Source organism: Amblyomma americanum, chromosome 4, assembly GCF_052857255.1.
Source record: "Amblyomma americanum isolate KBUSLIRL-KWMA chromosome 4, ASM5285725v1, whole genome shotgun sequence".
NCBI classification, from domain to species: Eukaryota; Metazoa; Arthropoda; class Arachnida; order Ixodida; family Ixodidae; genus Amblyomma; species Amblyomma americanum.
Window position 1 is genome coordinate 113464284 of NC_135500.1, and position 144179 is coordinate 113608462.

The 144179-nt window shown below is 48.9% G+C and overlaps 4 protein-coding genes and 1 non-coding gene across 8 annotated transcripts; all 5 read right to left on the minus strand.

Annotated features, from left to right (window-relative positions):
- Positions 1–20338: 20338 nt before the first annotated feature.
- LOC144128225 (uncharacterized) lies at positions 20339–66705 on the minus strand. 4 transcript variants are annotated; one of them, XM_077661452.1, is made up of 8 exons: positions 66419–66705; positions 60247–60410; positions 53785–54360; positions 50224–50651; positions 46490–46898; positions 35425–35628; positions 29426–29512; positions 20339–25718 (listed from the first exon to the last, which is right to left on the minus strand). In XM_077661452.1, exons 1-8 carry the CDS (start codon positions 66444–66446, stop codon positions 25665–25667), a joined length of 1950 nt encoding a protein of 649 aa, XP_077517578.1. In that variant the 5' UTR covers positions 66447–66705; the 3' UTR covers positions 20339–25664. The 4 variants fall into 4 exon arrangements, with proteins under 4 accessions (XP_077517578.1, XP_077517579.1, XP_077517581.1 ...); XM_077661453.1 differs by having other exon boundaries at positions 46490–46886; positions 66419–66698; XM_077661455.1 differs by having other exon boundaries at positions 46490–46886; positions 50224–50627; positions 66419–66692.
- Positions 66706–73426: 6721 nt separating this feature from the next.
- On the minus strand, positions 73427–73499 carry TRNAF-GAA (transfer RNA phenylalanine (anticodon GAA)). Its single transcript has one exon. It is a non-coding gene; the product is annotated as a tRNA-Phe (tRNA).
- A 4721-nt stretch (positions 73500–78220) lies between these two features.
- On the minus strand, positions 78221–88555 carry LOC144129766 (uncharacterized). The gene is made up of 4 exons (XM_077663842.1): positions 88511–88555; positions 84760–84957; positions 81315–81785; positions 78221–78452 (listed from the first exon to the last, which is right to left on the minus strand). The coding sequence occupies exons 1-3, from the start codon at positions 88553–88555 to the stop codon at positions 81315–81317; spliced, it is 714 nt and encodes a 237-aa protein (XP_077519968.1). The 3' UTR covers positions 78221–78452.
- Positions 88556–89192: 637 nt separating this feature from the next.
- LOC144129767 (uncharacterized) lies at positions 89193–96739 on the minus strand. Its single transcript, XM_077663843.1, has 7 exons — positions 96608–96739; positions 96408–96534; positions 93436–93491; positions 92983–93348; positions 90788–92151; positions 90427–90595; positions 89193–89304 (listed from the first exon to the last, which is right to left on the minus strand). The coding sequence occupies exons 1-7, from the start codon at positions 96737–96739 to the stop codon at positions 89230–89232; spliced, it is 2289 nt and encodes a 762-aa protein (XP_077519969.1). The 3' UTR covers positions 89193–89229.
- Positions 96740–140758: 44019 nt separating this feature from the next.
- On the minus strand, positions 140759–142705 carry LOC144129768 (neprilysin-1-like). The gene has a single exon (XM_077663844.1). It carries the CDS (start codon positions 142703–142705, stop codon positions 140759–140761), a length of 1947 nt encoding a protein of 648 aa, XP_077519970.1.
- Between the last annotated feature and the right edge of the window lie 1474 nt (positions 142706–144179).

Consider the following 144179-nt stretch of genomic DNA (forward strand, 5'->3'; position numbering starts at 1 on the left):
GAAAGTGGTGCAGGCCTACGCGCCCACATCCAGCCATGATGACCAGACCGTTGAAAGCTTCTATGAGGACGTAGAATCAGCAATGAATAGAGTAAAATCGCAGTACACTGTACTGATGGGCGACTTCAATGCGAAGGTGGGCAAGAAGCAGGCTGACGACCACGCGGTAGGTGACTATGGGATAGGCTCTAGAAATAGCAGGGGAGAGTTATTAGTCGAATTCGCGGATAGAAATAATTTACGGATCATGAATACCTTCTTCCGCAAACGAGAAAACAGGAAGTGGACCTGGAAGAGCCTTAATGGTGAGATTAAAAATGAAATCGACCTCATACTATGCGCTAAACCTGGCATCATTCAGGATGTGGCCGTCCTCGGAAGGGTGCGTTGCAGCGACCATAGAATGGTAAGGTCTAGAATTAGCTTAGACTTGAAGAGGGAACGGAAGAAGCTAGCGAAGAAGAAAACCATTAACGAGTTAGCCGTAAGAGGGAAATCACAGGAGTTTAGGATAGCGCTGCAAAACAGATACTCGGCTTTAACTGAGGAAGATGATCTTGATGTTCATTCAATGCACGATAACCTGACATCAATAATTACGGAGTGCGCAGTAGAAGTAGGCGGTAGGACAGTTCGAAAAGATACCGGGAAGCTATCTCAGGTGACGAAAGATCTGATTAAGAAGCGCCAAAACATGAAGGCATCTAACACTACCGATAGAATAGAACTAACGGAGCTATCAAAGTTAATAAATAAGCGCAAGGTAGCCGACATAAGGAAGTTTAATATGGAGAGAATCGAGCATGCTATAAAGAACGGAGGTAGCCTAAAAACAGTGAAGAGGGAACTAGGCATAGGTAAAAACCAGATGTATGCATTAAGAGACAAGCAGGGCAATGTCATTAGCAATATGGATAAGATAGTTAACGTAGCCGAAGAGTTCTACACTGAGCTGTACAGTAGCCAATGTAATCAGAGCGCCAATGAGAAAGACAGCAGTGCACAGCAATGCGTCATCCCGCCAGTAACGAAAGATGAAGTAAAGAAAGCCTTAGAAGCAATGAAAAGGAGAAAAGCAGCTGAGGAGGATCAGGTAACAGCAGATCTGTTGAAGGATGGAGGGGACATCGTGCTAGAAAAACTAGCCACCCTGTATACGCAATGCCTTATGACCTCGACTGTACCAGAAGCTTGGAAGAATGCAAACATTATCTTAATTCATAAGAAGGGAGACGCCAAGGACTTGAAAAATTACAGGCCGATCAGCTTACTATCCGTTGCCTACAAAGTATTTACTAAGGTAATCGCTAATAGAGTCAGGGCAACGTTAGACTTTAATCAACCAAATGATCAGGCAGGCTTTCGTAAAGGATATTCCACAATAGATCATATTCACACTATCAATCAGGTGATAGAGAAATGCGCAGAATATAACCAACCTCTATATATAGCTTTCATTGATTACGAGAAAGCATTCGACTCAGTGGAAACCTCAGCAGTCATACAGGCATTGCGTAATCAGGGGGTAGAAGAGCCTTATGTCAAAATACTGGAAGATATATATAGCAACTGCACAGCTACTATAGTCCTCCATAAAGTCAGCAATAAAATTCCAATAAGGAAGGGCGTCAGGCAAGGAGACACGATATCGCCAATGCTGTTCACCGCATGTTTGCAGGAGGTATTTCGAGGCCTGAATTGGGAACAGTTGGGAATAAGAATAAATGGAGAATACCTAAATAATCTGAGATTTGCTGATGACATTGCCTTGCTGAGTCACTCAGGAGGTGAACTGCAAATCATGATCAACGAGTTAGACAGGCAGAGCAGATCGATGGGTCTAAAAATTAACATGCAGAAAACCAAGGTAATGTTCAACAGTCTAGCAAGGGAACAACAGTTCACAATTGGCAGCGAGAGCCTAGAAATTGTGCCGGAATACGTCTACTTAGGGCAGGTAGTGACAGCTGATCCGGATCATGAGAGGGAGATAACTAGAAGGATAAGAATGGGGTGGAGCGCATATGGCAAATTCTCGCAGATCATGAGTGGCAGTTTACCAATTTCCCTCAAGAGGAAAGTGTACAACAGCATAATCTTACCGGTACTCACCTACGGGGCAGAAACGTGGAGGCTAACGAAAAGAGTTCAGCTTAAGTTAAGGACAACGCAGCGAGCCATGGAAAGAAAAATGATAGGTGTAACGTTAAGAGATCGGAAGCGGGCAGAGTGGGTGAGGGAACAAACACGGGTTAATGACATCCTAGTCGAAATCAAGAGAAAGAAATGGGCTTGGGCAGGGCATGTGATCCGAAGGCAAGATAACCGCTGGTCTTTAAGGGTAACGGAGTGGGTTCCAAGAGAAAGTAAGCGTAGCAGGGGGCGGCAGAAGGTTAGATGGGCGGATGAGATTAAGAAGTTTGCAGGCAAAGGGTGGATGCAGCTGGCAAAGGATAGGGTTAATTGGAGAGACATGGGAGAGGCCTTTGCCCTGCAGTGGGTGTAGTAAGGCTGATGATGATGATGATGATGATGATGATGATGATGATGATGATGATGATGACAAGTGAGCCTACGGCGTTCATAGAGTTATTGGCGTTGACAACTTTGCAAAGCCGTTCATTTTCACGAAAGGAAAGGCGCACAACCGGCTCCGTGGGTCAGAGGAGTAATAATAATAATAATTGGTTTTCGGGGAAGGAAATGGCGCAGTATCTGTCTCATATGTCGTTGGACACCGGAAGCGCGCCGTAACAGAATGGATAAAGGAGGGAGTGAAAGAAGAGAGGTGCCGTAGTGGAGGGCTCCGGAATAATTTCGACCGCCTGGGGATCTTTAACGTGCACTGACATCGCACAGCACACGGGCGCCTTAGCGAGACCTCAATCTCGCTTTCATATTGGTGGCGTTGGTGTCCAACTGCAAAACCCTGCTTTGATTGCGTTCCGTAGACCGGATAGGCAGCACGCCCTCCCTGCCACCCTGGGAGGTGGCATGCAGTTAATGGTTGATCGCGAGAGATTGATCACCAAATGAACGCTGCGGCCTAGCTATTGCTACAGTGCCGCGTGTCAGCCACAACGATGTCAGCGCTAATGAATTCAGGCCTCATCTTTATCTCACCAACGCCACATGAATCAAAGCACGAATGAGGCGACGGCATATCCAGGTAGCCACTTATGCGCTCTTCATTTCCTCAAAGCCATCGCCGTCTAGAACATTGTCAATATCAACGCCAATGAACACAGTGAAGGCCGACGTTTTTCGCTTTGTATATCCTGGACTAGCTGAGCAAATCCACATTAATTTTTTAATCAAAGGTCGGTTGCCCTGAGTCCGGGGCTCCGCTGACCACTGCTGGCCGTTGAGCTCGCTGTACCAGACCTTGTTGGTCTTCACAGCGTTCACTGGAGTGCAGTCTCTCCGATAGCTCAGCTATCGAGTTTTGTATTTTGGGGACCACGTCTATGTACTGACAGGCCGATATGATGCGATATAGTGTGGGTTTTTTGTTGCACCAGGCGTTTATAGTAGGGTGTATTTTGTTTAGTATGTGTAGTATGCAGATGTTTATGTGTAGTATGCTATAGTACGCTTAGTATGTGTAGTATATGTACGTGTAAAAGCCACACAATATTATGACGGTACCCGTGCACACGGGAGTGGCAGGGAACCAAGAGGCCGACAGGATAGCTCGAGGATACACTACTTTCCGAGCATCCGACGACAGCGCGGTACTCGTGCCAGCGCCCAAGGAATACTCGGCTATACTACAAAACTATAGAGGCAGAAGGATTCGATATCCCCCGCCGCAAAAGTCTCTCAGCGTAGAGGAAGCTGTCACTTGGAGGCAATTAGACACAGGTTCTTACCCAAACCTTCACTATGCAGAGCGAAATGCGAACCTGAAAGGTGGCTGCAGCTCTAAGGGAATAAAAACTGAAATTTGGTTTTTGGGAAAAGGAGATGGCGCATTATCTCTCTATATATCGGCAGGCACGCGCCGTAAGGGAAGGGATAAAGGAGGGAGTGAAAGAAGAAATGAAGAAACAGGTGCCGCTGTGGAGTGCTCCGGAATAATCTGGGGATCTTTAACATGCACTGACATCTGACAGCACTCGGGCGCCTTTGCGTTTCAGCTCCATCGAAATACAGCTTCCACTGTCGGGTTCGAACCCGGGTACTCCGGTTCAGTAGCCGAGCGCCTTAACCACTGCGCCACCGCGGGGGCTCCACACCAGGTGAAAGATATGAAAATTAGGTTTTGAGAAAGTTATCTCAGATCACGTCAATATCTCCCGCCTTCCTCCCTTCCATTTCAGCGCTGTTGGGGCGTTCACAGAATAGTGAGACAGCTAGTGTGCGATTTCCTTTCCTCAAAAACAAAACTGAAGAGAAATTAGAGAGTTTTAGTTTCACGTACGTAGAAGCTTCACGTACGTAGAGCTCTTACGGGTGACCAGTGCGCATGCGCAGAACGCAAAGGTCTGCGCGAGTCTCACGTACGTACGTGAGATTCAGATTTTTACGTTGCGGTCTTTGCGTTGCTTGCGTACGTAGCGTTCACAAACATGGCGGCGCCCTGCCCGCCGCTTCACAATGATAACAGCTTCGTCGCTAATCCCTCGACGCGATATCGTGCTCTAAACTGTTGTATTCGCCTTCGATTTGCCCATTCTTACCCTCGCATAAGGTTTCAAGCGACAAATAGCTTTTGTTTTTCAGACAGAAGGGCGATTTTTCAGCTGTTAAACCTGACGAAGTAGCGTTGGTCGTCGTCATAGCAACGGTCTCGCTATGAATGGCTCGGCTTAAAGACTTGTCTTGGATGATTTAGGCTACAACCAGTGTCTGTGTTTCGTAGCATATGGCGCTAGGCGTAACGCGCGGCTTGTTTCTCGTACGTGTAACTATAAGGGTTTCAAACCACCTGCGTGCAGGCTACGTAGACTTCGTTTGCGTACGTGAACCCTCTACGTACGTGAAACTAAAACTCTCTATTATACACCTTAACTGTGTACGGGTGTGTTGCCCAGCGTCAGTAGGTTCTTAATAGCAGTATGATGTCCTTACACGCTTCTGAGGAACTTAGTTTGGAAACGAAATTATAAACTCCTGAAAGATGTGAAAACTAATATATTGTGTGCGTAACAATGCCGATATTTATAAAATTAATGACATGTTAAGTTAAGGGTTTTTCTTTAAACAAGGCCACCTTTGCGACCTCTATGGAAAGTCGTGACGGCAGGAATATGAAAGCAGCGATTCTGTAGCGTTACACCCACGTGACGATGGCACTTTATTTAAATGTGCCGAAGTAAGTGCATGAATGAGGTGAGCCGTTAAACATGTTTAGTGCACTCTGAATGGAACTTGAATGGAGCTTGATCACACTTTAAAACAAGCTTCGACCATATATACCTCGAATTCCCACAGTCACGCTGAACCAATCCTGCCCTTGTCCTGGAAAAAAATGATTTTTGAAGCGAAAAGCTGCACTACGCTAGTCAACACCGCGCTTCGCGCGAGCCGGCGTATGTCGAAGCAAGAGTGATGGCACGCGCAGCGCAGGTGGCCGCCGCGGACTCCGTCTCCTTTTCTCACTCTCTCTCTCGCTCCCCAGTCACACCGAGCCACAGGTGTACCGCCACTGCGCAGCGCCGCGCCTTTCCTCAAAATGCCACTTTCAGTTTTCAGTTTTCTCTTTCTTCTTTCCCTCCCTCCTTTATCCCTTCCTTTACGGCACGGTTAGGGTGTCCAGTGATATATGTGAGACGGTTACTGCGCCATTTCCTTTCCTCAAAAACCAAAGAAAACAAGTGAGCCGACAACGTACATAGAATTCATTTGCGTTGGCAACTTCGCAAATGCTGTTCATTTTCACGAAAGGAAAGGCGGACAACCGGCTCCGTGGGTGAGTGGAGACCTCAATCTCGCTTTCATGTACATGGCGTTGGTGTCAAAAGCCTGCTTTGATTGCGTTCCGCACACTGGATAGGCAGTGCGCCCTCCTTGCCACCCTGGGAGGTGGCATGCAGTTAATTGATCGCGAGAGATTGATCACCAAATTAACGCTGCGGTTTAGGTATTGCTGCAGTGCCGCATGTCAGCCACAACGCTGTCAGCGCTAATTCATTCATTCCACATCTCTCTCTCACCACGAATCAAAGCACGAATGAGGTGGCCACATATTAAGGGGGCCAGTTATGCGCCCTTCCTTTGCTCAAAGCCATTGCCGTCTAGAACATTGTCAACGCCAACGCCAATGAACGCTGTGAACGCCGATATCTTTCGCTATGTATATACGGATTAGCTCAGCCTAATCAGCATTATTTTTTTTGGGGGGGGGGGGGGGGGGGGGTAAGGAAATGGCGCAGTATCCGTCTCATCTCGGCGGACACCTGAACCGCGCCGTAAGAAGAGATAAAGGAGAGACCAAAGAATGAAGGAAGAAGTGCCGACCACCTGGGGATCTTTAACGTGCACTGATATCGCACCGCACATGGACGCCTTTGCGTTTCGCCTTCATCGAGACGCTGCCGCCGCAGTCGGATTAGAACCCTGGTACTCTGGATCAGCAGCCGAGCGCCCTATCCACTGGTGTGGTTACTTTGTATGCCTGTACTCGTAGATTCCGTTACAGCTTTCTACAGACCAAGACTGAGAGCAGCAGGAAGTGTGTAAGGTTGTCTCTGAGCACACTTGTTTGTATCGCTGCCGAGTCAATCAGTTTCAAATCGAAAACTTTACTACTCATGTTCCGTGGGTTTCCCCTTGCCAATATGACCTGTGAAGCTGCGCCGAAAGCGATGATAGGATAGGATAGGGAAACTTTTATTGTTCCACAGAAAGAGGGTAGCCAGGGCGCCACCAGTCTAGACAATGGCCAAAAGTTTTTGACTATCGGTGACGGCTTCGGCCAGTCGGACGAGTTGTAGTTGAGTCGCCGGGTCAGAGCTCAGTAGTAAGGGCTCCCATCGTCCTTTCGTCTTTATTCCTCGTCCCTCCCGGAAGGCATGAGGACATTCCAATTGTATGTGCTCCAAGGTGGCTCTAAGTTCGCAGTTTGCGCATTTTTCTGAAAATCGCCCTTAATATATATTAGAGTCCAGAAGGCCTGGTATGGAAAGGTCTGTTTGTAACCGGCGCCAGTTGATGGCTTGGTACCTCTTCAAGGATCTGTCCGCTGGAGGAAGCCTAGCTCGTTGCAAATGATAGTGCTGTCTCATTTCTCAGTATCCCATCACGCGACCCCTTTTTCTGAAGACCACCTCGCTCGGGTCCGCCCGAAAAAAGAAAGCCTCGGGCGAACTTTTCTTCTTCTATGGATGTAGGAAGAATGGAAAGTGGGAAGACACGAGCTTGTCTACTGGAGGGCTAGCCTCCACGCCCACTGACTGCGTCTCATAGGAGGAGGGGGAGGGGAAGAAAACTGAAAGGAGAGGGTAGGCGCGCAGTCGCAATGATCATGCCAGTTGACATGTGCTGCCCCCTCAGGCCTAGAGGCGCCCAGAGAGGCGGGTGGCCTCCAGGAAGGAGAGGAGGTGCCGGAAGGCCTTGGCAGGATTGTGGCCGCCGGGGAAGAGAAGGTGATCCACTGAACAGCATGGGAGGCCCAAGGAGCGATAACCCAGCTCCATGATAGTCCTTGCGGGCACAAAGGCCGGGCACTCACATAGGAGATGCTGGGCTGACTCCGCTGTGTGATTGCAGAGTGTGCACCCAGGGGAGGCGGAGAGGCCAAGGCGAAAGAGGCGGGAGCCGGTGTTGGCGCAGCCTACCCTGAGTCCCAGGAGGAGGCGGCGCTCTTTGCAATCCAGGCCAACAGATGGAAGTGGGTGTGGTGGATGGCCATTAGCCACCCTGGGATCTGGCTGGTCAAGAAGGAGGTGGCGATCCACTATGCTCCTTGCCAAGTCCAAGGGGCAGAAGTTCCTGGAGAGAGGAGTTCCAGGGGAGTGTGCCGCTTTGGCCAGGGAGTCGGCATCCTCGTTGCCCTGAACTCCGGCGAACTCGTGGGCCGTCTCATTACCAGGCAGGAATGTGTGTGCTGGCGTCCAGACTAGTGCAATTTTCCTGTCTATTATATGACGGATAAGAATTGTATTTTTCAAGGCGAAGACCCGGTTCCTACTGAAATTTAGTGCGGCAACTTTGGAGTCACTGATAATATACCTCGCTCTCGTGCATACACAAGCCAGTGAAGAGCAGAAGCTTCGAAAGCAAAGGCGCCTAACTGGGCCCGTGGGAGAGTGGACACCTCAGTCGCGCGTTAAGCTACGTCGCGCGTTGGTAGTGACAGATGTGCGCTGCATGTCATCGCGTTGACAATGCTGTGGCAGAAATAGGCCACTGACGTTATCGGCGTTCATTGTGTTCATTGGTAGTGGCATTGTCGACGTTCTAGAATGATTTTGAGCAAAGGAAGAGCGCATAGCTGCCTATCCTGGGTGCGTGGACGCCTCAATCGCGATTTGAGGTGCGTGGCGGTGGTGAGAGAGAGATGTGGGCTGCATGCAGTAGTGCTGATAACGTTGTGGCGGACAGGCGGAACTGCAGTAATAGGACATAGCGTTCAGTTGGTGACCAACCTCTCGCGATCAACCAATAATTTACCTGTCACCTGTCAGTATGGCAGGGAGGACGCGCGACGTATCCAGCATGCGGAGCCCAGTCAACTTTATAGAGGACAAGCTGCGTCTACTTGCTCGATACACTACAGCTCTCGCTCTGTAACGAAGTTCAGCAGTAGTTAAAGCGCAGCTAATTTTTTCCAAGAACCCTCTAGCTGTACTGTGAACTGTCCTGTTCCCACTGTTGCCAGAGTGAGCCGGTGCCTATGTCAGTTCCGCGTCCCCTTTTCTTTAGAATAGTTTTGGACGATTTTGAAAGAGGTTCCTGGGGTTCTTTCTCTCGACTACTAATTGATGGCAGTTTAGGGGTCACTATAAACGGTTTCAGTTTTGAGGTTTCTTAAAGCTAGTGCTATGGCCGTTTCCTCTGCAGTGTCGGAGAGTTAGACTTACAACAGCGAGCGATATTTGTTCTCTCTTTACTGTGGAGAGCCTTGTCGCGAAGGCATTGGCATAGCCGGGGTATGCCGCTGAATCATCACACGCCACATCCTGTCTTCCCTCGTATTTCTTGGCTCGCGCCTTGGCCCCGGCCATTCTCTTACCTTCGTGGCTGAACGGATGCATGTGTGCAGCGACTAGGGCCCAGAACCCACAGAGGAAGGTCTCACTCAACAGCTACCAGGATATCACCCAACGCATTAAATTACTTAGAAGGACGCCCCCGCCACCTCACAAACGTCTAAAAAAGCTCGAGAGGTTAGATGGTCCAGTCGAAAGGTTAGATGGGAGAGTGGACACCTCAGTCGCGCGTTAAGCTACGTCGCGTGCTGGTAGTGACAGATGTGCGCTGCATGTCATCGCATTGACATATACCGTGTGGGGACCTGCCCTGCAGCCCCCTGTGATTGCTTTCCCGCGAGGCACCGTGCAGCAGCAGTCTCACCCCGAGTATGAACGCATTCCCTTGTCGGTTACATTAACTGGCAAGAGAGGGCGCCAGAATCGCTGCGCACGAGACTGCCAAAGACCGCGCGCGAGAGAGGGGGCATGGGGGCTTCGGCTGGGATCGTCGGCGCGGGCGGACGTGTCGCTCGCGGCTCCGCTCTTCGCAGGCGGGGCGAGGAAGCGACGGGGAGACAGGCTCCCGTACTCGTCCCGTCCGGCCTTCGGAGTATATATCCCTTGCCCTAGTGCGGGCGAACATTCGCTCGGAACCTTGCTGGTGAGTCGGACGACCTCGATTCATTAGCGTACCTTGTTGCTAGCTGGCGTTATTGTTTCTGTAGCAATAAATGCCTGTTTGTGTCAGCCAATGTGTCATTCCTTTGTTCCCTCAGAACAAGGCCCGCCGTGGTCGGCGAGCGCTCGGTAGCGTACGCGATCACGGGGTAAGGTCCGGGCGGCTTTGAACCGTGTCAGCCGCGATTGAGTGGGGAGAACGTACTTATCTCCCCATTCAACCCCATATCTGGCAGCAAAACGTGGGGCCTGCTCTTGGAACATTGGACGACTGTCGGTTCGGTTCGAGGAACGCTCTTTGTCCGGACTTGACAAGTGCTAGGCCTAGAGTGAATTTTGATCGATAAGACCTGCGGCATGCTTTCTTGAGTGCGAGGTGTATTGCGCTGCAGCATGTTTGAACTTTTCGACATGCTCAGCACATTTTTTCCTTGGAGATTCTTCGCGAGAATCACTTGGTCCGCATCGAGGGAGCCCGAGGCCTAGCACCCGCGAAGTCGCCGAGCCCGAAGCGAGTGAGTACGGAAGCCGCGTGGGTGGTCCGAGTTTGTGTATATATTTTATCTACTGTCTCTTTTTCGACTCTGGGAGTCGCGGCTCCGGGAGCCGGGTGGCCTGGGGCCACGGGTGCCGCTACGAGCTCACTGGTATTGCAGCTCGGCACCGGGCGCTCCGACACCGTCCGATACGGTGGGCGCCGACCGCTCAGAAGCTGCTTTGTGCAGTGAGCGGGGTAGGACCACCCCACAAAGCTGACGTCTCCTCGCGGCTGCGCGCACATAACCAGTTTTGGGTCTTTGTGGCGGTCACGGTCGTCGTCAGTGGTAGTCAAGCCTGAGGCTTTTCGGAGCTGCCTGCACCACGCCAGAAGAGACAGGACCACCGGACCGTGTTGTTAAGAGGGGGCGCACTTTGCTGCCCGCCCGTTTTTTTGTAATCTCGCACGAACTGAGCAGTCTCGTTCAACTCAAGAAAGGGCTTTGTTCACTCGAACTTTGCGTTTGCACAGCCGCCGACACGTTTTGCTAGCGAGTTAGGCATTGTGCCACGAGGCCCTTGCGGATGCCGTTTCCCCTCCCGTGACCTACGTTAAAGGCACGCCGAGAGCGTTTCGGCAATTTTGCAGATCCGCTGGAGCCACCCAGGCTTGCTGTCCGGTGCACATCGTCTCGCTGCCATCTGCTGCGACGGAGCGGCCTGTATCCTGTTCGCCACATCCATACGGGGCAGCTGTGGCGAGACCAGTCAGCAGTCACCGCCGGCTGCTGCTGCCCTGGCGACTAGTGCAGAATCCTGGCCTGCAATTTTCCCACCGGCCTTCGATTCGCGGGCCTGCGGACACGGTAGTCCGCGGGCCATGCGAGTCGTCCCAGCGGAGATCTTCACGCCGCCTTCGGAATACCGCTGAAGTCTGCGTGGACGCTGTCGGCGTGACCTCCGCTGCAAGACGTGCCTCAACGACATGAAGACCAGGAGACTCCTCCATAGCATGTACTTTCAGGCGCGTGGGTCTATTTAAGGTTGGGGGGATGTGGGGACCTGCCCTGCAGCCCCCTGAGTTTGCTTTCCCGCGAGGCACCGTGCAGCGGCAGTCTCACCTCGAGGCTGAGCGCATTCTCTTGTCAGTTACATTAACTGGCAAGAGAGGGCGCCAGCATCGCTGCGCGCGAGACTGCCAAAGCCCGCGCGCGAGAGAGGGGTCATGAGGGGCATCGGCTGGGATCGTCGGCGCGGGCGGACGTGTCGCTCGCGGTTTCGCTCTTCGCAGGCGGGGCGAGGAAGCGACGGGGAGACAGGCTCCCGTACTCATCCCGTCCGGCCTTCGGAGTATATATCCCTAGCGCGGGCGAACATTCGGTCGGAACCTCGCTGGGGAGTCGGACGACCTTGATTCATTAGCGTACCTTGTTGCTAGCTGGCGTTATTGTTTCTGTAGCAATAAATGCCTGTTTGTGTCAGCCAATGTGTCGTTCCTTTGTTCCCTCAGAGCAAGGCCCGCCGTGGTCGGCGAGCGCTCGGTAGCGTACGCGATCACGGGGTGGAGTCCGGGCGGCTTTGAACCGTGTCAGCCGCGATTGAGTGGGGAGAACGTACTTATCTCCCCAAGTCAAACCCCACAACCGTAATACCTTCAAAGTTATTACGGTATATGATCATGATAGTCACCTTTACCCCCGCTCATGTAAAGGCGTAAAGAAGGCGGATTAGCGGCTCCTTCTACGCCTTATCACCAACGCATTGCTGTGCCCGGCAGCCCTAACACATTTGGCCCCTCCATAAGTGGCAGCTGCCCACACTGTAGAGTGGTGTCTTCGGAGACCAATCACATGGTGTGGGCCTGCCCCTCCAACTCGGCTTTTCTTCCCATCCCCAACCCAGCCCAACGCGGGAGGACTGTGAGGCGACCCTGCTCGGCTGCCACGAATTGCAGGCCCAACAAGCCTTATTCAGGCACACCCGGGTGGTGGCCACCGCCACTGGGCTCCCAAACTCGGGACCTCCACCTAGTGCTAGTAACGACCGGTCCATTACGGGCAGATCCAAACGTACCTCATGTGCCTTTTATACCCAATTGGGGTTTTCACCACCACCGACGCTCTTTCCTTCTTTGTCTTGCACACGACACATTCTCAGGTCCGCTGCGGTGGCTCAGAGGTTATGGCGATCGGCTGGTGACCTGAAAGACGGCGATTCAATCTCAGCTGAGGCGGTCGAATTTCGATGAAGGCGAACTTGTAGAGGCCCGTGTGTTGTGCGACGTCAGTGCAAGATCAAGAACCTCACGTGGTTGAAATATCTCGAGCCCGTCAGTACGGTATCCCCCATAGCCCGAGTCGCTTTGGGGCGTTAAACCCTTGAAAGCAAAGAAAACCAAACGATTCTCGACTAGACTTCCAGGGAAAAGTTTTCCTGGAAACCATTCTTTCTCTCTTTCGTACCTTTCGAGATAGCATGCGATTACACTTCGCGCCCTTATCGGGCAGCTAACTTCGACTCGTGCTGGCCACGCGTCAAAAATTTCTAGCGAGCCGATTCATTGTTTTCGTTCTTCTAAATAAAGCGTGCAGTGCGTGCGTGCGTGCCAGATACGATTTTAACTAAAAGGTTGAGTATTGCGACGAGCACTCAACAGGTCTGTGATGCTGGTTAGCGTGTTTCTAAACCGGAGCTGTAAGGTTCATTTTCTTCTTCTTCTCCTCAAGTAATATGGAAAAAAAAAAGAAAGTCCTGGCATTCGCGTCGTAGTCGTCAACGTCCGCATGCAAGTAGCAGAGCGAGGAGGAGAAAACTTTATTCTACACTGCGGTTTTCGGGCACCTTCAGAGATGCTTTCTCCTTGCTTGTATCCCCAGGAGTCTTCTCGGTCGAGCTGGTTCAATTTTTAATCAAAGGTAGGTTGCCCTCAGTACGGGGCTCCGCTGGCCACTGCCACCCGTTGAGCTCGCTGTACCAGACCTTGTTGGCCTTGACAGCGGTCGCTGGACAGCAGTCTCTCCCACTACTCAGCACTCGGCTTTTGTATTTTGGGGACCACATCTCTGTATTGACAGGCTGATATGATGTGATATAGTGTGGTTTTTTGGTTGCACCAGGGACATTTGTCCGCGTATATAGTAGGGTATATTTTCTTTAGTATGTGTAGTATCCTCTAGTTAGCTTAGTATGTGTAGTATATGTACGTGTAAAAGCCACACAAAATTGTGATGGTACCCGTGCAAACGGGAGTGGCAGGGAACCAAGAGGCCGACAGGATAGCTCGACGATAAACTACTTTCCGAGCATCCGACGATAGCGCGGAACACGTGCCAGCGCCCAAGGAATACTCGGCTATACTACAAAACTATAGAGGCAGAAGGATCCGATATCCCCCGCCGCAGAAGTCTCTCAGCGTAGAGGAAGCTGTCACTTGGAGGCAATTAGAGACAGGTTCTTACCCAAACCTTCACTTACTATGCAGAGCGAAATGCGAACCTGAAAGGTGGCTGCCACAGGAAGAACCCAGCGTGTAAATAGCAGCGTAACATGCCACCTGCCAGCTCTAAAGGAATAAAAACTATATAATTATAATTGGTTTTGGGGGAAATGAAATGGAGCAGTATCTGTCTCATATATCTTTGGACACCTGTACGCACCATAAGGGAAGGGATAGAGGGAGTGAAAGAAGAGGTGCCGTAGTGGAGGGCTCCGGAATAATTTCGACCACCTGGGGATCTTTAACGTGCACTGACATCGCACAGCACACCGGCGCCTTAGCGTTTTGCCTCCATAAAAACGCATCCGCCGCGGTCGGGTCCGAACCCGGGGAATAAAGACTGAAATTTGGTTTTGGGGAAAGGAAATCGCGCATTATCTCTCTCTATATCGCGAACACCTGAACCGCGCTGTAAGGGAAGGGATAAAGGACTGAGCGAAAAAAGAAAGGAAGAAATAGGTGCTGCAGTGGAGTTCTCCGGAATAATTTCAACCACCTGTGGATCTTTATATGCACTGATATCGAACAGCACATGGGCGCCTTAGCGTTTAATGTTCAAAATGAGTTTGTAGGAGTCAGAAAACACTGCGACATGGTCGGTACCTTTAGACCGGGACACCGCGGTTGGGTTCGAACCCTGGTACTCGGGATCAGCAGCCAAGCGCGCTAGCCACTGGTGTGGTTACTTCGTATGCCTGAACTCGAAGATTCTGTTGCAGCTTTATACAGACCAAATCGAATTTCTTTGTTGTGCTGTTTCAGTTTCCGTTTCAACAGCCGAATGACGACTGTGACATTAAAGGTCACGTGAGGCATGAAAAAACTGCAATATAATCGCTGATTCTTCATTCATTGTTATTCTGGCTCTTGCGGAAAGCTAGCTTCAGCACTGTATTGAATTAAACATTGAAGCAGAAATTATATCTGTTTCCATGCCTCACGTGGCCTATAACCACTTTTTGACGTCGCAGCCATCGTTCGCCTGTTGAAAGCGAAACAGCGTCACAGAAAAATTCATTATAAATTATTTAGCGGTCGTAAGCCTGGTGATTCATGCATAATCATGTCTTCCGCATCGTTGTAAAGAAAACATGCCACGAAAATTAGGTGCCTATACTCTTTTAAGAAAGACTGGTAATAGGTTTCAAACACCCGTTCAAATGATTCACTTTGAAAGCCTGACAAACACATGTGCACAGAAAGCAAAACCACTAGGAGCTCCAAGAATGGCATGGACATACGAATACAGATATGGCACAGCTCTCCTTTTGTCGGTTAGTAACATTCTCCATAAAACGGAGCTCATAACTTTTTTTTCATTAATTTTTCATAAAGCATTGCCTACATTATCGATATTGATCGAAGATGTTCGTCGAAGGAAATTTTCGTGTCAGAAGGACACCTCTCAGTTTAGAAACTTGTTGGCATGTCTAATTCTAACAAGCGAACAAACCTTGCAGTAATGAATGATCTAACTCGAACACAGCATAATACAGAGCCTTTGTCGCAAAGCGCGTCATTCCAAGTGAAAGTAAATCTTTTTTTGGTGGAGTACCGCAACTCCGCTTAACGCTCATCTACAGATAAGGACAAAAACACCCTCCCTTTTTTCCATAGAGCCCCTTATCCACAGACCCCCTATCCCACAAAACGTAACACAATACGCTCCTGTATTTGATCGAAGGCTTGGAATACATATCCCCTGGTGGTCAGGGGAGTAGCCAGGGGGGTGGCTTAATTATGGGGCTTCAGCTCCCCCCCCCCCAGAAAAAAAAATTTTTGTACTGTCATATGCACTGCCGATGAGAAAAACCGCGGGCACTGGAAATCATGCTGGATTTTCTATTTTGACCGACCGTGTTGTCCTTTTCTTTCCTTTTTAGCTTCCTGCTTTTACTCTTTTCTGAACCAAAGAAATACCCTTCTTTAATTTTGGGCGCAGAATAAGTGTTATCGCTGTGCAGGCAGCTAAAATGCACATCTTCGTATTGATTTCTGCATTCTTCCTCTATTATTCTGCCCATATGGTGCCGTCGCAACTGCAGCATGGCCAAAGTACGTATCAATTCTGCGACCAGTGACAGCTGCACCTGTGCGATACATTGGAACGAAGAACAGCGTCGTTGAGATTTTTCCCTGGTCGTTGCTTATGTACAAAATTGTAAACAAGGTTGTTCAATGACAAAGATTGGTTAAAATATGTCCTCAACTTGTTCATTTTATGACCTTTACATTTTTCATGTGAGGTGGTCTTTATTTATTAAATAGACAAAAAGCATGCAAGCATTGATATCGTTATTTCTGCTGCAATTTTGGGGACATATGAATACATTATTTTATGAAAAAATATATATTTTACTTTTCTTCACAGTGCGTAATGTTCAAGAATTCATTTGCAGCATCCAATACACCGTAGCATTGGCAATTGTGCAGTCCTGGTCAAAAAACGCAATTGGAACCAATTGGGTTCCCAACCTGTTTCAGTTGGTTCCAACTGGACTGAATGGGTTTCCAACTGGCTCCTTTTGCAATGGTGTTCCTACTGGATAGTCGAAATGGACTCCCAACTGGACGGATTGAGTTTCCAACTAGTTCCAATTGGAATTGTTGCTCCAATTAGACAGTCTAAATAGAGTGCCAGTTGGACACAGAAGTGGTTCGATTGGTAATTCATGTTCCCATTGGATGCTAAGTTGAATCAGACTTTGCCAACTGGTGAGCACAATTGGTCTTACCAACTGCATCCAATTGGTCTACGACTAACTGCACCCAATATATTCATATGAGCACTTGCATATTTGAAACACGGCAATACCAATTATTGTGGGTGGTACAGCGCAAACTAGACGGACAAAAGCAAAAAGACAAAACAGATGGGCGCTGACTCACAGCAAAATTTTTTATTTTAATTTGCTGGACTTGCTTTTGTCTGTCTCTAGTTCGCGCTGTACCAACCACGATGAATTATTACAAACTCGCCAGCTGTCCATTTTTCTTCAATACTAAATAGGTTATAAGAACTATCTGCAGCTTAATCTCCTAAATTGTATAAATCATTTATGATATCTCTGCAGTAGAAAATGAATTAAATAACTATGCTTAACTGGTAAGCACCAGTAGCCCCATTATGGGATCCCACATATGGGATATATAAGCAAAAGCAAGATTGCACTGTACACATGGATATGTGTTGTGTTTATGTTAGGTGTGTGACTGTACTAGCCGTTTCTTGAGTGTAATGTATGATTCGTTTAATTTCTGAAAAAGATTAAACTCCTTTAAGAACTTTGTATGAGGTAGAACATCTCAACATGCAGTCCTCATAGATCAGTTTTTCTTCTGCACGTTATCTCTCACATTATGTACTTTACTTTGCGCAGCTTAAGTAATTGGGTGGTAGATTTTCTGAAAGTTTCCTGGATGCAATAATTGCCTGCATAGGGCCTAACGGGGGCTATTATTCGAGTTGGCCCAATTGGTCCAACTGGTCCAAGGACGTAGACGGAGTGACGACAACACAAGTGCTCACCAACTGGTCCAATTGTGTACTAATTTATGATTAGAATTAGAAATTTCCCAATTGGAGTCAATTTTTTTTTTGACTGGGGTTATTATTAATGTATTTGATCCCTCAACAATTCTACGAGGAGGAGGACGCGCTGCAACTTGAGCACCCCCCCCCCCCCCCCCCCCCAAGTAAAATTTCTGACTACGCCACTGCTGATGGTCGACAGAGTAGGAAATACTATGCAAACTACATGTACGCACAATATATTGGCGTCACTTGGCGCCGCCAATGCACTCGTTATAACCCAGCACACATTTTGCTCACTTCGGCACAGAGAATAGGCCTCATGCCACCATTGAATTCCGCTGGTACTTTCTTATAGAAGCAAAAAGAGGGAGAAAAGAAGTGAAAAGAAGGAAGGAAGGGTGGACTGCAGGTCCCATAGAACGTAAAAAAAGGAGCATAGAGTAAATAAAGGAAAATGGAAGGCGGAAGTGATGCTTGCTGCACATCCAAAGGAACAGAATCGTCGAGGCGACGAGCAGGGGCAACCCGCCCGGCAGGCTGCGCAGAGCAGCGAAGGCGAACGGCCAGGTCCGTTCACAGCCGCAGGTTACAACCAATATTTCTGCTTCCGAGGTTCTTCAATCCTCTGAGGCAGGGGAACAAGCTGCAGCCACTCCAGGAACCACGACCCAAAGGCGGAGATGCCGCCACCACCATCACCCAGGAAGGCCGCCAGGAACTAGCAGACACCGCGGCAACCTCGGCGAGGGGAAGTGCCCGCCTAGGCACGCGAACAGGAGTGCGAGCTTGAGGAAGTAGAGGGCACACCTAAGGGGGGAGTCTCGGGTGACCACCGCAGGAGTGGCGGTGCGAAGAGGAACCACAAGATGGCTGCCGGTCAGCAGCGAAGCCATGATGGAAGTCGCTATGGAATCGAGGCTTGCGGGCGACGGCGCGGGCATATGTATCCGCAGAACAGCGATGAACAGCAAGTTGAAGGCAGTCTGGTTGATGATATAGGAGTCACATAACTTGAGAACTTCAGAGAATCCAAGTGCAAAGAAACGTAGAACGACGGCAGGGCTCCCATTGGCTCTCATATGTCACACACCCACTTGTCAGGTGCCCAACGACACAAGAAAAAAGTAGTTTCCCATCGCAGCGCTCGCCGACTTTTTATCTCGTGAGCAGTGATCTAGTTCTATCTGAAACACGTAATGAAGTAGCTGGAACCTGTGTTCCACTTGACTGTTTCGGGGAAAAACAATGAGCTGGCTGTTCCAATGTAATCAATGTATTCCACAGAAGTTACTTATAACGGAAAGGGGCTGCAAAAGTGTGTGTTCCACTTAAACAAAGCTGAAATGAGCCTCGTTCTAGATAATATATGTGGAATAGAGGCTTTAACCAAAACTTATGTGGAACCGCAAACATTTATGTGGAACCTAAATTAAGAGTGTACGATCTACAAATTCGTATTATGGAATCGTGCAATTTGTTTCGTAGACGACTCTTTTCCCTCGTTTTAGATATTTCGTAGATTGAGTGCTATTTTTAGACCCCTATCACAGCTGTCAATGGCTAAACTTGTGCAGTAAAACCTCTTTTGTCTGACAAAAAAATTGCATAGTGCCAGAACTTGAGCTAGACCACCTCCTGAACCGGTTCGGAACAGTTCCTTTGAGTCATTCTGGTTTGGTATGGTGGCTGTAGATTCAGGTTCGGTTCTGGGCAAAAATACTGGTTCAGTTCCAATTTCGACTTGAGGTTCAATTCCGATTAAACACCTTGGTAGAAAGTCCATGGAATTGAACTATGCAAAACCTTTCGCGCTGTCATTTATGCGACAGTACTGTGCAGAAGCCTGATAAATCTAGCAGGACTGAAATTTATCACTACTAGAGCCTCTTAAAAGCAATTTTCCGCCATGTTCGTATGGGACAGTGTTGGCACCGCTGCCAAAGCAAGTGTGCAAAACACTCGCACCGTGTGCGAACTGTAGGTGGGAAAGGGCTAGAAAGCTAAATGAAACTTTGGTTGGATACCGCGTAGATCATTTTTCTCGTCACATATCGGGAAAAGGAACCAGTCATGCCTGTGAACATTAGGTCGTATGCTTCAAGCCGCTGCACTTGCTGCAGCTCTTGCTAGCTAAGATAGTAATTTGGCGAAATCTCATCAAAAACCACAAACCTTCAGCAGCATGTATGTTTAATGCAATGGAGCAGGTTGGCACATTCCCACAACTGAGGGCTTACCTTCCTCTCTCTCATTCAGTGTTATCTGTTCTGTTTCACCGTTTCTTTGATGCGTTTGTATGCACTAACATAGTTCTTTACAAAGTGATTTTTTTCCTTTCCGATACTGATATATACAAGCGCAGGACTCTTCACAAGAGGTGGGCCTCAGTTCATGGGAGCACCTAGCCGTTTACATCTTCTGGGTAACAGCTAGGGAATAACATGGAACAAAATCATTGCTCCCCACCCCCGTGTGCACACCTGTGTGCTTCCAGTGCTCTTTGCTTTGTTCACCTGTTTTGCATTTCACTCCGAGTTTCCACCTGCTGTATCCTGGCCTTTACCTTCCATTCCTGTGGTTCTGTACCCCTTCCCACGTCATTTTCCTTGTTTCGTTAAACTGCGACTTCGCGCTTTTGTTCCGGGGCAAGACTTTCCAGATAAGCCAAATTCTCTATGAATTACCGATCTATCCCATTTGTGGTAAATCCCCAGGAACGCTGCATTAGGTGTGTCGTAAATGAAGCTGTTACGTTCAGTGCACAGTGGAATTAGGCGATACTTAACAATTTATCTTTGAAGCAGAAAAACCATTTTTAGGTACACATTCTAAGCTGGCCAAGTGCTTGCGAGCATGCTCCACAAAAAAAAGAAGTCTGCGATCCCCGATGATACCGAATGATTTCAATCAGTTTAGTACATGGCAGTGCCCCGCTAGCACTGCAGTACAGGAAGTGCAGGCTGTACTCCCTCACATCTCAAAGAAAGTTACTGTGAACAGCCATGACAGCACAGATGGGACTACATGAAATGCTTTATTTCCCCTGACCTCTACTGGCTAGAAAAAAAAATACACCATGGTTAGAAATGAATCAGGAGAATCACTTGTACAAATACACATTTGACCGTGGTGTGACACAGATGCCTCTCTCAGGCTAAAATGCAGAACAGAGTCAGGGAAGGATGAAGAGCAAACAAAGCTGCTTGGCAGCTCTGATAACGCTGCCAAATATTTATGAAGAAGCTGAGGCAGGCCATTCTCGACTGTCGCTCATCAAAAACAAAAGCACTGTTCGGCAACCAAAGAAATCGACAGGCAACACAACCATCGCAGACTTCGGCACACTCAAAAAACTCTACTCCACAGATTATCAGCAGCGATCATTGCATAAAAGGCTTGGCAAAACTAACACAAAACAGGCCAACAGAACATGCACACAAAGCAGCTCCCAGTTTGAAAGCCTGCTTGCCCGCATAACGCAGGGCATAAACTAAACTTTTATATGACAATTATAAGCGTACAGAGTGCATGCCTGCCTGTCCCTTGGCACCATCTAGTGCCAATCCTTTGGGAAGGCAGCAGGTATCACAAATTTAGCACAGCAGAAAGAGCCAATTAGTATTACAAGGTTACTCATTTTGCAGTTTGCATCAAAGAAATGTTGCTGCTCATTCCAAGACACACACTGCTTCTGCACAGGCACTCAGAGCATACAAACTATACGAAAGTTAGTCACGCCACGTTGCCCAGCACGAGCACAGTACTGTGCAGAGGTCTGGCCAGTGTTAACGACAGTCAGAGATGAGGCCAGCTAAAACTATGCACTAAATTTTACGCCCACAGCACTCCTACAACCCTTATGTACATGAAACTGTTTGCAGAGTTCCCCCTACACTCGGCACTCTTGTAAAAAAAAAAAAAAAATGAAAGATGCGCACCAGCACTCTTGCAGAGTCGTGCATCCAGCACAAGCTCACGTGCTCAAAGGCACGGAAGAGTTAACAATACCAGCAGCTGCAGCCCAGGCCCTGCTGCCAAAGCATGGGTGTGCAAGGAATGCAAAGCAGACTGCAAAGAGACCTAGAAACGCGCCAAGCTGTGGGGTATGTGTGCAAAGTGGTAGGCCACAGCAACTGCACCAAGAACCCTCCTTTGGGCAACGGTTTCCACATGGCAGTGAACGTAACCAAGCCATAATCAAGAGCAGACAGGCAAGGCTTCATTACCCAAGCTGGCTGTGGCCACTTTTCTACAGTTCCAAAGTTTTCCAGAGGGAGCCGAACAGTACATGTGTGTGTGGAGCATGGCCAGCCTATATTGTGAATCATACTACATAAAGAACACCGCTATAAACCAAATAGCTCTCTGAAATGTAGTGAGCAATGCACAGGCGCAAAAAAGAAAAAACAATTTGTGTGTGTCAGGACTCCCTCACACTAGTGCTGCAAGGGTAGGCGATCGGGACCGAACATTACAGGAATAGTGCATGGCTGCAGTATGTGCACAAACTGCACTCTACAATTTAGAATCCGTTAGATTTGGCCCACTTTTCAATGTTCACACAACCCGGAACCCCTACGTGAACACACACACCCCACAGCGAGACGAGAGACGACTGCCAAGTGTTGCAAGCAAACTTCCCTACAACAGCAAAATCTTCCCTGCATCGCGGCAGCCGCCTTGCCCTGTACACCCTTCCCACTCAGCAACACTAAGCACCCAGTGAAATCGCGCCACGATGTATTCACTCAGAAAAATGCACATTCCAAAAACAGCAGTGTTATTGTAAACAATACTGTCACTAGAAAAGACAGCAGACAAGAAAAGCAGCTGCATTACAAGGTATTCCCTGCACTCCTTGTGGTGCAAGCAAAATCAAAACACGACAAAACAAAGTTCGAAATAGAGGAATGACCTTTCCTCCAAAAAAGCCTTGCACACAGGTGTGCACAGAGAAGAACTGGAACAAGATGAAAAAACAAAGAGTAAATTGAACTACAAAAAGAAACTACAAAAATGCAGCAGCCAGTAAAACCTCAAAGTCAATAACAAGGCACAAAAGCTCAATAAAATACAGATTCCAACAATAGCTACGCGAAATCACTGCTGGTCTGAATACACATTTAGGTGCAGCTGTTTATGTGCATGACGTGAATGATGCACCACACTTTCCGTCTGGTTGACGCTTGAAAAACGAGACCATGTCAAAAAGCAATCGTGAACGCTGCAGAGACAGTGAACCATGATGCAAGTCAAAGGCATCTCAGAAAAGTGCAAAACTGTTTTGAAACGTCACCGGTGTTAAAGATGCTCAGCTTGATAGCCAATATAGAGGAATGCAATGCCGATCAACTCAAAGATTGCAAAATCACAAAAAACTCTCGTCTTCTTGCTTAAGGATGGCACTTTAGGCAAAAAAAAAAAAATGGTGGGAATGAGAACAGCAGTTTCCTCCATTGTAGCTATGCACATTAGTGGAACTTGCTTGATTAAAGGAAGCACATACCCGAACAATGTTAAACAGTGCACGGTTTAATACTGCTAATTGCAAAAACTCTGCAAGAAAAATCAGCTTGTATTGAAATGACGAAAAACATCTATTTACAGCACAGGTACATATCCAGGACTGAAGTTTTGCTTGTAAACAACGCGAGGACCTCGTCTGACATGGCTCATCGTTTACCACCTTGCACTGAGCAGATTTTAAAAGGCATTGCCTGTTTTAAAACTGAACAATCAGATGAGAAAAAGTGCACTTACATAAGAAAATTCTTTAAGGACAGCTCAGATGGCACGTCAATCATTCCAGGTCATGCACTAAAACAAAACTGGAGCAAACAATCTTCACTGTTATGGAGCAATAATCTCTTAGCAAGCTATATTAATGTCATATGAACTCCTTTCATTGTTCACAACATTACACATGCTAGTCAAAGGCCACTGGCTTAGCAAAAGTCTATCCTGGCAGCAAAGCCTCAAGAAACTAGAACTGAAAAAGTCTACAAAATAACGCAGTAAAGAAACTCAAAAGGAATCAAGGCAGCCCAAGAAACTGCAGTTACTATTAGTTACAACTCCTGAACCCAGTCAAATTACAGCACGTCAGAGCCCACGACGATGATGCCATCTAGTGAGCTTTTGCACCCAAACTGGAAAAGGCCGATAAAAAAGACTACTGTGAAGCAGCCTTTAGTCACTGTGACACTGCTTTGTGACAACCGGAGGATTACCCATGAAACGGCTGCGTTATTGTAACCATGTGCCAATGAGGGCTAGCCTTGTCTATCAAGAACATTAGACCAGGTAATAATCATTCAACTCAGTCAGCTGATGAAGTTATTTGGGGCGTACCCCAGAACTTGCACTGGCAGTTCTGACTGCCTGACCAGAAGGGAGGGGGGGGGGGGGGGGGGGGGGGGGGTTACAATGTTACATGGCAGTGGGGGAACAGGAGACACACCTTGCTAGTGAAAAGTCATCCCACCACAAGCAACATAGAAAGCGCACCGGTTTCGTTCTCCAGCTGATGTGGCCACCACAAATGCCCTTTGTTCTGCACAGTAATTCAGCATACATTCACACACCGTGCCAACACTCCCCAAAATTTGTTTTGTTTGTTCTTACGCTTTTCAAGCTGAATGGTACCACCACACATCTCCTGCCAAACATTGCTCCGAAATGTAAAGGAGGACAACAGTCGAGAATGACCGCCTTCTAAAATGGGGGGGGGGGGGGGAGCAGTGGAACACAGGAAAGACTGGTAAAAAGTGGACAGAGCACGGCCACCTGGCCCCCAGCTCTGTCGGCAGTTCTTGCAGCGACAAGTGAATAGCTTCGAAGGGAGAGGAAGCAAGAGGCAAGTGACAGAAGGTACGAGTGGCCAGGATTCATTTGATTTATTTCTGCCCTACCTCTTTGACGATCACACTGGCCACTTCAGGTTGACTACCGATTGACTGAACACATGCATGCCCAATTCTAGCAGCAGTCGACACATTACCGTATTTACTAGCATAATTCGTACACTTTTTATTTAAATTAAAGCTTCAAAATGGAGTGTGCAAATTATGTGAAAATTTTCTGAACACGTCATAAACAACTCTACAAATAAGGTCATAACACACAATATGTACTGTATATTGCCCCCTATACGTTCACGTCCCAACTCGCACAACTCGCTGGCTAAAAAAAAGTTGACTCCAAATACAAGATGCATGCCCCTCCCGCCCCACCCCATGTTATGTAGTTCCCCACGGGATGTTATGAAGGTGCGCGCAGAGCCCAAAGCAATAAGCACGCAGCAATACAGTCAGAGGCAAATCAGGCGATGAAATGGCGCCCTCACATTCGGCCCGGCTGTCTAGTGGGGCAAACCAAGCAGCAAACGGCTCGGTAGTTTCGGTGCACACACAAATGTTTTTCTGGGAAAGTAACTGTCAGCGCGAGCGAGCCAGACAAACAGCACACAATTCGTCCACTTGCCACTCGCACCTTTCACAGCTGCACACAGTGATGCAGCCGCACCAATCTTCCCAAGCCTGCCTTGCGCACACCCACGTAAATGCTGGCGGTCTGGCAAAGCAGGGAGCACAAAATATGAAAGTTCTTTTTTTTTTTTTGGAAACCTGGGTAATAATATATTAAGCGTGCGCAAATTACACGAGTAAATACGGTACCTCCCAAGTGAAGAGTGTTGGCAGTTGAGGGAAAAATAAATGTATTAAGAACAAGTCACTGGGGTGGAACAGAAAATGAGAGCAGAGCCTGCTGTGGTCTTGCGAACTCAAGTCACAGGTAAGACTGCCAGAATGCCCAAGTGAACATGATGCAGTGCAAACCACCTGCCTTTCCTTTCCTCTTGCCAATGCCAATTTATAACTTGGAAGCCACCTTTTACTGGTGCCAACTTGCCAGACATAAAACAATAAAAAAAAAACAGTAAGCCTTTGATGCCGTGTAGATAATCGGCCGTTAATTGAAGCTATGAAGGGGACGTGTCATCGAAAGGGAACCTGCTGCAATAGTGGAGCGAAATCAACAAAATTCGCTGCAGGTCAAGCCAAGCACACAGACGATAACTAAGGTGACATTGATGGGCAAGAACAGCAAAAACTGGGGGCCGTTTGGATCAAGTGGAGAGGGGACTTCCTGCTTTCGCAGGGGAAGGGGGGGCGGGGGGGGGGCATGGTACAGTGGGGAGAAGTGAAGATACAAAAACAAACAAACAAAATGACTGTACACAAAAAGCAGCACGTGCTGCGGTTGTGAAGGAAGGGGGCAACGACAGAGAATGCAGGGAAGAATCCAGGGTGGCTGTGTGAGGCGGGTGCGTTCGAGCCGGTCAACTGGACTCGGGCACGCATGTCCGCCACAGCTTCTGCAGGTCTGCAAACATCTGTGCCAAAGAAATGAAGCACACAATGCTCGCACCACAATCACAATCGCACTAGTCAAGGCACACTGTGCTCATCACATGGGAAACACCCGACATCACAGGAACAATCAGAACAGGAAGGACCAGCAGTTCATGATGATGATGATTATTATAGCATTAATAGAACACAGGGGCTTTTCAGGAGAATCAATGCGCTTCTGCAGCAATAGCATCCAGTGCTTTTGCAGATGTAGTACCTCGAAATTTTTGTTCGACTTTCCATACCTGAACATGCATGCATGCAGCAAACAAGCACTGCATGTTATGTCTTCAGTAGGGTGTCTCCATTGAGGATATTACTTCCCATACTGATAATTTGCTTTCAGGGCCTTCTGTATTATTCGAGGGTAGCAGGGCATGCAAGATGTAAAAAAAAAAAGGCACATATGAATATGTGGTTTCTTGTGACCTATATCATGGCACCCGTGCTTGGCACATTCTAAAGGCTTTACATCACATAACAGAAATGAAATCTTTAAAACAATTCTATTGCTACACATAAACATTGTGCTGTAGAGGAAACAAAAAACAAAGCAAAGGCCCAATGCACCACCTGTCCTTAATTTTTGCAACGAACTGTCAACACCTCTCATTTGCAAGGATGCTGCCCCATAAAGAGAATCTGGGGGCAGTTAGGGACAAACCTGGTGATATTCTGTCCCTACTTTGTCCCGAAACGAAATTATTCCCGCAAATGGGCCCAAAAGCTGTTCAAGCTCTCCAGAGGCGAAATTCTAGAGGCCCGTGTACTGTGCGATGTCAGTGCACGTTAAAGAACACCAGGTGGTCAAAATTTCCGGAGACCTTCACTACGGCGTCCCTCATAGCCTGAGTCGCTTTGGGACGTTAAACCCCCATAAACCATAAACTAACCAAGTTCACTGAATTTCTTACTCGTTTAGACCGTTGTTTCTTAAAGGGACACTGAGGAGAACTCTATCATTTTTTTTTGTTAGCAAAATTTGATAGTTCGGCATTTCATGGCTTTGTTGCCGCTTGTCCGGGTGCGAAAGATGCATTTATTTCAAAGAAATTTGGATTCGAAGATGAAAAAGTTTTACCCGCCGCTCTGATTCAAACTCAGGGAACTCTTATGACGCCACGGCAACTCTTATGACGTCTCGGAACGGAGTGACGTGATACGTGACGTAAACGCAGACTCCGTGATTTCTGACGGCTAGTGGTGCGGTGCGCAACCTTCCTTTGCCAGGCTCAGAGATTCGTGGCTTCCATGAAGTAAGGAAAATTCCTCCAAGTTGGCGCATCTTGTCCTAGGAAGTCATCACGCTTGTACTTGCGAGATTGGCCTGTGGCGGCGACACCTGTATTTTGGTTCTTGCTATTTTCTACATTACAAGAGCTTTGTTTTCAGTAAGAGTGGCGTTTTTGTGATCAGGAGCTGCTATTCTATCGATACAAGCCAACTTCAATTTCTACTCAGTGTCCCTTTAAAAAAGATTAAATAAATGAGGCATGTTCAATAAGACTGGTAGTATTCTGCATATTCTCGAGTGACATAAGTGACCTTGGGCTCTACTGCAATACAGTAAAACCTCGTTAATTCGAAATCGCTTAATTCGAACTGCCGGTTAATTCGAACTGACGGCCGGGTCCCGGCAAAGCCCTGTGTATTTCAATGGGTCAAAACTCCCGATAATTCGAATATGCCGGTATCCACGTCGGTTAATTCGAACTAGGCGCCGATGGGTGGCATTGCTCCTCGCATATAGAAGTCACCTCGTAGCAAATACAATGCGCTGAAAATTTAAAAAAAATGCAGAATGATGAGAAAAAAAATAAGCCAGCACGCATGTCAGCACGCACGAGGTGAGACATGAATTTCGTTGCCCGAACCAACCTTCCGGTGCATGCCGTAGCAGGTTTTCGCTGCCGGAGCGTCGAAGCATTGGCTTGTCTATTTTTGGCTGACGCGCGGTCACGCGGGTAGCCACCCTACCGCGGGCGCCGCCTATGCTCCGGCCACGGTGGCTCCGGCGCAAGCCGTTGCAGCAGGTCAACTAAAGGACTACCTTGCCGATTACTCGCTCAGCGATGTGCTCAATGCAGATGAAACCGCGCTTTATTTTAAGTTGCTGCCGAACAAGGCTGTCAGTTACAAAGGCGACACGTGTTCAGGCGGGAAGAGAAGCAAGGGAAGAGTGACGGTGTTGGTGTGCGCAAACGCGACTGGCACGGAACAGTGCCGCTTGCTAGTTATAGGCAAAGCAGCGAAGTTAAGCGATGCCGAGATTATTGAAGCGGCCTGCGGTGACCAGATGCCGCACAACTCGGGCGCGGCGAGCACAGCTGACAGCGACGACGAGTCCGACGGAGGCGACGATCCATTGCCACCCCCGAGTGCATGTGAAACAGCGTCAGCACTCGATCTGGCTGCGCGCTACTTCTCCGCCGATGATAATTCGGACGCTGCGTTGGAGCTGTTGGGCAAGTTGCAGACGATGCTTGTCGAGTCACGGCAAAGGAAACGAAAACAAATGCGCATCACCGATTATTTTTCTCTTTGATATGCTTTGCCAATCTGCTGTTAATAAACATGTTTTTGAAGCATAGTGTCATATTTAATCATTAAGCTTGCTGCTTACGCGAATGCATTTTGATGTTAGCTCCAACCGCATGAACAAATTAACTTTATTTCCTTCGACATTCGGGCTCTATGATTTTAATTCGCGCAATCGCCCGCCGCAAATGTGTAGTAGCGCGTAGTAAGAGATAACGATCTCAGATATGCCTGTTTTAGCTTCGGCCCGTGCTGCCGGGCGTGATGGCCGCTTTTTTTAGCGCCCCGCTCGTTAATTCAAACTCCGCTTAATTCGAACAATTTTCCGGTCCCCCTCGAGTTCGAATTAACGAGGTTTTACTGTACACCTAAAGCTAAGGGCCCTCGCTTGCATGGTCCCTGGCCATTTATCGCAATGTTCGCATGATTGCTGTGGCCCTGCAGCTTATGACAGAAAAGTTTTAGCCAATTAGAAAGAGTATTTACTTTTCAACAGTATGTGTTGTGAGCAACAAATGAAGTGCATAAAACAATATACTTTTGTTCAACATAGCCTGCTTGCATGCAGTTTTCTGGAAAAACTACAGCACCAAAAAGAGAGCTGCTTCTGTGCCGCTTAAATAAAATGTTTTTCTCAGTAAATATGGAGTGGTTTTTGGCTCCAATGAATAGTTATTTAGAACTGGCGTTCACCAAAAGAGCAAAAATGACACATATTAGAGGCTCAATAGCTTCCTGTCTAATTGATGAAACGCAAGTTACCCGTCATCGCAAAAGAACAACCCACGAAGGCCTGGGCACACACTACCCGCTACCCAGACCTCCGTAGGTTGTGTTTTCAGGCAATGGTGCAGTTTTTAATTTTACTCTTAATTTACTGCATGGGTCTGCGATTTGCTTGCCATCTTATCATCCTTGGGCATTATTCAAAAATCACCAAAATTAGCTAGATTTAATTATTTTCACGTAATCATTTCTTTCATATAAAAATCTCAGTTTTTCCACACGTCCGCAGTGAAGAGATAATCAATCATACAACCCTGGAAGCTCGCAACTTCTATCTGACGTTTTTCAACTCCTGGGCATTACAGCATAAAAGGTTAGTCTGCGTGAAGGGAGGGTAAGGATGTAGGGAGAAAAAAAGCCCCACCTGGTTGACCCAGGCATCGTCCTGCAGGCATCGCTCGAGGATGATATGCGACTCGGTCACCTTCTGCTCCTCCCGCAGGCGTTCGATCTGCGCACACACACACACACACGAGGGTTGCACATTTGGGGTTGACACTGCCTGTGCCCCCCCTCCCCACTGGTGCCTCCGAGTGTCCACCACACGGCAGTGACGGGATATGCGGTTAAGAAAGGGGCCAGCCCCAACTAATCTTTGTTCCTAATAAAAATAAACTGTTTGGCTATGTACAGCTATGTTGTAGCGGGTCTTCCAGCAAAAGACACGTTTACTTATGAACAAAACTGCACTAAAAAATTTGGCATTTTCATTCCCGCCGCCCGATTCCCATTTGTGATGTCAAGGCCTAAGGGGACTCAGTGACCGTTGTTTTTAAGCAAATGGCACCGCAGCCTAGCCACAGAGTAAGCGTACAAAGATCAGTCTCAACGTCATCATATTTTGTCGTGAAAACAATGGGTAGTGGCGATACTTGCAGAGCAGGATTTTGACAACACGAATATCTCACAGGGCTGCAAAAAATATCGTACCAACTAAAATCTGCATAACCCATGAACGAACAAAATCCATAAGCAGAAGCGCAGGAAGTGCACTTATGTAGGTCTGTTAACCGCTGGTGGGATTTACAGTGCAGTCCACTTATAACGATACCACATATAACGATATATCGGTTATAACGATGGGTCGACATGAGAGTGTCATTTTATGCATTAGGTCTATGGGGAAAAAAACCATTTATAACGATAGGTTATTCACCGCATATCGGATATAACGATCAAAATATTGCCATCCAGATGGCTTTTTCCGTGCAAAATAATCGTAACATTTGCGTTGCTTAGTTCCCTGAAACGAACGATGTCGAGACGAGGCGATGTTTACCTCCGTAAGTTCGTATCTGCCGCCATTACCACGCTACGCGTCCCGCGCCGCCCGCGCACCAGAGAGTACTTGAGCAGGCGCAGCGCGCCACAAGATGGCGCTAGCTGCTTCACACGCGTCAGTCACAGTCGCTCCGAAAAAGATAGAAAGAAAAAAAAAAGCGACAAGCAAAGCGGCGCGGTGGCGCCCGTGCCGCACCCAGTCTCTCTCTCTCGCAATAGCAGGCTGACGCCACCGAAGCAGCGTGCAACCAACGGTACAACCCAGTTCAAAGATGGCGCCGACAAAGCGTAAAGCTGTGTCGCTTGACACGAAGATGGATATTTTGCAGGACTTCTTGACGCGGCTTCAAGGTGAGCGCCCTCGTGAAGAAGTATGAGCTCGACCAGTCGACGATATCAACCATCTTGAAAACCGGGAGCACCACGATTGTGAAGGCAGGAGCTATCAGCGGCCATGCCGATCAGCGGAAAAGGGTTAGAGACCCTTTGTACGCCGATGTTGAAGAGGCGCTTTACCAGTGGTTCATCACAACCCGTGCGCATAATGTGCCTATTAGTGGGCCAATACTTGCCACCAAAGCAAAAAACTTCGCTTTTCTTCTGGGACGGCCAAATTTTGAGCCTGAGGGAGGCTGGATTCAGCGCTTTAAAAAGAGCGGCACGGAATCGTTTACAAAAACGTGGTAGGGGAAGCGGCGTCTTTGGACACAGAGGCAAAGCAGCAGTGGCTGCAGACAAAGCTGCCCGGCGTGCTGGAGCGCTACGCGGAGAAGGACATATATAATTGCGACGAAACTGCTCTGTTTTTTCAAATGTTGCCGTCGAAGACTCGCGCTCTTAAAGGAGATCGATGCCCCGCGGGAAGCACTCGAAACTTAGGGTGACCGTGTTGCTGTGCGTTAGCATGGACGGGAGCCATCGTCTCAAGCCTTTCATAATCGGGCGATCAAAGAAGCCAACGTGCTTTAAGAATCAGCACATCCCGGTCCGCTATCGCAGCAACAAGAAGGCGTGGATGACCCGCGACCTGTTCGAAGAATGGCTGCTCGAGTTCGACAGTTTAATTGAAGGCCAAGGAAGAAAAGTAGTGTTGCTACTTGACAACTGTAGCGCACACAGCGTTAACCCAAAGATAACATCTGTCAAATTGATGTTTCTGCCTTCGAATACTACGGCAGGCCTTCAGCCGTTGGACACCGGCGTGATCGCCAACTTTAAAGTCCTGTATCGGCGGCGCATGCTGGAGTGGCTAATTTTAGCCATTGACCGCGCAGCTCCTGGCACGTTGGGTCATGCAGACGGGCCCCCTGACCCGAAGATCAGCCTTTTGAAAGCCGTGCGCTTCGTTTACGGTGCACGGTATGAAGTAAAGCAGTCAACCATATACAACTGCTTTAAAAAGGCGGGCTTTGTGCGTCAGGACGAACTTCCCCAACCCACTGAGACCAACACGGTTTAAGCCCCTGACATAACTGAGCTCTGGGAGCTCATTCCTACTGGTGACACAGGTGGTGCGTCGATGGAGGAGTTTTTGACTGCAGACAGTGCTGCCTCGTTCTGTGATGAGGTCACCGACGAGGCGATCGCCGAAGATGTGCTGTCTCGACAGGCGGCAAAGTTGTGCGACGGTGGCGACGGCAGCAGCGACAGTGACAACGAGATTGACAGTGGCACCTTGACCCCGACCACGATGTCCACGCAAAGTGCACTGCCGTCGATCGACTCCTTAATTGATTTTATGCATGTGAAAAGATTGCCGCCAGTGTTCGCGCAGCAGCTGGAATCCATGCACACCGCGGTTGTGAAGCTGAAGCTGCCGCAAAAGGAAGTGCAGATTTCGGACCATTTCGGCGCGCCTAACCCTTGACACGGTTACTGGCGCTAGAAATAGAGTTTGTTTTTCACAGCCTACTTTCTACATCATCTATTCTTTAGAGCAAGTAGCGAATTCAAGTTCGGAGCTGCAAAGGTATGTTCCGCGTTTTTTATTTTTTTTATTTTTTATAACCAGTCCAGATATAGCGATCATTGGTTATAACGATCATATTTTTCGTCTTTCTCGATATCGTTATAAGTGGACTGCACTGTATTTACGGCCACACACGACCGCTCCAGTAATGTGGTGCACATCATATGACTGAAGATGGCAATGTATGTGACGTGCAGGCAGTGCTTAGTGCTTGAGAGCGCAGTCATGGCTCACGTGTTCGTATCACCTGCAGTGGCACGGGAGAGTGCTCGGACGCCTAAGCACATTGTGCTTCGGCCAGGAAATTTTACGAATTTGTATCATCCCAAAACTCGTATCAGCCATGATTGTGTCACTGAGATGTTACAGTGTTTAATTTTTGGTCTTTCCTAGCTCCATGTTCAGGGAAAGCAGCTCCATTAGGACACTGCAATTCATCCATAATGAACCAACATGAAATTGTTCCCAGAGTGCCTTTAAAGAAACGGCCTGAGTGCACTGCTGCACACTGGCATTAGAGAGAGCTGCACAACTTATTAAGCCAAAAATTTGACTGAACAAGCCATGCAAATTGAGCTCGAGTAAATATGAAAATTCAGATCGTTCAAACTGCTAGCACTGCCCTAAGCAACAGCCACATAATTCTGCAGTGTTCATTCAAACCAAGGCTGAGCTCACACTGATTAACCCAACGCATCGCACCGTGAAGGATGAGGGAGACTAACGATTTTGGAAAAATTCTGATTCGATGCTTTCAACAGTACGCAGACAATAAAGCATTGATGGAAACGTGAAAAACAGTCACTAATGCACTGTTCTCATTTCAAAATCAGGCAAGCGAGCATTGCCCAGTCTTTCCCCAAATAAATTTACTGCGATGCAAGCAGTTCGTGAGTTTTTTCGTTGTCACTCGATGGTTCTAAAAATTTTTCTGGCCCCATGTAGTTCAATTAAAGAGCCTTTTTTTTTTTTTCAATATATCACACGATTCTGGGCGGTCCTTTGAAGTTCGCCACACAATGAAAGCTTGTTAATTCAAACCTAATTAATTCTGCACAATTCTAACTGTACGACTTGGTTCAACCACGCTCCATTGTAAAATATAGCCCGTTAATTAGAATGTGAATGGATGGCGCCACCAATCATTCGAGATATGTGCTGCCATGCCTGGGCGACCTGTGCATGTGGCAAATTAAGAAACACTCCCACGATGCTGCGTCGCCTCTTTGGACAAGAGGGCAAAATTTGTGTGCGAGATGGGAGGCCAAATAAAACGGGAAGGGGGGGGGCTCTCTCTGTGTTAGCGGCAGCATCCACGGTGAAGGCAAGTATGCATGACCTCTGAGATTTGTACCTGGCTGTTGCTTGTAAATGGTGATCTCGAAGACTTCAGTAGCTTGCTGCGTTCGCTTCTGAACAGCGATGAATGACGCAACTGGCGGCGAGATACAGAAAATCAGCCCTGTCACAGTGCCTCCAGCACTCCAAAAAACCCCATGGTCATGCACGAAACGAACGAATTGGAGATTTTTCTGATGTTTGCTGTGCGTCGTTTTTTTCTGGTGCCATTGACATCACGTTCCGTGCGGCTGGTTGCAGCCATAGAGGAGTGCATGTTGGCGGGAGAGGGGGGCGGTGGTCGACATACAGGCAGCAATATATGATATGCAGTTCATGTTACGACTGTTGTACCGTATTTAAGGATGTGTTTGCGAAATCCCTGCTTAGTTTGCGCACCCCCTTTTTTTTGAAGCCTTACTTTAAGGGAAAAAAGTGTGCAAATTACGAGAGTAAACACGCTGGTAGTAAGGCTGACAACACAGCAACGGCTGCCGTATAAATGTGCGTAAGGGCCGCACCCGTGCATGGGCGCACCCTGTTTTAACTAAGGAAATATTACCAAAAAATAATATGCCTGTAAGGGCCGCACTCAAACTTTCCACGACCCACGCGGGAATAGCCTTCGAAATGTAAGCACCGTGGCCTCCGCGATCAGCTCCGCCTGCGAGCAAAGGTGCGCTTGATCGCGGAGGCAATGCATGTGCACAGCAGCTTCCAGGTGGCGCCCACGGATGGTGCCCGAGGCCGCGGCTAATCATCATCACCAACTTTTCTCTCCGCTGCAAGCTCCCGCTATCCATATCGGCATCAGTATCACCAGCACCACCCGTTTGTGGCTGTCAAAGCGGTCAAGCGCACAGGAGTTGTGGTAGCATGTTCTCCGCAGTTGTGGCCTTCATGTGCTGCCGCTGAGCGTTGCAGCTTTAGCACGATAAGGCAAGCACCTTAATAGCTACATGGCTGGGAGTTTGCTGTCAAACACGGCAAGCGTGCGGCGGGCAGGAAATTTGACGTGTCCGAGAAATGCATCCGACGATGGTGCAACCAAAAGAATCCATTGAGGAACACAGCCTCCAAAAAGCGCGATTTTCGAGGCAAGCCGTGCGAGTTTCCCCGAACTGGAAGAAGAGCTGCTCTGCTGCGTGATGGAAGTGCGGAACAACGGCTAAGTGCCAACAACGGACATGCTGCGTGACTTCTTCTGGGAACAGCATACACCAGAGCACAGCACCAGCTTGGAGTCTGAAGACTCCGCGAGTGACAACTGAACATAGAATAAATGCCGCTCACTGCCTGACCTGGTTGCGTTTTTACTTTAAAAAAAAAATTTTTTTCGCACATCGGGTGTATGGGCCCCGAAAATTGGCCCTCAAATCTGGAAAAAAAAGGGCGGCCATTACACGCCTTTATACGGTATTTTTTTACACACATGAACAAAATTTCCCACAGTGCCGCAATGCCTGTAAACTGTGACGCTGAAACACCAGGATTTGTTAAACAAGTGTTTTACTGATCAGGAAACCGCATTATTTTTTTATTTTTTTCGCGCTTTCAAATGCACGTGACACTAGTACTAGGAAAAAACACATTATTATGGGTCATAAAATCTGTCTACACAAGTGTGTCAAAGGACGTGGTAACAAGCGCTCACTGTTTTGAAAAAAATGGTGAAGTAGAACCCTGAGTGAGAGCAAGACCCAAGGCCCCATTCCCCATGTGGACAGGATCCCAACCCCCCCTTCTCTCTCTCCCTCTGCCACATAGCAGCGCACCTTTTCCTTGCATCGGTGGAAGGTGTGGTACTTGTAGTGGTGCAGCTGACTGACTGTGGGGATGTGCTTGGCACAGGTGACACACAGCTGGAAGCTGCACTTCTCGGCAGCCCCTCCTTCAACAGGCCTGGAGGAGAGGTCCAGCTCGTCATACGGCTCGCCAGAGAATTCGACCAGCCGCATGGCCACACCCTCACCACAACCCTGCACAAGAACCAGAAGCGCACACGCATACGAGGTCAATCACAAACTCATACAATGTTGCACATGAGGTCACAACAGGTTGTTACGGGGTGGTGGGCAAGTGATTGGACGGGAACTACTCCACCCTCTGGCATGATTGCAACAAAGGTTGATATCTGCAGTGCATTTCTTTGCGAACCTTCTCTGTCAATGTGGTTTTCCAATCCAGAATTTCTCAACCTCCTACCCCCTTTCAGATCCGCATACCTGCCAACCTGCCAATGTCAAAATTTGGCAGACCTGGGGGCATGTTTCCAGGTGTTGAACATGCCAATTTGAAGTGTGACTTTGCCATACAAGCCACCACTCACGTAAGAAATTTCTTGCAGTAACTTTATGAAAAATTCTTAAAAGTGATGGCTCTTTATCACCACAAGTTCTGCAGTGTCAAGTTATGCCCTAGTGGACTCCGATGCCCGTTTTTTCCCCTCCGAACCTCGTGTCGTGCAAGGTAGAAATGGCAGAGAGCACCTAGAGGCAATTTAGTCACAATGTGCATAGGTCACTGCAACAACTCGCAGCAAACCACTCTTGTAGAATGGACCCTTTCCGAGGAAGGTATGTTGCTGGGTGAGTTGGCTGGTAATCATTCTGAGAAAAACAGCGCTGGCAGACAATGCGCAACGGCAGGAGTTGTGACCACTTCTTGTCCGTCATCCACCAGCGCTGCTTTCCTCAGAATCTTGCCGAGGGTTCATCCATGCCGCCACGGATGGTGCACGCTACAATACAGACCGCCCTCCTTCCACTTAACTTGCACCAAAGAACCAAATTAACGGGGTTCGAAAGTGGGTGGCAGACTTGCACAGTGCATGTGTGTAACCTGACCAGTTTCAACAATGCTTATCAGCTTATCTTAACCCTTTCAGAATCACAATCATGTTTAATTATATAAGAAGGAAATACAGCCTGGATAAATGTATACAGAAGGAGGTTCCGTAGTCAGCGACTGTACTGGGACCTAATATAAATGCAAACATAGCAGTAGTAATAACAAGTTGATGAAACAATCGTGCCATTGCATATTTCCGCGGCGACACACATATTATACACAGGGGTGAGTAAGCATATACAACAACCAAGCAGAATAATGAAAATAAAAGTTATACAATGTTTATAGTTATACAGTTATTCAGTACTACTCATACATTACAAAATAACTAAAAAAGAGAAAAACTGAACAGTAAATTGGCAATGGGGAAGATAGTGCACATATTAAAAGCATGCAGTGTACATCTGATATAATACCTTATAATTCTAAAATGTGGTAGCTTGCAAGACAATAGGACACATATGTCCCACTTTGCTGCCCATACTAAAGGCACAAGAGGAAATGGGATGCAGAAGTCCCACTTATTCTGTGCTGCCATCTATATTAAGGTTTCAATGCTTTGTTTAGAAATGATTTCAGCCGTGTCCACTCTATGAGGTAGCGAGTCGAGACCTTAAAACTTTTTTTTTTCTTTCAGGTGAACGGCAAGTTTATGGCTATATTCAATCTGGCAAAGAACAAAATCCAAGTGCCTGGCAAGTTATCCCTTTTTTCTGCATTGAGAAAACAAATCTAGATCACAACGGGCACTTGTTTTGAAGATTTGAGATGACAAGCAATAAGAGGACAGCACTTTTTTCACCATGTTGAAAATAGTTGGACATTTAGCTAACAAAGCCTGGTGACTGAATTTTGGGCGGTAATTTTCAAATACCGTACGCAGAGTTAGTTCTTGGGCAGTAAATCATCAGTGGCCAAAGATTCAGAACCACCAGCACCAAAGAAGCCCTTCCCAATGAACAACGAGGATAAAAAAAATAGCCAAAAATTAGCTGTGTACGGATATTCGAAATTTTGAATACGAATCGAATATGTTCGATATCTGATTCATAATCGCAATCGAGAAATTGATATTCACGATTTTCCGAATATATGAAAATTCCCGAATACTCGCCAGCGATCGTATACTGCGCGCAGACTTTCATAAATTCGACCATGGCAAAACCGCAATATCTGGGCAAATTAGCCGATGATTGAGTAAAAAATTCCAGGAAAACAATACAGAGGTCCTATTCCCTTCCTTCTTTGTCGTTTATCACGCGGACCGATCGCATTCCAACGCCGCTAGACTTGACCTTGTGCGAAATTCTGCAAGTGGGCTTTCCCACACATCACATGTGCTGCGAACAAGATAGCCAACGGCCCGCTTCGAACAATTGCAATGCAAAATTGCACTTTTTTTTAATCCTTCCTTAATACATAGCATAGCTAATGCCTACGTCCGAATAATGAGTCCTGTGGCCTTCATAACTCTCCGAGCATGACCTCCGCCATCCCATTCTGTAAACTACGCTATGCGGGAAAGCCTACTTGCGGAATCTCACGGGAGCCTCCCGAAGGGGCGCGTCGAGTTGTCACAATAGGGCAAGCGATCCTGTAAAAATCTCGCCTATTGTATGGTGCATTGTAACCCGCGCACCTCTTTAGTGGGCGTAACGGCAAGTGTGACAACAATCGGAAGGCCCCTGTCGCTAGGTCAAAAAATAGCCTGGCCGCGTAGTTTCGGTTTCTGAGCTTCGACGCTGACCCGCGGCAACTGCAACTGTCGGCCCGCACATTCGCCGGTAGTCCAATCCCACCTCCGCGCGGCTTTTTCACTGCTTATCATCAGCCGCCATCGGCCGCCACGCACGGAGAGGGGGTGCCGGCTTTGTGCGTTGCCATAGCAGCTGCTCAAGGCCAGCACCAAGAGCGATTCAATGGAGCCCCGCAGCAAAAATGCAACCACACTGTAGCATCCCCGATATCTCGTTTGTCTTGCCTTTATTTAATGTGCCATGCTTTGCTTTCGATTGTAAGTGGACCCTCCCAATTCGGATTTTCGAATTAAAAAAAAAAAAATAGGTCGACTTACGATCGTGTAAATACCTAAACACACTAAACCCAGAGAAAATTTAACGCAGCGCCTCCCGCACCCTAGGGTCAGCACCAGAAACAAGTTTTGCTTAAAAAAAACAAACTTTTGGACATGGCTCCCTTAAAAAAATTGGTCACAAACAAGCATTAGCCCCTCAGAAAACCTGACAGCACACAATAAAAGCGCAAAGCAGTCACGCTGGCTTTGGCCAGATAACAAGCACATGCTAGCAGCGATTTTTTATTTTTTTTCCTGAAAAAATGATTCTGAACAATGCTTGAAAATAATTTTTGGGAGAAATCAGGAGGGTCGGTCGAAATTCGGGGATCTACCAGGCAATTCGGGAAAGTTGGCAGGTACAGTGCAATCCCATCATCATAACCGATTATCGTTTCATCTGGACAGGCAAAAAAAAAAAAGCAAGAAGAGCACATCCACGCAATCCCCCATGCATGTAGCCACCACCACGTGTGCTCCTGTCAAGGGCGCACAGCGTCTTGGAGCCGCCAAGAAATGCCCTGGGGACAGCACGAAATGGGGAAATGTGCAATAAAAGCGAAGGCTTAAAAAAAATTTCTTAACATATCGGGCGGAAACTACGCTTGTGTCAGATGGCATAGCGGGGAAGTGGCCAAGCAAGCTCCTCTCTCCAGCGATTGTGACGACGATAGCGCTTGGTTCCCAAGGCCGCGGGCAACGCTCCCTCACGGAGTTCGTCACCACGCCGGTCCATTCGGGAAGTTTTTACCTCATTCGCCTCAAAGTATTTTATTTTTTATCAAACTTCAGAGCGGCCAGAAGCCTACCGTTGTATCCATTATTTCGCCAATAATTGTATCGTTATATACGGTTTATTTTTACAAAGGGGCAATGGGAGAATTAAATCTAAAGAGTTTGATCGTTATAAGCAATATATTGTTATATCTGGTATCGTTATAAGTGCATTGCACTATATATGGATCTGCCCATGCAGTGCGACAACCTGACTAGATATAGTATCACCTTGCAGTGACCCGCATCACACACACACTACACATAATGCCATGTACAGTCGCTGACCAACTTTTAGGACCCTACGGGACCTGAAAAATGGTCTGAATAATCGTACAGCTCGAAAAGTAAGTGAGCTTCAAAAAAAATCACTTTGCTGTGAAAAAACAACTTGAAAAATCACGAATTAACGATTCCCCACGTCCTGCTTGCCAGCGATAATATTAGACTGCATTTGATCAACAGTCATGATTCCTAGGCTGCACCACCTCCTGTCACCAATACCAGACTGTGTACGACATGGCCGTAAAAACACCGCAACGAGCACACTGAGAGAAGCGAGGACAGAGCTCCTTTCCTGGGGCAATGACAGTCACGAAGACCACGAGAGGGAATCCAGAGGAAGACGCGAGTGGAAGCAGGCACCTCTGACTGCACCCCATGTCCCCCCCCCATCATCCCCCACCACGGCTGTCCCGTTTTCAACATGATTGGACCCTTGGCTCACGTGCCCTGCTTTGTAGGCTACCTCGATGGCAACTAAAAGCATGCCATTAATTGGGGTGGCAACACTGAGAAACACATGATCAAGCATATCCAAGCCAGTCCGTCCAACTAACTCTGTTTAAATACAAGATGGCACCTTTCATGGCAGCGAGGAGCCTGTTGGTTGTGACAGCAATGCCTCCTCGCGTTTATGTTATGTCGAGAAAACGAACTTTGTGTCAAAAAAGCAATCTCCACGGTACCGCTGGCAATTGGAATTTTAACCTTTGGACTTCTCAATCGGTCATGAACACGTTTTTTTGTGTTGTGTTGAGTTTTATAGCGCATAGGCAGCAAAGGCCATCATGCACCCAACTCAACGCACAGTAATGCCTCGTGATAACGAAGTCAGCGGGACGCCGCAAAAATTCGTTATAAGCTGTAATTCGATATAAGCAACCACCCGAGAAAATCTAAAGCAGTCGAACTTTAATTGCGCCGCAACTGCGAGGAAGTCAGAATACAATGTATTCAGTCAAGCAAAACATTATTCAGGTGCAAAAAAGGCAGTGATTTTTGGCTGTTTCAAGTTCTTACCGGGCGCGTGCAACCCGTGCTCTAATCTGACCAAGCATTGCACGAGGTCGCGGTCGCCGCTGCCCATGCATTCAACTTTCGGGGTATTTCGAATCACGAAGGCAGTGGCCGTTTGGGGAGGGGTCACGGAAATGCTGTGGCTCGAGTCTGAGGCTGTGTTTGTTGTGCTCAAAAAATGATTAGCCGCTCACTGTGGGTATGCAGCGCGATCGCGAATACTGAACGGTTCTGCAGTAGGGGCTTTGCATGATTACTGAGCAATTTTTTCCCCGAGGTGCGCAGCTGTGAAGTTTGCAAAACGAGTTTTTCGGCGCACTGTTGTGGACGAGACTGTGCTAACTCTACGATTTCAGTGTCTGTGTTCGCACAGCGTCGCATCTGCGCCGTTGACAGATGTCTAGGAACAAAATTCAATGATCCTACCTTACATTTAGACCGTTTGTCTAGTCATATGGCGCGAATCGAGCATGACCGGCTCAAGAAAATCGCCAGGGAAGCACCATAGTTGCGTTGACCCGCCATGTCGACAGCCTGACTCGCCGCTGGCGACGCTCAGATTTTTCGTGTTTTCGGCAAGTTATCGGTCTATCTGCACCGTCAAAAGTGCAACGTAGCTAGGGGCGATGTTTTATTGTGATGCAGGCCGATTATTCGAGCGGCAAGCAAATTTCTAGACCGGCTTTCCCAAAGTCGTCTTCCCGATTTGTTAGCGCAGCTCCTCACGTCAAACACGGCAAAGGGCATGCGACCAGCAGTCGCTTGCGACCAGGCAGCAGCTCGACAACACCGTTGTTTATGCTTGCAAGCGCTACCTGCGGGTCGCCTTCTCGTTTGAAGCGTAAACTCTCAGCAATGACGTTGTTCACACGCTTTCGAGAGTTTCGTCTGCTTTGGCCGACGTGAAACGGTGTTAGGCTTAGCGATGACTACGGCAACCAGGGAGCAACTCAGTTCGTTGCCGAAAGCTCAGCTCGACCTCGACTCGCAAGTGTGAATAGGCTCATAATCGGAGAGACACTTCTTTCATGCTTTTTGGCACGTTTCAGCTCCAGAAGTGCTCTTTGGAGCGGTGAAATTTTGCTCATCGAGCGCACCCCATGGAATGCTACGGCACAAGTCTGCCCGCGGTCCTTTGGCCACTTTTCGGCATCCATGAGACCGCGGTTTTCTGCCATCGCAAAGCGTCATGAAAACTTTATTTTCGTTTGGATTCTATCATGGGGGACACCAGCGATGCGACTGCAACCGATACGGGTGCGCTGCACCATGGAATTTGACAGCTTCCGTTCGCTCTGCTGTAAACAGCTGGGGACACTCGACACTCGCTTGCTACCCGTTACTAGGCAGGTCATCGGTCGTAGGTCTGGTACTTTTGTGGCCTGTTCTGTGCCTGAGACTAATTTGTCGGTGGTGTTAATTTGACACTGCATGCGCAAAAGGGTCACCGCCGCTCGGCGGCGGCGATGCCTCCGCTCGCCACTTCACTCTAAGCGGGGCAAGCTCATCGTGCGCTTCGAGTAATGCGGCTTAAAATGCATGCGTTTGGATGGGGACTGGAAGAAATTTCGAATAAAGCGATACTTCAAGTAAAGTGATTTCGTTATAACGAGGGATTACTGTATAGGAAAAGTTTTCTACAGAATTTACAAATGTAAAAAATCATCGGTGGTGTAGAGGGCTTAAAACACTAACTTGTACTACCTAGTGATAACAAAAAAATTTTATAGATGACTATTAGTAAAAGCTTTAAAGAGGGTCGGGTAACCTCGGTGACCATCCCTGGCTGGGCAAAGATCTCGAGGCTTCCAACGAACCAAATAAAGACCTCAGCCCTCTTCTCAGGAATCAGAAAGTGGCTGAAGTGTATCAAAAATCAAGCGAAACAGTGGGTCGGAGTTCAGAGTTTCTTGAGAAAAGCTGCTTCTCTTAAAAAGCTACAAGCGCAAGACATGTCAACAATTGCATAATCAGCTAAGAGCAGTGTTGGATGAAAAGGAGGTAGTGAACAAGTACACGTTCCTATGGGGTATGTGATGGCTCCTCAACAAGATCTGAAATATCATGCAAGTGTGAATTACTGCAGTCTGAAAAAACAGTCAGCTCCTTTACAACCTGTGATAATGAAACATAGAATACAGTTTGGGAAAATGCATTTCTTTTAACTCTGCCATGCACCACTGCATCATAAGCCCAGGAACACCAAGCGTGCGTCAGTTACACTGTAGGCCTGAATAACCTCCATTTCTTCATAGACAAACTTTCAACAACCCCTACGACAGGTGTTCACACGAGGTCTAGATACCGTATTTTTTAATGTAACGCAAGTTTTCTTTACCAAAGATAGAAGTGAAAAGCCATGTCTCGAATTCAGACATGTGCAAATAGTGAGTTTTCAGTTCAAGCGAATATGAAGTGAATAGGTAGTATTTTGTTCGAACAGTTCTGAAACAAAGCGAATATTTTCTAATTGAAACGAATAGATAGCAACTGCAAATGTAGCAGGAAAAAAGGAGGCAATTCATAAGAGCTGAACAGCATCCGCCGAAAAATGAGGTTTACAAAATTCACTCAGGAAATTGAAATCAGAAATGAATCAAAAGAATGCTTTCAAACTTGCGCTAGGCAATGTTCAATCAGCAGCAAGTCAATGTGCACAAAGCATCATAGCCTCAAGCCATTACTCTGATTCGTTACAAGCTGCTGATTTTAAATAACGATTTTTCGGACACAAGTTGAAATTTCGGACACAATTCATATTCCAGACTTCCATGGCACCAGGTCATGGATCCCATATAGTTCAATGTACAACCTTGACCGAAATTTCGGACGTGTTGCACCTGATGCCGCAGTTACTCAAACCTCATTCACACAGAGCAAGGCCACGTGACCGCACTGCGTACGCATGATTGTGCGTTCATGCCACTGCCGGAGGAAGCTATGGCCTGGTCTGAGTCGGCCGTAATGCATATGTCGAAATATGTAAGCAAAGGCACCACACGTGACGGAAGTGGAACATGCCATGCGGCATGCCATCATATTGTCACCGATAAACGGCTGAAGCACAAAGAACAGGTTTAATTAGACATGCTGGGCGTGCAAGACAGCAGGGAGCTCGAGCAAGGAGGATGACAAACCTCTAGCCCCTCGAATGCTCAAGGCATGGCAAGTCCCTGCTAAAATAGTTCGGTCACAGCACGGTGCACTGGATGGATTCGTACTGTGGCATTACTCCCCCTCTCTGAAAGGCAACGACTCGGTGCCGCAGCAATGAGAAGCAGGAAGAGAACGGACCTCGCATGTGTCTGGCGGCTGGTGTAGATACGCCTGAAGCGCTGGCGGGCGTGGTACGGCTTCATCCGTGCGACATGGACGACTTCAGAGATCGGCCGTCTAGAGGAGCGAACTGTTCCTTGGGTGAAACTTCATAGTTCACCTCACTGACTTGGCGAAGTACCTCGTAGGGGCCAAAATATCGGCGTAGAAGCTTTTCCAAGCACCCGCGCATGCGGATTGGGCTCCAAACCCAGACTTGTTCGCCGAGCTGGTAACTAACAGCTCTGTGGCGGAGGTTATAGCGGCGAGCGTCGTGGGCTTGCTGGTGCCGGATGCGCTGTCGAGCGAGTTGGTGGGTGGCCTCGGCGTGACGAATGAATTGGGCAGCACCCATAACAGATGAGGTAGTACTAGACGGAAGCAGCATTGCGTCCAACATGGTTGTGGCTTCGCGACCGTGTACTAAACGAAATGGAGTGAAGTGCGTCGTTTCCTGGACTGCAGTATTATAGGAAAATGTGACGTAAGAGAGTATGGTGTCCCAGGTCCGATGGTCTGCGTCAATATACATGGAAATCATGTTGGCGATTGTCTTGTTTAGCCATTCGGCGAGTCCGTTCGTTTGAGGGTGGTAAGCGGCTGTTTGCGGAGACTTGTGCCGCTAAGGCACATAACCTCCTGCGTAAGGGCCAAGGTGAACGCCATTCCCGTCAGTTACAACGATGATGGGTGCACCGTGGCAAAGCGCAATGTTTTGAACGAAGAAGTTCACAATTTTGTCAGCGGTACCACGAGGGAGAGCTTTAGTCTCACAGTATCGGCTGAGGTAGTCGGTGGCGACCACAATGTAGCGGTTACTCAGCTAGGACTCCAGAAATGGGCCGAGTAAGTCTATGCCGACTTGGTGGAAGGGGACTTGTGGCGGATCAATAGGCTGCGGATCAATAGGCGGCGTCTTGCGACGTTAGCGCTCGCGGCAAGTTCTGCCGTAACGATGAATAACTGCAGCAATCCTGAGCCAGTAGTACTTTTGGCGTATCCGCGCCAAAGTGCGGGAAAAACTCAGGTGATCAGAAGACGGGTGATCATTGTACACCTGCAGGACTTCGTCGCGCAAGGCCGCAGGTGCGACGAGCAGATAGACAGCTTCCGTCGGGTTGTAGTTTGTCTTATACAGAATGCCATCGCATAACTAGAATAACGACAGTCCACGTAAGAAGATTTTGGGGGCGAATGCCCCTCGAATGCCCAAGGTATGGTAAGTCCCAGCTAAAACAGTTCGGCCGCAGTACGGCGCCACTGGATGTATCCGTACGGTGGCAATATGCCTATCAAAGGACATGGTACCAGATATTTTTGAGGTGAGTCCGCAATATTGTGGGTTGCAGTGCTCCAGACAGAGAAACATCGTCGGCATGGACCAGCACGAGGCTCGAGGAGATGCAAGCATGCCCTCTTCCCTCGCGCACATGCGCCGCTGATCAAAGGCCGGAGTGAACTTATCCTTGGAGAGAGCAAGTTTAAGGCATTCTTCTGAGGCAAGTACCTTCGTCTTAATACGTGAAAAGGAAGCGGAGTACAGCAGGGAAGGTGTGCTCCTTTGGCAAGATCACGAGAAAAAAGAAATGGCAGTGCTCTTCGAAACGAAGACTGCTCCTGCATCAAAACAGTTCGCAGTGCAGGCCTCCTCACTCTAAACACAAAGAATGCCGCATTGGCCGACAAACGGAAGCTCTGAGCCACAAATACCGGTAAGCACATATCAGAGCAGCAGCCAAGCAGTCAGAAATTCCTCATCAGAGACGGCACATTTGTGTGCCGAGCGCAGATTCGACGCATCGCCCCTAGGAAATGCGGCAGAATATGCGTGGCTTGAAGGCATCGTAAAGCCCTTTGATTCGCTTTCTACAAGTCTGGTACACTGCCACACTTCACAGCACTGCCAATGCCACAAGCTAATGGCAGAAATCTGCTTAGGGTGCAAGGAATGCTTGGCGTTGCTACTGCAGTTGAAAAGACACTGTCACTACTTTCCTCGGTATCACTCTCTCATGCACTTTTCGGCAACATTGAACTCACACAATTTTCCGCCAGCTTCAAACAAGATGGTGACCGATTTAAATTTTGCCGGGAATGGCCACTGACGTTCGGGAGACATGACTCGCCGCTCTGTTTCGAGAGTGGGAGAAGTTTCAATTTTACGACAAGGCGACAAAGCGCACAGTCAACACTGTGATGGTGCAGCGGGACTCAGTACTTATCTTCATACCAGTCTCATCTGGTAATCTTTTGTGCGGCTTTCTTGAAACAAAAAAAAGGACGTGTGAAAGCCGTTTGTTGAGGTACTTTAATTTGAAAAATTCTACCCATCTTTTCGTATACTGCAGCATTTGTTTCTCACGTCAGTTTTGCTTTTTCCTTTACAAGCCCACAAAGTCAACCTTCACGTTACAATCACATTTTTTTCCCTTGTTTCATAGCTGCAAAGTTGACCCTCGTGTTACAACCGTGGTCGCATTACATTCGGGTAAATACGGTAATGTGTACAGCAATGATTAGCTACCAACCTCACACGGCCGGGTTGTCGCTTCCGTCTTCACCACCACAGTGTCCTGCCCTGTCACTGCTGCAGCCGCCGGGGCGTCCTTGTTGGCCTCTGCCCCTTTGGAGGGGGAGGGGAGGTCAGTGACGCGCACCACAGGGCGGGTGGTGAGCGCCTGCCACAGGTCCAGCCCCCAGAGGCAGCGGCGCAGCTGGGCGCAGTGGCGCTCGTTCTCGCCATCCACCGTCTGCAGGTTGGCCAGGAAGTACTCGTCATTCTCGCGGTGCACCTCTGCCAGGAAGTTAGGGTCCAGCACGTGGCTCAGCAGCGTCTGCAGGTACACCTCAAACTTCTCTTCCAGGTTGTGCAGCTGCAGCGCAGCACCCCCACCCGCTGTGGACCTGGCTTCCGTGCCGCCATTCCTGCACACCATGCTGTATAATGTGACAACCCGCCGGGTGCCGCATTATACCATGCTGTATAATGTGACATATAATGTCACAACTATCACACATGCAGCACAGTACAACCGCTGTCTTGCCCCTCCTTCTCTTCTTCCCCGTCACACTCGTTCATAGTGAGGATGTCTACGCAAACGCTGCAGATTTGGGGGCATGTGCCATTAATAGCTCTTGCTGTAAAGAAGGCTGCAGTCTACTTTCATCTCAGCAGCATCAGAAGCCGAGATGGCATTCAGCATAATGGCACAGAGTGTGATGCATAGCAAGACTGAAAAGCACCTATGGGTGCCCACTGATTTTCCAATGGCCTGGTGCCTGTCTTCTTACGGGTGAAGTACCTAGGAAAACCGGTCTTTGAACCCACCTCAAGCAGGCCAAAATACCTTAGACATGGCAGTCTTTAGCCATGTTGCCCTTGCACCAATAACATTAAAGCATCATCATCATGACCAACTGCCATAGCTGCTTTCAGTGTAGATACAATAAGCCACACAACAACCAGGTGGACAGAGCACTGTGCTCACAACTGTGAAGCAGCTGGGAAACCTGAAGCTGAGGAAACTTTTTCCACTGAAGATTTTTCGAATATCTGAGCAAAGATCTTGGTGCTGTGCATGCATCACACGCCACGTGTTGCCGCCGGCGGACTAAAAGACACATACCGTATTTATTCGAATCTAGGCCGATAGTTTTTTCAAAAAAACGAGATGTAGAACTCTTATGTCGGCTTAGATTCGAGGATTTCGTTTCGAGGTTTCGTATTCGTAAAATACGAATAAATGTAGCACGCAGGTGGTGCCCCCACAAAACGCCAACGAAAGACAGCACTGTAGCCGTTGCTATCCGTAGCCGTTGCTATCCGTAGCCGATACTGATCAAAGCACACATGAGCACTGGCTGCCATTTTGGCCTTGTTCTGTTCTCGTGCGGTGGCGTGAGCACATTCGCAGCAGTGAAGTTTTCGTGCGTAGTTTTTATCACCAACACCATGGCACCAAACAGGCGGTGCCATTATAGTGCCGCCTTCAAGCGGAAAGTTATAGTCGCTGCAGAGCAGTCGTCAAATCTTCAAGCCGGGCGGGACTTCGGCGTGGATGAGAAGAATGTTCGCCGTTGGAGGGGGCAGCGTAACGAAATTTTTGCTTGCGCGGCAACGAGAACGGCTTTCACGGGCCCCAAGAAAGGCCGCCATCCAGAAGTGGAGGTAGCTCTGGCCGAGTTTGTGGAGACGCAGAGGTCAGCGGCACTTCCACTTCCAGTGACCACGGAAGTGCTGCACGCCAAAGCAAGAGAGCTGGCGAGAGAGCGAGGCGTCCCCCGGGAACTGTTCAAAGCCAGCCGGGGCTGGTTGCAGAAGTTCATGAAGCGCTTTGGCTTCAGCCTCCGACGTCGCACGTCCATTTGTCAAAAGCTGCCGGGCGACTTCGAAGAGCAGCTGATCTCATTTCAGCGATTCGTAATAAGGAAGAGGATGGAGCACGGCTACCCCGTAGGACAAATGGGAAACGCTGACCAGACGCCGGTATGGTTTGACATGCCAGTGGCGTGCACCGTGAACGAAAAAGGTGCCAAGGAAGTGAAAGTGCGCTCGGCCGGATACGAAAAGCAGCGCATGACTGTAATGCTGGCCTGCACGGCGGATGGCCACAAGCTGCCAGCGTATATAATTTTTAAGAGGAAGACTCTACCAGCTCGGGAAGTGTTTCCAAGAAATGTGATCGTCCGCGCCAACGAAATTGGATGGATGGCGAGCGATATGGTTGAGCAGTGGATCAGAATGGTTTGGCAGCGGCGTCCAGGGGCCCTCTTGGCCAAACGTTCCCTCCTCGTCCTGGACTTTTACCGTGGACACCTCACTGACGGCGTAAAAGCTGCGCTTTCCGAAGCCGGTACCGACGTCGCCATCATACCCGGCGGCATGACAGGCCAGCTGCAGCCTCTTGATGTGTGCCTCAATAAGCCTTTCAAGGATCAGCTGCGCAAGTACTACGTGGACTGGCTTAGTGAAGAGCGGCGCGAGCTTACACCAACAGGCCGAATAAAGCGCGCCTCACTGGGAGTTGTAGCCACTTGGATAGCTGCAGCCTGGGATGACATCCCAGAAAGCTTGGTTGCACGCTCATTCCGCAAGTGCTGCATCTCTAATGCACTTGATGGCAGTGAAGATAGTGCACTGTTCGAGGAGGCCAGCGATAAAGAAGTCAGCGATGATGATGACGAATGAGCGGGGGCTGATCCCGGGCTGGCGTTGCATATGTCTCCTCGCCCAACGCCGCCTCTCCTCCTCCTCTTCTCTCAAAGTTCCTTTGGCAGCTTTTTTTTTTCAACGGTCCCTCTCGGGGCCATCAATCACGCTTCGGCAGAGCATGCAGGCACGATGCTTCCCGCTGTGTCTCACTCGAGTTCCTCTCTCTACACCAAGTCGCCTATGCGCAGACACATGGTGCAGTCGTTTCGCGCCACGCACTTTCACGTGCGTGGCGACGTAAGAACAGTCGTGTCGCGTCATAAAAATAATTGTGATAATGAGGTATAAACAGTGTTGTTTTTTCGGCCGGCCTACAATCGAGGTAAGTTTTTTTTTTTTCTGTGGCCTTCAACTTTCGGGTCTCGGCTTAGAATCGTGGCCGGCCTAGATTCGAGTAAATACGGTAGGTGGAGCATGCTCGCACTCAATGACTTAGGGGAGCCGAATTTTCAACTTTGATAACGTTGAATTTTCAACTTCGATAACAATATTCATGAGTTGATAACAGCTACGCTGTGGAAGAGAGGCGCACGGCTACCTAGCTGGGCACCTTCAGAGTGCTTGGAGACTTAAAAATCAAGTTCGGAACAAAAGACAAACACACACACACACACAGCAGTCACTACAGAACACAGCAAGCGAGAAAGAGATGGTGAAAAAAAAGAAAACTATTTTGAAACTGGATAGCGTGACATTGCTTCATGCTTTCACTGTTCAGCTTACATTATGCACAGTGCCATATATGTTCCATTTGCAATTTTCATCTTAATACAAGGCCATTTTATTCACTGTTTTCATGTAACACATATTTTGACAAGCACCGCATGCTGACAGCTTTTTCTGGGGCACTTCTGTTAACACAAGCTACTCACAAGACAAACAAATTTTCTGGTCCCTTCAAGTTCGTCTTGAAGGGAGTCTGCTAATGCATACAGCACTGCACCAAATTTGATGACTTCTAAGCAACACACAGCAACCTTCACACGGCTAGAGAAGCCATGCCGCAGAGCCTCTCTGCCCCGAAGACAAGAGGAAGGATGACAAGCTCACTTTGCGAGGCTGGAGTTGGGGCTGGCGTGGATCTCGAGCACTTCGACAACGGTGGCCGACCGGCTGTTGGAGTGCACCCGCACTGAGATGTTGGCATACTTGGACTGCTCCAGCGGGTTCCACGCTGAGAAGGAGGAGCTGTTGCGGTAGAGCAGGTTCTTTTCGCCAGTCTCGATGACCTCGAAGCGCTGCAGCAGGGACCGCCCCTCAATGCGCCAGATGGGCGGCCGCGGGCGGTGCACGTCCGCCACCGCGATGATGTAGTCGCCTGGCTGCAACTCGGCCGGACCACTAGCCGAGCCTTCCTCCACCGTCGTCACCACCACGGGCACGGGCGTCCGCCACGCGTTGGCATTGGCCACGGGCCGGCGCGTGTAGTCCCGCTTGACCGCGGTGGGACCACTCTGCACGCCGCGTTGCCGGCACGGCTAGTCACACGCAAATGCAGAGTCAGCAGCCAATTCAAACCAACCAGAGAGAGTGGAATGCAACTCAAGATCCACCACACCATCTCAAGCTACTTCCCATGCAGGCAGACCGTGCAGTCACAAAACTTCCAGCTTCCCAAGACATAATTACACTAATTGCAAACTGCAAATAAAGGCATTCAGGGTGAAATTTTTGAGACAAAGACATTCAACATTAAATGACGGACATTAGTTTGTTTGCGCCCTATGCTATAGTATATATATATTGTCACGGGGCAGTGGCAAAACAAAGGGCAAGCAGGCAGGGGAACAAAAAGTTCAGAAAGTACGGTGTTCCGGGGCAAACTTGCCCCACAAAGAGAAAAAAAAACAGACTCAATAGCTACATTAATGTCATGCGCACTTTGATGCCACTGGAGCTGCAGTGCCCACAACACAAGCCACACGTCTATTACACACGACACAGAACATTCCAGATAACTGTTGTGCATCATAGCAAACATCTCTGGACATTGCAGAATTCCACGCATGCGATCATGATTCCTCACAAATAGACAAGATACATACACTGCTCAAACATGCACTAGTCTGACCTGTGTGACAAAGGAAGGTGATAAGACCGCACAAGCAATAAACACACCAGATGAAGAAAGAAGGTGAACTAAGCAGAACATAGTTGCAAAACTGCGTCGATAGTCAACACTTTTAATTTCAGTAACTTTTTCATTTTAAGCACACACCAACCCAATGCCAAAAAAAGCAAGTTTCTCAGCTGTCTCCAGGCACTTTATCATCAAATGCCTAGCAGAAGTAGCATTACAGCGGAACCTCACTGTTATGTTTGAGGGTGCTGCATTTTTCCAGCAGCTAGATTGTTGTGAGCCAGTCCTGCTGTAACTCCCTAGAAATCGATGCTGTAGCTCCCATACACACCCAAACAATACAAACTCAGCAGTTGCATCACAACTGTGGCAGCATTCCTGCATGGTGCGTTGCAATTTCACTTTGTACAGTGCTTTACCACATGCGGGTATTTTGGCAGCCTATGTTTAGCGTGCGCAGAATGACAACGGCATGCCTGCCAAAGCGAGACTCTCTACACACCATTGGCGACCGAGTGCGACCATGTTCGGTGGCTTCCAGTGTACTGCCCCACGCCAAAACCCGCACGCTAATGGGTGGCATGAATTTTGTTGGGGCTGTTGGTGCACTCCCCCGAACAGCTCTTCTCCTAAAGGTGCTTCCCCTGAAAGTGCTTCCATTAAAGAAGTTTCAACAATAACTTTTCGCAAGCAGAGCCGGGTCGGCTGCACAACCTTCAACACCTGCTGGCAGAGCTAACTATGTCAAGACTAAATCATGTGAGAAAGGGAACATGGGGCATCACTGGAGGTAGCCCTCAGTCTGGTGCACCACTGCTGCCATGTGGGGATATGAACGTTCGGCACCACTGTCATGCAGCAAAGCCTAGCCGACTAAAAACTAGCAGCGGCTCTTGTCTGGCCTGCTTTGCTTGTTTCGCTGCCGAAGGCATGAAAATCGTTTCTGTATCCCAGTGGCCACAATTATTTATAGAAGGAGTGGAATGGTTCTAAAGAATTTTGCTCGAGTTCACGACAGAAAAGTAGACAAATGGCAGCTGTTACAAGCAGTAGTTGCGATAAATTAGCTGCTATTAACTTCAGTTCAGAATAGAAAGAAAGGACAACTTCATGATGGGGACAGTTTTAAGCAAAGCCATTGCACTTCGCTGCAAAAACACTACATACCATATATACTCATGTAAGGGCTGCCCCCGTGTAAGGGCCGCACCCCTAACTACGCAGCCGAAAGTTTGAATATATATATATATATATATATATATATATATATATATATATATATACTTTCGTAGCCAAATGCCAAAATTTGTGCACAAGCAAAAGTTCCGCAAGTCGCTACTAGATGGCGCTAGCTGTTAAACATTAAAAACATGAATAGAGGCTCTTAATAGGGATTTGCACACAAACATCACCTTAACGAATATTCAGTTGGCCTTCATAGACTGAAGAGCTGAGTCAACTGTTTTGATTCACTCTAGCATAGAGTTCACATCACCCAGCAAAATGTTGCCAATCTCTACCTTGTCCATGTCCCTGGCGGCTAGACCTTTCCTTATAAGCTCTTGTGCACTCACAAGTAGAGCTTTGAGATGGACAGTCGAAGCACCACGAGTGAACCAAACAGTCGTGGATGTGGATGTGGCTGTGTCTACGCTGTGTCCTTTTTTGTAGCAACCGCCCAGTGTCGCTCAGTCGGTGATAACACTTGGTTAAATTTGGCGTTCTATACTTGCAATGAGAAATTATCATGTAAACTGCCATTTAGGCACAGCAGGCCAGATTGGCACAGAATGGCGCAGCACTTCCACCCCTGCTAGTTCCAAGGCATCATCCACAGAGCAGGACAGTGCTTTCGATGTGAAGCAGGTTGGGCCGCCTTACAACACCCAATGCGTGGTGCTACCAGTATGTCGGTTGGGGTTTCATCACTGGCGAAGATGCATCACTGCTTGGGTGTACATATATAGATTACGAATAAGCTTACCTATTGCCAGGTTTCGCATATCGGATTATTAATATATCAAACTATTTCACAATCGTCTTCAGAGTTTGATATATCCAGCGTCCAGCAAGTGAGCAAATATATGCCTCCCATCCGTTAAGTAATCCTCAGGAAAACCCTTTTAGAAATTTGTTTCTCTTATCCGACATCCAGAGTGGGTTTTCTGATGCAATTTTCTTCAAATACCCCAGCAGTCCACGACAGCACAGAGGTGCATCTATGGCGCAATATGGAACAGGAAAACATTGCAGTTACACAACTGGAGCCTCATTATCAGATTTCCTTAATGCCTTTGCAACTATTGGGCACAGGACCGACACTGACAGCAAGTGAGCCCAACCCTTCATTCAAAATTTTTCCTCCTTTGGTTCTACTGGTTCAGGCGGTACCAGCTCAAAGCGATATCCCCAAGAGTGAACACACAGAAGCAATATCCAATATTTTCCCACTACTTCTGCTGCCAGGCCAGCATTCTTTGTGGAGCAAATAGGAGAGGAACACATGCAGGAGAGAAAGGGTGGATGCTGACCTCTTCGCCATCACCAGGCAGCTCCACCTTGAGCTGGAGCGAATCTGGCGACGCATTGCCGCCCCCGAGGTCGATGCCTGAGGTATCCGACTTGCGCGCACCTCCGCGCCTCCCTTTCCCTGCCCCTCCTCCGGCTCCAGCCTCGCTGCTCTTCGCCCCATTAGGCTTCTTGGCTGCCGCTGCCGCCGCGCTCTTCCGCGCACCGGCTTTCGTCTTGGCCGCCTTCGCCGGCTTCCCGCGACGCGTCACCTTGGCCACGGGCTCTGCGCTGTCGTCGGCCGCAGCCGCCGAATCCGCATTGGCCCCGCCACTCTTGCTTGCCGCCGCGTCTGGCACCCACACCGGATCAGAATCGGAGTCATCGTGCTCCATCTCAGGCTCCGATGTGGAGAGCTCCTCCGCGTCGGACTTCTTGCGCTTCCAGCCGCCCCTGCGCTGTGGGGTGGCCGTCGACGCGTCCGCTTCCGCGGTGGGCGTGGCCCGCGTGCGGGGGCCCGCCTGCCGGGTGGTGCGTGTGGCCTGTCGCGGCGTACTGCTGCTCTCGGTCGCGCTTCCACGGGATGCCGACGACGCCACCTGCCAAACAACCACAGGCATCAATGAGTGGGCTCAATCAAACTGTCAAGCACTTGCTAAGGTGGGCAGTAACGCTAGGGTGGTCAGTAATGTGAAATTTCAGGCAGCTCTTCCACTCCGCCTGCCACTACTGGTAGGTGGTGTTACGCTGCCAGCCACCCTCCGGGACCTTCCGGTGGCGTTTCGCCCTTCTACTTGGACAACTGGTCACATGGGCAATGCCGACACCGACGACTATGATGCCGACGGCGACGCAGAACACAGAGCTGCGCTCTAAAATGCATAGACAGCACAGGGCTAGTGCCACAAGCCATGTACTTCAAAATAAGCATTAATCTCTGAGTACTACAAATAACAGAGATTCACAAAATGACAACAGGAAAGCACTCCACACGAAGTCTCAATGACACAATTCTCATGGGGTGACAAAAATATTCGTGACACCAAAAGCCCAATGAAAATATATACACTGAAACATGAGAAATGCATTCACAATAACTTATCCATGGCTGAAGAAGTGCCATCAGCGGAGAGTCAGGAAGAAGTAGAGACCTGAGCTGAGCTGTTTTCCAAATATAGTATACTCCCAATGTTTACAAAGCAGGAACCCTATGTGTGCGTGCACCCATTTGGGCTAGCGCAACTGAACTGGTGCTTCCACAATGTAGCCACTTTCTTCTGCATGGAAGGGGAAACAGCAGCAGGACTACAGTTAAACCTGGATGTAGAGAACCCTCATGTACTGAATTCCTCAATATTACAAAGTTTCTCAATTTCCCAATGCCCCCCACCGCCTATTGGAGTGCATGTAAGTGAGAACTGTATATAACGAAGGTGTTGCGGTAGTTGACTCTGATATAACTAGGGATTGGAGTTACCATTTTAAACTGAGAAAAAAAAAATACCGTATTTACATGATTGTAAGTCGACTCGAATGTAAGTTGAGCCCCCCACATCACATTTCTGAAAAAAAAAAAACTTGGAGGTCGTTTGTGCTCGGTCTTTAATAATGCAACGCGATAGCACTCTCCTGTGGTCTCCGCATTATAGCCAGCCGCTATTGGTTGCCGTGCGCAGGTGTGCCCATGGGCACATTCCACACTTGCGCCATAGTCCTCACTAGCGCTGCCACCGTGGTCGTTGCTGCGGTCCCACAGCTCGTAATTCTAACATCGTCGTGCATCGAAATCCCGCACTTTGCAGACAGCCACATCAAGACATCGCGTGGAACAGCTGAAAATTTTGCCTCGCTGCAGCTGCCACGCCTGTATCACCCGTTGTGAATGTCAAACTTGCGACCTGGCACGCAGTTCGTTTCTTCGGCGTAAAGAATGACAGCCATCTTGAATGTAGTCGTGAACGGGCGGAGGCCGTTTACCGGACCCGGAGCAAAAATGACGAAGCACTACATTAAAAACTTGTGCAACGCAGCCGGCAATAGTCAAATGCGTCAGAGGCAAAGAGAAACTATGCATGAGCGGCTTCGACTCTTCCGACGGCTACCGACACTCCCCGGCGCCGCTGCAGTTCTGAGTGGCGGTTCCGCCGCAACTGGAACAGTGGCCCTTTCATTAAATATCGATGCTTTCTTGAGCGCCGAGTGCAGGGTTGAAAGTAAACAAAAAAAAACTTGTACGATGCCTATTAAGAGAACGCGAATGCATTATCGGGCCGCCCTCTGCTTATCAGCAGACGCAATCTGCGGCCACGTGTGGGGAGTGGGCTGATGCCGATTTGCTGTTTATCGACAACCACCATCAGCCGCCTCGTGCGGGGTAGGGGATGCCGGTTCTGCACGCTGACATAGCAGGTGCTCAAGGCCAGCACTAAGAGCGATGCGACGGAGCCACGCAGCAAAAATGCAACCACGCTGTAGCATGCCTGACATCTCGTTTGTCTCGCCTTTATTTATGGTGCGATGCTTTGGTTTCAACTTTAAGTCGACTGCCCCACTTCGGATTTTCAAATTTTGACAAACAGGTCGACTTACAATCGTGTAAATACGGTAACAGTAAATATGTGCCACATTCAATTCCTGCATCTGGCTTTCAACTGAGAAATGTCAGTATATACTTCAGATGTGCACCATGGCTTATCAAATGTTGAGTGTAATGCCCTCGATCACAAGTGGGAATTAACAAAACGCTGAAGCCAAGAAAATATAATGGCATCGCTCAGTTACTAAGTAAAGTAAAAGCTCATTAATTAGATGTCCAAGGGACCGGGAAAAATGTTCGAATTATCTGAAAGTTGGAACTTATCGAATGACCCTGAAAAAAACTCAACGACTTCAGAGAGTAGCAAGCTACAAATACACGTGCACTTATCACAACAAGACAAAGCTACCGCATTTACTAACGTAATTTGCACCCACGCATAATTTGTGCGCCATAACTTTTTACCCAGATTTTTGAAAAAAAATACTTTCACTCGCATATTTTACGCTCCCTGCTGCACAAGCACACCGGCATGCACGTGGGTGCACGCAGGGCAGCCTTGAGGAGATCAGCGCGGCTGCGTCACCATATGTGGTTGCAAAATGTGAGTAAGTGGTGTAAAAAAAAAGTGTATGATTTGTTTGTGAATTGCTTCTGGTAAGAAAAAGTCAATTGTACGCCGTTCACCCAGCTCGCTTGCCCCAGCAGTCGCTTTCTAATATGAACGGCTGCGAGAGCACACTTCTGGTAACCTCCAGAGAGTACGTGGCGCCAGAATGCGAAACTACCAAACTGTTGGCTATTCTGTTTGCCACTACTCAGTCAGGCCACATGCGAGAGCACCATTTTATCACCTTGTATCTCCATTAGCCTCTACTGGCTTTGCAACTGCATCATTCCATGTTTATTGCTGTGAGCTGTGCAGCGCCACCCTGCAATCACGTGGAACTACATAACATGGGTCTGAAGCGCGGGAAGGTGGGCATGGGTGTGTACATAAGTGGGTGGGTGGGTGGGTGGATCTTCTATACTTTGAGTAGTGGGGCCTACTGCAAACATTTACAATGCTGTCTTCCATACATTTATTTTTTATTTTAGTTTCAGTTCTGCATTGTCCTTTTGAGTTTCATGAAAACTGTATGTAACGAAAACTTGTAACAAAAAATTGCAAGCTTTTACCACTGCAATTGTTATTATCATCATCATCAACAACAACAACAACAGCCTGCTGACTACGCCCTCAGCAGGACAAGGGCCTTTCCTGTATCTCCCTATTTAACCCTCACCTGTGACAGTGGCAGTCACTATCCCCGCAAACTTCTCGTCCACCCACCTATCTTTCCGCTGCACCCTGCTATGCTTGCCTTCTCTTGGAATCTAGTCTGTTGCTCTTAAGGACCATCTTGCCTTCGCATTACATGCCCTGCCCCAGCCCATTTCGTCCTCTTGATCTTGACTAGGATGTTATATCGAGATTTAACTGCATATAATAAGAGACCTGGAGTGTTGCCCCACCATTAGTGTGCAGCTAAGACACGAAATAAGCGTGACCCAAGCACATACGGGATGGCAGGCATATTGATGGGGGCAGCACGAGACCACAGATTTTGTCACAAGTAGACTACCAGCTGTGGTCTACAAACTATCAGTTTCGGCTTAGTCAGTGCGGCTCATAGAAAGGTGAAAGCCACAGAGCAAGCTCGGAGCCCAAGCATTGAAGTAAGAAGTGTTGCGGTTCTCAAGTATAGCAGTATTTTAGTGATACAATCGTAGCTGATAAGAATGTCAGTATGATATGAATTCATAAATTCCCTAGCCGAACTGTGTTGTGCCTAGTAAGCTAAATTTCAGTTCTTCCAAATACAGTCCTGCATTACTACAGTTGATACGAATGCACCAGCAGCAACTACCAGCAGTAACGTGGTGAGGTAGCAGCATATGTTCGGATTTTGGTATACAGTGGCCGACGGGTAATTCAGACTCTAGTAATTCGGACTTCTGGGATATTTCGGACTTCGATGAGGCACCGTCAGTCACCCCATAGAAGCGCATACATATTCACGATGGATATTTGAGACTTTAAAAGTTCGAAAGTTTGATTTTTCGGACTAATTTCAGTCGCCAGCGGGCCAAATCGGCCATCTTATCGGCTTTTCGCAGGTGCAAAAGGCACCATCTTGGATTGAGGTGGATTTACTCCGCAGTTGGATTGGCTTGACATACTTTAGGTACCTCATTTTTGCCAGTAGAGGTCCCTGCAATCTCTGACACTTCGAGGTGGCAGTCGTATTGTTATCGCCGTCAACTTGCTTTTGTCGCCAACATTGTCGCGGGCAGTTATCGCTTGTCTCACACGTTGAAAATTGGTTGTTGGGGCTCAGTGGACACCTGAATCGCGTATTAAGGGAAGGGATAAACGAGGGACCGAGAGAAGAAAGTTAGAAAGAGGTGCCGTAGTGGAGAGCTCCAGAATAATTTCAACCACCAGGAGATCTTTACGTGCACTGACATCGCCCAGCCCACGGGTGCCTTTGCGTTTCGCCTCCATCGAAACGCAGAAACGCCTCCATCAAAACGCGGCTGCAGCGGTCTGGTTGGAACCCGGGTATTCCGGATCACTAGCTCAGCTCCCTAATCACTTAGCCACCGCGGCGGGTCTCATACGTTAGTCATTCACCGTTTCGTCACTTGGGCTTCTCTGACCGCGTCTTCACAAAGTTACATCCGTTCAACGTTTTGTGATTGCATCCGGCGGTTTCACCGCTTTGAACAAAAAGTGCCTTGTCTTTGCGTGTGTTTGACAAGCGGTGTGGTGGACACTCGGGTTGTGGACATGGCCCCGCCAGTGCCGCCGGGTCTGTCAAAGAAGCGTGGGAAGTATTCAACTAAACGCCGTGACCTTGCTGTCTAGCGTATACAGTGAAAGCACAACATTGGCGAAAATACATGCACAGATCGTCACCAGCAAGAGGAATTTGCCGCAACGTAAAATCAGTGACTTTTTTAAGCCAATTTCATCTCAATAAACTGATTTTTTTTTGCACTTCCCGAATTTTTTGGACTGTTCGATTATTCGGACCATTTTTCGGGTCCCTTCGAGTCCGAAAAATTGGTCGGCGACTGTACTGTTTCTGGCAGCTGGTCGCTATGGACCATAAATTAATTTGCACGAATGCATTTCCCATGCTTAAAGAAAGGATTTCCATTCTTTGATTATACAAATTTTGGGCTACACAAATATGTTTAATTACCCCATGAGACTTGCAGGAATTGTATCACAGATACAAATTTCTTGTTTTCCAGCACATCACTGTTCTTGTTGTTGTTTTCCCCACATATGTAAAAAAAATGATGTTCGATTTGTGTAGTTAGGTCAAACGAAAACTAGGTCCAGCAGCACTTTCGTTTTCACTTCGGTTTCGGTGTTCGGATTCATTGTTCATGCATGGAAGTTGTTCAGATAGCAGTAATGGGTCAATGCCCACACATGCGGAAGTGGTCATTCTCTACTTTACATTTATAGGTCCCTGAGCTCTTCATACCACTCAAGGCGCATTGGTGCAGCAGTTAAGCGATGTGCCACTGCCCTGCGAAGGCAGGTGCTGCCACCAGTTGGGGCTTGTGCGACCCAGATTGCTCTTCCCAAGCAACCTCCACCTGCCACAGTGGTCAGTTTGCTCACAATCTGGTGTGCAGGTTGCGAAGTGTGTATACATCAGCTTATGAAGACCGGACTGGAGACCGCACAAACTGACTGACAGACAACAGCTTTTCGGCTGAAGGAAGCATTAGTGTTGGCACACTAATAAAACACCACATATTTCTCAACTGCAATTCAACTGCTGCGTCATGTATGTGACTCCCTCCTGTGTCTAGTGCAGTTTTTCCCACACATTAAGCCCCCCAGGCTCACACAATGTCGCACACAGTAGGGTAGCATTGCACTGACCTGTCGAGCCGAGGTCCTCCGTGTCACCACGCCCCCCAGGGGCTGGACGGGTTTGCGCGTGCGGCGCCCAGCTGCCTGCGCCGGCGTGGTCTGCAGGTCGGCAGCTGCCATGGCATCCGGTGCCGCCTCCGTATCACCTGCCGCCGTTTCTTCCTCTTCCGGTTCTGCTTACCACCACACAGACAGAGAGAGAGAGAGAGAAATGGTCAAATGAAGTAAGCTGTAAACTGCACCAGCAAGAGACAATAATGTGCACATGTTGCAACATCTGTCACCCCTACCCACTCTCTACAAACTCCCTTATAGAGCATAGAGCAACACAGAACGACCACACACAATGCCCTAAGTATCGCAACAGGACTTCCAGTCAAGCAGCATCCCCTAGCAGCAGAAATGCTGCATTCATTGAGAACGTATAACAACGCTATTAAAAGAAGTCAATCACGCTAGTGCAGTCATGCAGCGGGTTAGAGCCAAGTTTTCAGACATATAAGAAGAGAGTGTGAATATTTCTGCTGTAATCAACTTTTTTTTCGTTACGTATGAAGACCTTTTTAACAGCATCTAAATTATTCACAATCTCCCCTGGATGCATATCATGTTTACGTTAGATACACTCGAACCCAAATAAGTAAAATACGAAGGGGATCGTGAAATAGTTTGGTATATCAATAATTAGAAGTATGGAAATGGCAATAACCTAGAAGCAAGAATACATTGCACCCACGCTAGTGGCATGCTTCTTGCGGCAATGTGCCGCCCGCTGGTGTGGTGGCAGTGTACCACTCGCTAGGTTTTGCTCGGCTTAATTAACCTCCTTTGCACCAAAGCCGCAGCGGACGATGCTCTAGAACTAGCCACTGCTTATCATAGGATGTCTAATCCGGTTACCAGTAAACTACAAACGGAACAATCATTCATTAAAATTAAGAAGGTACAGTCAGTTTCCACCCAAGGGCCGCCGCCAAGTTTTACGTGGGTTGGCTTTACCGCATGAGAGTGATGTGGAGTGGAAAATGAATACAAAAGACCATAGGCCACTTTCAAGGCCACCCCAACACGTCAACACGTTTCCGAGTGCAAAAAGTGATCGAAGAGCACCGCTAGGTGGACTGCGGCAAGCCATTGCATATATTGAACGACCATTGTTACATGCATTAAATGACCTGCAAAATTAGAGTTCAACATACTGTGCAAATTTTCTTATTCTTTTACATAGGATTTTCAAGGAGGGGATCATCTATGTTCGATTAGCCAAAAAATCTGATCAGAACTGTTACGGATAATCACTGTAGGAGAAGAGGATGATGTAGTGGCCTAGTGGGCTACCTAACTATGTCCAGCTCCAAGGCTCTCGTGCATTCAAAATCATCGCTGTGACACTGAATGGATTGTTTCACAGTGTATGTAAGCTGGCAGGTCTTGCACAAATGCTGAGGTGCTGCGTAGGTGATTGGTAATGTACTCGACGAAATAAATGTAATAGATGAGTTAAAAGGAGCTGATGTGGTTCACTGTTTTTAAGTGGAAAAATAAGATGTTTCACATCGTCCACAAAGTATATAAACACCTTTTCCTACAAAATAAGACCAAAAAAAAGACTGAGTTATGGAAATTTTAGCTGAATAACCCAATTTTTACGCATATTTGAGCTCAAAAATGTTTGCCCAAATTTTAACCTCCATGAATTTTTTATAAAAACCAAACCTGAAAACAGAGGGCACCAATATACAGTATACCAACAAACAAATTGGTCACCGACTGTTGGTAACCAGACAGGCAACACACGGTGCATGTCACATGATGAAACATCAACTGCAGATGCTGAGGTTTTCATCTTCAAAGCAAGACGGCAAGGCGAACTGCAGTAATAATTAGTACAAAAGTGAAGTGCTTTGCTGGATGTCAAAGCCCAATCAGGGGGAGGAAAGCACGAGCAACTTCAGTCCCAGCTAATTGGAGAAACCTCCACTGAAGGCGTAACTGCGCCCCTGCCAACTGAAGAAACTGAAGAAAGAAACGCAACTGAAGAAAGAATTGGCTCTATTGTCTGTAGTAAGAACAAAATCTAACCGCAAGAATTTCTGAAAGGAGATAAGATCTCTCTCTCTCTCTCTCCCTTTTGAATTTCTGACCCGCACCGCCGTTGTAACTGCCCTATCATTTGCGTTATTATCTCGGGCGCTGCTGCCTGCTTTGCGGTGCCAGTCACAGTCACTTTGGCGTCGTGTTTGTTCATGTGTTAGTGATGTCGGTGCTGCAATAGTAGCAGTGCTGCTTGGATTGGTACTAGAGACCTACGAAATTGCAAAGAGTGCAGTAAGACCCACATGGATATGATGGGAACTGCAACTTGCGCTTGCTTTCTCGGGTGTCACCACTCATTCCAGGGCTGGGGTAGTCCCAGCTATTGACAAAGCATTCATCTTGTTTGGTCCACAGAACATTCAGCACAATGTGGAAATTGATTATGCAACTGTATGTTAACTGAATTGAATTCTATTGGTGTCACATATATAAGCTGCACAGTGAAGGCCATAATAGCATGGTAGTGGTTTGCTTTAACGCGTTTACATAAATACGAAGCAATTTTAGTTAGGTGGGCGGATGAGATTAAGAAGTTTGCGGGGATTCAGTGGCTGCAGCTTTAATTGGAGACATGGGAGAGGCCTTTGCCCTGCAGTGGTCGTAGTCAGGCTCATGACGATTGTAAGGTACATACATCATGCATGCATTCAATTGTGTGCACTCACTGTGCACAGAACAATCCTTCTGTATTGTGTGAACAGTATGAACGGAATGATTTCACATGTATTGCGTGAATGATGCACTGACAGTGTAGGCTGCGCTGTTTGAGATAAACTGAACACCTCTGGCACATGTACGCACATTAGCCTTATTGTACGGAATGCTGTAACATAGATATATACAGTAATACAGGGAGCTTCTTGAAGCGTCACTAATTCATAAGTTGAGAAGCGATAAGAGCATCAGTGACACATATCGGTTGTTTTGCTCAAGAAAGAATTTAAGTTGCTAAATGCTGAGTAATCTCTTCGGTGTGGCCGTTTGAAGGTACAGGAGGTGCTTCCCATTTTTTCTATGTTCCTTTGATCACTTTTAGCCCGCAAGTTATCTTAGTTCAGTTTATCATGACATCTAGCCCCTCCTCAAATCCGTGGATAGCTGGGCATGCGCGTTTCATTCCTCAAGCACATCATTTTGCTTTCAAATCTTTCAGTTGCAAGTTAGCGCTCGTCCTATGTCCTTCTCGTGTCCTTGTTTCGCTTGCGCTAAGTCCCCCCATCGAAATCAAAACATAGAGTGTATTTTGAGAAATATGTCTTTTAGGTCGGAAGTAATGGGAAGGATATATGTCAATAAAACCATGAAAAATATGTTCTCTCTTCTCCCTACATTGGCCCAGTGCTGCAGTGACCATTGTTGACCAGCAGTGACCAATTTTAACATGCCACAACAGCAAAGAAATGGTATACGAAAACCCAAGTCAAGCGCGGCATGCGGCCACACGCAGAGCAGCCGGACAACGATACATCCACCACCTCCCCTAACGGGCCCAATTTTAGACCAGTCCGCGTACGAAACAGATGCCATTGAGAACCCCCCGCGCCCACGTGTTTTGGTCATCCGTTTCCATGGAGATTAATATGCTGCTGCCCTCTATGAATGTAACTAAAGGAAGAATTGGCACTAGCGGCTGTAATACATGGACATCGCAGCTTTCATGAGAGCACTCACAGCCATGGCCCAATGTGTAGACACTGTGACTCATGATCTCACACTGGATGAAAACACATCGAAATGAAAGAGACTGAAAAAAACATGGCCTGCTACTAGTGTACACAGCTAAACATGAACTGATGATGATGATGCTAGGCTTTTATGGCGCAAGGGCATCTAAGTCCAAAGAGCGCCAAAGACGAGGTTTTTGGTCGACTCAGGCACTAAACATGAACTGCCATTTCAACCACCTAACAAGTCACCTTGGTCAGAGCTCATCTGAAGGTACGTACTCTTTCTCTCTCATGCCCTTTCCTATCGAACACTTATGAATGACTGGAGTCGCCTCTCTGCTCCCATCACCAAAACCTATGACCCGTGGGAAGCTTTGAAAAACCTGCTAATCAATAAGGCTACACACACCACACTCCCCTGTAGGATCTCCAGGTGATCAATGGTATTGAAGTCAATAGCTGACGCTCCTGTAGACAGTGTCTTCTGAAGAAACAGCAACTCTGAACAAGGACCAAAAAGAGAAATGGCTTGTTCTATATCCTAAACAGCTGACCGTGCAGGAATCATGGCTAGGGTGGCAAACACCATTCCTGCTCCAATACATTGAGGCAGCTCATACATTCCACAAGTACCGTTGCGTTTTCTGGAAGATGTACACTACAACATGTGATCAGGAGCCCTCACTAATATCAGTACTATATGAATGAAATAGAAAAAGAGGTCAGAACTACACATGGAATGAGGCATGGAATGATAGGAGAGTGTGCGAACGTTTCAAATGCCAAGGCAGGTGGCATAATAGCTGAAGAACTGCAGGCACGGAATCAAATCCAAATAACACCTCACCAAAGTTTCCATGAGAACAGCAGGCTGAACAAAGGAATTAAAAACAGCCACATCCCTGCAGTTACTGCTCAGACAGCTCCTGCAATTATTTTTCTTCACAATGGCTACTTCAGAAGGTGCACGTTGAGGATCAAAGAATACCTTGAGGTGAGTACATACTAAATCACTCAGGGCCAGAATCGGGCTGGGAGAATTCAACCGAGACTAACAGCTTAAAACAATACAGACCAATTTTTATACACGCAGAAATGAGGCAAAGTCTAATTACGCCATCTAAATATTCATGCCACCACTGTACAATATATATGATGCGTAACTTTGTTGAACTGATGCTACTTGCAACATTTAGTAAAAACATTACTCCCCATTTTAATACAAAACAGCTCACAGTACTCAACAAACCTGACGTTCATCCCTGTGTTTGAATAAAGTAAATGTGAGGAAGTGACAACCGAAAAATGTGTTCAAATGATGTGAAAAATGTGAAAACGTTATTTGTGTGCCATGTAGCATCAAGTATGACGCCTTCGTAGCAATCCTTTTTTCACAGGCAAGGCCAAAAAGCAGTATCCAGTTAATTTCACTAAACCGTTACAACAAGAATTTCAAAAACCGACTCCACCTGTCAGCTCGCCTAAGCAACGGCTTCAAAGGACTCCAAACAAAGGGCTAACACCTGTTCTACGTTCAAAAAGAAGAAAAAAAACAAAGAAACCATTTCTGGTTATTCGCTGTCTTCCAACAATATGAATGCACGGCTGCACGAGCCTTTACGAGAGCGCACACTTGTTGACACGTGCATCTCTAACCGACTATTGGGCACCTCCTGCCCTTCGTCACTCGGCGCGAGGCTGAAAATTCAAAGCGAACAACGGTGCAGACGCATAACGACACCTTTTATCGGCAGTCGTTCACAAACTAGTCGCACAGCTGCACGCGGCGCAAGACTTCCGCGAAACTTGACGCGGCGCGATTGAAAACAACGAGGACTGGCTCCGGCCTTTCGCGGCGGTCGAAAGTCGCTCCCGATCCGCGAATATCGCGAATGCAGTATATACCTCGTCTCGCGCCTCTGTCTGTGTGTGCTCGAGGGCAAGTGAGTACGAAAAAAGAAAAAAAAAACGGGTACAGCTTTGGCTCGACACCGACCGACTGCAGAAAGCGCTCGCACAGACAAAAAGCAAACAAGCAAAAAAACGGAAACTTTGCCCCAGAAGCGCCGCCGCTTCAAACGCGATAGCTCCGCAGTTAATGCGGCTGCGCCTGCTTCGCGCGCTCGGGATTCGGATCGGAAGCTTATCGGCAGATTACGAGCCACGCACAGTTTACACGGCCGCCTCGAAACAAAGCAAGGAAACACTGGCCAATACACGCTACTCGAGCAGCGGCGCGGCGCACTGGCGGCACACGCATCGACGGCGAAGCCGCGACACGCACGCACTGGACAACGTTCGCGCGCGGACATCCGACGGCAGGACGGGAACCACGTTGCCGCCGCGTCTGGCGATCGCGCTCGACGCGGCCGTGCCTTCCCACGCGCAGGCTGGAAAAGGCTGCGATCTGCGCTCACCTCGTCTGACAGAGACGGCGTCCGCCATGTTTACAAGCAGCAGGGCGGGCGGCGAAGCTGTGCCAGCGCCGTCTGCGGCGGCTCTCCGGGACTCGTCGCGGCAGTCCAATGCGGGCGCGCCGGGTCCTCAGGCCGGCGCCGCAGCGGGTCGGGCTGCTGCCATGGTGGACACGAGCGACAACGGACCCAGTTGCGCGGAAGCGTCGTAAAATCAAAACCCGGCCGCCAAGCGATCAGCTTCATGGATGCATACGATTACATGGCTGCGAAGTGCGGACCTAGGGAATGAAGCAGCGCGAAAGCCCCCTTTTTCGGTTCCCTAGTTGATTGATGATGATGATGATTACTGTATGGTACGTTGGTCGATTAATAACCACTGTTTTGAGCTTCGTGTCACTTGCTTATTCTTTTCTTGACGCTCAGCACGTGATTTGTGACGAGCTACTCGACGTAGAAGCTTCACATGCGTCAAGGAATGCATTAAATACAGTGCGGAAATCTCGGACGCCATTACAAACCGTTGCGAGGACGCAATGACCGTTGCGTGTGGTCACGTGTACAGTTCTTTCGACGGCGCGGGTGATTTGAGTACGCTTTTCTTCAGGCTCCAAACTTTGTATGGAAACACGCGTTCATTTTAAGGCGAAAGCCTTCCTTGGCTCATGAGTGTGCGCAATACCTGTCCGCAGGAAGCGTGTACAAGTGTCCTCTCCACCTGTCAATCAAACTAAACGAAAAAATAAATAGAAAGTAAAATATAATAAATGAGAAATTCAAAGAAACAAAAGAAAAAAATATAAAATAAAAGAATACTAAAAATGAATATCAAAGAGTAATGAAAAAATGGAGGTAGAAAGAGAGGGCACGGAAAGGCTTTCGCATTTCCTCTTGTAAGCAGGTTTGTGTGCAAATGAATTTTTAGACAAACCCGAGTGCGATAGTAACGTGCGGAAAACTGATCGAGTATAACGGGCACACTACAAGTGCCCGTGCGACTCTACAGCAAAACCCGGTGCTGGTGATGCTGGCCTGCGTGCAGAAAACCGTTTCCCAGCATTATTGTGATTAACGCCAGGTCAAGGGCGGATTTAATGGTGCAGGAGAGGGTGGTCGTCCCCAAGCGCGGAATTTCAGAGAGTATAACCATGCTGAACTTTATTTTTCGACTATAAAAAGGCCTAAGAAATACATGGTTCAAATGGGAACACCCCCGAAACCTCTTTCTCCGACAGTAACCCATAAATACGCGCCTGCGCCAGGTTCAGTTAACAAGGAAATGCAATTCGATCGCGCTCAGACCACCACTTTGTATTGCCTGATGTAAAGGCACAGTTCGGAAGAACGTGCTGTGAAAGATACGTTATAAAACTCCTGGAGGTGGTCGAAACTTATCCGGAACCCCAATACGGCGCCTCTTTCTCGGTTACTTAACTTTTATAGTTCGATCCTTTTCCCTCTATTCACTCACGGCGCCTCTTGATGGGGTACGAGGCCGCTGCATTCCCCTCTCCCAAGCCCTTTCAGTGGGAAAACAGCATTGACCTCCATTCTGCTAACGAATAGAGCTCGACAAAGGCTTGGCTTAAACAGAATAGTCTCTTCCAAGAGCTGTCCATAACTCCGTCTCTAAACATATATCTATATAGTATATAGTATATATCTATACAGTATTGTGCGTTTTTATCGCTGACACTTTCAAAAATTTCCCCGCCTCAACCGCTGGCTCGTTTGCGGTGAAACTGCACACAGAGCTTGCGTATTATGGTAACTTTTGTATCGTATGAAGTTTGACAATGGTACTTACTTAGTTCAGGCGCACATGATGTGAAAACGTAAGCGTCTACGAGAGATCGGCGAGCCAAAACCCGCAGACGACGCTTTTTCGCTGAGAACCGGCAGTGGCGCCATCTGTTTTCGGCAGCGGAAAGCGTCACGACTAGGCCGCCGAGGCGAGCGTTGCAAGGAGCGCGGGCCCTTTGAATATGGCGTTCGGCATTTGCTTCTATTATCAAATTAGAGCACTGAAAAACAAACCAATTCCGATGCTTTCAGAGAGTCCCGAAAGCAGACGAAATGAGCTGAATTGGATAAGCCACTCGGCAGAAGAAGAGATCAAACAATATTCTTATTAAGGTAAAGCCTCTTTAAATCAGTTGTTTTGATATTTTTCCGCTCAATTAGCCGAAAATGTTGTAAGCGCTTCAGTTGAAGCAGACGCAAATGCCGAACGGCATATTCAAAGGGTGCCCCGCCGCGGTGGCTCAGTGGTTAGGGCGCTCGACTACTGATCCAGAGTTCCCGGGTTCGAACCCGACCGCGGCGGCTGCGTTTTTATGGAGGAAAAACGTTAAGGCGCCCGTGTGCTATGCGATGTCAGTGCACGTTAAAGATCCCCAGGTGGTCGAAATTATTCCGGAGCCCTCCACTACGGCACCTATTTCTCTCTTTCTTCTTTGACTCCCTCCTTTATCCCTTCCCTTACGGCGCGGTTCAGGTGTCCAACGATATACGAGACAGATACTGCGCCATTTCCTTTCCCCCCAAAAACAATTATATTATATATATTCAAAGGGCCCGCGCTCCTTGCAACGCTCGCCTCGGCGGCCTAGTCGGGACGCTTTCCGCTTCCGAAAACAGATGGCGCCACTGCCAATTTTCAGCGAAAAAAAACGTCGGCTGCGGGTTTTGGTTCGCCGATCTCTACGTAGACGATTACGTTTTCGCATCATGCACGGTTCAACTAAGTAAGTACCGTTGTCAAGCTTTCTACGATACAAAAGTTACCATAATACGCAAGCTTTGTGTTCAGTTTCACCGCAAATGAGCCAGCGGTTGAGGCGGGGAAATTTTTGAAATTCTTCACGATAAAAACCCACAATACAGTATTGTGCGTTTTTATCGCTGACACTTACTTAGTTGAACCGTGCATGATGCGAAAACGTAATCGTCTACGTAGAGATCAACGAACCAAAGCCCGCAGACGACGTTTTTTCGCTGAATGGCGGCAGTGGCGCCAGCTGTTTTCGGCAGTCTAAAACGTAGACAAGGCCGCCGAGGCGAGCGTTGCAAGAAGCGCGGGTCCTTTGAATATGCCGTTTCGGCCGTTTCGTCTGCTTCAACTGAAGCGCTTACAACATTTTCGGCTAATTGAGCGGAAAAAAATATCAGAACTTACCTTTCAAAGAATATTGTTTGCAATGCTCGTCTCGGCTGTCGTGACGCTTTCCACTGCCGAAAACAGATGGCGCCACTGCCGCCCTTCAGCGAAAAAACGTCATTTGCGGGTTTTGGTTGCCCCGCCGCGGTGGCTCAGTGGTTAGGGCGCTCGACTACTGATCCGGAGTTCCCGGGTTCGAACCCGACCGCGGCGGCTGCGTTTTTATGGAGGAAAAACGCTAAGGCGCCCGTGTGCTGTGCGATGTCAGTGCACGTTAAAGATCCCCAGGTGGTCGAAATTATTCCGGAGCCCTCCACTACGGACCTATTTGTTCCTCTCTTCTTTCACTCCCTCCTTTATCCCTTCCCTTACGGCGCGGTTCAGGTGTCCAACGATATATGAGACAGATACTGCGCCATTTCCTTTCCACCAAAAACCAATTATTATTATTATTATTATTGTTTTGGTTCGGTGGTCTCTACGTAGACGATTACGTTTTCGCATCATGCACGGCTCAACTCAGTAAGTACCGTTGTCAAACTTGCTACGATACAAAAGTTACCATAATACGCAAGCTCTGTGTGCAGTTTCACCGCAAATGAGCCAGCGGTTGAGGCGGGGAAATTTTTGAAAGTCTTCACTATAAAAACGCACAATACTGTATAGTCACGCTGCGCGTCAGCGCGGGCGTAGCGAAAGCTAAATCGAAGCAACTTCAAGCGCTTTTGGTTTTACCGGTGATAACATTTCGAGAAATTAACTCTATTGAAGTGCGAGACCTTCTCGTTGAAAGGCGTCGCCGAAAACTCCGGGGCTAACCATGCTGGCTCATGAGAATGGCGTCCGAATGAGCCCGGGCTATAGTGCCTAGAATATATACCCGGGCCGCGTGGAGGAGCAAGAGGGCACTCGGTAGGGTGCGCCACCTGTAGTCACGCTATGCAGGCAGGCTCGGAAATGCCGGAGGAATGGCACAGCAATCGATCTGTCAGTTCGCACTAGGGACAGTTCGTTATTCGCGGCGCAGATCAAATTTCTCGTCTTATGGTCGTCTTCAGCTAAATAGCGCTTAGAATGGCTGTCAGTTTACTTTTTACAGCGAGCAGTATATCGGCGAGGTCCCCGGTCAGAGATTTTCTGAAATTTTGAACGCCGGAAAGAAGCTAGGATTTTTTTTTCTGGGTATACTGGAAACGTTCTAAAAATATTCGGAACAAGAACATTCACGTAATTTATATCGATGTAATCCCCAAGTTCGGTACCGGAAACACTTTTTTTATCAATTCTTGTTCACATATATCCAGCATTGCCTGGTGCCTTGATTTCCCAAAAGGTATACTGTTTGCTCGAGTGGTACCGATAGACGTTTCTCTGCGGTCGCAGCCACGGTAAGGCATTGCGAGGAATGCACACGCGGGTGAACACTGCAAGGTTTCTAACAAGTGGTCGCCGGACATTAGGGTTATCTGCCCAGTCTGTACACGAGGACGTTGGATCCCGTCTGATCTGAGTACTTCCAGCAGCCAATCGAATCAAGTTATGAGATCCGTGAGTAGTCTGTGGAAAACTGACGGCACCAAGATCAGGAGGAACCTTGCCGACAATCAGATCAGTGCAACGCACAAAAAATTCCTAGGGCACTTAAGTATGCCTACATGCAGAAATGCGACAGCAAGCGCGAGTTTTTTCCACGATGGCAGTACGCGGGGTATTTTTTTGTTGATTTTTTTATTTTTTATTTTATTTGTTTTATATTTTATTACTTTTATTTTGTTTCACTTTTAATGTTTATTTTTACTGATTTTAATGGGCTTTTTATTGTTTCATTATACTTTAATTATTTTAGTTTTGATGACGTCATTTGATTGACAGGTGAGACGGACACTTCCTGCGAACGGACTCTTCCGGTGGACTCATGAGGTAAATAAGGCTTTCGTCCTGAAACATCTGTTGAGCAAACTGCACCAGAGTGTCGCAGCACGCTTGATGAGGAGCTGCCACAAATCATATATTGAGGGGGCAGCTTTGCTGCTTAGAACCGATGTTGGCTTGAAGCCTTCGGGATTGGAAGGCTTGCCTTTTTCCCACCATCGAAGTGCACTTTCGGAGGTCGCACGGAACAATTAAGGTGGTGAGGGAAACCGAAGAAGAAAAGCTGCCCTGCTCCTCGGGCAGCTTCGCTTACTTACCAGTTGCTGCTGGACTAGCCCAGACAGCACCAAAACATTACAGCAATATTGTACTTTTTGTTTTGGCTAAACCTTAATTCAGTGCCCTTTTTTCTTAATGCTCCTTTTTTTTCCAACGTGTATATAACGTTACAAATAAACGCCGGAATAACCTTTCCCTAACATTTTTAAATATCTAAACAACGTAAATGCAACATTCTCGAAAATGGCAAAACAACCCTGCACGAGCATACGCAGACCAGTCAGTTATGAAGGCATACAACTCATTGCTTTGCAAAGATTAAAGAGAGCCACACTTGAGCTACACAAAATACCAACTCACCTCCGAATTGTTACCATAGGGTCAAGGTTATACAGTCATTACTGATGGGTGGCGCATAAGTGATAGTGGGCAACGAGTAATAGTTTTCTAGCAAAATAATGCGGCTGTACATGGAATCTATGGTGGGCACAATCTAAGACATTATAATAATGTTTAGATATGTTAACACAATGCTTATTTGAAACGTTAAACTAATATTTCTTATATAACATAACATTATTGGTTGATTTTTAACATTTTGATAAGACTTAATCGCCAGCATTAGAACAATGTGTTCTTTGAATGTTAATGCTTTAGATAAAACGTTTAACGTTGTCGGTTATTTTTTAACACAAATGAAACGTTCTAATGCAACATACAGCGTTAACACAACTTATAAAACAAATTTAAAGTATTAATCTAATGTTTCTTTGCTACCTGGAAACGTGCGCGGGGAAAGCTTTATTAACTTTTTGTGACTATATATATATAGGGTCATTCCTCCACACCTCTACATTACCATAGAAAACGATCATCATAGGCATATAGGAGAGTGTATCTACATAGATTTAGATGGTTATTCGAGAGCTCAGCACAGATGCGGCTGGTATAGTCGCAGTCAACGCAAGCAACTGAATTTGGATGTGGGGGATCATAGTCAACAATATGCGGCGTCAGAACTCTGGGTTGTGCCCACGCACATTGCTCGCTTCGGACGTGATTAGGCCAATGAAGCTTATGCGGTTAAGTACTTACAGAAATTTCATGAGGTGAGTGTTGAATCTGCAACGCAGGAGATCATTCCGATGTATTCGCACCTTTAATTTTCTCTATCATCACCGCGTTTGGCGGCAGTTATGAATTCTTCCGGAAATTATCACAAGTGCAGTGTTTCCCGGGCAAGAAAGGACCACAGACGTTTTTCTCCCTTGGGGAAGCAATTCTTTTCATGCATGGATAAGCAGCAGCGAAGGCAGAGCAGCTGACTAAAAAAAAAAAAATTCTTTTTAAGTTGTTACGTGTAACCGCGTTACCATGTAGTACAGCATCGCGCAACCTTTCTGGTAGCGCTTTGGTCCCGGTTCGGCTCGAATGGAAAGCAAGATGCACAATGCGATTTTTTTTATGCTTTAAAGTTCACCGGAGTAATTAGGGCCACTAGACCACGCCGTTTTTCTCCCGCTTTCCTACGCTTCGAGAAAAAGAAGAAAGCTGGACTTTATTTTTTTTTTTTTTCAAAATTAACTTTCCCAGCCCTCCCACTACTACCCCGATGTGAACGCATGCGTCCGCTGTCACCAATCATGCATGTGATCAGCATTCAGCACCCTGCACCTGCCAGCCAAAAAAAAAAAAGCATCTGCCGAAACCCGGGATCGAACCAGGGACCTTTAGATCTTCAGTCTAACGCTCTCCCAACTGAGCTATTTCGGCACGACGGAGGTGCTGGAGCGTACCGTAAGGTAAGATACAGGGACTCAAAAAAAAATGGCTGAATTGCTCCATTTACGCAAGAATTGCGTGAACGTTGCAAAATTTCCAACGTTGGCGCCATGCAGACGAAGTGCGTGCAAGTTTGCGTAGAAAAGACGCGCCAGGGGCCAAACAAACACTTTGCTCTGCTCGACTATATTACAGTACTTTGAGCCCGCGGTCACATGCAATGATGATATAGCATCAGAAAAAGAAAAAAGTAAAACGAAAATAAATATAAAATAAATTAAAAATAAAATAAAGTAAATATATAATAAAGAAAACATGGAGGTAGACAGAGGAAATGGAAAGGCGTTCGCATTTGCGCTCTTAAGTGCAATGCTGTAATTTTTCCGCAATGAACTTTCCACCACCACCACCACGTGCTAGCTGGACTCCTGGATAGAACCCTGAAGGGATAGAGACTGGCCAATTTTACACTAGCTATGGCTGAAGGAATTTCGCCACTTACGCAAGAATGTCGTAAACGTTGCAACGCTTCTCATCTTGAAGCACGGCCGGCCAGCAATCGAAAACTGCAGCTCGGCTCGTTTTTGTCGTGTTCTCGTGTCCGGTTTTGTCGCGCGTTGGCCGTGTTCCATGATGCATAAGGGGAGCGCTTATGGGTCACTCTTGGAGGAGATGATTGAAGGGGGGTCCCATTTGAACCATGTATTTCTTGGACCTTTAATGCGAGCGCATTACTTGGCTCATTTTGCGAAAACACCGCCGTCATCAGAAACTCGTGGCCGAAACGCTGCACGCAATTGACGTCATCACCTGTGCCCATCGCCATGTGCCCAGCGACCGCCGGTGCAACCAAATTGGTCTAATCCGGCGGGCCAAGCTGGCGGCGGCATCCAGCGGAGCCCTGGAATAGGGGCAGGCGACCCTGTGCAAGAGAAAATGACCCAAGCATGGAGGAAAGAAGGACCCAAGTCATCTGACACCGCAGACGAACAAAACTAGAACAAAATAAAGTTTATTCTCTCTCTCTCTCTCAAAGCGCCGATGAGGTGTCCACTGGGCCGGGGAGCCAGTTACGCGCATTTCCTTTCCTCAATCAACGGATTCCTTCCGCTGGTTTTGAGGAAAGGCGCATAACTGCCTCAATTTTAGTTGGGACGCCACCGCCTGCTCACAGCGCGATTGAGGTGTCCACTCACTAAGATAGTTGGATGGATGGACACCACATTTATTAGACGAAAAAAAATCTTCCAGAGTGGTACCCTACTGCTCCAGGAGTCCACGGGCTTGGGCTTCACATAAAGCCCGATCCACCAGCCATTTCTGGCCGGCGGGCTGAGCGCTCAGGTCCGTAAAGCAGCCTCCAAGGAAGAATGAGTGGGATTGGGGATGGGGGGGGGGGGGGGGAGGTACTGCCTGTGGGGAAGGACATTACCAAAGGTAGTGGAAATGTGTGGATCTGGGCACGCCACAGGTGTTACAATGAGGAGGAAAGGTAGGGTGAAATCATGAGACGGTAGGGAGAAATAAAGCAGCCTGTCTGTAATTGTCGCCTTGTGGCGCTGGATAAGGGCGACAAGGTACTGTGGGGTAGTGGCAGTGCCATGCGGCTAAGTTTGTAGAATGTGGTGATTTCATGATATGTACGAAGGACCGATGTGGCCTCTTGCGCGGGGTTTGGTGCCTGATCATCCGGGGTCCGGAAGGAGAGTTCTCGGGCCAGCGCATGAACGCACTACTTACCGGGGATCGAGGCATGCCCAGGGATCCAAGACACCGTTCGGTCGAGAGGGGTGTCTGTGGCAAGAATACGGCGTCTGGCCAGCGTCGCCACGTCCTTTAAATAGTGGCGGTACGCGGCCTGGAAATCTGTGCAAATTTCGGTTATGTTTTTGTCAATGGTGGAGTGGGCCAGCGCAAGTGCGATGGCGGCTCCTTCCGCCTCTGCAGGCGAATTAGTTCGGATAGTGGCGGCGACCCCACTGTGCCGTCTTCATAGGCTGCGACTGCCGTGAAAAATCCTACTTTAGAATTTTCTGCCGCGTAGACATGAAGTATATCGGAGCGATTGCTGTATGTCTTGGTGTAATAGCTCGCTCGAGCGTGCCGCCTGCCCTGATGGGGGCTAGCGCTCATATTGCGCGGTAGGGGCTTCTGATATATGTGATCATGCGTGCGCAGAGAAATCATGTAAGGTATAGGACTTGTTGGGGTGGGAATGGGTGGATTGAGACGGAGCTGTCGCAGTAAGCATTTTTTTGTTTCCGTGCGACTCAGGCGGACTAACTGGTTGGTGCGTTGAGCCTCTATTTATTCGATCACGGTATTGTGGGTACCAGTGGCCAGGAGACATTTCGTGCTAACCGCCCGTGGAAGACGTAGGGCGGAGGTGACAGTCGTGCGCATTAGGATGTTTTCCTGTTGTGTCTGGCGCTGAGTAAGTATGTGGTATGGGAGGTTGTATGTAATGCGGCTAATGAATAATGCATTTGTCATATTGAGGGTCTCGCGTTCAGACAGCCCAGATAGCCCCCATAATTTTTTTTTTTTGCCGACGGGGTTCAGCATAATTTGAAAATTGGCTTTTGGGGACAGGAAACGACGCAGTAATTGTCTCACATATCTCGGTGGACACCCAAGACACTTCATAATTGCTTAGGTGCCCCCACAATTTTTTTTCGCCGATGGGGTTCAGCATGGTTTGAAAATTGGCTTTTGGGGAAAGGAAACGACGCAGTAACTGTCTCACATATCTCGGTGGGCACCCGAACCGCTCCGTAAGGGAAGGGATAAAGGAGGTGTGAAAGAAGAAAGGAAGAGGCGCCGTAGTGGAGGTCTCAGGAACAATTTCAACTACCTCTGGACATTTACCGTGCACTGGCATCGCACAGCAGACGGGTGCCTTTTGCGTTTCGCCTCCATCGAAACGCGGCCGCCGAGGTCGGTTCGAACCCGGTTCCCATGTAAGATCTCTCTCTTGAGGGGAGGGGATTTAATTATGGGACGACCGCTCTCTGCGCCCCAATCCACCCCTGATGGTCAACTGATACAGTGCGGGGCTATTGATATCGCGTGTCCTGGAGACCATCGTGTCGATGGAGGCGTACCTCAAGGTAACAAAATGCAAAGTGTGATTTAAACGATCCTTTATTGTCATACCGGTCGCTCTCTGTACAACAGCACTCGCTCTCCACAGGCCGACATTTTGACTGCCATGAGGAAGTGCACACATCTGTGGTCTCACTCAGTGCGCGACTGTGGACAAGTCTGAGTCTATCGTGCACGCGCTTTCGGACATCGTCTTGAAGGTCCCCGGTGAAGAACGTTCTTTCACGCAGCACCGCATCTACGGTCACTGTATCACCGCTCACGAAGTACTCAAAACTGCGACTGCGCAGGAAAATCGTTCGCGACACTGCGACACGCCCACCCGCCCACGACTGCTTCTTGTTCACCACACTCGCAGCACATTTCACAGTCAATCACACACAACACGAGCTTCACCGTTACACCCTGCGGTGCCCAAAGGCGCAGACCATAGGTGAAAGAAGTTCCGGTGGTGTGAGCAAACACTGCGCGTTTCCGCATATGACCGGGGTAGAGAGAGATGGGGGGTTTATTGACGGGAAAGGCAGAGAGGTTGGCCTGAAAAATGAATATCTGGCCTGCTACTCTACACTGGAGAACGGGAAGAGGAGAAAAAAGAGGGTCACGATGGGGGATGATGATGATGATGATGATGGGAGAAGGCAGATTAAAAAAGACAAGGCACACTTTTTAACATCACACACGCGAGGTCATGATCGGGGTAGGCTCCACAGGTGACCGCCGGGAAGCAACACACAAAGCAGCACAGTCGCTATGCATGGTAATGTGCTACGTCCACAGTCCGCGGTTTTCTCGTCGCTCACGTCGTACGCACCACTGAACACACCGGCGTTGAACTGAGCCAACGTGAGTCGAGAGGACACACATCATAGCGTAAGGCCACCGCTTCCTCTTCCTCAGCTCGAGAGTGCAGTACGTCCGGCTGCCGAAAGCACGTCCAGTAGCCCTTGTGACGTCATCCGAAGAGGGCACAGCAGGACGGCCGTCCTCCGGGCACAAGCGGCAATCCTTGATCTCACCCCATTTTACGGCGCCCGCTCAAAGAAGCACTATAGCCATCAGAAGCCCTTGATCTAGACGATCCTTCGAACGCGGTCTTTTCATGCAAGTCACGTCGTTCTGCTTTCGCGTGAGGGCTGTAGCCGCCGCGTTGCAACTGGCAGACGGGTCGGCAGCGTCACTGGCAGTGGCTGCATGCTCAAAGTTGTCCGGCGCGTTGGAAACCCGGAAACAGAGCGAAGGGCGCAGAAGTGTACGAAATGCGATAGACGACAGCAATGCATAATATGCAACCAAACGCCTATTCTTGCAGGCAGCAAGTGGTCCCTGGGACAAAGTATCAAAGCGGAGCTCTTTCTTGCGGCTGCTTCCTCCTAGTGATCGCACTTACACTCGAAATTAATGTGTCAGCACACGTTGCCAAGTTATTGAGTACTTTGACCAGTGTGTATGTACAGCACTATTAAAAGATACGCAACATCACTGTCAAGGTACGAGACACGACGTACCGTGCACGACCAAGCCTTTCACACTGAAAACAGGAACTGCCCACCGACGCGTTAACGTACCGTCCATTTCACTACTTCTGAAAGAAATTGCGTCTCCGGCTGAGTAACTTTTCCTAAAATATACTTCGTTCGTTACTTTCTTGCAGGGCTGCTTCGTGGAGGAATGTGGTCGTGACTTCACCGCCGTCGACTGCCCTTGCTCTTCATGTTCGTGCTGCAGTGTCCTTCGTGTAGATTGCGGACGTTTGGGCTCACACAAGCAACCGTTCTTCGTGAACCGCGAGTGCGCCGGTCCAGCATCGTACCGGCCTCCACTGTGAGCGTCGTCAACCTGTGAGGAAAGAAATAACAGCGACGTGTGGGCGGGGGAAACGTCGCACTGCGTTTCTAGCCTGATTTGTGTCGATTCTCCACGTTCCGACATTGCACTAATCATAAGCTGCTCGCAGCATTGTAAACCGCTTACGAGAGGGGAGAGGCGAAGAGCTTTGCGCGTGTTGCAACGCCTTCCCTCTGTACCTCATCTCACCGGGGCTGCCTGTCGAGGCCGTCTTCTTGGAGTTCTACATCTTCTTCATGCGCTTTTTCCAAGCGACTTGGATAATACGAATAACCTGTCCACTTACTTTTTTTTTTATTCGAGATGTTTGCCATTAGGTATAATGAGAAAGGGAGAGGGGATATGGAAAAAATAAGAAGCATTATAGACAAGCCTCGCTTGATAAAATATGTTGATAATCGCTTTATCGAGAACTTTTATCCACTTACGCGCTCATATGTGCAGTGTACCCTCATAAAGATGCTTTTTACTGCCATCCAGGTTATCTTACGTCTGCATTGTTATCGAAGTGAGGCATTCGAGCAGATGGACGGTCAAAAAAATATGCGGATATGGGAAAGAAAATGCCCCTCTATCCCAGCATTAAAAATTGGAGGTGACACTTAAGCCCCACATTAAGAGTATGACGCGACAGCGTAATGGGTTAACTGCCATATATGCAGAAGGTCATTCTGCATTTTACATTCATAGATCCTTGGGAGTCCTTATACCCCTCCTGGCGCAGTGCTGCAGCGGTTAAGCGATGCGCCACATGCCCTGCGACGGCAGGTGCTGCTCCCAGCGGTGGGCCTTTTGCGGCCCAGGTTGGTCTTCCCGAGCGACCAATCAATCGTTAGTTTAACTGCCACCTGCCACGGTGGGCAGTTTGTTCAACATACGGTAGGCAGGTTGTGGTGACGCCGCAAGGTCACGTGACCTAGGTGGCCCACCTTCATGGAGGCCCACCGGCGTCCTAGGTCGCTCTCTGGGGACCTCTTGCCAGAGCCATACTCGTGATTTTTCGCTCACAACGCCGACAACGGATTTTCTGGACAACGGGGCCTTTAACGCTATAAAGTTAAAAATTCACGCCGCAATTATGCCAATCTAACGCGAAATTCGGCGACGCTACTGAGTGTAATTAAGTACTGACGTCGCCTTCTTCGCATCGTACGATGTTCTGGCTTCCGTATTTGTCATGCCTGCCGCAACGTGCTCTCCGCATGTGCTCCCGCATGTGTTCCGCATGTGCAGTTGCGCGTGATACTGACTTCGTCGCAAAAAAGAATTTAAGCTTTAGCCACTCAACCCGACTGCTGCAGCTGCGTTTCGATGGAGGCGAAACGCTACGGCGCCCGTGTGCTGTGCGATGTCAGTGCACGTTAAATATCACCAGGTGGTCGAAATTATTCCGGAGCCCTCCACTACGGCACCTCTTTCTTCTTTCACTCCCTCCTTTATCCCCTCCCCTTAGCCCCGGTTGAGGTGTCCGCCGATATGTGAGACAGGTACTGCACCATTTCCTTTCCCCCAAAACCAATTTTCATTTCCAATTTGAGCCACCCACAGCTGTTCCTCTAAAATGCCCAGGTGTCGGTGTTTGGATGGCTTCTCGAAAGGACCGCGGATTGTGCAAAACGTAATCTGCAGCACGGCGTGCCAGCCAGCAACACGCAACCTTCCTGGGCTCCTCCACCACGGCGGTGTTGATGGGGATCCGGCTCGGGCTGGACCTGCTGCACACCCTCGGCCCTCCGCCGCCCAGGAGTGCTCTGCTGTGCGACTCGATCCCGCGCCGCCCCCAGCCGCCTGCAATATAACGGCCGCGGTACTCCACTAGTGCGGGAAATTCGCTCGCGCATCGAGCGCCTCGCGCAGAGAGGATGTGCCGTGCGTGCACAGTGGGTGCCCGGTCACCGCGGCATCGCCGGCAACGAAGAAGCCGACGACCTCGCGACCGCTGCACACCAACTTCCTGCCAGCGATCTGCCCCTTGCGCTGGAGAACGTGCGTGCGGCCATCCACGACCATCTCCGAAAGCAGCATCCCGACCCACGCATCGCAGGAGGTGAGCGCATCGACAGCATCACCGACTGTCGCGCACTTACGCGGTCGCAACGTGCAATGATCCTCCGCGCACGCATTGGCTGCGTGTGGCCCGGGGAACGACGAGAGCGTCACGGAATCGCGACGAGTGATGTGTGTGACGGATGCGGTGCAGTGGAAACACTAGAACACCTGCTCCTTCACTGTGCCGCGTTCGCCGATGCTCGTCGCGATATGCTTGTGGCCTATAAGGCGCAGGGCATACTGCCAGACACCACCAAGACGCTATTGTGGCCGCAGGGCAGTGCGTGCACTCGTGAGCGAACATGGTGAGCCTCTGTGCGTTCCTCGAACACACGGGCTTGACGTCCCGTCTGTTCTCCGTCAGGTAGTACACGCAGTGACCGAACGCCCCGCGAGTTCTACCTTGAACGATTAATAACTGGTCGCCCCACTCCAGTTGTAGCCAACACAGTGCTGTGCGCGTGTGTTTGAATTCCTCTAAAATGAACTAATCACGCGCACAACCTGGACACATTTCTTATTGTGTAAATAGATTGTACATATTACTTCTCCCCCTATCCTCTCTTCCTGTCCCCTCACCTCTTTCATTTCATTTCTCCATTCTGCCTGCTATCCTTTATTTCCGCTGCCCCAGCTCAGGTGCTTCAGTATCGATAGAAGATGCCGGGGCTAGCAAAAATCTTTTCCTTCCTTTTTACTATTATTTTAATTAAAAAAAACCACTACCAACACCACCACGGCGTGCGCTGAACAGCTCAGAGTGTATACCTATGACCCGTAAAATTGAATCGGCCAAATACTCACTCATCTCCTCTGCAGTTGATGCTGCTGGACGAGAGACTGCATCAGGTGCTGCTGCTGCTGCTGCTGCTGTCCAGACGCTGCCACCAGCACAGGCTGAGCCCCCTGGTGGTAGGGCGCCGCGTAAGCTCGATGCTGCCACTGCGCCGCCGCTGCCTTGGCCTTGTCTCGGGCAGGCGCCGACCGCTTCGTCGACGTAGACGCTGTCGTCGTTATATTAGCGACGTAGGCGGAGTCCAGCGCGTCGCTAGTGACGACGTGGGCGGCTGCGTGCCTCAGTTGCTGGTGGTGGTGCGGCTGCTGTTGTCGGCGGGCCCTGAGCCAAGGAGCGCTGGACAGGGCGTGGCGCTGCGCTTCGGGACTGACGTCGGGGAGGAAGTACGGCGGCTGTGCGGAGCTCGCTGCCGATAGTTCGGCGGGGTAGTAGAAGAACTGCGGGTAGCTCCAGTGGACAGGAACGCCGCCGCCGTGGTACTGCGAACACGACACGAACCGTAGAGCCACGTTGAGGCCACCAAGTACCACCATAATCGTCGTCAGTCTGTCTGCTTTAATACACAGGCCTCTGTCATACCTCTCCAATTAACTCGGTCATGTGCATGCTGCGGCCACCTCATCCCCGCAAACTTCCTGTTCTCATCCGACCACCTAACCCTTTGGCGCCCCCAGCTGCACTTGCCCTCTCGTGAAATCCAATCCGTTACCCTTGCAACCATCGGTTATATTGCCTTCGCAGTACACATGACCTGCTCGTGCGCATTTCGTCTTGATTTCGACTTAGGCTACTGATCCGGAGTTCCCGGGTTCGAACCCGACCGCGGCGGCTGCGTTTTTATAGAGGAAAAACGCTAAGGCGCCCGTGTGCTGTGCGATGTCAGTGCACGTTAAAGATCCCCGGGTGGTCGAAATTATTCCGGAGCCCTCCACTACGGCACCTCTCTCTTCCTTTCTTCTTTCACTCCCTCATTTACCCTTCCCTTACGGCGCGGTTCAGGTGTCGAACGATATATGAGACAGATACTGCGCCATTTCCTTTCCCCCAAAAACCAATTATTATTATTAACATTTTTTGTTAGCCTTCACGTTTCGGTCCCATAGGCGAGTACAGTTAGGAATACAACAGTTATATACTTTCCTCTTGAGGAAAACTCGTAATCTACTATTCATGAGATGAGAGCACCTGCCACCCGGCGTATTCCATCTTCACAAATAGTTGGACAGCAATTCAGGCGAAGCGTAAAGGTTCGTGCGAACTTCGGCGTTACAGATACGAACCTCTGCAACTGAACACGACCAGGCCGGCATAATAATAATAATAATAATTGGTTTTTGTGGAAAGTAAATGGCGCAGTATCTGTCTCATATATCGCTGGACACCTGAACCGCGCCGTAAGGGAAGGAATAAAGGAGGGAGTGAGAGAAGAAAGGAAGAATGAGGTGCCGTAGTGGAGGACTCCGGAATAATTTCGACCACCTGGGGATCTTTAACGTGCACTGACATCGCACAGCACACGGGCGCCTTAGCGTTTTTCCTCCATAAAAACGCAGCCGCCGCGGTCGGTTTCGAACCCGGGAACTCCGGATCAGTAGTCGAGCGCCCTAACCACTGAGCCACCGCGGTGGGTAGCACTGTTGTTAGACAGCGTGGTGCACCTTCTTTCATCCTGATGTCTAACTTAATCTGGAGACAAGTTACAACATAAAAGGTAGTAATTCTACAAACAGGAAGGCATTTTTTTGTGTGCATAAGGCGAAATACGGCAAATGTATTCATAAAATTTGTCCTTCTGGTTTATTCTTGCTTCTTTATTTGATTATCTCTATAATTTCCTTATATCCTTTGTCGTGTAATGATATTCCGCGACAGCTCAGGCCTTCTAAATGAAGATATATACTCTTCGTTCACCATATCCTTGAAAGCGTGCCAAATCCCATGAAAAGCCGACATATCCAGCATTAGAATGACAAAACAGTAAACTCGGGAAAACACACACATCAGACTTTAAATAGGGATCTCCTCGCGACGACGGACTGTTCGGTCGCCCATGGAAGGTAAACTAAGGCCTTACAAACGAAAGAAACCGACAGTCATTCATGCTGAGGGATGCACAGAACATTGTACATTCTCTGTTTCATTTGGATTTAAGCCGCCGCGGTGAGTGCACGTTAAATGTGAGTGCACGTTAAAGAATCCCAGTTGGTCGAAATTTCCGGAGACCTTCACTACAGCGTCACTCGCAGCCTGAGTCGCTTTGGGACGTTAAACCCCCATAAAACACAAACCAAACCTTGGTTTCGATAACTGTCGGCTTCTTTCGTGTGCATGTCTCAAAGATCCCCTGAACTCGTCACCCTCACCTGCTCACGTATGAATCTAAAATGCCATCAAACAAGAAACTTTCGTTCGTCTAGCAGCGCCGGGTTTTACTTTATTTTGTTCTTAACCAGGTACACGGAGCGCGCGCTTAAATGCGGTAACAGAAAAGAAAAAAAAACAATAAAACAACCTTGGATTTCTTGGATTCTTAGCGTTTTTGCCTACATAAAAACCGCGGCGGCTGCGTTTTTATGGAGGAAAAAACGCTAAGGCGCCCGTGTGCTGTGCGATGTCAGTGCACGTTTAAGATCCCCAGGTGGCCGAAATTATCCGGAGCCCTTCACTGCGGTACCTTTTTCTTCCTTTCTTCTTTCACTCGCTCCTCAATCCCTTCCCATACGGCGCGGTTCAGGTGTCCGACGATATATGAGACAGATACTGCGCCATTTCCTTTCCCCCCAAAACCAGTGATTATTATTATTATTATTATTATTATTATTATTATTATTATTATTATTATTATTATTATTATTATTATTATTATTATTATTATTATTATTGGATTTCTCGCCACCCTTCGGGGCGAAGACCTGAAGGTGCAAGCGGCGCCACATCCCCCTCCCCCCAGCACTGGCAACCACAGGCAGAGAGCACCGTCGGAGTGACTCCGTAGAGTATCTTACGGGTCAAATGGACTTATTTTTGGAAATGTGGTGGAGAGTTTGAAGGATGCTTCACTCCCGCCACCGGTTGGCCCGGTATTGCACTACCTCCGGGATCCGTGTTGTCTTTAGCGCGTCTGTACTATCCTGTCTTTCTATCCCATCTTTCAACTCTCCTAATATCTGCACGTGGTAGCGATTGTGGCTCGGCTTGAGCCAGTGAGCAGGCCTGTGCACTTTCCTTTTCTTTCTTCATGGCAATAACAGACAGACAGACAGCACCGTCGGAGCCACGTGGTCCCGCTCACCCGGACCACACTGTCGTCATCGAAAGTGTGTATACTCCCCTAAAAGAATACCTACCTAACAGGAGAGGCATTCGGTGTTCACCATGCAGCTACACTTCGTGCGGATAAGCTACAGACATGAAAACAGAGCGATTTAACACCGCGTGCGCAAGGCGACTCACGTCGTAGGCGGCGCCGTCTGACCGCACGGCGTGCTGCAGCGGGATGGCCTGGTAGGTGCCCAGCGACGAAGGGATGAGGTAGGCGATGGCCTCCGGCTGTGGGGCCAGCGGCAGCCGCTGGGGGGCGACCAAGGGCTGCGTCGGTACGGGCCGGGCGACGCACGGCACTCCGGCGTGGCTCGCCTGTGCGCTGGCAGGCTGCGAAGAATCGACAAAGTATGCATATTTATAGCCACGCTGTACATGTTTTGCTCAACGGGCATGTGCCGCGATCGATTTCCAGAGCGCAAGACCAGACCCACCACCTGAGGTGGCAGTCAGTCAGGAGCTTAAAATTGAAACGCCGTATGCCGTTATGGAAAGCGTGAGAATAATACAAACATCACGGAACTATCCGGCTTCGAAACCTCACTTATTCTATCATCTTTCTTGCTATCAGGTCGTCGTCCTCCCCTTAACCTCGCTGTCTCCCTGCTTCTACTCGTCGTCTTCCTCAACGTTGAATACGTTATTTTTTTTACCAATAAAATGCCAATCAAGCATGTAGTTACTCATTAACGTCCAGCCTATAAGGCAGCAATATGGTTACGAAATAAGTCCGTCGTAAATGTTCGACTGAACCGTGCACGGAGCCCAGGGAAAATGATCGATTCAACTGTTTTATTTCCATACAATATATGGAGGAGGCTGAGGGGAAAAAAATCTACATGGGAGCAGCCTGAGGAGCCCACGACCTCCTTTACAAGCAACAATATGCACGCACCATCGCTGTGGCGGTGACGGTAATGTTTTTTTTTCCCACTCTTTTCCCCTTTTTACAACTTTACGAAACATACACACTGGTCGGTAAAATAAATGCACAGTGGTCAAATCTGAATTTTTTCACCGAAAAACAAATCATTCACATGAATACTTTCAGAGACGCATGCCCCCAAAAGAGGGGAATTACAAAAAGCTAAACCATAAAACCGCCTTGTTTTCCAACAAAAAGAAGCTTTCAAAACAAAAACAAAACAAAAACCAAAGAAATTTGAATACAGGAATGATTTGAATCCTATGCGTGTTAAGCTCGCAATATTTATGCCTAGAGATTCGAAAGAGCTAAGGAGTGCAGGTAAGCTATTGCGAGGCATCTGAAGCCCACAATCTGTTCTTGTTCGATTTACTTGCCAGAATTACATGTAAAACACGTTGCGGGGCTAGTTGGTTATGCATATTCTTTCGTTAAAATTTAAGCAGCGCTAACTTTTAGGACGAATACACCTTATCTACCTTAGCTGTCATTGTTGTCATCTTGGCCTTTTCTTTTTGTGGTCTGTCGCAGATGCGCATGCGCTCACGGTTCGTTTTGTCTTATATGTTCTACGAAAAAACGTGTTCAATAAACATAGTTGGAGTCAGCGCCCGTCCTGTCATGTCTTCTGTGTATTCGGCCTAAAAGTTAGCGCTGCTTAAATTTTAACGAAAGAATTACATGTGTTGCGTGCAACGCAAAGGTGCTTGGTGTAGGTTTGAAATTCTTACTAGTGTTGTTCCTTCTGCGATTCATATAACGATCATACCCAGCAATCCTGGACAAAAGCATTTTTGAGCGGGAAACCGTATATGAACGCAATTTTTTTCATATAATGCAAGATTTCACTATAACAGTCAATATATCCGCAGATCACCCGACGGCAGTCGTGTAGTTTTTTTTTATATATTCACGTTTTTGCTCCTCAAAAGCGTCCCCCATTGGTTTTCTACGGCAGTGTTCGATGCGATCGCTGGAAATACTTTAAAATAAGGTGACTACATATCAGAATAATGGACCATTACCTTCAATATTTCCATAACAGTGCCTTACAATGTTCAAGCTTTCAAAATTTTTGCCGAGAAAGCTGCATGGACTTGTCATTTCCCGACTTCACGACCACAGGGCTGATAAACAGGAAGCAGTGTCCTTTGCCGGCTCTGGTATCAAAATTAGGGTAGACCAGTGGCAGAGAGCAAATGCATGTGGCATGGTATGGTTTTGTATGGTGTAGACCTCCTTCACCCCGCGACGTGTCGGCAGGTTCACTCGCCCTCAAGGAATGTGCTCTTTTGTTAACATCACAGCATGTTTTAATGGCGCGTTTTATGGCACCTAATATTTACTTGAAACTGTTTCTTAATATGACCTACCTAATTATTTGATTAAGCACGTTGGTGTGCTTATAATAGCGTACCTTAAGTGCGCTAAAAGTCACATGCTTTTTCATTGCATCATGCATGTGTCATGTTTCATGAGGTAGCACATGATAGGGAAGTTTGTTTGGAAAGAAGCAGCCGCAGGCGTGCTACTAACAGACACGTGGCAAGATTGAGAGGGGACGCGGCAATATAAAGTGTTCGTTATTTATGCATGCGATATGTAACTAAATTTGGTGCCAAGATGAAATTGCTACGCTAGTTTCAGTAATGCCTTTTATTTTTAGCTATACCTTATGCAGTTCTGGGTAATTATAATTAACACCCTCGTCAAGCCACCCCAAGGTCATAAATAAATGTGCAGAAGGTGCGCAATTTTTTTTTTTATGCCAGCATGCACACAAAGCCTTGTTCTGTATGATGACGTGATTAGTTCTTTTTTTTACAAGATCAGTACTTATGCATGCATAGTTACATGAAAACGTATCTTACAAAAATAACTAACATAGTACTGCACGTGTAAGAAAAAAAATCTGGAGATTTATTAGAATCCTCGATGTCTCAGGAATCGTTTCCGATAAATAGAATCATTCTATTTTGATGCGTTACGAAATTACGAAGGTGTGAGTGATGGCAATCGCAGAAAATGCGAAAGATGAGAAAACGAACCTTATAGTTTATTCCCTCGTTTATGGCCTCTTCGCTTTCGCTTTGGTCAAATAAATGCGGCTCTGAAATAAAAAAAACCTAAAAGAAATGTCCTCACGATTTTTGACGACCACACATTAAAAAAAAGTAATTTATAAATTTATACTGAATATTTTGCTATAATTTTTCGTCACGAAACAGAAGACCCCAGGGCAAGGAAAGAAAATAATTTCAGAAATCAAAAATTTTCACCAAATCGACCAGTTTAACCAGGGGAGAAGTCGGTCTAGCTGGTGCGTGATTCTGCGGCTAAAAACAGCGCTTAAGCGCGACAGCTAGAGGAGAATGGGGGCACGACGCTGTACCCACTTTTCGCACAGCGCGGCACCTAAGTATGTCAGCAGACGGTGAGCGCACGTCTGCTCCGCCGAAAGAACGCCAGCACATCCTCTCATTGCTGTCCCGAAGTAAAATCATTCTGGCTAGAGCAGAGTGTCAAAAAGTTATTTTATTCAATGCCTGGCGTAGAAATCAACGGTAGAAACGCTTTCTGTTTACTACTATACCATATATACAACACACAGTGGCGAACTATTTCTCTGAATACGCCGCATGTGGCCAACGCGAGCTCGTGTACTTCGAGAAATTACTAAGTTGATAGCATCAACCATTGCTGTGATTCGCAGAAACGCGCCTACAAGCTTTCAAAACCCGCGCTCAACACCTCTCTGCTGCGCCACTCCCCGGCCTTTTGTCTACCGCGAGCCCGCTAGCGACTGCAGCGCCACCTCGTTTGTTTGCAGACATGCAGGAGGTCTATATGCCATATGGTACGCGTAATCCGACGTCCTGAACTGTAGAAGGTCTATTGGAGACCCCAGAGCGGAAAACTCTGGATTGTTTTAGACCTCTTGGAGTTTTTTTTTTTTACTTGCGCCGACAAATCGCACAGCAAACCGGCTTGTTTGGCCTCCATCGGAACGCAACCGCTGCGGCTGGGATTCGATACCGCGACCTTGGAGTCAGCAGCCGAACGCTTTAACCATTGACCCACCGGGGTAAAAGAAGCCATGCAAAATACGGGCTCCGAGTCTTTCTTCAACTGCGAGCTGAAAAGTTGCGCAGCTCCCGTACGTAGCCATATGGCTGAGTTCGCGTGCATATTAGAAAGTAGAAAGTACAGCTTTCTTAGACATCGGTTTTGATTGTGAGGAAACTGAGGAATATTGCGAGACAGTTATGAGAATATTAATGGAGACGGTCTGACCTCCTCATGCGTAGCAGAAGCGTGTTTTTAAAGTTTTTCCTGCGCTAAAACTAGTGGGGTTCGTTGTTGACAATAGATACACAGAAAACTGCAAACGTTCCGCGGAGTGATCATTGGTTGTTACGATGCAAACTTACGATATGCGAGAAAGCTGTATTGAAAGCAACTTCCCATTGAAAATATGCGCGGAACAGAATCCTTGGGTATCTGCCACACATCTGACTGTAATAAACTCAATCTTAGGAGTTCCCTCAAATACGTTCCACTGACGATCAAATGTGCACGCACAGAAAGTATAACTCCTACGCATGCGTGGCAAACACAATGGGAGGTTTATTGCCGGTCAAGAAGGCGTGCCCAGTTCACTCGTTGCGAGTGAGCGTCTATTTACGCGGTCGAAGAGGACAGGCGTCACCGTGGTCGGCGCTGAAGGATACCGCACAATGAGATCGAAAGCCCTGCGAAAGTTGCAAGAAAGAAATAAGTTTTGAAACTCTGAAATCGAAGTTTCCTGCTGTCGCCATGCAGCTAGTCTCGCCAGCGTCATGCAGCTGTCTTCAACTGAGAAGTGTGCGAGACGCCACGTTCAAGGAGCGAGGAAACGCGCTTCGATGTTCCTGACACGTTGCTGCGACACCTGCATTAATACCTGAAATGAAACAGTTGTTACAATTCTCAGCGATATTTCAATACTATATCTATTACCCATTCAATCCAGCGCAGCAGTCTTTTTCGCTGCGTACAGCAATTTTTTTTTTCCAAGCGGATGCGCACGGATGGACCAACGCCTTTGACAGATGATTTCGTAGCGTACTTGGATTGAGTCGAACTGACAAAGAAAAGTACTTTTATATTATAAAATGAGTCCCCAAAAGTTTCACGCGCATTTCACGTCTCTTAAACTTGTATCGTTTAATTCTTCTACACTGCGATAAAGAAAAATTACAGGCGCGCATCGCCGCCACGGGCCGTTTTTGCGAGCAGACTTCGGTGACGTCAAGTATATGGTTTTTTTCGTGCCAATCGTTGAGGCTATATAAACACACTGGAATCGTTGAGGCTATATATACACACCGTTCGCCCTTTCCAACCGAAATCACAGCATGTTGCCAGCTCACTCGACGTAATAACTAGCGCCAGGAGATTGAATAACAGGCGAGAAAAAAATATACGTTCACTCAAAATTTCTCCGCGAAAAATGCGTCCTTGGCTGCCAACCAAACAAACACCTACGGAGACACAAAAAGGCCAAATGTCGGTAGGATTTTACTTAAGTTATAACAAAAATTTTACGGACCTGTCTTCAGTATCCGCCTACACCTGCGTGATTCGTACCAGAAACAACACATGGGGTGTTCAATTTCGCGCCCGCTGCATTCTATCCACGCTTGAGTAGATTGGCTTTGTACTATACGCCTGTCTGAAACAAAGGGGAGCGGAAAAGATTTCTGCTGTCCGCCCATTACTGCGGCGCCGTGTGGAAGCACCAATACTGCTTGCGCAGACGCATCCAGTAGAGACGCGCTCGCTCAGGTTAGGTGAATTTTCACGAAACAATTAAGGCATATACACGCTCTCACCTTGAACGCAGGCGCGTCACGGCGCTGGGAGCCGCAAGCAGCGTCAACTGCAGTGGGCGGCGGTGCAAACGGAGACTGGAAGCAGGCGCCGTGGCTGGCGGCGGGAGGCGGTAATTCGGACACCAGGGCCGACATCTTCTGCAACGGCGTCGGGGCCCCGGACGGCGGCGAGGGCTCTCGACGCTGCCGCCCGCAAGGCATGACCGAGCCTTGGCTCGTAGGCACTCCGCTCCCAGGCGCGGGCTCCTTGGCCTCCGGTAAGACCGCTTCCCTCCGTTCCTTGGGCGGTTCAGCAGCCTCCCTGGTCGACGCGGCGGCCGCCGTCACCTGCTGCACTGGCGGCTGGCACAACGTCGGCAACAGCGGAGAGAGCCGCGAAGGGGAGAGTTGCGGCAGAGGACTGGCGCTGCTGTGGTAGCGCATCGTGGGCGACAGGGCCTCTTCGCTCAGGTAGCCCGACGAGAAGCTGAAGCTCGATTTGGGACTGTCCAGGCCGCTGTACAAGTCGGGCTCCGCCATCTGCAGGTCGCCCTGGAGCCTGACAGCCCACCTCTCCCGCGTATGCGGGACTCGCTCGGGGGAAACGTTGCCTGCAGCGGGATGGCACGCGAGTGGCTGTTCTTGAGGAGCGTGCTCGCAAGCGCCGTTCTGCAAGGCGACCGCGTCACCGCCGGCTGACGACAACATTGGGCTGGCACTGTCAGCCCCGGCGGCCTCGTCGCTGGTTCTAACCGGGTTCATTGCCGAATCGCTGCAGGCACCGGTGTCGCGCCAGCACTCGTACGGGCTGTTCTCCGATGTCACACCTCCAGAGACCACGCTTCCGTTGTTCGCCGACTCTCGGACTTCGCCACCGGCGTTTGGCTTTGCGATTAGGTGAGCGTCGTCTTTGCGCTCAGCGTCCCCGTGTCCATCTTCTCGGGACACAAGATGCCCGGCCAAGCAGGCATCCTCCTCGCTCGCGGTCGTCGCCGAGCCGCCGCTGCCAGCGGGACGGGATGCTTCTGCAGTCTTTGTCGGGCGACACAGCACCGGGGTGAAGTGGAGAGGAGGAACGGACCGACACCTCGGAGGCGTCGCAACAGAGGTCTGTACGTAAGCGTGCCTGGAGGTCGTGAATGGGCTCGCCGAGACTATGGCGTCGCCGTGGCCATTCCGCGGCGCTGTCCCTCCCGTCGCCCCGCCCTCCGCACCTTCATGAGGAACGTCCTCTGCTGGCTCGCCGCTTTGACCTGCGCGGTGGCTGCTGCTGACACTGGTGTCAGAGCTCCCAGCCGTGACGGTTTCTTCCTGCATTCGATTTGATGATTCGACTGCGCTTTGACTCGATCGCGTCATGCTCGTGTCATCTGTTGTAGGTACGGCGGTCGCCTCAGGAACCTCCGAGACCGAACTTCGACTTTCACTCGAACAATCTTTCTTGTGACCGGCTGTGAGCTTTTCATTTGTTCCGCTGTCGTTCTCGCTGGCTGCATCTCCTGCTTTACTACTGCAAACGTCGCTGACGCTTTGGTCTTTCGGGTCGCCGGTCGAGCCTGCGTTGGAGGACTCCACGATGGTGTAGCCGCCGCTCTTCTCTGGCGAGCCGCGGTACCTGGCCAGCAGCTCGGACGGGTGGCTGTGGGTGCCGGCGATGTTGAGGTCGGGGAAGTAGCCGACCACGTCGCTGCTCGCCTCGAAATCCCCGTTCATGCGACAAATGTCGAACGTCAGGTCGGCCGACTCCTGGTGAAAAGAAAACAGCACTCAATGCTCAGGATTTTATTCGTGCGCCGACAGTGCATCCGCTCATTCGGGGCGATTCTGTACATTCATAATTTACATGCAAGGTTTCCCAAATAAACAAGCCTACGGAGAAATCATGCCACAATTACAGCGTAAAGCCCCGCAAAGCGCTTGCGTAGCGTACGTATATATATATAAATACATATGTGTGTAGGCTGTTCTAAAGCTCAATATTAACACTATGCTGACGCTTTGTTCGGAAATCGGCTTGCTGCATTGTTCAAATGCTCAATACAGAAAAGCTTTTTTTTTTTCTCTTCGCAACCTCTAAGAATTCTATCCAATAGAAACTGATACCTTGCGCAGCAAATGACAAGTTAGCCAGAGACAACGACACAAGGTGGAGATCAGCGTTACCATGAACACGCGAGTGCGCTCTTTTCGATGCCATATCACGAGATTCGAGAGAAAGAAAGCACGGGTATATAATGCAGGTGATGCACTAACAGATGACGCGGACTGGATCACAACTATACATGCTAGGACTCTTTTTCTGGTTTGAATAATTACATGGGCGCTTTCGGTAAGACTGTTCTTTGGAATTCAACTGGTGCGCAGAGGAATCACTGAGACGTACTATCTTAACGTATAACCGTATAGAAAGATTAGTGAGTCAAGAAGAGACGTTTACAAGGGAAAATCAACTGTTTAAAACGCCTGATAAATGCCCTTTATAAACAGTTGTTATTAGTTATAAACCGATCTGGTGTCAGCAGAGTGCTGGCGCTGACTTCGCAGAGTTCACGTGCAGCCTGCCTAAGGGGTCCTCACCTCCAGCGCTCTGCGCGTGGCCATGGAGAGGGCCTCGAGCGCGGGATTCGAATGGGCCCGCGTTCGGGACGAGGCGTGGGACGCGGTCATCCGTGTCCTTCGGGTCGTGCCCGGTTTGGGCTGCCTTCCCCGACTGCGCTTGGTGACGGGCGCCACGAAGTCGTCGTCGTCTTCCCCACGGTCGCCGTCGTCCTGGGCTCGGGGAGAACTGCCACCCTTTGGCACTGGACGCGGCTTTCTGATGCTGCTTCTGCTCGCCCTCCGCTTCCCGAGCCTGGCTTTCGCTTCCCCGGCAGGCATCGCTAGGGACCTGGGCATGAAGAGACGGGTGGCCGGCGACTCTGGGCTGCTGCTGCTGCTGCTGCTGCTGCTGCTGCTGCTGCTGCTGTTGCTGCTGTCACTGCCCCTTGGGGAACCGGAGCTCGCGCCGTCTTCGTCGTCGTCGCAGCAGACCGTGTGCAGTGCGTCCAGCATGGCCACCCACAGTCTGTAGCCCTTGGTGGCGATCTCTGCGCAGCACCGAGTGACAAAGAGTAAAGTGACGGGCTGGCTAACGAAACACTGCCCAGTATCGCTACACACAGCTCACATTTATACTCGAGGCGAATTTAAACTCGAAGTGCCACCTAGCGCGGTATGCACTCATTCTTTCTCTGCTATAAAAGAACGACAAGCTTAAAAAGGAGGACATCAGTGCCGCAAAGGGTTGCCACCACGATAATGATATGGCGCGATGCGTATTTCCGAACGCAACAGGAATGAAGCGCAGACGCTACCAACACTAAATCGGAGCTGTAGAGCTGAGTCAGTCGAGGTGAGTCTAACGACAAGGGGTTAATTTTCGTTTGAAAACGAAAACACCTAAAAGTACTCCGAATTAAATTTCTTCAATTTAATGACCATCCGGTTTTTTTATACAGTCATTCAAAAGGAGAAAACTGACAAAGTGCGCCATCCAGGGCAGTGGTGAGACGATGTACCATTTGATTAAGCATCAATAATAATAATAATAATAATAATAATAATAATAATAATAATAATAATAATAATAATAATAATAATAATAATAATAATAATAATAATAATAATAATAATAATAATAATAATAATAATAATAATAATAATAATAATTGGCTTTTGGCGAAAGGAAATGGCGAAGTATCTGTCTCATGCATCGGCGGACACCTGAACCTCGCCGTAAGGGAAGGGATAAAGGAGGAAGTGAAAGAAGAAATGAAGAAAGAGGTGCCGTAGTGGAGGGCTCCGGAATAATTTCGACCACCTGGGGATCTTTAACGTGCACTGACATCGCACAGCACACGGGCGCCTTAGCGTTTTGCCTCCATAAAAACGCAGCCGCCGCGGTCGGGTTCGAACCCGGTAACTCCGGATCAGTAGCCGAGCGCCCTAACCACTGAGCCACCGCGGCGGGGAATTCAAAAACGCAATTTTGCGTTTTTAGGCATTGCTTTGCTACCTTACACGCATCAAGCAGGTTTCATCAGTGTATGTAAAAACGCTTGGAACCATGCATAAGCGGCACGACAAATGTCCTTTTCTTGCTACCATGATGATTAAGCGCCAGTTCCGCCGCTGATGTCGACACGCAGGCCACATGATACTCCGCCCTCTCGCACAGCCTAGTGCTGCAGCCAAACGATATAATGGCATCACTTATTTTAGAAATCAACTGTCATTTGCGTTTTTGTTGAAAGTTTGAACATTAACAATTGCATTACGCTTTTCAGCCGGTAAATATATGTAAGTGCATTAGTAGTAATTAACGACAAGTTGCATGGATTTTAATTAGTAGCAAATGGAATGATCAGGCTGGCAAAAAAGTCAAGATAAACTCAGTGACTTCTGACCGCACAGCAATACCTTACTTTATCACCTAAAGAATCTGCAGGCAATTATGTTCAACTAAAGAAAAAAGTGTGCTCTGAAACAAACACAGAAGAAGGGCCGCCTAATATTCACTACCTGGAGCACTTAAGTCTGCTTATGCGTGCTATGAATGCGAAAGCATTCTGCACTACTGCTGTTTCCGTTGGTGCGTTTGTGGTTTGTGCATTTGTGTAACTTAGTTCGCGTTGGTCCCAAAACCGCACACCATTCGCAGCTCCGTGAGTTAATGCCCATACATACGGAACTGGTCATTCTCTACTTAACATTCATAGATGGCGGCAAGTCCTCATACCCGTACACCAGCGCAGTGGCGCAGCGGTTAAGTGATACACCACTGCACTGGCAGGTGCCTCTTCCTGTCACAGCCATGCACACATAGGGACAAAAATTATTGTGGGACTATACAACGAGGCTCGCCGCGGTGGCTCAGTGGTTAGGGCGCTCGGCTCGAACCCGACCGCGGCGGCTGCGTTTTTATGGAGGCAAAACGCTAAGGCGCCCGTGTCCTGTGCGATGTCAGTGCACGTTAAAGATCCCCAGGTGGTCGAAATTATTATTCTGGAGCCCTCCACTACGGCACCTCTTCCTTTCTCCTTTCACTCCCTCCTTTATCCCTTCCTTTACGGCGCGGTTCAGGTGTCCAACGATATATGAGACAGATACCGCGCCATTTCCTTTTCCCCAAAAACCAATTATATAGAATATACAAAGAACGAAAAAATTGGCGGTGGTTTACCTCTGGTTAAACCTGGAGTGTCGCGATAGCTACAGCTGGCCGAGTGGAACTTGATCACGTGACCAACCACGTGATCAGCCACGGCGCCGCGCCTCCGGCAGCCGCTCCGCATCACGTGACCAACCAAGTGACAGCGTGGCGGCGCCGCCACAGGGTGGCAGCGCCGCCACCGGCACGGCGCCGCAACGCCGAAGGCTCGGAGTGCTACCGTAATGTAGCTATCGCTATAAAATAAAGTGTCCCTGCCCGTGCCACTAAGTATAACGGGCTACCCGTAGGGACTGTGCGACCCATGTCCCTTTTCTGGAGCAACTTCTCGCTCAGCTGGCGGCACGCTCCCCCAAACTTATTCCAGGTTCCTCCCAATGGGTGCACCTAGCGCGGCGCTCTTCAACTCGGGCAAGCTCGGGTAGGTGTCCACACACGCTGTTAACAATATCTGTGCACACTCTCAGTAAACACTTCCCGTCGATGCCACGCATGAGCCAAGTAATATGGTTACGCATTAGAAACCGGAAAGCCGAACCCCTATGCATGACTAAAGGCGCAGCCTGCTTCGCCTAAGCAGCGATAACGTTCGGATCGACCACGTGACGTCCGCAGGCAAGCCCCTTGCGGCATGGGTCTCACTCTCAAATGCATGTGGAATGCAAGTATACGGTCCGGCCGGGATTTCGATTCTTCCATTCCTGGGCCGCCCAACGATGTAGGAGGAAATGCGGCCGCACGACCCCTGCACTCCTGCAGGGTGTTATGCACACATAACAGAGCATGGGCTCACCGCTCTGCAGGCCGTTGTAGAAGGCGCAGTTCTCCACCATCCTCTTGAAGTCGGCCACGAAGGCCTCTTTGCACGGGTAGGCGCCGCTCTCGGCGCGCTGGGCGATGATGGTGAGGTCCATCGGCTCCTGCGGGGTGAGCCAGCGGAGGAAGCAAGGGTCAGCGGGGAAAAGGTCGACACTTTTCTGGCCGCATACGAACCTTGACGATGCTGAAGTATCCCGGGCATATCTTCTCGTCCAGTGGGATAGCGAACAGCCAGGCGTCTTCGTGGCTCCGTACCGCCTCCAGCACTGCGCAAGAGGGAAATGAAGGACGGACCAAAATAACCATCTCCTGAGCTTTATTCTTTTTTTGCAGATCTATATGTCCAATTGAGAGGCTGATGACAAGCTGTATAAATGCCGCAACAAAACGAAAAGGAACACATTATATATATATGAGTATTCAGCCAAAGGCTGGAGCATAAATAACACTCGTAGGTGCACTTCTTTTTTTTTTTCAAATCGTTATGCACTGGTCGAATAACACGGACCAGACATTTCCAACGTCAGCACAGAAACAACACAATTGGTCCGCAAACTGAGTGTTCCTATTCACTGTGCAGGTAGTTAACTAAATTCCTCCTGCAAATTGAACGCACTTGCGTCTACAGAGTGACAATGCTGTCAGGATCTCTCGGGGCCAATATCTTACGCGTTCAGAAACAGCTTCTCTCAATGGGTGGCCCCATAATGGCATCCCGTTGATTACAACTGTACAGCGTGAGTGCGCGCTATTCATGTGCGGTGTGGATTACGCCGAAATTCCTTCCGCACTGCTCTTGTCCAGCGGGCGGGTTGCGCACATGAGATATATGCAAAAATTGCAAATTGTAGGGTTTTAGTTCCGGAGATACACTTGTGCTATGGAGTATGACGTGTAGTGGAGGTCTCCGGAATAGTTTCGACTACCTTGGAGTTCTTTAACGAGCACTGACATCACACAGCACATGGGTGCCTTTTGCGTTTCGCCTCCATATAAACGCGGCCGCCGCGGCCGGGACTGAACTCGGGCCCTCCGGCACAGTACTTGAGCAATCTGTGGTCGCGTGAACACGATGGACAGGATGGACCAATTAACGACGCAAGAAGCGTTCAGTATTGACAGGTTAGCGTTTGTCCCGTCATTTTTTTGTTTGTCCTTAAAGTGTTCGCACTACCACATTTTACCAACATATGTCTTAGGTTCGCCCCACAGGCACAACAGCATGCGTTGCTCTAGATTGGAGCGCGACTCCCTGCGCAGGTGAAAACCTGAAGCCTGGCACCTGACGCTATACGCTTCGATGCACTCCGCTTAAGCTACACACCCATCTGTGGACAACACATCCGCGAGGCACGCCGTACTGGCCTAAAGCGACACGCTTACTCCAATATAGACGCGAGCGATGTTTACAGGAGCATCGAACAGCGCTGCTAACCTCGCGCGAACTCCTGACTGCATGTGGTTTCATCCCTGAGGCCCTGAGGCAAGAACGCGTTTCTCGGAAACTCTTTAAGGATGCGGCTGAGTTGGGCGGGAACAATCCTGGCACACGGCAGCTGTCGAGCTTGCATGGTTTACGCGCAAAAAAAAAATAATAATGCGGCTAATACGGCACTCCCAAGAGTAGTCTTGCTTGGAAAAGGAAAGGGGGAGAGGATCGCCTCCCCATTTAAATATGCCCCTTCCTAACTGTTATCACACTGTAAGCGGGTGTGGAGAGGTCGCACCTGATTTCGCACTAAATCTGCGCACCGATTGGAGGGACAGGAAGGGATTTTATTCGGAGTGCGCACATATACAAATAATCCGCGATTAGTGCGCAAGTGAGACTTGACTTCTAGGAAGAAACCACGTTGCGGCAACACGCATAATGAACTCACAGCTTTTATAGTTCGATGCAAATCTGCGGATGCTTGACTGTCGCGTTTTCTCTTCCTTTTTTTCTTCACGCAGGCGTTAAGGTACTAGTTACCGATCCACGTGGGCAGCCTGTACCGCAGTGCTGCTCAACCTTGGGGCGGAAACGCACACACACCTGACGCAATGTTCATTGTGCGCTCGGTTTCACATCAACTCTGCGTGACACCTATAGACTGATGACTGCTTAGCGATTTTACATAAATAAGCGCGCTTATTTCTCAATGTCGACTTATAAGTCACCGCGTATGGCAGACAAGCTTGCAGCGCACATCAAGCGTATTGCTCTGGCATCTCGTTTGCCAGTCGGGCGTTACTCCATAGAACGAATACGCCTCATTATCACGCTGTGACAACTTCACAGTATAATTCAAATGTCCCTGGAAACAGTGAGCGCACCTGCGCAATGCAGACCATGACGCGCCATTAATGTATACCCACCGATCTGGAGCCGGGAGCGAACTTCCGTCGATCCCGAAGTCTTGCACGACCTGCAGCACACGTGAGCACAGTTGGTGTACATCTAAAACAAAGTCTGAAAAACGTTGCATAACACTGAGCATCGTGATTAAGTAGTATCTTGTAGTTATCCCCAGTCATACATACAAGTTACCCAGGGGATAACTAGTTGTACACGATTGCTGTACGCTGCTTAGAACTGATGTCAACCAGTGAGGGACGGCTACGCAGGCACTGCCCGAACTCGAAACTTCTTATTCCAAGTGCTGGAATCGCTATCAACGATGCTTTATGAAAGGTCTCTCAAATGTTCACAAATAGCGACGCCCACACTTGGAATAAACAGTTCTGAGTTCGGGCAGGGCCTGCGTAGCCGTCCCTTACTGGTTGGTGTGCGTCATTTCTAAGCAGAACACAGCAAGCAAGCACGTCCCGAATAAGTATACGGAATCTCGCTGTTCCGAATACTTTCACCGACAACCACCTGCTCATACACTTCCGAGATGATCACGTGAGCATTACGCCAGAGGCAATCACCCCAACATGTCTGTGCAATGCCCGCTTACGAGCTACCGTCGGGTCGAACGAATGCTCAAGACTCAAGAGCCGCAGTCGTTGGGCGGCCGTTAAGACCTCCTAGCCACATTTTGCCACAGGCGCGATCGGCTGACCGTATCGCAACGGCATGCCTAGTGCTTGAAACAATGCGGAGCTCAGATGTGCTATCTTTCAGCCGTCCAGTGCGCCTCAAGTGGCTTATGATCCTTTGGAACAAATGAGCTTACGAGCTTACTTGCACTTAAATTCATTTTGGAGCGCCGACAGAGAAACATTACTCTCGACCTGGAATTACGCCATAACAGTTCTCAGACTAGTGACACAGTGTACGACTATTCTGCACCACTCCACTGTCGACAAAACACTCGATTTAAGAGGAGCACACATGGTACAGGGAAACAGTTTAATTTACTGCTAAAATAAAAATGGGGGCGGCCTTAAATTTGAGCGAAAATTCGATCACTTCAATCTCCATCATCATTAGTGCGTCTGGCACTTCGCTTCGCCCCCTTCCCCCCACCCCACCCCCCACTCAAGCACTTTAAGGCGTCTGTTTCTCAGTTACTGAAAGATCGCATGTTTTCTCCAATGGGGGGAATATTGTCATATTTAGTGGCTGCCTGTTATGTCTCACCTAATTCTTTTCCCATTCAATCCGCGACCACGGCCGCTTGAGCCACGATAACTGTACTCCCGTGTGGGCTGTTCGACGTCTCGAATCTGCACGTGGACCCCGAGGGACGCCGTAGTGGAGAGCTCAGAATTAATTTCAACCACCATGAGCTTCGCTTCCATCGAAATGCGGCCGCGGCAGCCGGATTCATTCAGCCAGACGCCAATGCGCCTCTCTCCTTCCGACTTTATCTCCCAAATTGCCTTCCCCGCGCATGGTATAGCATATGCCATCGATATTTAAACGCCGGCTAAATTCTCTGTTTTTTCATTAAAGGACTTCTCTCTTTCTCGCTCTCACTCAGCGGTGGGTGGTAATTACGACGGCAGGACCATGCTGTCAACGTACGCACCTCATCCCATGTACGCGTGAATATGAACGGAAACGAGAAAACCATAACGCTCTTAAAAACGTAGCAGCAAGAGCAATGCAGCGAGAGCGAAATCGGTCGATCGAGGCAAGTGTACGGCACCTGTTGGGCAGACTCCTCTGTCGGCGTGTAGACGAGTCCTCGCCGCTGGTGGCCACTTCCTTGCGTGGTCTTCCCGGACCCCTTCCTTGGACACGTGGTCGGCCCCTCATGACGCTGCGAGAGAAGAGGGAGAGAGAGATCCTGAGCACACGTCACAGGCTGCTATTGTCGCCAGTCGCCGCAACTAAGAGCACGACCTCCCGCAGAATTTCGCTATGAAAAAATTGGACAAACGCAGACGGGAAGGGCGGTAACTGGGCACAGTGGGTTATCGGTGTGTGCATCCGCCTCGTATTCTGGATGAGCTGTGTTCTGTGCCCAGTGCCGGCGGGTACCCATCGGTTTTCCAAAGGGTGCGAGTTTTCCCCAGGCCTGGTGTTCGGCTAACGCTGGGTCTAAACGCTTACGGAAAGGGTTCTAGACCAAACCATTAGTCGAGGGTCCCCGTTTAATAACGGACTTCTGCGTGACAGAGCCCAACACTCTGAACACGAATACGCCTATATGGCAGAAAAATGAGAGTAAGGTGTCTTCTAGCACACCGCCTTTTTTTTTTGAAGACAAATTTATCCGTTTTACTGCTTTAAAAAAAATGTGTACAGTCGTGAGCAATATGAGAAGGAATATTTTTTTTTAAATTGCGAGTTTACTGGTTATTTCTCTATTAAATTTGAGAATGACGTTTGAACATTATACGCCAAGAGGAGAACTTGTTAGGAAAAAGAAAAAACTCCGTTTTACACACGTAATTACAACGTATAATCAATAAATTTATTCTTTTCAATATTGCTCACGGCTATACTGCGATGATAAGCTAAATGTCAAGAACATCCTAAACTTAGACTTTGTAAAGGAGCGTTAAAACGTTGCCAGTCTACTCGGACGGCTACCGGAAGAATCACCGGGCTGAAATTCTCCCGGCCCTTGCATCTCATTGGCTACAACAAAGCACGTGATATTTTACATCAAATAGTGCACGATTCTTGGTATTCGCATGGTCGCCTTTCAGGGAAGGAAGCGCGACAGACTTTTCCCACATCCGAGAGTTGCATATTTTTATCGAAGGAAACTCGACTGCTGCTTGCGTTGCAAGCGAATGCACCGAGCAGGGCGTAGTGGCCAGCCTATGCAGTGGAAGCTTCGAACGCGCGCCCCTAGCTGACAGGTCGGTGTCTCTTTCTCGTGAACCCGTGGCAGCATCGCGCTTGTGGCAGTCGGCACCTGCAGCCCGTAGCTTCCACTGTAAAGCCACAGAAACTGGTTCCCGAGATTAGGCGATCTTTCTGAGGCATCCTGCCTTAATTTTGGCCAAATTGTGCCAGCTTCGAAATTTATAATACGTAATTAGAGCAGGGCGAAATCGCGGGGTGGAATGAGAACGGCACCTGCAAATAATGCGAAGCACGTTCCTTCTTCCCGCGCGTGTTTCCCGGCAAAGATTAGGGTTGCGTTTTCGTGTCGTCGTAAGCAAACAACGCCAGGCTAAAAATTGAATGTAAACAGCATAGTTTCGCTGTCCAACCACCTTCACTGCGTGGATTGGAGCCGCAATTTTTTTCAAATCTCAAATCTGTGAACTACGTCTTCGATGGTGGCCGGGACCCATCTTTTAGAAACGACCCGGGCCAAATTTGGAGGTCGCCATCGTGTCAGGAACGGTCAATTATGGTTTGACATCGATTTTGGTCCAAGTCGGCCGCGGTCAAATTTCGTGGGTGGGCCGGGCCAAGTTCTTGCCGCTTGGCGTCGCAGTTTTGGCAACGAGCGATGCACAAGCAAAATTTCTGCTCGGCTCTGACGATCGTATGAGTACTTTCGCGCAGAGAGACTGAGCCAGGCGCCTCAACGCAACGGGAAAGTTGCGCGTCCTCGCGAAGCAACATCGCGCGAACTCGCCAAGCAGATTTAGCTTGGTCTATGTATATTGCATTATGTCACATGCATACCGCGGACGCAGCAAATACGGCAGACACCCTTAAGGCTGCTTAGGTGTGAGAATGCGAAAGCGTTAAAGTGCTGAGCCATGCAAAGTTGCAGAATGATCATGAGTCGTGCGTATGACTACGAGGCAGAACTATGCATACGTTGTACAAACTCTATACACCTTACTTCACGTCACTTCTAAAGTGCTGAATCATGCTACGTTGCAGAATGATCATGAGTCATGACTATGACTACGAGGCACGACTATGCATACGTTGTAAAAACTATATACACCTTACATTGCGTTAAACTTGTGAAGTGCTGAGTCACGGTGCTTTGTTGAATGACTGTGAGTCACGAGTCATGACTTTCATAGGTCATTGTGCGTTACGTTCCATCATGACTACAAGTTCGCTTACATGTTGTGACATTATACACCCGTGTTCTGACATCATCCAAATTTCGTGCCATGGACAGCGACAGACGGCAGCTTTTGTGTTAATGGGACATATAATGGTTTCGCATTTAAAAATGAAAACTCTAGCCAACTGGAAAATAACTACAAAGCTCCTCACCTTTTCGGCGCCTCAGGCGCTGGTTTCTTCGCAAGCCTTCATGCGACGGTGGCCTCCTTCGCAGGCTCTCTCTGCAAGCGGCAACGCTTGGTACTGCTTTTCATCCCGGGGGCACAATCGACGCACGGATGGAGGTCAGTGACGCCTAGTTTCATCCCAGTGCTCGGAGAGCGCAGATGATTCTCCTCGCATTCGCACTGATGCTCGAAACGGACTATTCATCCGACTGCGATTCAAACGCACTCAGCTTCACTCGTCTTCCTTGCTGACGAACGGCCGATAAAAGCGAAGTCCTCGTTGCGACGAGCGTGACGAACCCAGTTAACCACTCAACAAGACGCGGGCGCTTAATCTTGGCAGCAACCCCGCCTTATCGTCTCGACGTCACACTTCCCTCGGATAAGCACCACTGAAAGTCACAATAAAACACCGCACCGCAGATCCCGAGTCATGTCACGCGGGCCTGTGCGGACACTCCGCAGTCTGATGTCACTCTGTTTCGCCCACACCTGGCCACACGGAAGCACGTCAACCGGCGCTGTCCAGATACTGATTCCGTGGACAGAGGCAAGGTTCGCAGCTCGGCGCCTTCGCAGCGTATGCACACTAGCCACAGGAAAGGCCTTCCAAGACGCGGTTGGTCGGGGAAACCAAGCGCACCTCCCTCTTGCCGCCGCACAGGCAAACCGTAGACTGGCGCACCCAAGCCACAGGCGACCGGGTGCCATCCACTGTGACCGCTGCTGTGCGTTGCGCCGTTGTGTTTGCTTTCGGCGACCTCTTGCGGTGGGGAAGGAAGGTGTGCGAGGCGCCGGAGGAGCGGCGACAGCAAAGGCAGGCAAAGGCGTCGTGGGCGAGGGTGCGTTCGACGAGGCGCTGCCATTTAGCGGCGGCCGCGAGAGAAAGTGTCGTGGTTGTAAAAAGGACGGTCGGGAAACAAGAGGCACAAGAGGGGCGGAAGGAGGAGGTCGCGGGGGCGACAAGACGCCGCCGCAGTCGGGAAGGGGACCTGGGAATTGGGCTCGTTACTGGCTGCGTGCTGCCATTGTGGCGCAGAATAGCTTGTGGGCTGAGCGGTAGCCTCCGGTTCTGCGCGGGCACCGCTCTTTTCGCCTCCCGATGTTTGTGTCGGCGGTTCGACGTTTTGTTGGTGCCCTTGGAGATCAGTGGAAATTTTCCTGCGGGTTTAACAAAAGCCAACTTTTGTTAAGACCTTTAGCCACCATCACGGCTTCTTTTTTACGGGCTAAAGGCTCTGGCTGGATGATGTTTACAGCGCTAGCCTTAAATTGCGCGTTTCTGGATTTCACGTAGAGGGGCGTCAGCGACATCGCTCAGTAAAGCCGGTAAAGCTGCTCATCGGCACGCTATAGGAGCGTGGCCGATTCTAAGGAACGGCGCCGCGCAGAAGCCCGAGCCCACTACACAACCCGAAAGCGAGAGGCGGAAGCCCGGAAACTCGACGGCCAAAGAAAAAATTAAGAGGGCACATAAGACAAAAAAAAAAGCGCTTAGACGCCGCAATAGTGAACTGAAGAGAGGGAAGGAGTGTGGAAGAGGCGTCAATGCTTTCGCATTCTCCCAGTGCGAGTCGCCGCAGTGATTTCTCAACTAGTGTGCCTCGATGCGCGCTCCTCGCGCACATCGAGGCGCCCCACTCAACGATAAGCGTTCACCTTACTCTCAAAGTTTTTCCGGAGGAGGAGGAGGAGGAGGAGGAGGAGGAGGAGGAGGAGGAGGAAAACATTTAATAAGAGCATAAATACTGGGTGGGTTCAGTAGGAGAATCCATTGGTCGCCATCATAATCCGTCCCCTCTCAACCAGCGATTTCTGGTCGAGGGGACTGTGGCTATGAAGGGTTGCCTCCCAGCGCTCATAGGTCGGATCGGGATTGCTGTCCACGTCTGGGTTTTCTTGAAATTCCCAAACTGTGTGAAAGAGTGTGCCAACTGCTCCACAGAAGGGACAGGACGAATCGCACGTGTCTGGATACCATTACTCATCAAGCAGGGATTGGGCAGAGTATTAGTTTGTAGTCGCCTGATTATGTGCTCTTCAAATTTGCTAAGGGTTTTGTGAGGAAGAGGATATTTCGTTCTTATGATATTATAGTACTCCGCAATATCTGCGTAGCTTAGTAAGGGTTAGGGGTTGTTAACTGTGTCAGAGAGAGGCTGCGTGCCAGATGCTCGGAGGAGGAGAGCTCGAGCAGCTGTGTTGGCCGCCTCATTGCCCGTCGTTCAGAGGTGCCCTGGCGTCCAGAAGATCTGGACGTTGTAAGGATTATACGTTTCCAAAATTTCCCAACACGGAGCGCCAATGCGACCTCTGAGGCAATTGCGTACCGCTGCTTGTGAGTCGGACATAACCGTTGCCTCGCTGTTCTTTGATATCGCTAGTGCGATAGCTGCTTCTTCAGCCGATGTGGTATCCACCGCTTGGATAAGGCTGCTTGCAATGATATCCCCCCGGGGTGAAACTGCTGCAATTGCCGCGACTCCGTTAACGGGTCCAGCCGCATCGACGTAGATCGTGTCCTTGTTTCCATCCCAGCGCTTAGAGAGGTGTCTAGCTCTGGCTAGTCTCCGTCCTCTGTTGTATTCCTCATCCATGCGGTTTGGTATGGGGTGAGTCGTGATGTGTGATCTCATTTGCATGGGAAAGTCGATCTTGTCGGCGACTTCACGGCGTGAACTGATTCTCAGCTTCTGTAATATTTTCCTGCCAGGCTTAGATGTTGAGAGCCTGACAATTTGATTTACACGGTGGGCCTCTATTAGTTCGTCGATGGTGTTATGGATCCCCAGCTGTAGTAAGCGCTTAGTGTATGTGCGTAAAGGGAGTCCCAGCGCCGTCTTAGCTGCCTTTCGAATAATAACATCTAGTTTGTCTTTCTCCTTTTTGCTAAGCCGTAAGTACGGCGTGGCGTATGTTATCTTATAGAGAATGAAATCCTGCACTAATCTTAGGGCCTCCTTCTATCTTAGCCCATTTCTTTTCTTGATTACCCGGCGGAGCATTCTAGAGACTTGTTCGGAATAGGCTTGGAGCTGTCTGATTGTAGTGGTGTTAGTGTTGCCGCTGGGTATGATGGCTCCCAGGATCTTGATCTCTTTCTTTATCAGAATGATCATACCCTGGACCGTAATGGCGACAGAGGGAGTGGACGGCAAAAGCCCCGTATTCTGCCTCTTGCCACGGTCGATCAGGAGTAACTCTGATTTCTCGGGAGAGCACGTTAAACCATGCCTCGCCGCATGCTGGCACACGACGTTTGCTGCTTCCTGAAGCCGGTCTTGAATTTCCCCTACGTTACCGCTGCAACACCAGATCGTAATGTCGTCGGCGTATATAGCGTGCTCAATGCCTTGGATGCGGTCTAGCTTCTCTGGTAGCGCACGCATGGCCAGGTTGAAGAGAAGCGGAGACAAGACCGCTCCCTGCGGAGTGCCCTTGGAACCTAGATTGAACGGAGAGGAGGTCCGATCACCAATCTTCTCTCCCAACCCCGCTCACAACGGCGTCGATGCACGAGCGGAGGGAGCGCAGCGGGTGCGATGTGAGGTCCAGAAAGAACGAGCGAGCGCGCGCTCGTTCTGACCCCTGATGTGGACCCATGACCTTTAGTTGGCCTTTGACCTCTGACCTTTGACTCTGGGTGACCTTTGGGTTGACCTTTGGCCTTAAGAACATTCGATAGGGTGGTGTGTAGCCACGTGATGACATCCGATGGGGGTGTCGTAAGGTCATGCGATATCACGTCATAGCTACGTGGTCGTGTGGGTATATATAGAACGGTTGTTGCGAGCGTGTAGCGGAGCTGCCATGGACGAGCCTCAGACGCTTAGCAAATGTCCTTGCTTTTCGCTGTATTGCAGGGTTAGGAAAGTTAAGCCACTGCCAATTTTTTTTCCTTACACAGCGCACAGCAGCTACAGTATAGCGAAGCCCAGCTACACTAAACACAGACGGGCTGTGCTGTGCTACGTACGTAAAAACGAGAGAGAGAGAAAATAACAGTATTGGTGAAGAGAGATTGGTGGGTCCCCGCACGACCCCACTGCACTCAAGTGTTTATGTCCCTAAGGTCCATAACACTGGCAGCCCGGCCTGTGGCGATGGTCTGCACGGCCGGGTCCTCCGAGCGCAGCAGGGTCTCGCAGTCCTCCCAGGTGTTGAGGTCCTCCAGGCTGCGCGGGGAGAGGGGGATTCGCACGCTTTGGCGGCTTGCCCGAGCAGCATCCAGGACCTCAGAAGCAAGTGTGCACCTTGCGCTGCTGCTGGTCGCCCGTCCGGTCATCCTGTGGGGCATGTGTCTTGTTCGCTTTTGCGTGAACGTGCGGATAGGATCCGCGCCAACAACAATATCAAAATAACGGCTGTGGGCGACGCATACATTTCCACCAATAATGAATTTGTGGGACTTTCCTCTACTTTCACAAAATCTGCGCTCCTCAATATCCTCGGTGTGTCATATTGCTCCATAGTCCTACTTTTGATATTTTTCCGTCTTTTATCTCTTCTGAAGTTGTTGCCATATTAGCTGTTGCCACCGACTGATCATTTTCTTTTTATAGCAGTATATATACCGCCTCTTGCAGATTTTGAAGCGACTCTTGCGTACCACTCGTATACAAACTTCGCCCACTGATAAAATGATCATTTGCGGAGATTTTAATGCAAAAACGTTTTATGGGGCGGAAAGATCACTGACATTAGAGGAACTCACGTTCAAGCTTTTGCGGCCTGTAATGCCCTGGTCGTTCTGAATAATCCGGACTGTTTACCAACCTACGAAACTCCGTATGCTTCAAGTTGGATTGACCTTAGCTTCGCGTCTCCAAATTTACTTACTCAAGGCTATTCTTGGCAAGTCAGTGCTGATGCATCACTTTCCAGCACAGATTTATTACATATTCGTTCTCTCCCAAACTTTCGTCCCCGTTCAAGCGGCTCACCAGAGCCAGCTCTAGCCGTTTAATTTACCAGTTAACTTCTCTGCCTTGGTTTCAATATTTTTGTAATCATCAGTTCCATTCAGCGTCTGCCCTTCATCACGTTCTAACTAAATTTAACGAAACTTTTATGACACTATATAAGTGAAACTTGCGTTTGGTATAACCCAAAATTTCCGAGGGTTTCATTTGGTGGGCGGCTGATTTGATCATGGAGCGGTCCCGTGTGCGCGCACTTCGTCGCCGTTTGTAGCACATTTCAGACCCTGTGCTAAGAATTTTCCACCGCTCAGTTTGTTATAGGGCCCTTGCAACGTATCAATCTAATATTCGAAACACCCATGATAATTATTTAAAGGACATTTGCTCCACAGCTACGCGCAAATTCCTCTTTGGCAAGCCATACAAACATGCTTTTCGCAAGCTCAGGTGCCCTCCTGTAATTGCTCCTCTTCAGTACTCTGATGGCGCGTATACTGAAACGCTTCCTGACGCTGTAAAGTTGCAGCTTCGTACTCACATCGCTACAGATAGTTTTTCCCACGATCTCCCTTTCCATACTCACGTTTGTGACGTTATAGCCCAGCCTTACAATAGCTCAGTTCAAGATTTACCCTTCACTGCTGCGGAGGTTGGAGCTGTAATCAATATTCATTCGATCGATCTGACGTCTTCTCCTGGCCCTGATCTAATCTCTCCTCGTTTTTTTCTGGCCTTGTTTAATGCTCATTCCTTGTTTTTCCTCTCTATTTTTAATTCTGCTTTGCATTTGGGTTACTTTCTTCAGACTTGGAGAGTTGGGAGGATTATTTTTATTCCCAAACCGAATAGACCAGCGCAGCTTCCCAATTCTTACAGGCCTGTCTGCGTTAATTCGTCTTTCGGTAAAGTGCTCGAACGTTTGCTGTATGGTAGGCTGTATTACTTCCTGTTCCAGAATAATCTACTGCAGTATGGTTTCACGCACGCATGTCATGGTTTCACGCATGGCCGTCGTTGTGTTCAGGCTCTCTATCATTTGCGGGAGTTTATATATATATATATATATATATATATATATATATATATATATATATATATATATATATATATATATATATATATATATATATATATATATATATATATATATATATATATATATATATATATATATATATATATATATATATATATATATATAACAAAAGCTTCCTCTGGTTCTCATTTCTCTGGACTTCATAGGTGCATTTGGTAGTGTTTGGTATCCTTTGGTTTTAAATTTTTTAAGACAACATCGTTGTCCAGGAAATTCATATTCCCTTTTGTTTTCTTTCCGAGATAACCGATATTTGACCTATCAATCTCCTTCTTGTACTATTTTTGTGCCTCCTTCTGTCGGCAGTCCCCAAGGTTCGCCTCTTTCACCTTTACTTTGGAAATATTTAATATATGACCTCTTAAATCTCCCTGTCCTCTCACCTATCCACCTTCAGGCATATGCTGACGACACCATTATCCTTGTCTCTGGAAAGACTAGCCGCGAGTTGTCAACATTGGGTTCAAATGTTTTAACATTAATCCAAAACTCGTGTGCCAAGTATCGTGTTCACTTAAAACCTCAAAAGTTTTCTTATGTTTTATTTTTTTAATGGAGTCCCGGCGTTGCGCAAACGTAAGCCAAATATACGCCTAGACAATTACAGTCTCAAGTGTGAACCCAATATTAAATTATTAGGAGTTGTTTTTGACTCCCAGCTAAGCTTTATTCCTCATGTTAATCATTTGCAAGCGAAAATTATTGCATCTACGACCAAGCTCCTTAATTGGTTCCATTTCCATTTGCGTGTTTCTCCTTCGCATTGGCGCCCTAATGTATCATCAGGTTATTCTTCCTACAGTCACCTATGCCCCCCCACCCCCACCCCTACCCCCCAGCTTGGCGGTTTCATTGTCCGCTTTCCGGACTCAGAGATCGTGTCTTATCGTTGTAGCGTTGTAGCCCATTCCGCTCCTTGCTCTTACTGGTGCCTACAGTAGTACGAGAACTGTTGCTCTTCACGTCCTTGCCAATGTTCTTCCATTGCCTATTTATATTGACAAATTATGTGCATAGTTTATGCTTTTTTACATTACGGCAACCCAATGTATACGGTAAGGCATTTTGTAACCCGTCTGAAATTCAGCCTGTACTTAATCCCAGGTCTGACCATCCCTCATTAAAATTTAAATTCTCTTTTGCTCAACTTAGTTTTCAGGAAGCCTTGACCTTTTCATGCCAACGCGCATTGCATGTTTACACTGACGGGAAATTCACTCATCACAGTGCTGGTGCTGCTTTTGTTGTTCTCAGCTCCACGCAAAATATTTTGTACGTTCATCGCATATCCTTAGAACCACCTTCAAGTGCCTATGCCACGGAGCTTGTAGCATTCCATTCTGCTGTTGCGTTTACTATTGATAACCCTTCTTCTATGCCCGTTCATTTCTACACTGATTCTCTATCTCTGCTTTCTGCCCTGTCTTCAGTTACTTCATTTAACCCGACAATTGTTTCCATTAAGAAAGATCTATATCGTTTGTCTTATCTTGCCTCATTTCTTTTATTTCGTATCCGGGGTCACTGCGGAATTTCTTAAAATGAGTTAGCCGACCAGGCTGCTGGTAGTGCTGGGCAATATGGCCATCTACACACTTCTACCCTTTCACGCCGTTGCGTGCGTTCCCGTTTTCACCATTCTTCACTTACTTTATGGCGAACTTATTGGCAAGGGAATAATGGCGGCGCAGAATTATTTGACTGGATCCCTGATACGCTCAATATTCCTTCCATTGGTCTACCTAGGAATCCTCTTATTACTTTACTCACTGGGCATGGTAGATTCCCTTACTACTTTTAAAAAAATTGGCCTATCTCCATCTTCAACTTCTTCATGGGGTATGTTGTGCAAGGATGTCAGTCATTTCTTCCGGAATTGTTTCCTTACTGCCCCTTTAGTTTCCCGTTTAAAGTCTCTCTGCTCATCTGACATTACACTGTCTACTTACCCCTCTCTTTTGAATAACCCTGCTGCTTGTGCTGTTTTGATTAAAATGGTTCACCTCATAAGCAGCACAACTTCTACATATTCCCGATGAGTTCCTTCGCCACTCTCATTTCTCCTGCACGAGTTCTGCACAGAGAAGCGCTCTGTGTTCCTTTGCTGGGCATGGATGCCTCTCGCTGTGGCCTGACACTGTTTGGACCAGCTGTGCCTGTGTCATTATCTGTGCTGTGACTTGATCTCTGCTCAGGGAGGAGGGCTCTGTGCTCCTTTGTAGGGCTTGGGTGCCTCTCGTTGTGGTCTGCCCACTGTATCTTGCCTGATTGGTACAGTGACTGTAACATTGGCCTTCACTGAGCTGTACCTGTCTCTCTGTCTGTGACTTTCTGTCTGTGCCTCTGACTTTTCTGTGACTTTGGTTTTCACGTTTTTTTGTTTGTTTGTTCATTTTATTTCCCAGCTTTTTTCTTTAAGTTTTTTTAGCGTTTAGCTCTTTTCTTTTTTTTTGTATTGGCTTTAAGCCCGGTAAAGCGTTGCTGGTCCGGGCTCCCTCTATATTTCATTTATGTTTTTTTGCATTTTTTTCTGGGAGGACCAATAAAAGGGTAAAAGGGAGTAGATGTGGAGGGAAGAGCCGAAGGGTTCTGGGCACAGGGTGCAGGCAGGAGTGGGGAAGGAGGGATAATAGTGGGCTAGGGTAAAGGGTGAAGGTACAGTGTGTGTCTGTAGTTCGCGCCAGAGTGTTGCGTGTTTGTTATCTAGGGAGGGCTGGGGCGGGGGGTAGAGCTGGCGCGAGGCTCTGTAGGCCTGCGTCATCTCGCTGAACGAGTGCATTCTCTCCCTCGCGAATCCCCGATCCGAGGCCACCTGAACCCGGTTTAAAGAACCTCGGGCTAAAAGGTTGGCGGCCTCGTTCCCAGGATTCCCGGAGTACGCAAGCACCCATATAAGCTCTACATGGCGGGGTGGGGGTGCATCGGGCGAGCCCAGTATGCCAAAAGCAGGGACGTGGACTCGGCCTCGCGCAAAATTTAGAATTGCAGTTTTAAAGTCTGTTAAAATGTACCGGGCTTCCGTTCGGGTGATGGCAGTTGCGATGGCGGCTTCCTCTGCAGCCTCTGGGGCGGTGTCTGGGGGGAGAGGTATTGTGAGGAGGGCGGATGAAGAGGAGTCCACCACGGATGCGGTTGCTTCGTCACCCGTGCAGGCGGTGTCCACCCATACGGCGTCCGGCTCGGAGCCGTACTCTCGGTGGAGTGCCTTCGCACGGGCTCTGCGGCGGTGTAAGGTGCATATATTTTGGAAGTGGCTTGATGGCAAGCTCTCGATGAAGGGGTCGAGGAATGGGGAGGAGGGTTTGATCGTTGGCCGGTATTCTGATTCCGAGGGAGTTCAGGATATACCGGCCTGTCGATGGGTCTCCACGAGTTCCCCGATCGTGTTGTGAAGGCCCAGACCAAGTAATCTGTCTGTGCGGGTGTTGAGGGGAAGATGAAGTGCGACTTTGAATGCCTTGCGGATCAAGGCATCCAAAGCATTTATGTCGTGTTTGGATAGTTGTAGGTATGGGGTAGTGTACAGCACAGGGCTGAGGACGAATGTATGAATGAGACGACAGAGGTCGCGTTCCTTCATGCCTCTATGATGGCCCGAAACTGTGCGGATGAGATGCGATGTCGCGATATTTTGCTTTTTTTCTTCTCGCATCTCTTTGAACTCCCTTATGGGGTCTTCAGCTGACGGCAGTCGTGGAGTTTTCCACGCACTCGTGCGGTGTCCCACGTTCGGCTGGATGCCACTCGTGCAGTGCCGTACGTTCGGCTGGGTCGAGCACGACACGAGTACGCGCCACCGCGGAGACCGGCGGTGGAGCCGGTGGAGCGCGGTGCAGTCCCGCCTTGCAGCGCGCGCTGATAATAATAATAATTGGTTTTGGGGGAAAGGAAATGGCGCAGTATCTGCCTCGTATATCGTTGGACACCTGAACCGCGCCGTAAGGGAAGGAATAAAGGAGGGAGTGAAAGAAGAAGGGAAGAAAGAGGTGCCGTAGTGGAGGGCTCCGGAATAATTTCGACCACCTGTGGATATTTAACGTGCACTGACATCGCACAGCACACGGGCGCCTTAGCGTTTTTCCTCCATAAAAACGCAGCCGCCGCAGTCGGGTTCGAACCCGGCAGCGCGCGCTAGCAAACGTCGCGGGCAGGCGACGCTGTTGGCGCAGACAATTTCACTACGCAGTGTCCGATAGGAAGCATTGACAAAGAGTAATAACAGACGAAGCATCACAAGTGGGCACATTTTAAAGAAATGTTTAACACTCCACAACACGATCGGGGAACTCGCGGAGACCCATCGACAGGTCCAATACATAAGGCTTACACAAACCTCCACAGGCCGGTATATCCTGGACTCCCTCGGAATCAGAATACCGGCCAACGACCCAACCCTCCTCCCCATTCCTCGATCCCTTCACCGAGAGCTGGTCATCAAGCCACTGCCAAAAAATATGCACCACTCCCACCATGAGCAGCGCCGCAGAGCCCGTGCGAAGGCACTCCACCGAGTGTACGGCTCCGAGCCGGACGCCGTATGTGTGGACGCCGCCTGCACGGGTGACGGAGCAACCACTGCCGTGGTGGACTCCTCTTCATCCGCCCTCCTCACACTACCTCTCCCCTCTGACACCACCCCAGAGGCTGCAGAGGAAGCCGCCATCGCAACTGCCATCACCCGAACGGAAGCCCGGTACATTTTAACAGACTTTAAAACTGCAATTCTAAATTTTGCGCGAGGCCGAGTCCACGTCCCTGCTTTTGGCATACTGGGCTCGCCCGATGCACCCCCACCCCGCCATATAGAGCTTATATGGGTGCCTGCGCACTCCGGGAATCCCGGAAACGAGGCCGCCAACCTTTTAGCCCGAGGTTCTTTAAACCCGGTTCAGGTGGCCTCGGATCGAGGATTCGCGAGGGAGCGAATGCACTCGTTCAGCGAGATGACGCAGGCCTACAGAGCCTCGCGCCAGCTCTACCCCCCGCACCACCCCTCCCTAGATAACAAACACGCAACACTCTGGCGCAAACTACAGGCACACACACTCCCCTCACCCCTGACCCTAGCCCACTATCACCCCTCCTTCTCCACTCCTGCCTGCACCTTGTGCCCAGAACCATTCGCCTCTTCCCTCCACATCCTCTCCCTCTGCCCGGCGGACCCTCCCCCGCGCGGCCTAGAGGACCTCAAGACCTGGGAGGACTGGGAGACCCTGCTGCGCTCGGAGGACCCGGCCGTGCAGACAATCGCCACCGGCCGGGCTGCCAGTGTTATGGACCTTAGGGACATAAACACTTGAGTGCAGTGGGGTTGTGCGGAGACCCAGGGGCGTGCCCCGACTTCCTCTCCAACAATAAAGTGTCTCTCTCTCTCTCTCTCTTGAACATTATAGCATCTGCAATTCATTATATAATTTATTCGCGGTACAATCCCGCAGCCACCGGCCGGCGAGCCGTGTGCCTTGCCCTTATATGAGAAAATTAAAAGTTTGACAGTATTTTTATCTCTGCTAGACCTGCCTTAGCTCATGCAGCGAACGGCGTCCGGCATGCCTGCACTTCATAACATCGCACTTTTTGCCAACGTGCGCACAGGTTAAAGGATATCAATAGAGCGACAATGTGGGAAGCTTAGTGAATTAGAATCGCCTGCAGATGTTTTAGGAAGTTACTCTAGCTAAAGCTCTAACGCGTATGCATCGAAACCGGCAAGTATAATTACGTCGTGGCGTTGTCTGTGACAAACCTGCGCCGCGTTCCACCGTGGTATCTCACGAGCATGCTCGTGGGTCCTGCGGCGTTTCCCACCGTTTATATTAAAGCATGTTACAAGCACGGTCCTGCGTGCTGTCACTGAAGAGGTTGTTGCTAAGTGTACAAAATGCTGACTACGGTCGATAAAACGCGTTGCGGGGCTAGTTGGTGATGCATTTTTCTTTTCTTGAAATTAAACAGAGCTACATATTTAGACGAATGCGCCCGTCCTGTCATGTATTTCTGTGTATTCGTCTAAATATGTGGCGCTGTTTAATTTCAAGAAAAGAAGACTGTGGTCGCTGGCCGCAGAATGGCCTCTGCGATACTCGAGAGTCTCGGATGCCTCGGTTGAAGAGAGGCATGAAAGAGCAGTTGCACTCTTCAACTTTTTCGCAAGTTGCAAAGGGGGGTGCCACTCGCGTAGTATTTGACGTCACTCCCAGCGCACCCACGATATGCGCCTCAGCCAAAGACGCCATTACTGTATGCACATGGCAGCGAATGTAGTTTAGCTGGAGATGGCGGACAGGGCCGCACACTTTCGTTTTGGAGCGAAAGCTACACTACGCTGGGCGGAGTGATTTCGCCCGTCTTGGCATCTGCTACTACTGGTGGTGGTGATAGTGGTTTTTTTTATTAAAATAATAGTAAAAAGGAAGGAAAAGATTTTTGCTAGCCCCGGCATCTGCCATCGATACTGAAGCACCTGAGCTGGGGCAGCGGAAACAAAGAACAGCAGGCAGAGCGGAGAAATGAAATGAAAGAGGTGAGGGGACAGGAAGAGAGGATAGGGGGAGAAGTAATATGTACAATCTATTTACACAATAAGAAATGTGTCCAGGTTGTGCGCGTGATTAGTTCATTTTAGAGGAATTAAATCACACACGCAGAGCACTGTGTTGGCTACAACTGGAGTGGGGCGTCCAGTTATTAATCGTTCAAGGTAGAACTCGCGGAGCATTCGGTCACTGCGTGTAACTATACCTGACGGAGAACAGACGGGACGTCAAGCCTGTGTGTTCGAGGAATGCACAGAGGCTCACCAATGTTCGCTCACGAGTGCGCGCACTGCCCTGCGGCCACAATAGCGTCTTGGTGGAGTCTGGTAATATGCCCTGCGCCCTATAGGCCATGAGCATATCGCGACGAGCATCGGCGAACGCGGCACAGTGAAGGAGCAGGTGCTCTAGTGTTTCCATTGCACCGCATCCGTCACACACATCACTCGTCGCGATTCCGTGACGCACCCGTCGTTCCCCGGGCCACACGCAGCCAATGCGCGCGCGGAGGATCATTGCACGTTGTGACCGTGTAAGACCGCAACAGCTGGTGATACTGTCGATACGCTCACCTCACCTCTAAAGCAGCAAGAAAGCAGGTAAAATAATAATAATAATAATAATAATAATTGGTTTTTGGGGAAAGGAAATGGCGTAGTATCTGTCTCATATATCTTTGGACACCTAACCGCGCCGAAAGGGAAGGGATAAAGGAGGGAGTGAAAGAAGAAAGGAAGAATAGATGCCGTAGTGGAGGGCTCCGGAATAATTTCGACCACCTGGGGATCTTTAACGTGCACTGACATCGCACAGCACACGGGCGCCTTAGTTGAAAATTAGTTTTTGGGAAAGTAATCTCAGATCTCGTCAATATCTCCCGTCTTCCTCCCTTCCCTTTCAGCGCTGTTGAGGTGTTCACAGAATAGTGAGCCAGCTAGCGTGCGATTTCCTTTCCTCAAAACCAAAACTGAAGACAAATTATACACCTTAACTGTGTACGGGTGTGTTGCCCAGCGTCAGTAGGTTCTTAATAGCAGTAAGATGTCCTTACACGCTTCTGAGGAACTCAGTTTGGAAACGAAATTATAAACTCCTGAAAGATGTGAAAAGTAATATATTATGTGCGTAACAATGCCGATATTTATAAAATTAATGGCATGTTAAGTTAAGGGTTTTTCTTTAAACAAGACCACCTTTGCGACCTCTATGGAAAGTCGTGACGGCAGGAATATGAAAGCAGCGATTCTGTAGCGTTACACCCACGTGACGATTGCACTTTATTTAAATGTACCGAAATAAGTGCATGGATGAGGCGAGCCGTTAAACATGTTTAGTGCACTCTGAATGGAACCTGAACGGAGCTTGATCACACTGTAAAGCAAGCTTCGACCATATATACCTCGAATTACCACAGTCACGCTGAACCAATCCTGCCCTTTTCCTGAAAAAAAAAAAAGATTTTTGAAGCGAAAAGCTCCACTACGCTAGTCAACACCGCGCTTCGCGCGAGCCGGCGTATGTCGGAGCACGAGTGACGTCACGCACCTCGCAGGTGGCCGCCGCCGACTCCGTCGCCTTTTCTCTCTCTCTCTCTCTCGCTCCCCAGTCACACCGAGCCACAGGTGTACCGCCACTGCGCAGCGCCGCGCCTTTCCTCAAAATGCAACTTTCAGTTTTCAGTTTTCTCTTTCTTCTTTCCCTCCCTCATTTATCCCTTCCTTTACGGCACGGTTAGGGTGTCCACTGATATATGTGAGACGGTTACTGTGCCATTTCCTTTCCTCAAAAACCAAAGAAAACAAGTGAGCCGACAATGTACATAGAATTCATTTGCGTTGACAACTTCGCAAAGGCTGTTCATTTTCACGAAAGGAAAGGCGGACAACCGGCTCCGTGGGTGAGTGGAGACCTCAATCTCGCTTTCATGTACATGGCGTTGGTGTCAAAAGCCTGCTTTGATTGCGTTCCGCACCCGACCGCGGCGGCTGCGTTTTTATGGAGGAAAAACGCTAAGGCGCCCGTGTGCTGTGCGATGGCAGTGCACGTTAAAGATCCCCAGGTGGTCGAAATTATTCCGGAGCCCTCCACTACGGCACCTCTCTCTTCCTTTCTTCTTTGACTCCCTCCTTTACCCTTCCCTTACGGCGCGGTTCAGGTGTCCAACGATATATGAGACAGATACTGCGCCATTTCCTTTCCCCCCAAAACCAATTATTATTATTATTATTCCGCACACTGGATAGGCAGTGCGCCCTCCTTGCCACCCTGGGAGGTGGCATGCAGTTAATTGATCGCGAGAGATTGATCACGAAATGAACGCTGCGGTTTAGGTATTGCTGCAGTGCCGCATGTCAGCCACAACGCTGTCAGCGCTAGTTCATTCATTCCACATCTCTCTCACCACGAATCAAAGTACGAATGAGGTGGCCACATATTCAGGGGGCCAGTTATGCGCCCTTCCTTTGCTCAAAGCCATTGCCGTCTAGAACATTGTCAACGCCAACGCCAATGAACGCTGTGAACGCCGATATCTTTCGAAATCTAAGGTTCGACGAAATCTCGTCTGGTCGGGTGAATACATTGGCGAAAATAACGAAGCGCCGACCAAAAGGTGTCAAGATGGAAGGACGTTTCGACTTCCACACGGAAGTCTTGTTCACTGATGGAAAAATTTCGCACACAAAGCTTAAGTACGTTGTGCTAATCGTCGCAGGCATCTAGCGTACGAGGGCGGTAGATTGCCGATGTTACGGTTGAGCGTCTGATCGGTTGCCTGGATAAACAGACTCCAGATATTGGCGTGACATCCAGTTTTTCTCACGGCCGATAATTGCCGCTTCTTCCCAAGCGATATCATGCTTCGTGTTTTCAACGTGTTCAGCCAGTGCGTTGGAACAAGCCTTCTTTTTCTTGACATCATTCTTGTGCTCATTCAGCCGTCTTTCAAAGTTTCCGCTTTCACCTATGTAGGAGTGATCGCAGTCTGAGCAGGGGATTTTATAAATTACTCCGGGAAACTTTTCCTTTTTTAGCTTGTCCTTTACAGAGTGAGTGAGTGAGTAAGAACTTTATTTTCCACCGATGTAGGAGACCCCCTACTCCCCATCCCCGGCACGCAGGCCTGGAGAACGGGGGCCGGGGTCTCCGCGACTAAAGACAGGCGAAGCGACAGTGTTTCTTCGCGGCTTTAGCCGCCAGGCGGATGGCTTGCTGCTGGTGGGCGAGGGACTCGCTTCGCAGCATCAGTTCCCAGGCTTCTCTACTTCTTATGTTCTCCTTGGCGCCCGGAGAACCAGGGCATTGCCAGATTATGTGGTCTAAAGTACCCCTCTCCCCACATGTCGCGCATTTATCGTCGGCTCTTTCCTCCACTTGCGTGTGGTAGAGCCAGACGGGGTTCGGGAAGTTCCCAGCTTGCAGGCGCCGCCGTGCGACTGCCTCCCTGTTTGTTAGCGCTCGGACGGACACCAACTCGTGACGAAGCTTGCACGCAGGCACGTGAGCTATATGCACATCGTAGGTGCGAAAAACGCGGGCCAATGACTCGCTCACGCCTGGCACATAGGGTATTGCAGCTCGGGCACGGCAAGGTAGGCGAACGGGCTGAGCTGGTCTCGTTGTCTGCTGTATTACAGCGTTCACGAAGTGCTGTGGGTAGCCACAATTGTTGAGCTCGCGTCGCACTTGGCGTATATATGTCAGAGGCTTTCTCTTCGGGTTTCGAGCATATTCTTTCCGCACGACGGACGAGGGTAGAAACGACGGAGCGCTTATGGCACGTAGGATGAACTGAATTAAAGTGAAGGTATTGGCCTGTGTGCGTGTCCTTTCTGTACACCTTGAATGATAGGCGGTCATCACGTCGCTCCACCATGACGTCCAGAAAAGGAAGACGGCCAGAAATCTCCTCCTCGACGGTAAACTGGATGGAATCTTCCATGCTGTTCAAATGGTTCGTGAAAGCAGCCAAGGCATTCTTTTTGATTATGCTAAAGCAGTCATCAATGTACCGCAGGAAGACCTTCGGGCGCGGCTCGAACGAAGCCAAAGCGCGGCTTTCCAGTGCTTCCATTGTGAGGTTTGCGGTTGTGACCGAGATAGATGCTCCCATGGCAGTGCCATGAACCTGCTTGTACACAGTGCCCCGAAAGATGAAGTACGTGTTCTTCAACGTGTTCTTTCGCTTTGTATATACGGATTAGCTCAGTCTAATCCGCATTATTATTTTTTTTTTGGGGGGGGGGGGGGTTAAGGAAATGGCGCAGTATCCGTCTCATCTCGGCGGACACTTGAACCGCGCCGTAAGAAGAGATAAAGGAGAGACCAAAGAATGAAGAGGTGCCGACCTCCTGGGGATCTTTAACGTGCACTGATATCGCACAGCACATGGACGCCTTTGCGTTTCGCCTTCATCGAGACGCTGCCGCCGCGGTCCGATTAGAACCCTGGTGCTCCGAATCAGCAGCCGAGCGCCCCATCCACTGGTGTGGTTACTTTGTATGCCTGAACCCGTAGATTCCGTTGCAGCTTTCTACAGAACCGAGCTTTCTGACTGGCTCGCTTAGTGTTGCTTTCGCAACAAAAATTAATAATTAATAATTGGTTTTGGGGGGAAGGAAATGGCGCAGTATCTGTCTCATATATCGTTGAATACCTGAACCGCTCCGTAAGGGAAGGGATAAGGGAGGGAGTGAAAAAAGAAAGGAAGAAAGGAAGAAAGAGGTGCCGTAGTGGAGGCCTCCGGAATAATTTCCACCACCTGGGGATCTTTAACGTGCACTGACATCGCACAGCACACGGGCGCCTTGGCGTTTTGCCTCCATAAAAACGCAGCCGCCGCGGTCGAGTTCGAACCCGGGAACTCCGGATCAGTAGTCGAGCGTCCTAACCCCTGAGCCACCGCGGCGGGTATTTCAGACATCCTCTAGATTGTTTGAAACTGCCCCGAGCAAAGTAAAGTACACAGTTTACAGGAACTTAGCCATGAGCAGTGGGAGGCGAAGCTGGCTCACACAGAGCTCCCACTTCAGCGCCCGCTGATCGGTCAGGCCTTGAGGGCCGTATTCGCCAATGGTTTCGCGGACGTGGGTGAACCACCCGCGTAATTAGCTTACATTAATAAAGTTTATTCTCTCTCTCTCTCTCTCTCTCCTTTTCGGCGCTGACAGCGACCAACTTCCGCCATGTTCTTCTATGTGATGCACGCGTGGGTCCATCAGAGAATTCCAAAATGTTAGTCGAGCAGAACTGCTTGTGTGATCGTTGGTTACGCATGATATAACGTAGCACAGGACTGAACGGCGCAATGACAACGCGACGAACAAGTTCTCGCGTGTCGTCTCGTCGTTGAGTTCTGACCAGCCGCGATGGCTCAGTGGCTAGGGCGCTCGAACACCGAGTCGGAGGACCCGATCCCGGCCGCGGCTGCCGCGTTTCGATGAAGGCGAAACGGAGAAGGCGCCCGTGTGCTTTGAGCAGTCAGCGTACGTATAGAAGATGCCGAGGTGGTATAAACATTCCGCGGAGTCTATGGCACCTCTTTGTTCTTTCATTCCCTCCATTTCATTCCCTCACGTGCGGTTGAGGTGTCATATTGAGTGCTGGGCTGTGTCTGCACCTCAAAATTTCTCTCTGTCTACCAAAGTAGTACTAAGCTGTACCTGTTCGATCAACTGTGTCCGATGCAACACACGTGTCTGTAGCTTCTCAGTTCCCACCAAGCAACGAACCGCGGTGCGGGGCAAAGCGCAGTTGCTACAGTCAAACACGCGGCAACTGCTCACCTGAAGACAGTTCGGTCGACGAAAGAATCGACATCAAGGGAATTGGTGGCCACCTAAACTTTTCTTTCGCGCTTCAGCCTCCCCGCCTTCTGCGGTCCACTCCGAGGTTTGGGGTGCTTTGACAGCAGCGAATTGTCGCCTCTACTCTTCTGTTTTCGTCGTTTTATTTTCCCCCGCTATCTGCCTGGCCTTGCAGGGATGCGGGGGTCTGAAAGGAATGCCTCAAGCCGCAGCGCAAAGCGTTCGCTAATTGCTTTGCTCTTTCGAAGCAGGTACACGCGGCGGGAAGTTGGGAATCGGGGAAAGAGTCCTCCATTCTATAGCTGTTCTCCTCGAAAGCATCCGCGGAAAAAAACCTCGCCGCCACCGTTCGGTGGCAGTCTACCGCTGCTTTCGGAAAGTGGCCGCAGAGACGAGTCTCTTCTGTTTGCGCGAGTCGCCTAGCGCTTGCCAGGCTCCCTCTCCGGCTCGAGGTGCCTCGCGAATGTTTTTTGTCGTCTGGCCCCCACCATTCGTTGTTTCTTTGTTCTTTTTTTTTAGGGGAGGGGGGCGGGGGCAGAAGAAGAAACTTACATGTACGTGTTTTATCCCAGCGGTGCCCGAAATGTGCTGCGATGTGTCCTTTTGAATTCTCCGAAATATTTATTTCGCTATTTTTTTTCTTTTTCATGCTTATGCGTTAGTTTCTTGTTGCTGTGAGCCAATGGGTTCGGGCTGCTGATGCATGCGCGTTCCACTTTTCTCAGCTCTGATAACTTCTGCTCCTGAATGCGTGCGTCGGGAGTGCACGTGCAGGTATGCAGAATGGTGGTACGTCACCAAAACACTGGGGGTGGGGGGGGGGGACGCTTTAATAGCTGTTAGCGCTAGCGATTTGTCTCCGCACCTCCCCCTCTGTCCCGTTGACCGCTCATCGAGGCGCAAAGCAGACCCCGTCGCCTTTCAAGCGGCCTGCTCTGTGGCTTTTTTTTTTCCCCCGTAGCCGCGGCGCCCGAGGCTGATGCTTGTTGTTGCTGTTCCTAAGGGCTGCAGCGGTGGTGCTCCTTTGTACAGAGCCAGAGCACTGTCGCAGCCATAAACGTCAATAGCAGCCGTCCGCTAAAACGCACTGAATACGGGTCGTGATCCTTCCAGCGGTTACCTTCCAGCGGTTCCCTGATCGCCCACCGACAGCACCTTCTTCAACAGTGCGAGAGAAAGCCATGCGATAAGTACGGTCCTAAATTCCAGAATAAGCACCATGAGAAAGGTTAGTTTGTCGCTTCACCAAATGTCACTGCGCCGGACCCCCCCCCCCCCCCCCCCCCTCCCAAAGTATGGTACACATAGTCTAGCAAACACGTTACCCCGTCTTTTAAATAAGTTTCATGCTGCAAATGTTTAGGTGTCTCGAGTGTGCCGCTAAATACAGAGTGCATTTGCTACATTTTAGATTGTAACATGCATATTTCACTGCTTCTTCTAGATTCTTTCATGAAATGGCGTTCTTGAAGTAACCTCAGACGCGCTTTGCTTGCGATATTTTCTGGTTTGGTTTATGAGGGTTTAACGTCCCAAAGCGACTCAGGCTATGAGGGACGCCGTAGTGAAGGGCTCCGGAAATTTCGACCACCTGGGGTTCTTTAGCGTGCACTGACATCGCACAGTACACGGGCCTCTAGAATTTCGCCTCCATCGAAATTCGACCGCCGCGGCCGGGATCGAACCCGCGTCTTTCGGGCCAGCAGCCGAGCGCCATAACCACTCAGCCACCGCGGCGGCCTGCGATATTTTCTGTCTGTTCTTTTGTTTGTTATTATCCCTGTTTCATCCCCTATCTTCATTGCATATGTTGCTCTTCATCTTGCCTGCTACCCTGTGTGTAGGGGCCGAGGGGCACGTCAAGCCAAATCGTACTGGCTTTTTTCCCTCGACCCTCTCCGTGTGTACATGGGAAATAAAGAACTTAATTGAATTGAATTTGAGAATCGACCCATAGACGGTTTCTGCGGCTCTTTCACATCCTATCGAACACAATAGATAGTTTTAGCGTAGTGAAGACGCATTCAGCCTAGCTGCGTACGCCTCCGCTACGCTAAAACTATCTAAAGCTTCGGCTTATGATGAGGGTGCGAGGCTGGGTTGCACTTATTTACGTGACAGATATGTTTTATTTCAACTGCAAGGGGCCACTTAGGCTCTTTTAACAATCCAGAACAGTAAATGCGACAGGTGGTGCCCGCACGAGCAAAAAGTAGCTCTAGCCGTAATCTGAACAATGGCACATCCTCGAGCAGGGTGAATGGCGTAAGAGCCAGTGGTTAAAGGCCAAGATTGCTGAAATACCTTTAAAATATACAAACGCCGTTGTCACCCCCGCACCCTGCCTTTTCCGTGCAGATTGCGTAAACCCCGCATCTTACGTTACCTTAAGTTATCAGCCACATTGGCAGTAGCTGTATATTGCTGTATATTGTGTTCCAGGGTTCGTGTGGGATTGGTACACCAAGCACGCAGCCGCAGCTTTTGTTTTTAGGGGTAGCTCAAGGTAACTGTGCGCACGTATCGGGCGAAATAAGAAGCCCCAGTGCGAGTTGGTGCGGTTGGTGTTTTTTTACGAAGCACCACTGTCATGTGGAGGGGTCTACATAGGCCAAATGGGCCGTTGTGTCAATGATAGGGCATGGTAGCACCATAAATCGTTAGGAAAGGGAACTGGGTCGAATTTTCCCCTTCACTGCAAAAAGTGGAAATGTGAGCCGGTGCTGGGTGGTACCAGGATTCTGGCCAGAATTAGCGATAAGATGGCACGTGAAGTACTTGAGGCCTTTCTGATTATAAAGAAAGGCGACGCCTGTTGTAGTGACTGCTCTGTTGCCCTTTTAAGGAAACGAAATTGCCTTCGTGGATACTGTTTTATAATCACAAGGACTTCACAAGAAACAGCCATGTTTCTTCCGAAGAGTGGAATTCTGTTCCGCTTGATGTTGTTTGGGTCGTTAGGCGCTGAAAGCGTTCAGTTTCTTGTTTTGTTGTTTTATTTTTATTGGCTCTGATTTCGCAATTATCACCTGTTATCGACAAGAATTTCAGCACTGACAATAGGCAACCGAAGCCGCGAGATACCCATGAATGATTGAAGGTCAATGCGCTCTTTGTAATTTTTTTATGATTATTATATTTGTTCCACAAGGAATGGTTGAGTGGGATGGTGATTGTGCGATGGTTATGTGACTCAGTGCCCTGTATATATTTGTGCCCTGATCAGAACAGTTGTCAGTCCAACCTTTTTCCTCTTGTCTTCCCAGTTTCCTTTGTACGTCTTCTTTTGGCTGGCGCTATTTTTCTTAATAAAATAATATTATATGTGCGCAGCATGAAACGAGCATTTCTTAACAAGTGGCACAGTACAATGGTCCAAATAAACAATTATGACGGGATGGAAAGACAGCTGCCCAGAGATTCAGAATTAACAACATTCTCGGGTAACATATTCCATTTCCTGATCGCTTGCGGGAAAAATTAATAACGAACGATGTCAATATGAAATTTATAGTCTATTCAATGCTGCGAATGTTTTGTTTTGGCATTTCTTTTTTGTGAAGAAACTAAGCAAAGCGTGGAATATATTTTTAGAGCACCGTTTATAAGAAGAGAGAAGAACTTGAGGCGCGAATTTCGGGCGCGGTTACTAATAGTGGCGAGACTTGCTTTGGTTAAGAGTTGAGAGGAGAGTCGCTGCGAGGATATTTGTTAAAAGCAAACCTGACTGCTTTCAGCTGAACACTTTCTAACTTATTTATGCATCACTGTATGCACGGAAACCAACGCAGTACGTCGTACTCAAGTATAGAACGGACAAGAGCGCAGTACGCTAGTATATAGCTTGCTGTCGGGAGATGCAGACGTGTCGGATCGATCGTTCAAGAGAAAGAAAAAACACTTGTACTTAAGCATATGATTTAGGCCTTACCACAGCCTGCTTCAAAAGCACAGGGCAGCAAACTCACCATGTTTCTGCCTGAAAAATACTTATAACAAAAATGCGATAGCTACACCCGACCACCATCTGTGCTTCGTAAAAAAAAAAAAACTATTCTTTCTTGAATTGGACTGTCTGCTGCGGTGGTCTACAGAAATTCGGGCTTGGTTCCTGATCCGAAGGTCATGAGCTTAAATTCTGTGAATTTCATGTTTATTCATTTCTCTTTCCTTTTCTGTAATTTGCGAATAGCGGCCAGAAAATATACACGTCCCGAAATAAGCTTTGCACTTACACTTCAGGTGCAAGAGTTAGTTGCTGTTGCTACCTGCAGTTGCCATCTAGGTAGAAACACGCCGGGTGTTCACGTAGGGTATTCTGAAGTTTAAAAAATAAATCGAGTTAGAACAGCGCTTTTTTCGGCATATACCATTGCGAGCGATGTAGCGCATCAGAATACGGCGTGCTAACTAGTAGACTGGTTAACTAATACTGAATAGTTAACTGTTAACTATTACTCTAATTATTTATTGAGAGGCGAGTAGCTCATCGTAATTAATATTCTTATCAGTTTCTAAATTTTCAAAAACGCAGTTACCCTCGGTGCTGTGGCACAACAAATTTTGGCTGTTTCGACGGGTGACGTGCACTGTTGAGGTTGCTTCGTCTGCAAGATTCTCGAAAGCGCATGCATTTTGGCGTGACGTAGCCATGATTTGTTGGGGCACAGTGCCCAGCGTCACTGTACTTACAAAGTTTTAAAAACTGATATGGATATTACCTACCGTGGGCTAAGCGTCTCTCAATAAACCAGGAGACTAACATTTGTTAGGTTGGGGCAACCTAGAAAGAATGAAATATATTAATCCGCTGCCTACACCACTAACGTACAACAGGCTTAATCCAACCTTAAAATAAATGAAAAGGCCCGAAGGCAATGGTATACTTTTGCCAACCGTAGGAGGGGAAAATGGAAAAAAAATGAGGGGGGGGGGGGGGGGGGGTATAAAGTTACATAGCGACCCACAGCCGGGGGAGCGGGCCTGGGGAGACTCCCCTGGTCTCCCCTGGGACATAGCGGAAGGGGTTGGATGAACGGGTTATGGGAATTGGGATGGGAATGGAGACAGCGAGTTCTTGCTCTGATCCTTCATTTATTTAATGGCCTGCTTGGTCAGGACAGCGAAGGCGTCAAGATTGCCCAATGGTGCGGCCCCGCTCACGGGATGCCCGACCACCCACAAACGCAACAGGCTCCGAACGCCGGAGACAGGAAAAACTAACCCGGGGTCAGCTACCTCGGGTCCCTCCACGACTTTCAGGGTTTGTTTCAAACCTGCCAGCTACTTGCCGTCGAGTGCTTTTCGCAGCAATAGATCAATAGCTAACTATTCAATAATAGTTAACCAGTCTACTAGTCATAGCACACGTTAACTGTATTCTGAATTTCTGATGCGCTACACCGCTGACAATGCTATGCCGAAAAAAAAGCTCTTCTAACTCAACCTGTTTTTAAAAACTGCAGAACATCTTAGGTGAAACACTCGATGTGTGTGACAAGCTGTTGCTTCCCTCAAAGTAGCAGTGACTACCTCTTTTTTAAAGAATTTTAAGCCATGGGCTTTGCGTGTATCCTGACTCCACGATTTTTTTTTTAAATTTGCTACCGTCTTAGCACAATTAAAAAAAATGTTCGTAACACTGGGCCACTGTACGCAGCGTCCTGTATTACTCCGCTAGCCAATCACAAGAGTAAATGCAATCAACTTTTTAATGTTTGCCTTTGTCAAACAATTAAGCTAGCTATCACAGTTCTAGAGCTTATAATTTTTTTCGTGTGATCAGCTCCTTGTTTACGTAACAATAAAGGTTTTAACAACGGACTACTTTTTGTCGTGGAAGAATTGCGTGCGTTGTTCCTGAATGGGGGCGGAGAATAACCGCAGACTTAAGTTGTTTTAGTGTCCCGTTCACCTTCTGTGTATACAGTGCATTTGAGGTTTCCTATCAGGGTGGTAGAGTCACCGCGGCTTTCCTTCGGAATCTGCGCATTCTGTAAGAAAAAGTATTGTTTTTTAACGGACCAAAAGAAAGGTGTCAGCGAGGACAGAAAAAGAAGCCAAAGCATCAGTTTGATAAGAGAAAATACTGCTGCATAAATTTCCCGCATAGAAATCCAGACAGAAATCGCAGTTTAGCCGTCTGCTCCCGCGAAACTACAAAAAGAAATGATTATGATTGTCTTCTTTTTGAAGATAAAGAAATGGAACATTAAACAGGCGCTTTCATAAGTGACCACCAGCGAGGTTATCTGCATGTTTGTTATGCCCGATACAAAAGCTACCGCTCATGAAAAAACTCCGAATTAGTAGTATTTATGTCACCCTGATGACTTATACTTGCTAACAGAGGATAATATACGAGCCTGCGTAAAATAACTGCTCAGGTCCGCAATGCTTAACTCAGCATTCGTTTGTGACAATTCGAACATACTCGCGTCACAGAAACACATATAGATAGGTAGATAAATTTAACGAAACGAAGGCAAAAGGTCGGCCAGGAAGATTGATATCTCGTCAGCTACTCTGCACTGGGGATGGGGAGGAGGAGAAGAAAAAGGCTCACTGCTAAGCCTAAACCTTATGTTTCGCGATGTTTGGCTTTTGCACAAAACAAACAAACAAAAAAGCCGTCTATAAGCGACGCCCTAAGCGACATGGTTTGTCGGCAAGAAATTAGCGGTAGTTATCTTTTTTTTTTCTCTGCCTCACGCTAGCTATTTAACTGCGAATTTTTCTGCGTTGTTATCACTGTCACCACGTCATTAATATTAATCTTCTGACGATGTGCTGCTCTCTAGGTTGCCTTCAGTTTATTTATTTTGATGCAGCCTGTTTGATAATGTTCACACCTACATCGTACTTCAAAGCTGATTTGTCAGTTCTTCACAAGTGCGTGTAGCATGCGTTCTCCCTTTGGCAAAAGTAGCCGAGCAACGTAGTTTGCTTCTGGGCCGTATCCTGGAGACCTTACAACAATCCTACGAGCCAAAAGTTCCCGAAAGGTGAGGACAATGGTTCTCCTTACCTCGCACATATTTAGAGCTTTTTGCGTGCCAAAGGTGCCCGCTACTCGGTTAAGAAACAAACCTCGTTGATCGGTTACCTGTGGCAAAAACTGTACATGTCTACAGGATGCGTGAATTTACGTAGCCACATACACCTTTTCAGATTGCCACATGTGTCCGGTGTGCTTTATTACAAGGGGCGCGGGGCCGTCTCCTCGCGTTTGACAATTTTACTCCAGCAAGATGACCACACTGGGACAACCGAAACGCGTGAGCCCTGCACTCGCAAAGTTTGGGCCAGCGTCGTCTGCTCGGCGTCCGGCTGCAGACGACACAAACCGCAGCGGGGTCCCCTGCTGTGAGCCGCTTGAAAGCGCCAGGCCTAACAAGGGGCGGTACGACTCGGGCGCGCACGTGGGGACAAGCGGTTGTATCAGTAGGACAACCTCTCGGTGCCCTACTGATCTAGAAAGAAATAAAAAAAGGTGTGTGTGTGGGGGGGGGGGGGACGAAGGAGTCATGCCACAGACCACACCAAGGGCAGCTGAAAGCAAGAAAGGACGAACATCTCTGGAGATGGGACAGATTGCAAACAAGACTCGCCCACAAACAGGCCAGCCGACCTTGGAAGATGGAGGGGGAAAGAACAACAGGAGTGGCGCCTCCCCTTAGCGTGGGTGACTCCGCGGCGGCCAGCGCCATAAAAACTGGGGCTGTTGCAGGAATCACTTGTGGGGGGGACAAGGCGAAAAAAAGAAGCAGCATGCTGCAAGGCATGCCTTCTTTTTTTTCCCTCTCGCGCCGTGAGAGAAACGCATAGAAGAAACCAATTAGTGCGCGTTGCTACTTTCAAACAGGGCGTCGAAAGAATCCGAAGAAGTCCGCACAGTGCCGGTGTCAACGCGGGTGCACCGGCGGGTGCTGCCTTTGAGGGGCGGCAATTATTGGGCAATTCGGAAGCACCCCCCGGGGCAGAGCGGGGCGGCCTCTTTGTCGCCCATTCTTCGCCAGCGGTAGGTGCCGTCGGGGCGCCCGGTGACGGCTTTCTCTCCCGCGCCGCCGGCAACCGTCTTCCGCTTCCCCCTCGGCCGCCGACCTCCGAAGCCGGATCGGGAAACTGATCTGGCCACCCTGGGCCTTTTCTTCAGCTGCGGCCGCTGTGGCTGCGGTGTCTCGGCGGCCTGCCCTCTTTTATTGCTGAAAACGACAAACTGTCCGAAGGCTCGTCACGGTCCTTCGCGGGCGCTGCGAGAGGGTTGTCTCGCCTTTTAGCCGATGAATTCGTTTTCGAAACACCAAGGAGCTGATGTGTGGCCCCGGTGCTTTATTGTTATTATGCTTTTTTTTTTCCGCGCAGGGACAGATTCCCACGCTCTTTCGGATCATGTTATCATTTCCAGTGCAATGCTTAGTAGGCCAATAAAAGCAGGGGACAAACGCGGCCTCAAGACGCAGCTCGAACGCGCGTCAGGCACTTACCGAAAGGCGAAAGAGGAAGCCACGTCTACCCGCCGCGGTGGCTCAGAGGTTAGGCCGCTCGGCTACTGATCCGGAGTTCCCGGGTTCGAACCCGACCGCGGCGGCTGCGTTTTTATGGAGGAAAAACGCTAAGGCGCCCGTGTGCTGTGCGATGTCAGTGCACGTTAAAGATCCCCAGGTGGTCGAAATTATTCCGGAGCCTTCCACTACGGCACCTCTTTCTTGCCTTTTTCTTTCACTCCCTCCTTTATCCCTTTCTTTAAGGCGCGGTACAGGTGTGGCCGATATGTGAGACAGATACTGGGCCATTTCGTTCCCCAAAAACCAATTGTTATTATTATTAAGCCACGTCTAAAAAAAAGGCGAACAGGAGAGGCTGCTGAGATCGACAGAGCTGAGATACACGGGTGGTAGTGACTATACATTATAGCTTTAGAAGGAATTGATTCTTACGTCGGACGCCGCGGTGGCTGAGTGGTTATGGTGCCCGGCTGCTGACCACAAGACGCGGGTTCGAACAGTGCCGCGCCGGTCACATTTAAATGGATGCGAAATGCTAAGGCTTCGTGTACTGTGCGATGTCAGTGCACGCTAAAGAATTCCAGGTGGTCGAAATTATCCAGAGCCCTCCACTACGGCGTCTATCCTAGTCTGAGTCTCTTTAGGACGTTAAACGCCATAAAACATGAACATAAATCATACTTGTGTCACTCAGCTATAGGTCTCGTTGTGCTTTGCGAGGAATGTAGGCGACGATAGTGTGCATTTACAACCCGCAAACTATACCTAAGTAGTGTTTAAGAGGGTGAAAATGGGTCGTGCACGATTAAAGCACCCGATGTCCGAAGCATCGACCGTATTTTGCACTTGGGGTAACCGTGCTACACCCCCTGAAAACTGTCGGCAGAAGCGCAGTGCGCTGTCACTGGAAACGAGTGCTACACCTGAATAAGCTACATTTGTTTGCTTGTTTTTTGCCAGGAGCTCAGGTCGAAACATCCCGTATTGGCATCAGCAAAGTAATATCTGTGCGAGAGAAAAAAAAAGGAAGATAATGGAACTTGACACATACCCACGACTTGGAGCTGCGAATTTCGGTTATAAACCATGAAACTGAGTTGATATCAGAGCAGCAACTTGCCACTGTCAGTGCACCATCTACGTCAGACATTTGCCGTATATTTCGGTATACAGTCCGCGGACTATACACGTCTAAATGTTAGCAATTGCGTTGTGCTGAACTTCTAGGCGCGGACTATGCAGTAAATCATGGCTGACCCCATTCTCTCTGTCAGGAGGTGTTTGTTTGCAACGATACTCGCCATGTGTCTGCGTCTCTTGCCATCGCGAGGCTTCCCGGTTGGGCACATGGTCACTGGCAGGAACAGCCGACACCATCTGAAGAGCATCGCGCAACTTCTCCCTGCAACCCTCATTGAAAAAAAAAAGAAAAAAAAAAGAAAAGTGCACGCTGGTCATCGGTGCCCGAGTGCACAAGGCATGCGTGTAGCGTGGCTGATATATATCCTAAGCGGCTAAAGCAATGTTCTGCTGTGTGTTTCGCCTCGTACGAAGAAAAATGTGTGAACATAATGGTACAAACATGTGCTCTAAAGAAATTTGATTACGCGTAATCTTTGTTTACCAGTAATATTTGTACATGCATTAGAGTTCTTTTCTACGATTACATGGTATGACACCACCCGGAACGCTGTATACGACAAACGGTTGCGTCGCAGTTTTGGTGCGAATGTTATCGGGAAAGCTGGTGCAGCATGGAGGTCGGCCAGTGTGTAGTAATATATAGATCGACGACATGTATATGATTTTCTGCAATGGCGGTGCTCAGCTTGCTGTGTACGTCATACGGCCACTTGATGACGTCATCTTTTCTGATTGCGAGACAGTGGCATACACAGATGCGGCGAGCGGCAAACTGGGAGCAGCAGTAGCCTCGGTAGTAGATGGCCAAGGTAAAGCAATCTCGGCAGCAACAATACGCAGCCGCAATCCAGAGGTAGCGGAACAAGTAGCAATAGCGCTTGCTGGCGTAGACACCAAGGCAAGTTACATAATAAGCGACAGCAAAACAGCCATCTACAATTACGGAAGGGGCAGAGTTGCACCAGAAGCGGTGCGAATACTAGTTGGAAGGAAAATTGATAGGAAAATTAGTCTCATATGGGCACCAGCTCACACGTCAGTTCCAGGCAACGAGGCGGCGCACCTCTTAGCCCGAGATCTCTACCTCCGGGCAAGAGCAGAGCCACCCGATTACAAGGAGCTTGACGAGAGACTACAGACATACACGGAGATAATAGAAAACTACAGATTACAGCGAAGAACTGTCCCTCCACCGGAAAAAGAGCTCGGAAACAGAGAGGCAACAACTTGGCGCAGATTACAAGCAGGAAACTACATAAATCCGGTATGGGCATCACACGTCCTGAAAGACGAAGACATAGACGATAAATGTAAGGAATGCGGGGAGAGGGGGACCCTCGACCACATAATCTGGCAATGCACACACTCCCCAGGGGTCAATGAAGGAATAAATAGTAGAGAAGCCTGGGAGACCCTTCTGCAAAGCGCGGACCCCGCCATGCAGAGGAAAGCCATCCATATGGCGGTAGAGGCCGCGAAGAGCCAGCAACTCTTTGCCTGCATCTAGTCGCGGAGGCCCCGGCCCCTGCCCCTAGGCCTGCGCGCCAGGGGTAGGGAGTAGGGGGTCTCCATTTCTGATGGAAATAAAACTTTTTGGAATGGAATGGAATTGCCATCGCTGAGATTTTCTTTACCAACAGCGAGTACACACGCACGCACGCACGCACACACACACACGCGCGCGCACGCACGCACGCACGCACGCACACGCACACACACACCGCCGGCTTTTCTCTTTATAGGACTAGTAATGCTTTCGCATAAAAAGTGTCGCATCACCACATGCATGCGGAAGGTGAAGTTTACCCTTGCCAACGTTGTGCTATTAGTACAGAGTCGCCTGAAATTAGACCCCGTTTGAAAAGCTCAAATCATTTAATTAGAGGACGTGTGGTCGGCGCGAAAAGTCGGTATTCCCGAATGGAACCAGCACCGAAGGTGGCCACTTTAGCAACCTCAGGACCTCTTGACACAGCTAATTATATACCTGTCACACGGCCAAGTTTAGTGACACTTTCACGAAGTCTACTTCCCTTGAACGAATCACACCTTCGGTGCGCGCTGTAACACGCAAAAAGCAGTGTGATTTGAAAATAATGGCAGTAGCGATGGATGTTGCAGCACGGATTAGTTTTCGCGTAAATAAGATATACAATTTTATCTCAAATCTAAATATTCCGAGTTAATTTTCAGTTACATATTCACATCTGTTTAAATGTTAACTACAAAAAGCATCACAATCCGAGACGAGTTATACCCCTGCTACAAGGGCGTTTCAAATGCCTTCCAACCGAATGTCATTCGACTCGACTGCCGCCTTGTGTTGCAATAAGAATTTTTTAATCGCATTCGGCTGAGATACATTCCAGTCAGCGGAGCTCCGCGAAGACATTCGAGATTTTGGGATGGCTCCGAAACTCGAACAGAGCCCGCACAATGGGCAATACAGTGGCAAGCCACCATATATCCGCACTGACGAACAGGCACCGCCATCGCTCCGTCCCGCCCACAGCGACGCCGGACTGCTTCGGTTCTGTGGATGTTGAATTTCATGCGTGTTGCTCGTTTTTTTTTGTGCTCATTTTTTTAGCAAAATATTTTGTGTACACGCTAGATGAGTGCGTGAAGATCATAGTACACCCCTGAACAGTTACCGCATAATCGCGAAATTTCCCCAGCACTGCACCGATGAGGACGACTGCACTCCATCTTGTTTACGTCGCTGTGTACAAACTACAAGTGCACGTTTGCGTGGCATAAATCGTAAGCTCCGCGTTAGTTATCGTAATTATTCTCATCTTTGTACCGGTTGTACCCTTGCTTGTTTACACTGTGCGACAGCTCTGTATACATGAAGCGCCGCTGTGATCGCGCGCCTGGGATACACTTGGTGGCCGGGTTGTCGGCATCGCGTAGGACCCGCGCTTCTCGCTTATCGTCCCTGCTTTCTCTGATGAGACGAATACTTCACTTTGAATCAGTTTATCCAGAAGCGTGTTCGGTGACCGTTCGCATTAACTGAAGCGTCCTTATTTGTTAACCACACAACCGCATTGAGCTGCAGCCTGGTCCCACCGGCGCTTTCTCGTTCAGTGCATGCGCGTCCTGTAATGCAAGCAACGGTCGATTTCAGGTCACTTTTGTCAAAGCTACACCCCTTGTTCATTTGTGTTCGCTAAAACATAGGAATTCGCTCTCCACAATCGCCGATATTGCACGCACCAACTCTGCGGACTCGTTAGGCCTATCGCGGAAGGGCGTCGCCGTCGCTTGCAGAGCGAGAGTAGCTGTTCAAGTGTGCGCATTGCTTTTAGTTGCTGATGATTTAAACGAGTTCTCATTAAAAGGACAACTAAAAAATGTTTAAGATTTGAAGACCTTTTTATTGTCAAAACAATTTTTTAATGTTTATTTCAAACACGAATGCTCCCTAGAATGTACTGTCGCCTTGCCACTCGAAATGCTGTCTTGCTGTGTGGCGGCAATGTCTTTTCTCAGTTTGTTTATTTCCCTATGCCTGCATTTGTTCCTGTATTTTTTTTTTTTTGGGGGGGGGGGGGGAGGGGGATTGAATTTCGCCATTTCCTGTAACAGCCTCTGATGAGGCTTACAGAATGATGTAAATAAATAAATAGATGTCGGAGCACTGCTGTTGAGAATACACACTCCCCTTGTCGGACCAAGTGGAGTGAGTTCGCCAACTTTACTCACTACGAGGAAAGTGCGTTCTGCCGCGAGTGCCACTAAAGCTCACAGTGTGATATACTGCGGCGATGACACTTTAGGCGAATGTCACTCGTTGAAAGTGACACTAAATGAGCCCGTGAAAAGGGGGTAACCCGTAGCAAGCTTTCCCCAGGTAGCACAAATTGAGATATGAGACGTCTTGAGAGCAACTATCCGAAATGAAACAGACGGTTAGGAAACGGTGAGGAAAATCCGTTTTCGGCTGGTTAAAATATTATATAAGTCGTATAGCTCGCCTAATGTGCGGGTCAAAAGACGTCTCATAATGCGTCTTCTATAGGCAGCAAACCTCTAAATGTGGTCGACTGAATACCTCTTCCAAACGTCGTTAAAAAAACGTCTAGGAATGAGAAGCAGGATGACCTTTTCTATACGAATTCAGGCACTTTAGAAGATATATTGGAAATGCGATTTGTAGCCCCCATTTTGTTTCCGTGAATTTTGTTCGTTTTGTTCACCAAAAGAGGAGCTAAAGCCCTGTGGGTCCACATCAAGCTTTCACTGTGCTCTGCACAAAAATCCTGCCTCACGCTGCAAGCTTGATGCTGGCGTCAGCAGCTGCTAGTCCGCGTAAATGAAGAGAAAAATATCAAAACATGCTTTTTATTGAGATGAATAAAAGATCTTATCAAAAACAAACGGCACAAGCAGCATCTGAGCAAGCTGAACTAAATAGGGTAGCGGAGAAAATAGAGCATACCTATAGAATAAGTCATATCACCAGCTTCTGATGCAGACGAATGGTGCATCAGAAAAAAAAAACATCTTTACGACACAAACAGGTAAGATCCCATCCAAAATCTTCAGAGACTTGCTATTTTACTTAGTCGCGGTGGTACGCACATGTATGACCGCGCTTGTTATGCCGCGAAATATTCGTTAGGTCGTGGGCAGACCAAGAAAAAAAATTAAAATAACCTTGACCGCATCGTCCGTGGCGTAGCGACCCAAACCAGTTTTTAAAAAAATAATGAGGCACAAGCAGATGGTGAACTTTCGCGCCTCCTTGCACAGATTGCGTGGCATACTCATCCCGCATTAGTTTGTATCAGCAGCAAAGTTATTGACCAATACGCTGCAACTCAAAAACAGACCAGTTAAGCGAAACGCGCGCAAGGAAATGCGTCGACATTGTTTTGACTCAGATGTTGAATGCGCCTTCTGTTTGGCGTGCACATGGCAGCTTCGACTCTGAGAAGAAAGTAATGGTGCTTTTAGTACAGCTACAGTCCGGTGTAAACCATATGTGCACGCATACTTCGCCTGTCCGGATTTGATTCGCCTTGCTTATGTAGTCTCCTCGCCTTCGAAGGCGAGGAAAGTGGAAAAGCACGGCGGATCAATTAGAAAAAGCGAAAACAGATTATGTATACTAACTTGATAAAAGAAGCGAATTAAGCCACAATCATACATGCGAACAAGATAAGAGGAGTACTGTGACAATATTGGGGCATAAAGACTTACAGTTCTGCTGTCATTTAAAACAAGCACTGCTAGGAACTCGAGATTGGAGACCGGGGTTGCGGGGGATTGGGTGCCTATAAAGACAGACAGGCAGAGGGGGACGCGGAGCGAGTATGAGGTAATGTGGTTCCTGAGTCCTAATCAAGGACACATATGAGAGAGATGGGTCGAATGACACACTTAGCGCCGCGCACCCCAGCTGGTACAGGACAATGACAGCGGGCGGTGGGACGTCCTGTGGCAGGTAAATTCATATATGACACCCGCAAGAGTAGAGGGGTCTCGAGGCCCACTTGCGGTGGTGTATGCGGCAGTTAGCAGGTCACCTCATCTGCTGCAGCGACATCAGCCCTCGAAGATACTATAGAGTCGCTGCGGCCAATCCAGGAAGCACTGTCCACCACTCACCGCCACCAACTTCGCCCAGGTAGCAGCAGAGCACGGAGACATCCTAAGCTCAGATGAGACGCTGCAGCTGCAACAGCTCCAGAAAAGATGTAAGTGACGAAGCGCGTGTGGACGTGGCCACAGCTCCCTGAGGTCGGACGGAGGCACTGGTATAAATGGTATACACTCAGAGGCGCGCGGACGCAACACGGTGGAAACGCCGCGCGAGCAGGACAAGATCACCGAGGAACCATGCACTGCACAGCGATGGTGCGAAGAGGTGTGCGTGCTCGATGGCAGCTGCACGCCGGGAGAGGTCGAACAGCGACAAAGAGTCGGAAGGAAGAGCGAGCGATATCCACCGTGCGGTGAGGAAACTTTGCGAAGGACGAAGGAACAACCGGTGTAACCTTGCTGCAGTATACATAGGCAGCGACGCGGATAGGGCTGCAGGCACGCAAAGATCCGCGCGAAGACCGCTGCAGGACGAGTACCGGGAGGGCGACGATGGGAGGTCCACAGAGTACTAGCGCATAGCGGTGGCGCGAAGAGCGGGGCGAGCGCATGAAGACACAAGCAATGGCCGCCGTGCAGCGGAGAAGCCGGACGAGCGACGAGGGATCCGCTGCTGAAACGCGGCAGAGTTGTGGTAAGGGTTACGTGCGAACACAGGTTCCCCCAAAGGTAGCACCTCGGTGAGGAACCTTCACATCATATGAATCAGGATTGGTGTAGGAATTCCGAAGAGAGCGCGCGACGTTTCAGGCGTGCACAGTAGAGGCCGCAAAGATGGCGGGGCCGCCGCCGCCCGCCAGCTTCGAGACAGGCAACTGCATGCCCCCTGAGGGCCGAAACAGCCCGTCTGAATTAGATGCGCCTTTGTGCGGAAATGCCTGTCGTCTATTACCTGTCTTATAGAGGGCAGTAAAAGAACCCGTCTTCACGCTCGTGCACCAAAGACCCGAAAATCCCGCCAAAATGGAGTGCAATTTGCCATCAACACTTCAGTTGTCTATAAGGCGTCTTAAATAGGGCTAACATAGAACCAGCCGTCTGCCCGGTGTCCATACCGAGACCAATAAGCCCGCCAAAATAAGATGCCTTTCCCGCCAAAACCTTAATCGCCTTTAAGACGTCATTGAGAGGGCAGAGATAGGACCCGTCCATTCTAAAGTCCTCTTTTAAGCGTATTATTAGGACAGATCGAATCCTGGCAGTAAAAGATCTCTTGAAAGCGTTTATTTTGGTTGAAAATCCCTCATAACTGTTTTATCTCTAAAATGAACGTTTTGAAGATCTTGCGTGCTACCTGGCCCTTAATAATGCCCCAAAGACCGCATGCCAAAAGAAACCATTTGTTGTTTGACAGGCGCAGCTGAACATTTTTGCTCCCGTGGATGGTCCCAAGAAAAACGAATCGGCAGGTATAACTCAATCTCATAAGTCCTTCGCTGCGCCAGGCTGGGCTATGGAAGGTAGAGACCTCTTCAGCCAATCAATCAGGACAGCGCGATAAACGTTCTTCTCCGCGACCTGTCATCTGCTCGCGACGTACAAAGATATAGTTAGAAAAGTGCGTAAGTCGACGATGTCTGTGTACCATAAGGGTATGCTCGCTAGCGTGCACTAAATGCAAGCATTCTGCGAGATGTTACGCCATTTTTCTAGTTCGTATTTTTCGTTCAGCGTATGAAAACGGAGACGCAAGGATAGACTCAGCGCAGTGGCGCCATCTGGTTGTTAAAACGAGAAACATTTTTGTCAACAAACCGATGATCCTTTTAGGACCATAAGCGGCGGAATCGTCACTCGAAATAAACAATAAAGCGAATGTATAGCTCATATGTTTTTTTATAGGCGAGAATAGACGAAAGCGAAAGTTCAGTGGCCCATTTATGGCCAGTGAACGTACTGAAAACGACAGTAACAACGACGAATTCAGCCCGAAGCGAGGGGCCCTGCTTTGAAGGAAGCCGCCAATTTGGAAACGATGTTTGAACGTACAGAAGATGGTTTGGTTTATGGGGTTTAATGTCCCAAAGCGGCTCAGCCTATGAGGGACGCCATAGTGAAGGGCTCCGGAAATTTCGACCACCTGGGGTTCTTTAACGTGCACTGACATCGCACAGTACACGGGCCTCTAGAATTTGCCTCCAAGAACGTACAGAACAGTCGCGCACGCTAAACTGGGGAAAATGAGTACAATGCATGCGTACGTTACGGCTAGCTATGCGCGTTCGGCGCATGCGCGCGCCTTAAAGCACGCTATCTCATGTGCCTGCTTTATACTGGCTCTGCATTCTGCTGCTCACAACGTCGCCTGCGCACTCATCGCAGCTTTGGTAGTGCTGCAAGGAACTACTGTGATGGAGGATAGTGTGGGCCTGCTGAAGGTTGCAAATGGTGGCCAGGCGTAAAAACGAGTAAAAAATGCGATAAAAGAGATAACGTAGTCAAGGATATAAAAGAGCGGCAGCAGAACGGAGGCCTTCCAGCTTGAACGAATTTCTTGACGAAATGCGGTTTTTCTCGTACAGCTACAGTCAGCCGCATGAGACATTAGAGAGTCGTTTACTGCTATGTACATTATACCCACTAATATATTACGGACGACTGACCATGAATTAAAAGACCCACACTGTGGGGCGCCTATTGTGAGGCGAGGCAACTGGCATGAAGAAGAGGACGCTACTCTGCGAAAACATGGGCGTGCAGAACATGGGTATGTGTGTGCGCACTTCAAAGCAGCCTGTCACAGGTATACTTTCCCGCATTCGTGCGCGTCTGATTGCTTGAATTAAACGCTTTTAGTAGCTTTGGGGCTTGCCCAGTGCTTTCGTCTTCTCTTTAGTGTACTCACGAAAATTGCTCAATTGCGTGCTTATTAACCTCCGTTTCTATAATCGGATATAAAATTGTCACCAGGCGCTACTCTTAAAATGGCTCAGCCACGAATGCCGTAACAGCGCTATGTTGATTTTGTCCGGCCGTCGCACGAATTTTGTAATGCTTGCTTCCTGTCGACAACGCCTGTAGCTCGCAGTTCGGCAGGTCAAGCGACGCTATGAGGCCTGGGCCGCGACATCTTGCAAGATAAATGAGCCCGTTAGATCTGCGAGCCCATTATTAGACAGGTTTAGCATAGCACCTGCATTCGCACGCGCCGATGGCCCCGAAGGGCGCACAGATATATCGCTGCGCAGTCGCAGCTGAGAGCCCGCCTGAGGTACATTGTCCACAATGCAAGCGTACGTTACGGCTAGGTATGCCATATGCCCCATATGCATGAGGTACATTGTCCACGGTGTCGCTGTCAACGCAGCAACGCCGTTAGAGAAACTCCATGCTAGTGAAACGGGCAGAGGGGCACCTTTAGCACATTATAGTTAGGTCTGCATAGCAGCTATCTTCCTTTGCGGCACGCCTATCCTAACATGAGACGCCGATTAGGCACTCCTTCAGCTGGGCCTACAGTAGGGTGGTTCATCACAAGAAATGCAGTGAAAAAGACGACTATATTTCAACACGCTAGGATTGCACTCAACGACAAGAACAAAATGAAAGTAGGAACCGGGCGTCCACTGCGTTAAAGGTATGAATTTATATGCGCTGGTGACAAACAGGTGGACACAGCCGGAAAGGAATCAATGCGTAACAGGCGAAGCACATGTAACACAAAAAATGCCAACAGTTGCACGTTGCCAGTTGTTGGAGAAGCAAAAAACATCATGACAACATAATTAACAAAAATGCGTCCGCAGATATACAATACCAATAACAAATACGAGAATGGCAATGTTCAGCAGATAGCACAGCATCCTAACTCAGATCAGCGCAGTGAAATCTACAAAACCTCAGTACGAGCAACTTCGCGTTGCCGCTTGGAGCCTGGAGGCATATACTTTACAAACAAGTGCGCGCGCTTCTGTGCTACAGCAAAAACTAACAAAAAAGAGTTTTTTGCAAACGCTCTTAAAAGCAACTCCGACGCTATGAATGCGATAAACTGCCTAAGGAAAAGTAATCAAACATTACACAGAGTGCACAACGAAAAAGGAACGTTAAGTGGTGATTAAGATATATTGTACGCATGTGCACGTCCAGGGTCGCCACCAAGCACGTCCCCTAGGCAAACAGGCAGGTCCGCGCAGCCTCGCGTTGGCAGCCGAAGGCATTCGCAAAGTCGGAGGCGTTGATGGCTAAGTCGCACTCGTCCGGCCCCGCCGGGCTGTCGCAGAAGTGGCTGCAGTAGCTGATGTAGAACATCTGCGTTGGCGAAAACTCCTCCATCTGCTTGATCCTCAGCGAGGACAGGTCATGGCCAGAGGTCTTGAGCGCCTCCAGCGCCACGTCCAGGGCGAAGAGGTCGGTCACCGTCGCCTTCTCTTCTGCGGTCTGCGCAGCGTCTAGGGCACAGCTGCCGTGCTGCTCCCACCAGGAGATGTCCAGGCCGGAGTAGTCCATCTTCCTACCGCGCTCGTCAGCGGCCCTGACTAGCTGCCGGGCGAATTGGTAGCCCAGGCCGCTGTAGGTCATCAGGGCGGAGCCCCGGCTGCGGTACAACGGTGGCAGCAGCGCCGATAGGCCGAGCCAGACCAGGTTCAGGGAGTAGAAGTAGGATGCGCTACCCGACATCCTGCGGTAACGGGCGGTCAACAGCCTGTCGTGGAATGGGTCAGGCAGCGTCGCCTTTAGGACCTCCTTCGACTTGAGCCACGTGTCGAAGAAGGTGCGGTTGCCGCCGCCCGGAAAGTTGACGTACAGCATGTCCAGGACGTCATCGGCCATGAACGCCTCAGGAGGCAACAGCCTAACGCGTATGTGCGCGCCTATCTTCAGGGCGGCCTCCTTTTTGGTCAGGTTGGAGATCATTTCTGAAGCCTGAAGCATGTTGGTTAGCGCTTTGGACGTGGAGTTAAATACCGCAAAGACCTCGTCTTTCAGGCTGTCGGCGTCGAACAATGCGTGGAACAACGGCGACGCCTGGACGATGCCGAATGACTCGTGAACGGCGAGAAAGCACTGCACGAGGTCGGACGTGTTTTCTGCCTCGACGGCTGCCAGCGACCCGAAGCCGGTGTTCAACATCCAGACGTAGGCGTACGAAAACATCCAGCTGATAACGCTGAACAATCTTGTGGGGGAAATGACTTCGAATAGGCTTAACAGCTGAGTAAGCGAGTGACGTCTGACAATTAGAATCTTTGTTTCCAATGACACTCCGGAGATCGATTTTAAGTGCTTGCCGATGACACCCAGCAGCTCGTTCAAGGAGAGCTTCTCATTGAAGAGCTGGTGAACTCGGTGCAGAGGTAGCAGGACATCGTGCTCATCCACGGGTGCTGACAGCAGAGCTGATCTGACGGCGTTTTCATCTGCACGCAACGTTTGGATGCTGGGGTCGCTTAGCTGGATCTTTCCGTTGGTCAGAAAATGCGACACGCCTTTGACGACATTGGCGTACGCCACGCCGTCCAGCGTCGACACCTGCCGCATTCGCAGAACCGGCAGTGGGCCCGGCTCCCCGAAGACTACGACGAGGCCATAATCTTCGGTGAGGTACGTCCGCTTCACGTCGAACCACAGCACCACCCTCCAGTTGATGGTCAAATCCAGGAGAACGTCGAGAACGTCGACAAGCTTCAGATTGGCCTTCAGCCGCTCCGCCGGCCACAGCATCCCCCTCGCCTTCATGAAACTCACGAAAGGTTCGGCCGACTGCGCGCTGGACACCTCCAGGCAAGTCGAAAGGGCGGCCATAGCTTTGGAAGCGGCGGGGAAAGCGCCGTTGAGGGGAGGCGACGGCGTGACGGCACGGCTGGCGCTCGAGACGACAAGCATGGCGTACTGGAGGTCGTCGACGGCCTCTCGGTGCAGCACCGCCTTGTGGCCACACACGTAGGCGTGGAAGTGTGCGCAGGGATCGACCGACGTGTCCAGCGACTGGAGGAGTTGGCGAGCGTGGTCGAGGCAGTCGTCGCTGGAGCACAGCGAGTCTCTGCTGGCCGGCGAGGAGAGCGCTCTGAGGACGAAGTAGATGATGACGAGGAAGAGGGCGAAGCCGACCACCATGCAGACCGTGGCCTTTCTGCTGTAGCGATGGCTTAGCAGACGCACGGCGACTGTCTTCAGGCGGCGCAATTTCTGAGAGTAGTCCTCAGTGCCCTGGACCGAAATATAATACGATGCTTTAATTTGTGTGCAACACAACAGAAATGCGGCATGCGAATGATACAAACAGAAATAAGAATTACTTCCCGCAGCGTGGTATAACTTACTTGCTTTGGCCTGCTCAAAATTATTCCTTAAAAATTAATATATATATATATATATATATATATATATATATATATAGTTATATACCACTTTTTTCGTTTTCAGATACACTCGCTTTTCAAGTAGCACTTCTCTCCCAGATGTTTATAGTTCAGTCATGCAGGAAGCATTGCGACCTGAGAAGCGGCAGTAAACAGCTCGCAGTGCCCGACCAACGCCTCATTCTGAAAAACGAAGTTCATGCATGTGTCCCGGGAAGTCGTCGCCCAAGTGCGCTGTCACACATGACGTCACTGGGTTGGGACAATTCAGCGATGTGCGTTGCATTGGCCAGTAACACTTAAGACAGAATGACGTCAGTGAAACTCTCCTCCTCCTTCTACGATAACCACAGTGGTGCACCCTCCGGTTACGCCGACTACTACACTGCTACTACTATAGGACGCTTAGTCCAAGGAGCAGGCCTTTATCAGGCACCGCTTTGAAATTAATCGGAACGAGGTTCATTGCATAAAAACTAGAACAATTTGCATCTATGATATCTTACAGGCCCTGAGTACAGCGTTACATAAGGAAGAAATAAATCACGAAAAAATATGGAGGGATAGGCATTATGCAAAATGCAAAAAATATACTAATAAAGCGTGCATACTAAGAAAAGCCGAGGACATCGAAGAGAAGCCAGCCTCAAAGCACTAAATAATTGTTAACTATATGAGGTGCGGGTTGCGGGAACACACGTTAGAGTGAAACGTCTGACGTTTATTGCTCCACTCGCACAGTTAGGCTGCTCGCACGCTTAGCTTATTCGAGCTACGCCGATAACAGTGTCCGCATGGATCAGAACTCTCCCCTCGTAGACAGCATCGCTGTAATGGCTGCCTTGTACGCATCGCTCTGCAGCACTTGCCCTTCTCATGTGTCTGCAGCGGCGGACCGTTCGCCTTGCTCAAACCCCAGCGCAAAGGCCGCCGGTATTCCTCGTCCTGCTGGTTGACTGAACCAAGAACATCGAGCCACTGGCTTCGTTATAGGATCCCAGGCATCCACTTCGCCCCTGAAAAAACCGTCGGACTATCATCTTCCCAACCCTGGATCCAGCAGACTGTTCTTGGGTAGATACGAAGACTACGGTGCCGGTGCTATAATGGAATTTCGCGGCAAAATATGGCTTTTGCAGGACTGCCGGCTGTTTGGTGGAGTGTGCAGTGCTGCCGATACAAAAACTGGGTCACTGCGACGCTTACTAGGCTCCGTGGTTCCCGTGCCA

Excerpts from the sequence above, each read along its gene's own strand:
- LOC144128225 (XM_077661452.1), bottom strand. The coding sequence starts at position 66,446 with ATGGCGGACGCCGTCTCTGTCAGACGAG. Across the intron at positions 54,361-60,246 it reads GGAGGACCTCGGCTCGACAG|GTGGCGTCGTCGGCATCCCG; the intron begins GTCAGTGCAATG and ends GTTGTTTGGCAG. Across the intron at positions 29,513-35,424 it reads TCCACCGATGCAAGGAAAAG|ATCGAACGCCTGCGGGAGGA; the intron begins GTGCGCTGCTAT and ends GTGTGTGCGCAG.
- LOC144129766 (XM_077663842.1), bottom strand. The coding sequence starts at position 88,555 with ATGGAGGCCAAACAAGCCGGTTTGCTGTGCGATTTGTCGGCGCAA. Across the intron at positions 84,958-88,510 it reads TGTGCGATTTGTCGGCGCAA|CCTGCCAGCGCACAGGCGAG; the intron begins GTAAAAAAAAAA and ends GATTCTTCGCAG. Across the intron at positions 81,786-84,759 it reads CAGACGGCGCCGCCTACGAC|TACCACGGCGGCGGCGTTCC; the intron begins GTGAGTCGCCTT and ends TCGTGTTCGCAG.
- LOC144129767 (XM_077663843.1), bottom strand. The coding sequence starts at position 96,739 with ATGGTTATTTTGGTCCGTCCTTCATTTCCCTCTTGCGCAGTGCTGGAG. Across the intron at positions 93,492-96,407 it reads CTACAACGGCCTGCAGAGCG|AGATCGCCACCAAGGGCTAC; the intron begins GTGAGCCCATGC and ends GGTGCTGCGCAG. Across the intron at positions 89,305-90,426 it reads GTGACGCGCCTGCGTTCAAG|GGCTTTCGATCTCATTGTGC; the intron begins GTGAGAGCGTGT and ends CAACTTTCGCAG.
- LOC144129768 (XM_077663844.1), bottom strand. The coding sequence starts at position 142,705 with ATGGTGGTCGGCTTCGCCCTCTTCCTCGTCATCATCTACTTCGTCCTC.